We start from the raw sequence: 144179 nt of genomic DNA on the forward strand, positions 1-144179 counted from the left end.
CTGACCAGTTGCTTGGGATCCACAACATCAACCAGGGGCTCCTTTATAGCCACTTCCTTGATGCATGACATGTCAAAGCCATAGACATTCTCCCACCCTGACATAGGAACACATACAGGTGACTGCTTTGACTTCATTGAAAAGTACAATTCGGTAATAGAAAGGCTACTCACAGTGGATTTTGTAGTCCTTGTATTGCCTATCTTCAATGGCAGTTACGTAAAGGGTTGCCCTGTCTGGGAAAATTAGTCCATCTGGCTTCTGTCAGAGGGCAAAAGTAAGAATCAGTTGTATTTATTGTGCATTTACTTTGAGACAAAAATAATAGCCATTACAAGGAGTAGTGACAAACTGGTGTAATCAATTGGCTGCCCTGTGCCCCTGGTTACATGTAACCCCCAAAGGCATCTCATCATGCCCTCCTTGCAGAAGTTTTAAAATGCCACAATTTGAGATTCTTAAGATATGACCTTTGATAACACTTGACTCATTTGTGTGAGCTGGTCCAAAAACCAAAATTGGCAACCAGAGAACCAAAGGCCCCTTAGTCCAGCCATGTGAACCATCAAAATTTTGGCAAATATTTTCAGTGAGAAAATTGTGTTTTGAAAATTACTAGTCTGGGCTCCTTGTAAAATAATTGAGCAAGCCACAAAAAGCCACACTCTTGTGTCAAAGACAGCGGTGCAGCGCACAGACGACCAACGAGGACTGTCGCGGGAGGCTGTGGGGGGATACCACTTTAAACTTTGGGGGGCCCTCACCTGTAAAATTTTTTAGAAAATGGGGTTGTTTTCCTGCATTCTGAGGGCAAAAGTTTCTGTTCAGTTTGTCTACAAAAATACACTAAAGTCAACAGTTCACGCTTAACCATCTTTATTTCTATCCTACTTTATGCAGATATAAATGTGAGATTCAACAATTAAAAACTTGCATTCACTATGTGAAAATAGATTCATACAAAATATTACTCAATGTTTACTTGTAAGTTTTACTTAGACTAGAAGACATTTCAACTTTGACCACCACCAACACCATTGGTATGCCATAGATTAGGTTGTTGTTGTTTTTTAATTTGATAATGAGATTTTTCATTTAAATTTACAAAAGGTATGAAAAATAACATGCGAGGTGAATATACATTTACATGCATCGCTGATTATTCCTGCCGGTCATAGGGATCAAAAGTCCAAGACTACAAAAAAGTATTGATATCATCTTTCATTTACCTTCTGATCAGTATGTCAACATTCCTACCCCCTCTCAGCATTCACCATTTGTTGTTCAATTACAATTTTAACACAAACTCTACTATAAAGCACTATTCTCATTTTCTTTCGATCGATCGCCTTGTCGTACACCAGTTCACGGGTTTAGCTTGTAAAAATAGAATCTTTTTGGTTTTCATTGGATGAGAGGAGGTCATGACTCGAGTGCATATTTAATGATGGGGAGCGTTCCGGTCACTTCGGCTATTTCCGTCGGCATGCTTCGGCTATTTCCGTTGGCATGCACCGACAGAAATAGCAGTGCTAGCGAGAGAAAAAGTTTGTCATCGTTCAGGGATTTTCGCGAGACCAAAACAGTTGTAAGTTTCGGCCTTTTTTTCCTAAAAATAAGAACGCCACTATGGCTACACAAGCTAAAAACCTTGCAGCCAATCTGGAATTTACACGCCTATGGCGATGTGGCGAATGGCTAGCGGGTCACCGGATCAAGACCCCTATCAGGCTAAATATTTGAGTGGCAACGGGCAGGGGGAAGTATCCGTACACTTCACAAGCACAGCTGAGGTGCCTTTGAGCAAGGCGCCGTCCTCCCCTCATATGCAGCTCATTGGGCACACCAAGAAGTCGCTACCTGCCGCTCTACCTCCCAATCAATTACATGCCTACAGGCTCCTTGTGAGTCTGTGTGTTACAGGCCTGTACTCAAACATATATACTTGTGACTAACCATAATCAGTGATGATAATTTCCCCTACGATAAAGTTAATTTCATTTCATCAGTGACTCCACTTGAACTTTCATTTCTATTAATAGTTTTACTAGCTCACTACCATATCAAGTTACTGAATTAAAAGAAACCCTGTACTGTTGAGAAGACCCCTCTGCTTTTATTTTAAATGTGATTGTTCTAGTACAAAATGTTTGCTTCTTACCAGTTTAATACAAAACAGGGATTACATTAGGTAAATGGGGATGGCAAGAAAAACAAAATAGAGACAAAAAAAGCCAACATATTCAATGAAAATTATTTTTTCAATATATTGACTTTTTAATGCTTTGCAATTGTTCTCATGAGAAGGCTTTTGATAATATTACATCTCTCTTCCGTTTCTAGCTGGAAGTTATATTGATATTTACACTACAGCTCACAATAGGTGCTTCTAGTTTTGACAACTTCTTTGCAGTTCTGCCAACATCTGCACTGCCTTCCTCTTTAATTTCTTGTGGTGTGGTTACTGTACTGCCATCCCTTTATTCTTAAAGCCTCTCACCCTAGAAGTGGAACTTCAGTTGAATGAATTTTTGAATAGATATGAGAAGAACCTTGTCATTTGTGACAATCACTTCACATTCATCCAATTGTCAATCTGTTAACAAACATGGCAATCTTACTCAACTTTCCAGATGTTGGAAGATCCATTGTAAAATTGAGTTGTCAAAATAAATTTGGACAAGAAGAGTACATTCCATTATTCATTTTACATGAACATTAGGTAAATTATCAAGACAATATGAAAGGTTAATTAAACAAAGAATTTTAAAGAACACATACCAGCCATTTGTCCCTTGCATAAATGACTGTGTTGAGCATGGATTCATAGAAGAGGCAGTAGCCCATCCACTCAGATATGATGATGTCCACACCCTCCACAGGCAGCTCCACCTCTTCCACCTTTCCTTTGATGATGGTCACAACTGGAGACACAAGGCCTCACTCAGTTATTCATGTTTTGGAAATCTGTATTACTGTGATTCAACTCCATTTGACTCACCATCATCCAATTTGTTGGCCTTGACAATTTTTACAGCATAGTCTGAGATGCTGCTGCACTCTATCTGTTGAGAAAAAGAAACAATGTTTGCTGTAATTATTAAGAAGTCACTGTCACTGGTAAAATGCAAATAGTTAACACAACACATACCCCTATAACCTTCTTTGCTCCTGCTTTGGCGGCAAACATGCAGAGGATGCCAGTCCCACTGCCCACGTCCAACACCACCTTATCTTTGAAAAGATGTTTGTTGTGGAACATGGAGTTGCGATAGGTCAGAGTACGAACCTCATCTTTCAGCATCTCCTACAGGGCAAGTAAACAGAAATTGATAATGCCAGAAGGGTTACATTTTTTGAGTTCTAATATTAAACTGCTGCAGTTTGTCGAAAACTACATTACCTCATGGATGCCAAAGTGGGCATACGAATCAAAGTAGTAGTCCTTCGAGGTCATATCTTCAGCTGCAGGTTTTGCTGAGCTCTCTGCCTGAGACACCTAAACAAAATAGTACAATCTATAATAGGCAAACCGTATTTTCCACACCATAAGCCTTTTTCTCAAAAATAAATGCTGCACTTCTTGACATGAAGTGTCTAATGTGTACACCGAGTTCCAAAGTCTGTAAAAATGTTTTTGTGCGATTTTAGTTAGCGCTCCACTAGATTGACCGTCGGCTTTTTTCCACCAGCATAGAACGTAATATGTCAACTATGTCTGCCGGCAGCGACAGACCAATTAGAGAACATGACGCGAGGCTACCACTGGCAAACCTCTGGTAGTTACCACATTTGTTTGGCCAAAGACCACTGATAATGGAATCAGCGAAGAGACATGCTTACGAAGTGCAATTCAAACTCCAAGCTATTAGGTTGTGAACGGTACCAGAGCAGCCATGCGATGATTTAAAATCAACTTATCTATCGTTCCAAAGTGGAGGAAGCAAGAGAATCAACTGCACCAAGAAAAGAAAATTGTTTCCCTGGCAACAAGGCAGGATGGCCGAAGTTGGAAGACGAGCTGGAGCAATACATTCTGGAACAAAGAACAGCCGGGAGAAGCGTCTCTACGGTCATGTGAAGCAACTGATTTCAGAGCTTGCCATCATCCTGGGAGGATTAACCTGAAGAAATCCAACCACTGGGCATTGGTGTGAACAGACCATCTAAAGTTAAGCTGCATGTGTCGTTGGAGTGATGGATGAGAGATGGTAAACACCCATTTACCGAGACTTGGAGGTAGCACCATGCGAGTTATGCCCCACTATGTGAGTGGATTGTGGATACCTGGACTAACCTATCTGCTTCGACTATTATCCGAGCTTTCGCAAAAGCCAGCAACATTACTGGGCAGCCACCTGGAAACCAGACGGACTCCAGCAGTGATAGTGAATTTACTGAGCTGTTCAATTCAGTGACCAAAGATGAGGACTTCAAAGGATTTACCACAGATTTTATCAAAAAATAAAAATATAAATATTTAAAAATTTTGAATTTTAAATACATAGTACAACACTGTTAAACCAGTCAGTTTTGCTTCCGTTACCTTGTTCTAGCATGCGCCAAACAGTGAGGTCCGCTGTATGTATAGTTTAAGTATATAAATAAACTCCAGAATTTAAACCGTCTCTTTATACGAGGCGCCGTATGGTGCGTAAAATACGGTAGATCAAATTAGTAAATTAGTTTTGTGAAATGTCCCATTTAGATGACCCCCACACCAAACAAAACCCTTTTTAACTTTCCAACGATATCAATATTGTGTTTCTACTCCAAACGGAACTGTAGGTGTACTCCAATACATATTAGATGCATTAGAAACACAAAGCTACAACCTGACAAGCAAAACTAAGTCACCTAAAACAGCCTTTTCAGGCTTACGTTGAAACTACTGGTGTAGAGGATCTCAGAATCAGAATCTTTGTCATGCTGACACATGTAAAGGGGCAGTCAATGTGACTGGTGAGGAGTATGAGCTAGGAGTGCCAAGTTTCACGGACTGTTAATAATCAAGTTAAAAATGCGGGGTGGTAGTAGCTCAGTCCACTGAGTATTTGGCTGGAGACCGGAGGGTGGCTGGCCCAAGAACCATGTGAACCAAAAGGTTTAGAGTGTGATCCGACAGTGGAGAGGTGAAAGTTCACGTCCTGAGCACTACCGTGGTGCTCAAGCAACAGGGAGTTGACAGAAAAAGGAAAGAAGTTTGATAGGCAAATAACAGGCCGTCTAACCACTGGTCATACCCTTAACGCCCCCCCCCCCAAAAAAAGTAATTATCTATGCTAAAACATAACATCGGTATTAACAAATTTTTCGGTTTAACTTTGTATGTCAACCGTTATTAAATTAGTCATTTTTGACATAACGACTCGTCTATGTGGGACTTATTTTGTCCCGACTCTCAAGAATCAGTGAAATAAATGCAAGCATCGAAACCACACGGCGAGATGAAATATTCTGAACTCTTACATCGGGTGCTGCATCTTCATAGTCAAATGCGTAAAGAATCAAGTGTTCCTTGCGACCTCCTTCTAGTGGGAACACGTGCTTAAAAGACACCATCGTCACCAAACAGCCAGAAACACTCATTTACACTCAAAAGAGCCAAATAACGCCCAACTGTAACGGGTTCTGTGTATCGGACGAGCTACTTTATTGAACAGTCGACCAGAAAGAAAGTTCAAAATAACTGGGGACACCTACTGATGCATACGCCGGAAAAGTGTAACACAAAGCAGCAAACATGTGGCTTCAAGGTCTACTGCCATCACAATGAAAGAAATTGACATAAACGTGAGTCTTTGAAGTTTCTCATGTTTGAAAAGTGGTAGTAATGTCACTGCATAGACGTCAGCTTCCAAGAAGACGCGAAAAACGAACAAAGGCAGCATCGTGCCTGAGGCGGCTAGCTCAGCACCGCTAGCTCCGACGCTAGTCCGCACGCGGTTGTTCAGGCTTGTCCTCACTGCTAACCAGATTTAGCACAAACTTAAACAACAGAGGCCCTAATTGCTTACATTTGAAAAAGTGCTTATCAACTTTAATTACAACATATGGTTTTTCCAATTATATGATCACATTTAACCCCGTCTGACACACACTGAATGAATGAGCGGCAACCGGAGATGATGCGTACGCCATGCTAAAATGGACGCATTTAACACTTTCGTGATAAATCCAAACTTTTATCAACGCAGTCAACAAATGTTGCTTTCAATTAATCATGTAATGGGTTGTAGACCGAGAAAAAGAAAATAACAGTATATTCTGTTGCATCACCTTACCTCCATTCTTTCTGATAGTGCCGCCATTTCGATTTCTGCTACTGCTTCTTCTTCGTCTCCTCCTCCTTCTTTTCTTCTGTAACTTCCTTCTTTCTCTTCTTCTGTTGATATTTGACAGACAACTTTAAAGATGTCGTACCACCACCTGCTGGAGTGGAGTGTAAATTATTGTCTAGCAAACATAAACATGAAATGTGTGAAAAAAAATCAATCAAATCCCGATGTCAACTTCAACAGCAACCAGAAATCACAAATATTAACAGCTTGATAGATAGATAGATAGATAGATAGATAGATAGATAGATAGATAGATAGATAGATAGATAGATAGACAGACAGACAGACAGACAGACAGACAGACAGACAGACAGACAGACAGACAGACAGACAGACAGACAGACAGACAGACAGACAGACAGACAGACAGACAGACAGACAGATAGATAGATAAAAATACTGGATAAACACCAAGAGAAAAAGAAACACTGACATCACAGGACATACCGCAAGACATACACTACACTAACATGCAGCACTAACAGGACTTATATACTAAACTATAACTAAAATATAAACACTATAAAATTAAAATATAAACAGGATAAATTAAATCCATTCAACCGCGTGCTGACCTCGCCACCTCCCCCCCGCTCCTCCTGAGAGAGTCATTGTACCCCCTGATGGCACGGGGCACGAAGCAGGACCTCCGCCTCTCTGTGGAGGCGCTGTGTGACAGCAGTCTGCCGCTGAAAGTGCTTCTCTGCTGGGAGAAGGTGGTGTGTAGGGGATGGCTGGTGTTGTTCATGATAGCCTTAACTTTAGACATGGTCCTGCTCTCCAGAAGCATATCCACAGAGTCCAGGCTCAGCCCGACCACTAAGCCCGCTCTGCGGATGAGTCTGTTCAGACGGTCCATATCTCTTTTTCTGGCCCCCCCACCCCAACACACAATGGCGTATGACAGCACCCTGGAGACTACGGACTGATAGAACATGAGAAGGAGCTTAGGACAGATGTCGAAGGAGGCCAGCCTCCTCAGGAAGTACATCCTGCTCTGCCCCTTCTTGTACACACAGTTCGAGTTGAGTGACCAGTCCAGTCTGCTGTCTAGCTGCAGTCCCAGGTACTTATAGTTTTCTACCACCTCCACCTCACAGCACCATGCATATATGTGGCCATTGATGAGTCTACAGATGTTACTGATAATGTCCAGCTTTTGGTGTATGTCAGGTTCCTTCACAAAGACAAGGAATTCTTTGCTGAGTGTAACACCACTAACACACACAAGAAGGGAGGGTACATGTATGCAGCAATAAGAGAGATGCTGACCCAGAGGGACATAGATCTAAAGCGAGTGGTCTCTGTCACCACAAATGGGGACATGGTAGGAAAAGAGAGGGGGGCTGTACCCCGGATGAAAGATGAAAACCCAGGTACCATTCCTTACCACTGTATCATCAGTCAGACTGTACTCTGTGCCACTCTATGCGAAAAGTTTGTTGAAGTAATGTGCGCAGCGATGAAACTCATCAACTTCCATATGACATTCTCATCCCTTCAGCATTACCTCCTGAGAGGATTTCTGGAAGCTGATGAGGCAAAAGCCAATGACCTGCTGCCGTACAACGTGAGGTGGCTGAGTAAAGGCAATGCACTGGAGCGGTTCTTGTCTATTTGAAAATAAATAGCAGCTTTTTTGCAGGGCAAGAGTCAGAGAGTAACACAGTTTTCACTCTTTTTGCAAGATGAGTACAGGATGGCTGCTTTTTTGGTTGACATTACATCACATCTCAGTGAGATCAATTTAAAGCTGCAGTGCCAGAATAATTCAGTCAGAGAAGTATGTTAGAGCGGTGCAGGACACAGAGAACTATGTTAGAGCGGTGCAGGACATGTATGAGGACTGTAAGACAGTGGTGAGGTGTGCTGTAGGTGTGACAGAGGAGTTCAAGGTGGAGGTGTGACTGCATCAGGGATCAGCTCTGAGCCCCTTCTTGTTCGCTATGGTGATGGACAGGCTGACAGATGAGGTTAGACAGGAATCTCAATGGACTATGATGTTTGCAGATGACATTGTGATCTGCAGTGAGAGCAGGGAACAGGTGGAGGAGAAGCTAGAGAGGTGGAGGTTTGTCCTGGAAAGGAGAGGAATGAAGGTTAGCCGCAGTAAGACAGAGTACATGTGTGTGAATGAGAGGGACCCAAGTGGAAGAGTGAGGTTACAGGGAGAAGAGATCAAGAAGGTGGAGGATTTTAAGTACTTAGGGTCAACAGTCCAGAGCAATGGAGAGTCTGGAAAAGAGGTGAAGAAGCTTGTACAGGCAGGATGGAACAGGTGAAGGAAAGTGTCAGGTGTGATGTGTGATAGAAGAGTTTCAGCTAAAATGAAAGGAAAGGTGTACAAAACTGTGGTGAGACCAGCGATGTTGTTTGGTCTAGAGACAGAGTCACTGAGGAAAAGACAGGAGACAGAGCTGGAGGTAGCAGAGATGACGATGCTGAGGTTCTCGTTGGGAGTGACCAGGAAGGATAGGATCAGGAATGAGTACATCAGAGGGACAGCACATGTTAGAGGTTTTGGGGATAAAGTCAGAGAGGCCAGACTGAGATGGTTTGGACATGTCCAGAGGAGAGATAGTGAATATATTGGTAGAAGGATGCTGAGTTTTGAACTGCCAGGCAGGAGGCCTAGAGGAAGACCAAAGAGGAGGTTTATGGATGTAATTAGGGAGGACATGAAGGTAGTTGGTGTGAGAGAAGAGGATGCAAAGGACAGGGCTAGATGGAGGCAATTGATTCGCTGTGGCGACCCCTGAAGGGAAAAGCCGAAAGGAAAAGAAGAAGTGCCAGAATAATTCAGTTGCTAAACTTCACTAGAAGGTTCAACAGCTTCAGCCTTAGGCAGCAGCTCCTCCTGCTAATCCAGGATCCAAGTGCTGTTCGAGGCTGACCAATGGACAGCTACATGTCTGCATGACAATGGCACTGAGTCCATTCCAACCAAGATTTAAATGACTAGCAGGCCAGTCTCATGCCCTCTCATGAAGAAAGTTCTGTTTGCATTTTTCCCCTGAAAGAGCCACTTTTTATTTATGCTTTCTGAACATGTTAATGTTTTTTTTTACTTGAAGTGTAAGCCTTCAGTTTTTTAGGTTGTGAAATCTTTAATTTATGAGAAAAAGGAGATCAGCTCTGTTTGCACTTTATTTTTAATTCTGTGGTTTGTGTGTGTTATTCAGTCTCACATAAAGGCTTTAAATTTATTTGCCTGCTTCTACTTTTGTTTACGGTAAAAGAGCTAAATGTGCACTCAGTTAAATAATATCCTGCATTGAAAATTGATAATAACTGAAAATGTGGACATAGGGGCCAGCTATAAGACACAAACTGGACTTGGGTTTGGACCTTTTACTGAGACGAAATTTTAATAACTGGACCTCTGCGACTTTAATTGATTACCCTTGGTCTATAGCAATGTGTGTTCAGCTGGAAACAATGGAAGCAACCCTTCCCTACGAGCCCTAGGGACTCAGCAAAACTTAATTATCAGGGTCTGTGGTAGCTAAAACAATATTAGGCTTTCAACTAGGCTTTGAGATTGAGGGTGGCATACTGCACCATGGTGCTGGATGCTAAAATATTTCTCCACTTTCTGGAGATTTTCACTGGTAAAATATGATTCATTGTCAGATCTGATTATTTTAGGTAGGCCGTATCTTTGGATCAAATCCCTTGTAAGCCATTTAATTACCTCCTTGGCCGTTTCCTTTTTTGGTAGGAATGGCTTCAACCCAACTGGAAAAGGGGTCCACTGCAAATAAGAGGTATCTGATAGATAGATAGATAGATAGATAGATAGATAGATAGATAGATAGATAGATAGATAGATAGATAGATAGATAGATAGATAGATAGATAGATAGATAGATAGATAGATAGATAGATAGATAGATAGATAGATAGATAGATAGATAGATAGATAGATAGATAGATAGATAGATAGATAGATAGATAGATAGATAGATACTTTATTAATCCCGGAGGAAATTGTTTATTCCTGTACCCTGAACTTTGTTGTCAGAGCCCATGTCGGTGTGATTGATTACGACTTCTTTCTATTGGTAACTTGTGCTGGGAAGCCTCCCATCCCAGTCTTCAGTGTCATCTTTAGACTGATTTTCAGACAGATTTTACTAGTATTTACAAAATATTTACAAATGTCACTCAGGTAAGGATGCCACCAGTTTAACTGAATTATGTTCTGATGCCTGGTTGCTGAATTGTGATGATCTGCATCTGCCATGTTCTGTTTTGCCTTTTCCATACATTCCCGACTTTGTCTTTTGTTTATTTGGTTTTCAGGTCATGTACTTTCTGGTTTTCCGTCACTGCCATGTTCGTTTTTCTTTGCACCTGGTTTGTTTTCCCCTGATTATTCCGTTTGCTCTTTAGCCAGTCAGTGTTTAGTTCTTTCCCATTGATCACACTTAGTCAATTAGTTATCATCAGCTCCACCTGTACCTAGTTTAGCACCTTGGTCTATTTAAGTTTCTTCATTTCAGTCCAGCGCTCTCGCAGTGTAGTTCGTATTTGTGCAGAGATCCTAATATGCCAAATCGTTATTCCTTGACCGTCCCCTTACGACCACGAGTTTTACCTTGCCTTTTTGTGACTTTCTGGATTTTGACCTCTGTCTGTTTTGACCACGATTTTCGTCTTTTGGTACCCAGTGAATGACCTTGGCCTGTTTATTTGATTACGTCTCTTGCCTGCCACCTGTGTACAGTCTTTGTCCTGTTTGTCTGGTTTTGACCCCTGCCTGGATTCGACTTTAGACCTATTAAAAGTTTATTATTTATTGACACTCTGACACTCACGCCTGGTTCCTTTGGAATCCGTAACATGAATGATGTCCCCTGTAATGACTTTGTTGGCATAGCACTTGTAAAAGCCCACTAGGTGCTACTATTTTACCATCCTGTGATCTCCAAATCCCATCTAGTTTTGACTTAGTTGCTCCCTTTTCTAGCCACCGCTGTTTGTATGTGGGAGCTGCAGCTTCCTGTGCTTTTTGATTTCTGCTGCTCCCCTCTGTAATCAAAAACTATCCACAAATTCTGCACTAGCTGCCTAGCAGCTGTGGCCCGGTAATCTGTAGCGTATATTTCAGCCAAGTCAGCACTAGCATTTCCATGATCTTCAAATATTTTATCTTTTGAATGTCCGGGGGGGTGTGTGTGTACTGGCTGTATGGATGCGGTTCGATCTCCGTGTTGCTGTTTGCGGTGGGTGGTTGACTGGATGGATGCTACTGGGGTTGACACCATGCCGGCTGGTGAGACTAACTTGGGGTCGGGCTCTGTTGGTGGTCCGTCGTCTTCACTCAGTTCATGGTGCTGTTCGCTGGGCCTACGCCTGGCCTCTGGTTTGGCTGATGGACCGATGGTGGCCCTGCCTCAGTGCAGCAGGGATGGACTGAGTGCTGGATGCTGTGGTTGGTGGGCATGTGCGGCAGTGCCGGGGCACCCGGCCTGGTGTGGTGGGCTGGCTGGTAGGCGGGGTGGCGCAGGGGGTTGGATCGGGGGTCAGTTTGTGTGTGTGGGGGGGGGGGGGGACTTGGCTCTTCAGCGGCTGCCACCCCTGAATGGTGTGATGGCTTTGGGTTGCTGGCTGGTCTTGGTGCGGTTGGACTCGTCCTCTGTGGTCCGACAGCCGGGCCTGGTAGACTGGGCTATGTCGCCTTCCTTCCCCACTGTGGTGCAGTGGTGGTGTGTCTGTGGGTTGCTCTTGTCGTGGGGCTGGTTGATGGCTTAGACCAGTTGCCGGTTGGTTGGGGATTGATGGTCGTAGATGGCTTGATGATCACTGGGCGCCTATGGTCGGGCTGGGGCTCTGGTGGTTGTGGCCAGGCTGGGTTGTGGGCTCGGGCTGATTGTCCAGCTGTGATGCCGGTCCCCTGTACCACCCTGTCTGTGTGGGCCAGACCCACACCAGATTGCCTCCTAAGGTTCATCTCACATATCTCACACTGCACTGTATATAGAAACATACAGGCATTTATAGGAACACCATAGGTAAGACTTTGATAACGGGTGGGGCGAGGGCTGTGGACTCTATTGTGGGGCGGATTGCCGTACTCTAGGGCGATGCGTCCTCCCCATATGTGACCCACTTGTCCTTCCCCATCCCCCAATTTTAATGCAACACACACTCATACTTTGGAGGGGGCCCTGCGATGTCTGGAGGAGTCTGGACACCACTGGGCTACCTTACAGACTTTTAATACACCACATTCCACACAGGGTACCACTTCAGCACAGGGTAGGGAGAATGCTTCCCCGTCAGGGATTGGGGAAACATATTAATAGGGAGGGTAGTGATGACTCCACATGTGATGGCACTTCTGGTGGGGCCCTTTGGGCCTGTCCTGGGTGCCCTGGTGGTGGCAGCCGCAGCTTCCTCTGGTCTCTCTGTCTACGTGGTTCTCGGCTCTCCCAGTGGCTTTCCGGGTGATGGCTTCTGGATGTTCCTGGCTGCCGGGGTTGGGGGTACTCAGCTAGCGAGGCCCTGCTGTGTTCTGATAGCCTCTCTCGGCGTTGGTTTCATCACACATGCATGTTGGTTCAGGGCATACCAGCTTCTGTCGAGTCCAATTGTTGAGAACCGTTGGGTCCCGTCAAAACGTGATGACTATCTCTTCAGACATCACACCAATCTCAGGCCCTCTATCTTCCTTCTGCACCGTTTTCCTCTGGTGGTCTACTCTATACTGTCAGGACCTCCACTAGTCTGTTGTTCTAAAACATTGTTATTAAGGTATCAGTTGTGAGAAATGATGAAACATCTCAAATCTCTTCCACTCTAACAGCACTGCGTGTCTTCCCACTACCCTGTTTGTTTTTTCTCTCTGTCTGTTTGCCTTAAAAACACACAAAGGTGCAGTTCTTCCCTCTCTGGTTCACACTTAAAAATTCTAATTTTCTTCTTCTTGTCTTTTCGGCTTTTTTCCTTCAGGGGTCGCCACAGCGAATCGATTGCCTCCATCAAACCCTGTCTTCTGAATCCTCTTCTCTCAAACCAACTGCCTTCATGTCCTCTTTCAATACATCCATTAACCTCCTCTTGGTCTTCCTCTAGGCCTCCTGCCTGGCAGTTCAAAACCAAGCATACCTCTACCAATATATTCACTATCTCTCCTCGGAAATGTCCAAACAATCTCAGTCTGACTTTATCTCCAAAACCTCTAACATGCGCTGTCCCTCCGATGTACTCATGCCTGATCCTATCCATCCTGGTCACTCCCAAAAAGAACCTCAGCATCTTCATCTCTGCTACCTCCAGCTCTTTCTCCTGTCTTTTCCTCAGTGACACTGTCTCTAGACCAAACAACATCGCTGGTCTCACCACAGTTTTGTACACCTTTCCTTTCATTTCAGCTGAAACTCTTCTATCACATATCACACCTGACACTTTTCTCCACCCGTACCATCCTTCCTGTACATGCTTCTTCACCTCTTTTCCAGACTCTCCATTGCTCTGGACTGTTGACCCTAAGTGCTTGAAATCCTCCACCTTCTTGATCTCTTCTCCCTGTAACCTCACTCTTCCACTTGGGTCCCTATCATTCACACAAATGTACTCTGTCTTACTGCAGCTAACCTTCATTCCTCTTCTTTCCAGGACAAACCTCCACCTCTCTAGCTTCTCCTCCACCTGTTCCCTGCTCTCACTGCAGATCACAATGTCACCTGCAAACCTCATAGTCCATGGACATTCCTGTCTAACCTTGTCTGTCAGCCTGTCCATCACCATAGCGAACAAGAAGGGACTCAGAGCTGATACCTGGTACAGTCCCACCTCCACCTTGAACTCCTTTGTCACACCTACAGCACACCTCACCACTGCCTTACAGTCCTCATACATGTCCTATACCGCTCAAACATACTTCTCTGCCACTCAAGACCTCCTCATACAATACCACAGCTCCTATCTGGGCACCCTGTCATAAGCTTTCTCTAGATCTACAAAAGCACAATGCAGTTCCGTCTGGCCTTCTCTTTACTTCTGGTGGACGTGGCCGGAGAAAGGGAAGTTTGGGCCTCCCTTCTGCAGCTACTGTCAGAGGTGTTGCCCTGCTTAAAATACACAGGAACCTTGTTTTTGTTGAAGATCCACCTCAGTTTTTCAGACACTCCAAACACATATGGGATCACTATACCATTACACTTGCTCTTCTTCTCTTCCATCCTGACTGGGTTGTTCTCCTTTTTGGATTTTGTGTGAACTTTCACAAAGGTCCAGCCAGGATATCTACAGGTTTTCTGTGTCCCTTTCAGGTGTTGGTGTTCTTTACCTGAGGCCTGTACCATAAAGCTTGATTAACCTAGCCGGGCATCCTCTTACTTATCTGGCTTCACTTACCCAGTCATCCGCCCTCTGGATCTTCGGTACCATAAAGCCAGTTATCAACTAACTAATTCAATCCAGCCTTGTCCAGTCTAGATCTGTGCGCGCTCACATAAAAAGGGCGGAGGTTGCTGCATGCGACCAATCGCAAACATGCAACAAACCGGCCCGAGCCGCATATTTCACAACGGAGGAGCAAACAATAATAATTAATAAATACGAGCAATACAAATCAATAATCCAGGCAAAAAGCAACACAGTTGCAGCTGCCAAATGGCGCAAGGATCGCTGGCAAAAAATCGCTGACTGTGTCAATGCGGAAGTTAGTACCATTATAATATTACTTCCCCACTATGACTGCACTTGTATATCTGACTACCGGAACATTTGTGTGTTCCATAAATGTATGTTTGTACAACATTTTTCGTTATAGCATGTGATTGTAGTCCCCGCGACTTTATGAGTAGCTCTGTGTTCTTCCCGAGGTTTTCGGCATCGCCAACTGAATACATAAAAGTACCTATGAATGAATGAATCAATCCAAGATTTACTTAAACAAATAATTGATTAATGGCATTTTATCTGTGGCTTGCTTGTACCCCATCCAACAAGGGATTTAAGGACATCATAATAATTACAAACATCACTAAGAAATATATTATCTGTGGTAAAAAAAACCTCAGTGCAATGCACACTGTCTGCGGGACTCTCAGCGCATGGTTGCGGTGTGTTACATCACTGATGTAAGGCTCCAGCAGATGATCGATGTAATGTAACCCCTCTCCCCAAAACCTGTACCTGATGATGATGAGGCCACGAAAAGGGACATAGAACGTCTTAACCGTGGAGACGCTTCTGGAAAGCAGGACCATGTGCAAAGCCAAGGTTATCACGAGCAAAACCAGCCACCCCCTGCACACCACCTCCTCCCTGCAGAGGAGCTCCTTCAGTGGTAGACTGCTGTCACACAGCACCTCAACAGAGAGGCTGAGATCCTCAGGGGGTACAATGATTCCTACAGGAGAAGGGGGGAGGGGGGCGAGGTCAACAAGTATTTGAATGGAGTGGCCTCCAGCTGTAACTTTATTGTATTTTATACTCTTTGTACTTCTTGTGTAGCATATGTCCTGTTAGTGTAGTGTATGGTATATTCTGTTAGTGTAGTATATGTTCTGTTTGTGTACTATGTGTTGTGGTATGTCCTGTGTTGTCAGTGTTTCTATTTTCTCCTGGTGTTTACTTATTCATTATTTAATATGTACATTTATGTCTGAGCAGTGGATATTCGCGATTTCCTCCAGAATTAATAAAGTGTCTGTCTGTCTGTCTGTCTGTCTGTCTGTCTGTCTGTCTGTCTGTCTGTCTGTCTGTCTGTCTGTCTGTCTGTCATCTCATTAGAGATCCTCCTCATCCTCATTATGTTTGATATTGTACAGTAAATATTAAGTGGATGTCTGACTGTTTAATTGTTTTATCGCCAACATAACGCTCTTTTCACGCACATAAATGCACTCTCATCTACTGTATATCAGGTTCTGTTCAATAAGGAAATATATTTAAACGTTTGATTTTGTGTAAATAAAACAGTAAATCGACATATTCACGTTACAAAAACAGTTGAGAAGGGTATTCACACCATTGCGTATACCTATAGTATATAAGAACTGAAATCAAGAGCTGACATGTAGCTCGTTTGACACAGTAATAGCCAAAACTGCTTTAGTTCTTACATCAGTGGCTGTGACACTTTACTGCTTATAACTGCTTTAAGGTATTCCAATTTTTAATTCTGTCTGTTTCAGTCACATGATATACACAGGAGTTAATAATTGATAAAAACAAAAAGAAATTAACAAGAAATAGAAGAAAACAAAGGTGGTCTAATATTTTATGTTAGTGATTGTTCCTCTCCCATTGCTTCACATTCTGGTGGAATACAAAGTATGACATTTATCCTCTACTGAAGTATTGAAAAATTCTCATCCTTTTTTAACAGAGCATGGATGGACAGTAGCAAAAGAGTCCCAACTGCACAGACTATCACAGTGAAATAGACGCTCAGGGACCACCAGCGGTTCATTCTGTGGAATTCATATGCAACTATGTTTTAATGTCCTCCTCATGTATTCCCATCAATCTGCTGAAGAAGTTCATAGAATTTACTTTCAAAAAAAGTACAGAAAATAGAAATGGTTTACTAGGACCTCCAGATTAGGAGGGCAGATCTGGACATAGAGATACTGGAGCACAAGTTAGAGGTGGGTGATGGTCACAGGTGAATCATGTTAACTGTTAGAATGTTAACTATTGTAAAGATACAAAAATTACTTTGTATTTGTCAGAAATAAAGATGCCCACAGGAAATGTGTATTGTATGTTTTTATTGCCCGCTGTGATGGTGGTGATGGTGACTCTGAAATGATTCTGGCAGATGGTGTCTGTCACTGCTCTGCCGTCCTGGACAGCAGGAATCAGCCTGAGGTGTCGTAGGCTCTTCCTGTAATGTATAGTGGATTCATTACACTGGATTACACAATGAAGACACGTGAATTATTGTTCAAATCTTTAGGTTACTGACCACATTACAGTCTGCTGCTCAGGTAAGACCATATATTCAAGAGTCAGGAACAGACCCAGACCTCCACATCAGAAATGTAGTCTGCAGCATCACATGATCTGGACAGATGTTTATCTATAATGCAGTCGTGAACATGTTGAAACAATGTTCAGTCTACAAGTACATTGATGGGAATGTTGTACCATCTGTGCAGCCAATTACATTGGGAAATCCTAAAGGAAATTAAAGTTAATAATCCAATTTTGAAGTTGCAGCACAATGTCATTAAGAGAATATCATTTGAAATTCATTTATCAGATTTCTACATTATTCACCTGCAATCCTGTTGAACTCCTCCTTGATGATTCCGTCCGGTTAATCTCTGGGGATGTTGAAAAATTGGGGTAAAAGTTTCAAGGCGAGGCGCACTGAGCATCTCTCATATTGTATAGAAAAGCTACCGTTTGCAAATAAAAAATAAAAAACTGACCGGACCACTACCTACAGACAGCACTGCTGCAGCTGTGAGGATGGATCAGCTCGTGGATGTGTGTGATGGATGGATGTGAATCGGTACCGATCAAAAAGAGAACTGGCTGGGCTATGACTGGACATCTGAACGCAATACAAATTTTAAAAAAAATCTCTGTGAATTAATGCGGAAACTCCATCAAGGGGCTCCTCGTCAAACGGACATGCCGTGTTCACCTCTGAAATATGGAGTTATTTATGAAAACCTTACTTCTGTGTAACTCCGTCTGACAGAACCAGGAAATGAAGCCGCACGAGCGGCGGTGAAAGGGGGCGGAGTCAGAGGAAACCCAGGGTTTGTGGAATAAAATCTGATACCGACCAGGTTATATTCAGAGTCTGTTACTGCTGTAACAAACCCAGAGGTTCAGTTTACCTCGCGTCATGAAACAGGTCAGGGTTACTGCTCTAACCCTGGGTTAAGTTAACTCCCTTTGTGAAAATGAAAGCCCTGATTTTCCCTGATTTCACGGTGAACTCACCCTGGTTTTCCACTAAACCTGCTTTGTGAACGGCCCCACATCACGAAGCAGGGCTAACGAACCCGAGTACAACCTGTGGCTCTGGGTTGCTTTACCCTGAACTTGGAAGCCCAGGGTTTTTGGTTTCACAAACGCTTCTCGGGGTTAGTTTTTGTAACCCAGGGTAAGTTGACCTGCAGTTTAACAGGCGCTACGCCACTTTAAAAAGCCATCATCAATGGACCCCAGATTCGTCGATTCACCATGACAATGGATGAGAAGCGCTCCGCGTTACTTTACGCAGTTGAAGTACAGATTGTAATCTATGTGTATGAAGATTTTGAGGACATATTGCGAAAAGAGGAACAGTGTTGCAGCTGTAAAGAAGAGAGAGATGACTTGAAACTGCTGCTCAGGTCAATGCGTACGTATAAACATAGTTCTTTGGACTCACGGTAAAATTACGGAGGTAAACGGCTTGAATAATAGTTTATTAAATTATTTTATCGGATACAATCCAGTGGGGGGAGAAGCGCACATGTCAACAGCTGAGAACGAAGTTTAAAAACATCATTCACACAGGTCAGACTTCTGCATCATCTCGTTAGGGATCCTCCTCTTCCTCATTATAACATAATGCCATTGTGGTGCAATACAGAGTGACATTTAGCCTCACTGAAGGATCAACACGTTCTCATCCTTTTTTAACAGAGCAAGCTGGACAGTCCGTCACATCCAATGTACAGATAGACGCTCAGTGGTAACACCAGTGGTCCATTCTGTGGAATTCATATGCAACTGTATGTTTTGATGTCCTCCTCATGTATTTCCAGCTATTTGTTGAAGGAGTTTATCGAATTCACTTTCAATGAAATATAGACATCAGATAAAGAAATGTTTCTTTGGACCTCCAGATTAGGAGGGCAAGATTTGAACATACAAGTAGTGGAGCACAAATTAGAGGTGGGTGTTGTTCACAAGTGAATCATGCTGAATATTAGAATGTTCACCACTGAAACAATCTAAGAAATGACTTAATATTTGTAAGTAATAAAGATGACCAAATGAAATGTATATTGTATGTTTTTATTGTCCGCTGTGGTGATGGTGAGTTAGATAGACTCTGAAATAATTCTGGCAGATGGAGTCACTGCTCTGCCACCCTGGATAGCTGGTAGGTGGACGGGGTCATTATCGGGGTATTCAGTTTGTGGGGTAGGGTGTTGTTCTCGTCTAATAGTGGCAATACTACTATGAAGACCAGAACTGCATCACAGGTCCTCTCAGGAATCATCCTGAGGTGTCATAGACAACGGCCTTTCAGCAGGCCTATGGTCATTTCCACCCGGGCTCTTATCCTGCAGTGAACCCATTTGAAGTTTTATTTGGGACGTGGGTTAGTAAGGGGTCAGCAGCCTCGGTTGGCATGGGTAACCCCAGTCCCCCAGAAAACAACCATCAGACTCTCCTGTGATTGAAAGTAGATTCATTAGAGTGGATTAAACGATGTAGACAAGTGAAATATTGTGCTAATCTTTAGTTACTGCATTAGTCTGTTGCTCAGGTGAGACTCCTCATACACTTGTGAGTCAGGAACCGATCAGGACCCCTCCGTGTCTACATCAGTACTGAGGGGAGTTCCTCCCCGCCGCTGCTGCTTATGCTTGCTCTGGAGGGTTCTGTTGGGTGTCTGTCTGTTAAAACTCTTTGAAATGTCTGCTGATGTGATTAGGCGCTATACAAATAAAGGTGGAAAATGTAGTTTGCAGCATCTCATGTGATCTGGACAGATGTTAGTTTATCTATGATGCAGTCTTTAACATTTTGAAACAGTAGTCAATCTACTTGTACCTGCATATATTTGCTGTAAATTGTCATCCTCTTCACATCATGACCTTCAATATGTGAGGGAGCCGTGATGGGAATATGGGTACTATCTATGGCAGCAAATTACATTGGGACATCCGAAAAAACATTAATGTTGCTGACATTGCAGCACAATATCATTAAGAGAACATACTTTCAACTGAATTGATCAGATTTCTACACCATTCACCTGCTGTCCTGTTGAACTCCTCCTTGATGATTCTGACGGTTTTCTCTCTAGGGAAATAGAAAAAATGGAGTGAAAGTTTGAAGGCGAGGTGCGCTGAGCATCTCCCACATTATATAGGAAAATTACCATTTACAAATAAAAAATGAAAAACTGAACGGAGCGCTACACGCAGCGCCGCTGCAGATGTGAGGATGGATCAGGTGTGTGTGTGTGTGTGTGTGTGTGTGTGTGTGTGTGTGTGTGTGTGTGTGTGTGTGTGTGTGTGTGTGTGTGTGTGTGTGTGTGTGTGTGTGTGTGTGTTGGGACGTGAATCGGTACCGATCATGAATAGAACTGTCTGGATATGACTGGACATCTGAACGCGATACAAAAATATTTAATTCTCTGTGAATTAATGTGAAAACTCCATCAACGGGCTCCAAGTCAAATGAAAATGCTATGTTCACCTCTAAAATACCTCTAAAATACGGAGTTATTTATTAAACCTTACTTTGGTAAAACTCTCCGTCCGACAGAGCCAGGAAATAAAGCCACGCGAGCGGCGGCGAAAGGGGGAGGAGTCAAAAGAAACCCTGGGTTTGTGGAATAAAACCTGCTACCGACCAGGTTATCTTCAGAGAGTCTGTTACTGCGGTAACAAACCCAGAGGTTCAGTTTACCTCACTACGTGAAACAGGCCAGGGTTATTGCTCTAACCCTGGGTTAAGTTACCCCCCTTTGTGAAACCGAAAACCATGGTTTTCCCTGATTTCAGGGTTAACTTACCCAGAGTTTCCACTGAACCTGCCTCGTGAGGCTAGCTTCAGAGTCTGTCACTGTGGTAACAAACCTAGAGGTTTACTTTACCTCGCCTCGTGATACAGGCTAGGTTTACTCCTCTGACTCTGGATTAACTTACCTCCCTTTGTGAAACCGAAAACCCTGGTTTTCCCTGATTTCAGGGTTTACTTACCCAGGTTTTCCACTAAACCGGCTTTGTGAAACGGGCCCAGTGTGTTTGCGGAGAGAGGCGTTAAAATCAGTATGGGGAGGGTTCAGAAACGTTTAAATTCCCGTAAATAATAAGATAAATAGTTTGTCATTTTATTGCGGAATTTGTTAATCACGTGTGGTTCGTGGAACGCATTAACCACAAGGAACGAGGTCGCACTGTATGTCTGTTTTGGTTTTGAAGTCTGAAAATAGGTGCTCCGATATTTTAATGAATGAATCCTTCATGTAACCACCATCTGGGTTTCCACGGTTTATAAGCTCTCCTGTTGCAACAAAACTAGCAGCAGTACTGGAGTTTGGAGATGCAATCCACCTTTTAAATCTATCTTTGTGCTTCTTTAATTTCTCCAGTAGTACAGCAATTGCACTTTTTCTTTCAATCCCAACTAGGTCGTCAGCTGCAAAGTTAGCATGCCTTCCCTGAAAATGTTTTCCCAGTTACTCTTTTTTTCAATTTGACAGCTTCTCATTACAACGCAAGTGTCTAGCTGAAACGTATGTTGCAGGCTATGACGCAAATCTTTGTGGACAAAAAAGTTGAAATGTAGGTCTAACACAGTCATATTCAAGAAAAAGGTGTCATTAAAAGGTATTTTACAAGGTTTGTTTTGTAAAGATTTTTAGCCATGAGTAGAGTATCTATTTTTATCTTTCATTATTATTTTTTTATTTTGTGATTTACCGGTATCTCCAGGGAGCCACTGGGGAGGCGCTAAAGAGAAGAAGAAAGAAAGAAACTCCACTTTATTGTCCCCAAACGGGGAAATTATCTTTACATTCATGACCATATGATACATATACATACGTTACACATGCATATACATATTATGTACAGGCCCCTGAAACAAACACACAACACACTAGCTGCCTGTAAGCATGTAAATTAGTACAGGGGGAGGTAGAGTGATGGGCAACGAATTCGATGTGCGCCCCAATTGAGCAGCTTGTAGAAGGGACGACGCCTTGCTCAAGGGCGCCTTGCTCAAGGGCACCTCGCTCAAGGGTGCCTTGGCTGGGAGGTGAGCTGACACTTCCCATTGTCAGCTCACACTCCGAGGATGATTGGCAGGAGCGGGAATCGAACCGCCAATCTCTGATTATGGAACGCCCGTTCTACCACTGAGCCCAGGGTTGCTGACCCCTGGTATAGTCACTTTGTTTTGCACACTACATGTGCAGAAAAACATTTTGAAAATTTATTGCTAGCTTATCAGCCATGCGGTCTTAGTGTGTGGCTGACGCTGTGTTTTGCTACGAGGGGCTGGCTTCAAGTTGTCTTTCTCTTATATTTGGTTGTTGATTTGAAGATTTGATGCCCTTTTTGCTCCGGTACAGGAACATTTATAGAATAAACGGCTGGAGGCCAAAGACATCACTATTGTGGATTCATCGCATGGGGGGAGTACCCAACTGCTACACTTGGAGCAAGCCAGAGTCTTCAAAGTGCTCAAAATGAGATGGAACTCAGGGATGACAGTCAACACAAGGAACACAGGGAAAATCCAGATTACTAGTGTCCAAACTCTTGATAATTCTTCCTAGGCTAGAGTCATGCAGAGTACTGATGGATCAGTGGTAACTATCCGGCAGCCTGGATGTGGCATGACTGAGTAAAAGTAGAAGGCCTGCTTGCTGGAAATAATCAGCTGGTGGAACTCTGCTTTCTTGCTGGTACACCACACCCACACTCGTATAGCTGATATAACAATATCAACATATTCATAGTAATAACCTCCACTGTGCACTGGCATCATACCTGGAGTTTACCCTGTTTCACACTCCCAGTTGGCCGGAATAGGTACCCGGCAAATGAATGAATGGATGAATAGTAAGAACCAAAAAAATAAAAAATAAAAAATTTAAAAATAATCTTTCTGCTACCCTTGTTGACTGGAGCTGGAACTCTGCCTGGGCATCAAGGCATTGTTAAGTAAAATTCCACTGTAGGTAGTCCTCAACTTACGAACAGTCGACTTAAAAACATTCAGAAACATGAACAAACCTGCTGCTATGTCCAACTATTGTCTGAACTTCCCCTTTTTGCAACGACCCCCGCCGAGCAGCACTGTTGCATTTGCACAACTCCAGTACTCGTCTCCCCCCTTGTTTTTGTTGTTGTTGCTGTCTCTGTGGGCATCTCAGAGCATCAGGCTGAGCTGACTAAGGAGTAGAGGGTACAAAAAGGACTCAAACACGTAACCTTGTAGGAGGCAACAACACTCAGTTTCAGAAGTTACATTATCTGGAAGTTAGATTAAAGTTAGAAGGTCAGAATTATTAGAGTAATCATAATATTTGTGATTTTTTTCTAGTCTTTATTACTATTCTTAGTATGATTAGAACAAACATTTAAACGAAACATTGTCTGTGATACAATTTAGCATACCATATTGATTGGATAAAACTGTAAGTGAGATATGAAACTGGGTTTCTTTTACAGGAGGTAATGCTGTCTCTCCCATATCCTTATGTGGTGGAACTTCTGATTACTATAAATGTAAAGCATACTATAATCCAGGGCTCCCTTCTCAAGCTGCAGAGGAGACTGGATCCGTTTCTAATGGAACAGGCGACAATTATTCAGTAAATGTTTGCCTTTGAGACTAACTCCAGTTTCCTGGTCATTCTCTCGGAAACAGCAAGTAATAAACAAGAGGGTGAGGGAAAAACACCATCCTCTAACACAGGTGGTGGGTCTGCAGGAGCCTATTTCAGCTGGCTACGGATGAAAAGTAGGATGCAACCCGGTTGAGATGCCAGCTATCATGATATAATTACAAATTTCCAGTATTAAAAATCTTAATCCAATTACCACTAAAAAAGTAATACTTTTTGATTACATTATTTTTATACTTAGCTATGAGATGAACATTTGATGTAAAACTATGCGTAACATATTTTACATGAAAGTGTTCTGGAATACAAGAGAAATCTTCTTTTCCTTTTGGCTTTTCCCTTCATGGGTCACCACAGTGAATCAGTCGACTCCATCTAAACCTGTGTTCTGCATTCTCTTTTCTTACACCAACTACCTTCATGTCCTCTTTCAATACATCCATAAACCTCTTCTTTGGTTTTCTAGGCCTCCTGCCTGGCAGTTTAAAACTCAGTATTCACTGTCTCTCCTCTGGACATGTCCAAGCTATCTCAGTCTGACCTCTCTGACTTTATCTCCAAAACCTCTAACATGCGCTGTTAAGCAGAGGTCTAGATAATACAAATGACATGACTACATAGAGTAGAGAGTAGAGTTTAACTTTACTGATCCCTTAAGGAGGTTCCATCAGGGAAATTAACATCTCCGTCACACATAGCAAAGCACAATGAGTACACGAAAAACAGAAAAAACACAGAAAGCACCAGTACATAGAAAGTAGTACCAACATCAAATAGAAAAAGTAATAAATAACCCATCAAGAATGTACAAATAGAAAATCATAAATAGGCATAGAAATAAAAATAAATAAATAAACAGGCCTAGTTAGGCATGGGTAGAGTGAAATATCTATAGTGTTTGCATTGTTTTAGGTGCATTGTTTGTGTCATCCCTCATCCCTCAGTTGAGCAGTTTAATGGCTCGGGGGATGAACGAGTTCTTAAGTCTGTTGGTCCTGCATGTACGGAGGTGTAGCCTCTGGCTGCTCAGGCTTCTCTGGTTGTTTGCTACGATGTGCAGAGGGTGGCTGACATTGTCCATGATGTCCATCAGTTTGTCCAAGGTTCTCTTCTCTGCCACCGTTGCCAAAGGATCCAGCTTCATCCCTACCACTGAGCTGGCGCGCCTGATCAGCTTCTCCAGCCTGGAGAGATCCGCCTTAGTCACGCTCCCTCCCCAACACACCACAGAGTATGACAGGACGCTGGCAACCACAGACTGATAGAACATCCACAGGAGCTTCCTGCAGATGTTGAATGCCATCCTGCTTCGTGCTTTCTTTTACACCTGCCTCGTGTAGCTTGTCCAGTCCAGATTGTTGTCCAGCCACAGCCTAAGATATTTATAGGCCTGCACAAGCTCCACCTCTTCCGTTCCTATCAGAACTGGGATAGGTTTCACTATTTAAAGTAAATAATCATCAGGGGGAGCACAGTGGCACAGTTGAGTGTCTTTCTGTTCCCTCCTGCATGGATTGTTTTTGTGTGGAGTTTGCATGCTCTCCTAGTGTCTGCATGAGTTCTCTCTGGGTTCTCAGTCTCCTTTCACCACAAAAAACACACAATAGATACCTTGCCTAGAGGCATAAATTTGAGTGGCACTGGTTATTTGACTTTCATGTGGCCCTATAACAAGAGAAACTGCCAGGTTGTCCATGGTGTAGTCCACTAACTCACAATGCACGGTGGGATAGACTTCAGCAACCCCTCCTAAAGCATATAAGAGCACAAAATAAAACTGGAAACATGAAACTGGTACAATAGCTACCTGAATTAAATTTCATGTTCCAAAACCGTTCTTTGTATGAAAATGTTCTGAAATGTAAACCATATGATGCAACAATATGAAATAAATGAATAAATAAACAAACAAAAAACGTTAACTTTTTAATTTGGTCTTACTCCAGGCTGACGATCAATCACTGGTATCAAAGAAATGTGTTAACAGGAATGTCCGGTAAACTGAACTGTGTCCCCAGTGAGAGGTATCACATGTTTGGCCGCACGATGGACCAATGAGCTTCAGACTTTCATCAGATTAAGGAACGAATGTATGCGTGCACGAGCCCGTCGCGCGGTCCCGATTAGGGTTCTGTCACGAGCTTTTCCAAGCCGAGGAGCGGATAGCGGCCATCAGTCATAGAGGACATTTTATTTAGTATAGTGTGGAGGAACAGGCCGATCGTCTCATATCCGTGACTGGGAAATAAAGCTCTCTGCTGACCTATTTTAGTCAACCGCTGGTGTATTCAATTATTTGAATGGTAATGCTATTCGGCTAGCTCTCTAGCTGTTGAGCTAGCTTTACGGTGCATGACACGAAGTAATTTAGCATTATATTCCCAAACGCTGCATTTTACGCTACGTCTGTCGTAGATTCATCTTGAAATACGGTGGTTTTAACTACACGCAGTAGGTATTAGCGCTGAGGTTGGCATCGTAACCAAGTATACGGATTGAATGAACTAACATTAGCTTGTCATAGCCAGCGGAAGCGTACCAGTTATCAGGGGTAATTCATCCTGCTGCTCGTTGACCCGCCGACATCTAGCGAATCGAGCTATCGGAGCTGGACACGCAAAGGCATTCGACGAAATTGGCATCTAGCATCCAGTCACCAAGTTTCACTGACGACTGGACGTGCAAGTAGCTATCTGCTAACAAACGTCAAGTTGGCCATCTTCCCCCTCCTGTCCAGTGTGGAAAGCTGACCGACGTCACTTCATTTTTACGGATAAGGCCGAAGTAAGGACCCGCCAATATGCCGGCTGTGTCTAAAGGAGATGGAATGCGTGGATTAGCTGTTTTCATTTCGGACATCAGGAACTGTAAGTTACGTTTTCTGCGGTTGTGCATAATTTTAATTTGACTCGGTTAGCCTCAGTTGACAAGAGTTGAATTGTTGCTGGCGATCAAAGGTTCACTTGCCATAGTGAGATGGCGTGGTGGCTCAAAAGTTGTAACCACTGTGACCTATCCATTCAATGTGTCTGATTTAGGAACGCTATATGTATTTGTACAATGCATCGTCATATATTCAAATTGTAGAGAGCAATGTTCGGATTTTAATTTGCTTGAAATTCCCACCTCATTAAAAAAAAAAACCCTGAATATATTGATTTACCAGAATGTGTTGGTTTATCAGCATGTGGGCCTAAAACCGAAGCTCTGTTCCCATCAACCCCCTCAGCTATAATCCAATAAAGTGCAAAGTATTTTATAGAATACTAAATTGTGTTATAATTTTTTGTCTAAAAAGTAAAGATTTAATATGTGCATGTAAAAAAATAAACCTGAAGTTTTAAATTTAGTTCATTTTTTTCAATTTTTAAAAAAAGTTTTAGATGACAAAGTGATGATGTAATATGCATGGTGCTTATTATCAAATTTTTATAAGTTATAATGAAAACCAAAGTAATTATTAATCTTTGTGCTTAAATCGAGGCTCCCAAGTTTTGATAAAAACATGAGTCAGGTGGTAAATGTCTTTGCTAGAGATGACTCTCCACTATGTGTTCTGTACATAAAATCTTAAATAGAGCCATGTGGGATTTTGTATTTGAAAAGCAGCCTGTGGTTAATTATAGCTGATGAATATGATTTTAATGTTAACTGTAAGCCGCTATTCAAGTGGTAACAATAGTGTGACTAGTGCTGGATAAATGCTCTGTAAAAAAGCCAGTTAAATCACTTGACATGCATTATTGCCCACAACGGCGGTGGCTCTATGGAAACAGCAGTGGCTCTATGGTGGGCAGCGGTGGCTAAGTGGTAGAGGGGATCGTCCAATGTCTCAAGATCAGCAGTTCGATTCCCGCTACCATCCAAAAAAAACACCTGGAGGTTAGCTGACTGTGGGAGGTGTCAGCTCAACTCTGAGCACTCCCAAGGTGCCCTTGAGCAAGGTGCCGTCCCACTTAAAAGTTGCTCATTTGGGCGCACCACGAAGGAGCTGGCCACCACTCTATCTCCCCTGCGTGCGTACAGGCCCCTTGTGTGTGTACTTGTGTGTTCAGGGCCCGTACACACACACACACACACACACACACATATACTGTATATATACAGTGGGTACGGAAAGTATTCAGACCCATTTAAATTCTCTTTGTTTCATTGCAGCCATTTGCTAAAATCAAAAAAGTTCATTTTATTTCTCGTTAATGTACACTCTGCACCCCATCTTGACAGAAAAAAACAAATGTAGAAATTTTGCAGATGTATTAAAAAAGAAAAACTGATATCACATGGTCATAAGTATTCAGACCCTTTGCTCAGTATTGAGTAGAGGCACCCTTTTGATCCAGTACAGCCTTGAGTCTTCTTGGGAATGATGCAAAAAGTTTTTCATACCTGGATTTGGGGATCCTCTGCTATTCTTCCTTGCAGATCCTCTCCAGTTCCATCAGGTGAATGTTGGTGGACAGCCATTTTCAGGTCTCTCCAGAGATGCTCAATTGGGTTTAGGTCAGGGCTCTGGCTGGGCCAGTCAAGAATGGTCACAGAGTTGTTCCGAAGCCACTCCTTTGTTATTTTAGCTGTGTGCTTCGGGTCATTGTCTTGTTGGAAGGTAAACCTTCGGCCCAGTCTGAGGTCCTGAGCACTCCGGAAGAGGTTTTCTTCCAGGATATCTCTGTATTGGCTGCATTCATCTTTCCTTCAATTGCAACCAGTCATCCTGTCCCTGCAGCTGAAAAACACCCCCATAGCATGATGCTGCCACCACCATGTTTCACTGTTGGGATTGTATTGGGCAGGTGATGAGCAGTGCCTGGTTTTCTCCACACATACCGCTTAGAATTAATGCCAAAAAGTTCAATCTTTGTCTCATCAGACCAGAGAATCTTGTTTATCATAGTCAGGGAGTCCTTCAGGTGTTTTTTGGCAAACACTATGCGGGCTTTCATGTGTCTTGCACTGAGGAGAGGCTTCCATCGGGCCACTCTGCCATAAAGCCCTGACTGGTGGAGGGCTGCAGTGATAGTTGACTTTGTGGAACTTTCTCCCATCTCCCTACTGCATCTCTGGAGCTCAGCCACAGTGATCTTTGGGTTCTTCTTTAACTCTCTCACCAGGGCTCTTCTCCCACGATTTGTTGGCTGGATGGCCAAGTCTATAGGAAGATTTCTGGTCGTCCCAAACTTCTTCCATTTGAGGATTATGGAGGCCACGGTGCTCTTAGGAACTTTGAGTGCTGCAGCAATTCTTTTGTAACCTTGACCAGATCTGTGCCTTGCCACAATTCTGTCTCTGAGCTCTTTGGGCAGTTCCTTCGACCTCATGATTCTCATTTGCTTTGACATGCATAGTGAGCTGTAAGGTCTTATAAAGACAGGTGTGTGCCTTTCCTAATCAAGTCCAAACAGTTTGATTAAACACAGCTGGACTGCAATGTAGGAGTAGAACCATCTCAAGGAGGACCAGAAGAAATGTACAGCATGTGAGTTAACAATGGGTCTCACAGCAAAGGGTCTGAATACTTATGACCATGCGATATTTCAGTTTTTGTTTTTTAATAAATTTGCGAAAATTTCTACATTTGTTTTTTTCTGTCGAGATGAGGTGCAGAGTGTACATTAATGAGAAACAAAATGAACTTTTTTGATTTTAGCAAATGGCTGCAATGAAACAAAGAGCGAGAAATTTAAGGGGTCTGAATACTTTCCGTACCCACTGTATATATATATGTATATGTGTATATATATATGTATATGTGTATATGTATATATATATGTATATGTGTATATATATGTATATGTGTATATATGTATACACACAAGCTTCCACACGATGGATTTGCTCAATGTAATGATCACTTGGTGACCAAGCTCTCCTGTAGTTTTGTATACAGCTGCATGATATGAGAATGAATAAAATGAAGGCAAAAAGCTATTGTCAACATTCCACAGCCATTCTCACATGTTTTTTTAAAAAATTTATATACAGTGGTACCTCTACTTACGAATGTCTCTACTTACGAAATTTTCTACTCACGAAACTTCTCAGCAGGAAAATATTACCTCTAGTTATGAAAGAAATTTCGACTTACGAAAGGTAAAATACAGTATGCGCTGATACTCGCAGCTCCCACAGGTTCGCAACATTCTCATAGCTGCTCTGCCATTGGCTATTACCTAGTATCTTCGTGGCATCCCATTGGTTAAGAGGGACCTCTGTGTGGAGCTAGATCGGTGTTTATGCAGGGTCCTCGTCATTCGGCCCTCAACTCATGATGTGTTCTAATAGTTTTATGTAAATATATTAACTTTTAGTGTATTTGCTATGGACCAAAGAGGAAAAGAAAAGAGCAAGAGATAATAGAAAAGCATGGAAAAAGGGATTCGCTTGGTTGATCTCGCCAAAGAAAATGTCTTTAATGCATCTACAATCGCCACGTTATTAAAACAAAAAGGAGTTTAAGGAGTTTAAGGCATTGCATGGGTGGTTGGAGAAGTTCAACAGGAGGACTGGAATTCCCTGTTGTTCGGTATGGTGAGGCAAGAGCGCATGAATCAAAGGGGGTAAAAAACAATGAAGACAGCAGTTAAAAGATAAATGACCATTTTTATTCTTTATTCTTTGTTTTTTACATTATGCACAACTCTCATTTATTGTGTAATAATCTAATCGTAATGTGTATTTGTTACATGTTTTGATGCATTTTTCTGCTTTATAAAACATGTCGGAATTTTTTTGGGCTTGGAACGGATTAGGGCACGTAATTTTCTACTTAGGTAATTTCTTCTGGAACCAATTAATTTCGTAAGTAGAGGTACCACTGTACTGATTTAAATCAGTATATAAAACATTGAAATTAGTGGCACACTGTAGTTAGTAATTATGCATATACATATATAAACATATACACACATATATATATACATATATACACACACATATATATATATATACATATACATACATACACACACACACATATATACATATATATATATACACATATACATATATGCAGTATATGTATATACACGTGTATGTACAGTGTGCCCTCGGTTTTTGTGGTAACTGTGTTCCAGGAACCACACTCAATTGAGGAATCTGTGTTCGAGATCTCAGTGTATTTTATTATTTACGGTAATTTAAACGTTCATGACTCTCCCCATACTGATATTAAACCACCTTCTATCTGTATTACTTTTTCCGACACTCTTATCCACTGTTTAAAGGACTTTTGTGTCTCACGAAAGTCAGAGACTGACGGAATAGAGCGCACTTCCGGATGCCGTCAGCCAATAGAATGCGCATACGGTATCATGTGACTGCCCACCAAAAATCTGCAATGAGGTGAAGTCGCAAGCGTTGATGCACAAATGCGCGAAGGCACACTGTATATACAGATATACACAAAATAATAGCAGTGTCTTTAAAAGGTGAGTGTCAAAATTCGTCAAATAAATTGGGGACACTGCACATTCTATTTCAAAGCACGAAAACTGGAAAAATTAAATTTTATAGTATTTCACAGAAAATCAAGAAATGTAAGGTTAAAACAGCAGTGGTGAGTTCAATTAGGGAAGGTGTTGACTGGGGGGAAAAAAGGGTAGTCCTTATGTAAGGATCAAGGCAACTGATATTGCATATGCTGGCTGTGCATTTGTCTTGGAAAATCAAGTAAAATTGGTCGTTCAAGACACTGTTCTGATGAAGAGCGTTTTTTAATCAAGAAATAGATAAAAGGGAACCCTACAAAGAAGTGCAGTAACTTATAGGCTTTCAGCTAAAATGATATCAAATACTTTAAAATGGCAGCCAAAACCAGAAAGACGAGGAAGAAAAAGAAACAACTTCTCGACTGGATCGGGGAATAACCAAACTGGCAAAGGCTCAGCCAATGATCAGCTCCAGGAGGATCAGAGAAGATCTAAGGTGGTCTCTGAGTACTGCAACAACGGAGGACATCTATGTGAAGCCAAGCTGTTAAAAAACCGACATCTGCTGAAGCGGTTACAATATGCCAAAGAACACAATGACTGGCCTGAAAATAAATGGTGCAATATTTTGTGGACTGATGAGAGAATGTTCTTTTCAGACGACTTGCAAACTCTGAATTCAATCCACAGTACTTTGTGAAGATGATTATTTTATTTATCGATTTTTAATTTTGTATATTTTAATAATCCCCAAAGGGAACTTATAAGCTCACTCTATCACATGGTTAATAATCACAAGGCCGGGGTGAGGACCCACCAAATGTAAATGCAAATATCGTGTGTACAGGCCCTGAAACACACACTCCCTGCAGGCATGCAGTTGGGGGTGGGCAGAGTGGCGGGCAGCTCTTTTGTGGTGTGCCCTTAATGAGTAACTTGTAAATAGGATGGCGCCTTGCTCAAGGGCGCCTAGCTCAAGGGCGTCTCGGCAGTGTTCAGTGTTCAGATGCCCTTGAAATGAGTGTTTCAACAAGACAATGACTCCAAACCCGCCTGCAAACGAGCAAAGTCATGGTTCTAGAAAAACAGCATCCAAATAATGGAGTGACCAGCAAAATTCCAGGACTTAAATACCATAGAAAACTTGTGGACTGACATAAAAAGGTGCGGTTCATGAGGCAAAACCAAGAAATACAAAGGAACCGGGGAACGTAGCACAATTGACCAGGGGTGCAACACATGTTGATTGTTGCCAGAAGTCTGTCGACTCCATGCACCATAGATGTGAAGGAGTTATCAGAAACTGTGGTTTTTACTTTAGAATATTCAGCAAAGTTGATTTTTCAAGAGTTTCTTTGTTTGTACAGTACTTTTGAGTTTCCAAAGATGGATTTCCAAAGACTGATGTCAACACTGCAATTTTTTTGCGCATTACATTTCTTGACTTTCTGTGAGATATTATAAAATTCAATCACTATTTCCAATTTTCTTGCTTTGAAATAGCATGTGCAGCATTTGTATTCATTAAAGTACAATTTATTTGACGAATTTTGAAATTTACTCACCTTTTTAGACACTATTATTTTGAACATAACTGTTTATGTGTGTGTGTGTATATATATATATATATATATATATATATATATATATATATATACACACAGTATGTATATACACACACATATATACACCGTAAATTCTGGACTATTGTGCACATCTGAATATAAGCTGCACCAACTAAATTTAAAAAAAGAATTGTACACAAAGGCTGCACCTGTCTGTATGCCGTAGGTATCGAGGTGTTGTAACTTGAGATATTTACAGAGAGTTGATAAACAGATGTTTAATGTTGGTAAATACTGCTGTTTTCCTCAACAGTGCCTGTAACATGGCAGTAAAACAACACTGCTGTGTCCTTCTCGCCATCAATTCATGGACACAGTACTGTTTCCCCTTTTGACAACCAGATTGATTGTCTTAACTTAAAATCTGCTACATCAGCTTCTTCTGTGAACAAGCTCATATCAGAGACCAGATGAATGCCGCAGAGTTCTAACAGCAGACCTGTCTGAAGAACAACTGTGAAAAGGAGACTGGGTGCCATTTAGAAAACATCTTGAAAGCCATCGGGACCATCAAGAATAAAAATTTTCTCATCGGAAAATAAAACTTTCTTCCTCCCTTCAATGCCCCATCTTTATTGCGCTCGTGCAAACTCTATAAACGGGCAATTTTGTGCGGTTGATGGAGAGGAGGTCTTTGAATATGCTTTTTGCTCTCAAAACCCTTCTCTGTCAGAGCTGTCTAATGTTTATGTGACTGCAGTTGGCACCTGTGACGAGCTCAATTTGTGTTGAGGTTGACAGCCAGTAGGATCCTCCAGTTCAGGGCCCGTGAAATTTTATTTGGGTCTACCACTTGACCTTATTTTCCCATTGCCCTCAGGATCTTTTAGGAATTGTAAAGTTACTGTCTTCGTCCAACCTCAGCAGCAATGGCACACTGAAAGGGGCCTTGCTGATGCAACACAACAATCCAACCTCGCTCAAAGAGAGAACGTTTTTTTGCACCAGATGCCCAAACCACATCAGGTGACTCCAAATGAAGGAGCAGTGGCTCTTCTCTGAGCCTCTCGCGAACAACATTGTTTCTTACCCTATCTCTAAGGGAGACACCAGCTACCCGTCTGAGAAAACCCATTTTTGCATCCGTGGCGCTAGCCATTCGCCACGTCGCCATAGGCGAAGTAAATTCCAGATTGGCTGCAAGGTTTTTAACCTGTGTAGCCACAGTGGGATTTGTATTTTTAGGAAAAAAAGGCTAAAACTTGCAACTTTTTTGGATAGAGCCGACGGAAATAGCCGAAGCATGCTGACGGAAATAGCCGAAGTGACCCAAACGCTCCCGAACATTAAATATGCACTCCTCTCATGACCTCCTCTCGTCTAGGGCTGCCACAAATGATTATTTTGATAGTCAACTAATCACTGATTATTTTTTCGATTAGTCGACTAATCAGATCATACGTAAATTGAATGTAAAACATACAGCTTATCACACCAGCATGAAGCTGCTCTTACATAACCATCAATACTTTTCAGCTTTAAGTGTTCAAGGCATATGCTAACTAAAAATAAAGACAATTAAGATGATAGTTCATAAAACCTTAAACCATAAAACATAGCAACAATGAGGTAGGCACCTGTAACTAAGGAATTATTGAAGTTTTGGTCTCACTGACTCAAATATAACAAGAAAAATTTATGCATCCCAACATGACGTTTATGCATCTCAAAAGTAAAAAACAGAATGTACCGTAGAAGTGTATGCGAGGATTGGATTTTGCTAATAGTACAATATAAAAACTAAAACTGTTCATTTCTAATGTTTTTATTAATATTATAACTGTAAAGTAAGTAAAGTAAAAGAAAAAAATGTATATAATTACAAAATATATATTAGTTTTATCAAAATATTAAAGCCTGGTAGTCATTTAAAAAAAACACCCCAGGGCAATGGAGAAGGTGAAAAAGTTGAAGAAGCATGTACAGGCAGGATGGATCGGGTGGAGAAAAGTGTCAGGTGTGATGTGTGATAGAATAGTTTCAGCTAAAATGAAAGGAAAGGTGTACAAAACCGTGGTGAGACCAGCGATGTTGTTTGGTCTAGAGACAGTGTCACTGAGAAAAAGATAGAAGACTGAACTGCAGGTAGCAGAGATGAAGATGCTGAGGTTTCCTTTGGGAGTAACCATAATGGATAGGATCAGGAATGAGTATGTCAGAGGGACAGCACATGTTAGAGGTTTTGGAGATAAAGTCAGAGAGGCCAGACTGAGATGGTTTGCCCATGTCCTGAGGAGAGATAGTGAATATATTGGTAGAAGTATGCTGAGTTTTGAACTGCCAGGCAGGAGGCCTAGAGGAAGACCAAATAGGAGGCTTATGGATGTAGTGAAAGAAAACGTGAAGGTAGTTGGTGTGAGAGGATCAATCAATCAACTTTTATATATGTAGCGCTCAATCATATCTGAAGACATTTCAAAGGGCTTTACAGATAGATAACCAACAATGCCCTCCAGAGCAAGCATAAGCGACGGGGAAAAACTCCCTCATTGATGAAGAAACTCCGGGCAGGACCCAGGCTCTGGAGGGCGGTTATCCGCCTTGACCTGTTGGTTGGGAAGTAGAAATACATCGGGGAAAGAGATAGGTCAAGTAAAAGAGACTGAGAAAGAGAGAGAGAAAGAGAGAATGGCAGATAGGCCAGTTTCATGTCATGAGTAATAAAATCCTAAGAGTATAGAAAGATAAAGAAAGCGAAGGAAAAGTGGCAGAAGCTTCAGAGTATCTGTTTTTAATGGGAGAGACTGAGAAAATACCCTCAGCAGCCTAAGCCTATAGCGGTATATCTAGTGGGATGAGTGTTATTTTTAATCGTAGGCTCTATCAAAAAGGAGGGTTTTTAGTCTACTCTTAAATAGGCTGAGAGTGTCTGCCCCTCGGACCGAGGTTGGGAGATTGTTCCAGAGTAAAGGGGCCAGATAGCTAAAGCTTCTGCCTCCTGATCTACTCTTACAAACCCAACGGGTCACCAGAAATCCTGCATCCTCGGATCGGAGGGGCCCTAGGTGGGTAATATACTTCAATAAGATCTTCAATGTAAGTATGGAGCCTTACAGTTGAGAGCTTTATATGTAATCGTAAGGAGTTTGAATTGTATTCTATAATTAATCGGGAGCCAATGAAGTGACGCTAGGACAGGAGAGATGTGTTCTCTCCTCCCAGTTCGAGTCAGTAAGCTGGCAAGTGCTTTCTGAACTACCTGTAGAGTCCTCATAGAGGAGTTAGAACAGCCCGATAATCTAGTAATCCAATCTACAAGTAACGAAGGCATGAATGATTTTTTCTGCGTCAAGAAAGAAAATTCTACCTTTAGCAATATTTCGCAAGTGAAAGAAGGCTGTCCGGGATACAGACTTAATATGAGAATCACAGGACAGATCTTGATCAAAAATCACTCTCAAGTTCCTGACTTCATTGGTAGAGGATAGAGCAATGCTATCTAAGTGAATTGCCATGTTAGAAAGATCATCTCTAAGGCCCCGTCAACACGATAACGCAGATATCCGGAACGAAAACGCAACTTTTCGAAAACGCTGACCGAGGTGGATTTTTAAAAAATGCTGGGTCTGCGTTGTCGTCTGGACGTCGTATCCCAGGGAGTTTTTAAAGACGCTGACGTCTTGACTGCGACGAAAACCGCTGTGATGTCATGTTTATGGGCCCGTGTGTTGTGACAACAAAACACGGAGGATTCCTATTGGATAAAATTTGACTCAATAATGCCACCACATGGTTTGGCATGCTTATAGCCATCTTCGATAACGCACTGGTGCGTTTACGTGTGGACGGAGATTTTTTTAAAAACGCTGTTGTGTGGACGCGAATCATTTTCGATGCGTTTTTAAAAAGTTGCGTTTTAAAAAAAATCGGTCATCGTGTGGACCTAAGATGTTTCGGCCCAATAATAATGACTTCAGTTTTCTTACTGTTCAACATTAAGAAATTGTGAAGCATCCAGGATTTAATATCCCTGAGGCAGGATTCCAATTTAATTAGCTGATCAGATTTATTTGTTTTAATTGATAAATATAATTGAGTATCGTCAGCATATCAATGAAAATTAATGTTATGTTTCCTTATATTTCCCAATAGTAACATATACAGATTAAACATGCAGAAGATAGGGTTACATGGAGGCAACTGAGTCGCTGTGGCGACTCCTGAAGAGAAAAGCCCAAAGAAAAAGTCCTTTTAAAAAAAAGTTTTAGAAATAAAGATTTACGTTTTTTTTTCACTTTTGCTTTTTCATTCAATACGTACTTTTCTTTACCCTTAATTCATATACTGTATTCTCCTGTGCACGCTGCACCAAGCTGACAGAGCCTTGTCAACACACATTTCAGTGTTATCCGTCAGTAACATCGGTCTGCTTTTCTTCATTAACTTGTGATGAACTTTTTCTCCAACTTTTGCATCTTTTTTGGAGGCATGGTGATAATCAGTCTACCTTTACAGTATTTGTATAGCACTTAATCACATTAGCAGACATTTCAAAGCTCTTTAACAGACAGAAACCCTACAGGACTCTCCAAACATAAGCAGCAGCTAATGCTTGCTCTGGAGGGTCTAACTAACTCCCGCTCTCACTGCAGCGAGTAAAACGAGCAGACGTCGGGTTGCCGTTTGGTCAATTTTAATATTTTTGGTCAATGGAAGTGCATTAAAAGCTTGCTATTGGATTCAAGTCTGGTAATTGGCTGGCCCATTCTAGCACATTTTTTTCTTTTTTTTACATCCAACTTCAAAGCGGTGATGTAAGCGTTTATGTGTTCGTCCGTCCGTCTGTCCGTTAGTCCACCAAATATCTTCGCAACCGTTGCAGGTAGAAAGATGAAACAAAAAGCACATTACTTCGGGCAGCAAATTGGATGAAAACGAGATGATGACCTTGACAAAACTAGGTCAATGTTAGATTTTAACTTTTGTATACTCAGAAACTGGATCGTCGAAAGACGTGGGAGAAGGCCAGTGTGAGTAAGATCGTAGAACAGAGCTACTGCTTTGAACTATGTAAGTAGGTCAGAGCACTGCTTTGTTCTTTGACCTATGCATGTAAATCAGGGTAAATTTTGAATTCAGAGGTGTTGCGGGATGTTGCAGTCTGACTGAATTGGTTCTTGTTTTATCTGAAACCAAGTGAGAGCTCTGTGGCTCCTTGGCTGAAAAGCTCACGACTTTTCACCTTCATCATCCTGGTTGATGGCAGAAATTTTGTTTGTCAAAAATGTTTTGCTACATTTTACCATTCTTCCATGACTTATATAAAGTTTGCATGTGCCATATGCTGAAAAACAGTCCCACACCATGATGTTCCCACCGCTAAATTTTGGTCTGTATGGTGTCTTTGGAGTGATGTGCATTGCCACCTGACTTGTAAACATAGTGTGTATTATGGGATCCAAAGAATTCAATTTCGGTCGCATCTGACCCGACTATATTCTTAGTATTTCACAAATCAGAAATCCTTTATCAGTTTACAGTACCATATGATGAAATTTCTTTTGCAAAGCCTACTAGTGAGGAGTACTGGCCGCTGCATAGATAGATGGGCCACCACTTGGAAATTTTTAATATGCATGTTGACTTCTTTTAAGATGGCAAAGTGATCAAGTGATCAGGTTTCCTTGATGAGGCTCAGAATGGCTTATTGTAAGTCAACAGCGCCGATGGCGGTCGTTGTTAGCCCGGGCCTCGACTGATTCGGTATGGAAGTCATAGGTTTGATTCGCATCTTTGATTTGGCAAAAGTCTTACTCCAGATGCCCTTCCTGACGCAACCCTCTGTATTTATCCGGGCTTGGGACCGGCACAATAAGACACTGGCTTGTGCCCTCTTGTGGCTACATTACCATTGGTATGCCATAGTTTGGTTTTTGTTTTTTTAATTCAATAACTTGATTTTTCATTTCAATTTAAAAAGGCATGAAAAATAGCAAGCGAGGTGAATTCACATTTACATGCATCGCTGGTTATTCCTGCTGGTCATAGGGAACAAAAGTCTAAGACTACAAACAAGTATTGATAATATCTTTCATTTACCTTCTGATCCATCTGTCACCACTCCTCCCCCTTCTCAGCATTCACCATTTGTTTATTAATGAGGACTTTAACACAAACTCTACTATAAAACACTGGATTCTTTTGATTGATCATCCTCGCCTTGTCGTACACCAATTTGCGGGTTCAGTTGTAAAAAAAACAATTTTTTTTTTCATTGGACGAGAAGAGGTCATGACCTGAGTGCATATTTAATGATCGGGAGCGTTCGGGTCACTTCGGCTATTTCCGTCGGGATGCTTTGGCTAAAATTCCGTCGGCATGCGGAAATAGCGGCGCTATTTTCGCTAGCGCAGCTCGCCAGCGGAAGTAGCGGCGCTAGCACGGCTCGCTAGCGGAAATAGCTTAGCGGAAATAGCGAGCGCCGCTAGTGAGCGCAAAAGTTGTAAGTTTTAGCCTTTTTCCGTAGAAATAAGAACGCCACTGTGGCTACACAGTCTAAAAACCTTGTAGCCAATCCTCTTGTGGCTACATTATGTGCTGAACACGTAGCATTAATTAAAAATTGTAACGTGAAGCACCACTACGAAACAAAGCACAGACTTTTTGAGCAAAATTATCCCTTGAAGTCCGAGCTGTGGGCCAGATAACCAAGCTGGATGCAAATGAATGTTCAGTAAGGGCATGGTGGATTAACTTAAAAAATCTTTTAGTGATGGGACAGTTGTGAAGGAGTGCTTAAAGTCCATTCACACCAGGATTTAAATGACTGGCAGGCCATTGTCATGCCCCTTTTTCTCATGAAGGAAGTTCTGTTTTGCAATTTTCCCTGAAAGAGCCACTTTTTATCTATGCTTTCTGAAGATGTTAATGGTTTTTTTTACTTGAAGTGTAGGCCTCCAGTTCTTTAGGCTGGGACCTCTTTAATTTATCTGAGAACAGGGTTATTTAGCTTTGTTTTCACTTTATTTTTAATTCTGAGGTTTGTGTGTGCTCTCCAATCATACAGAAAGGCTTTAAATTGATTTTCCTGCGTCTACTTTTATTTACGGTAAAAGAGCTAGTTGTGCACTCAGTTGAATAATAATCTGCATTGAAAATTGATAACAACCGAAAAAGTAGACTGTAACATGGCTGGCTACAAGACACAAAATGGACTTGGGTTCAGATCTTATACTAAGAGGAAATTTTAATAACTGGACCACCCTGACTTTTAATTGAATACCCCTGGTCTAGATCAACCTTTATTATCAAGATAGCCATTTTGCCCTCTTTCACTAAAGAAAAATAGTCTTGTAAACATAACACAGCTTATAAATCTTGAACCATTCTATCCTTTTTTTATTTTTTATTTTACCTTTTACAACAACAGAATACAACAGACAAATGTAGTGTGAATATGTAGGCCTACTTGGAAGTAAATTAAAGAATTATGCTGGCCTGTTTGAAGCTTTTCTGTCATTGTTTAAAATAAAAATAAAAAACCAACCCACTTTAATATAAATAAAACATATTGCTACATCTTATAGCATATTGCACATTCTTCAGCAACCTGAAGAATGTGGAACTTCACCCATTTAAAAAGATGAGAGGTTTGTAATTTTCATCATAGGTACACATCACGCGTGAAATCCAGGAAATCACTTTGTATGATTTTTAGTATTTGTGAAAATGGGTGGCCAATAAGTATCGGGCAGCTAGAAAACCAACATATTTTCTGTCCCTCACAGACCATTCACTTGCTCCGTAAGAAGTTAAATATTCCGACCCCTACTCGTTAACAGTACGAGTGGCACCTGTTTGAACTGATAAGATACATAAGAGTCACCTACACACTTTCATACTGTCAGACTCCAGTATTCACCATGACCAAGACCAGAGAGCTTCCCAAAGACACTAGAGATAAAATTGTACAACTCCACAAAGATGGGATGAGCCAAACTGCAATTGGTAAACAACTTTGTGAGAAAAGATCAACAGTTGGAAACATTATTAGAAAATGGAAGAAGTATAACATCACTGACAACCTCCCTAGGAGTAGAGCTCCATGCAAGATCTCACCTCATGGGGTTCATATGATCCGAGAACAGTGAGAATCAGTCTAGAACTACATGGTGGGAACTGGTCAGTGCTTTGGAGACAGCTAGGACCACCATCACAAAGATGACAATACAGTAAGTAAAATACTACGTCATCATGAGGTGAAATCTTGCATTATCTGAAAGGTTCCCCTACTAAACAAAAAGGTCCGTCTGAAATTTGCTAAAGACCATCTGGACGATCCAGAGGAGGATTGGGAGAATGTGATGTGGTCAGATGAGACCAAAATTGAACTTTTTGGTTTAAACCCCACTCGCCATGTTTGGAGGAAGACGAATGCTGAGTTGCATCCCAAGAACACCATTCCTACTGTGAAGCATGCGGGTAGAAACATCATGCTTTGGGGATGCTTTTCTGCAAAGGGACAGGAAGACTGATCCGTATCAATGGCAAGATGAATGGGGCCATGTATTGTGACATTTTGGGTAAAAACTTTCTTCCCTCAGTCAGATAAATGAAGATGAAACGTGGCTGGGTCTTCCAGCATGATAACGATCCAAAACACACAGCCAGGAAAACCAAGGATTGGCTCTGTAAAAAGCATATCAAGGTTCTGGAGTGGCTTAGCCAGTCTCAAGACCTCAACCCAATTGAAAACCTGTGGAGGGAGTTAAAATCCCATGTTGCCAAGTGACAGCCCTCAAACATCACAGCTCTAGAAAAGATCTGTGCAGAGGAGTGTGCCAAAATGCCAACTAAAGTGTGTGTAGACCTGGTCAGGAACTACAGGAACTATTTGACCTCTGTCATTGCCAACCAAGGCTATATTATAAAGTATTAAAAGTAACTTTTGCTGGCTGCCCAATACTTACTGGCTACACATTTTCACAAATTGTTTAGAAATCATACAATGTGATTTCATGGATTTTTTTTTACATTCTTTCTCTCACGCTTGATGTGTACCTATGAGGAAAATTACAAACCTCTCCTATCTTTTTAAATGGGTGAACTTGCAAATTTTTTAGGTTGCCCAATACTTACTGACCCCACTGTATAGCAGCTTTAAAAAAGTAGACAAAAAAATTAGGATTGTTTCAGGGTGCAGTGCTTTCTGCAATGAAATGTCATCAATCCAGCGACTTTTGAAGTAAATTTACAAAGCCCTTCTGTGTGGCTATTATACTGGGTACCCTATCAGTAGACACTGACACCAGGTGAGCGGTGTTTATTTCTTTGGCTTTTAGACTGCTCACAACAGCCTCATAAATGTCCTGTCCTCGCATTTGACCCTTTGGTGGTATGAGTTCAATCAGTTCTTCCTGTGGTCCACTAGAGTTCACATATCGTCACAACAGTGCTAACTGCAATATTGGTATGTGCTAACACCCCATACCAATATTGTTTAGATCACTTGACTCATCACACGGAATTCAATTTACTTGAGCTTAATTGATATTGGCAATTTGCTTAATGGTGATGTTTGTTGCCTTTTTAATGGTCCTGTCCTTAACGGTCTTTGCAGAGAGAGGTACAGTATTTCTGAACAATTTCCTGTTTATTTTTGAATTCAAAGAATAGATGCTTTGAAATTTTTTAGGGATTCTTTCATGTATTCTGCGTCTGTGAATGGCTTCCCCCTCCTCGTGATTAGCTTGGCTTCCCATTCTTCTGTACGCAAAGCAGTGAGATCCTTCGAGACATTATCCAACCTATGGTTAAGTTCCCCACAGTCTGTGCACCTACTGCCCAACCCATCTCACATAACAAGGCAGTCAGTCTTTGGATTCCATAAGTTGCCGGCATCTTCCCAGTTTTCCAATATGCCAGAGCAACATTCATTGTGAGGAGCAGAAGCCTTGTTATCATAAATCCAAACCGATACACTATAGATCACCATCATACTCTACAAAAAGAACCGCCAGGGACCTAACTCTCCACTCCTCCCAAGAATCCCTCATGTAGCCCGTAACACACGTTCCATCAGGACAGATAGGTTCCCCTGGTCCAGTATTCATTGTGGAAATGATTTTATCCACTGCATTGAGAGCCTAGCTTATGCGTAATTGGTCCAGATAGTCTCAAAGAGACAGTGCAGAGTTCCCAGACAGGATAAGAGAATCTGCGGTGAGAGTCAGAAGGGAAAACAGGAGACGAGGAATATGTCGAGCCTGGTTGAAAGCCGGAGGAGGAGATGTTGTGAAAAGCACACTTTAAACAATCTCCATATTTTTTTTTCTTCAGCACAAAGTTTTGCATGTTGAGCGTGAATACAGGACATGGCTGTTGAGTGTGTTACTTGTTGTTTTCTTTGAAAAAATTGTGCCAACAAATTCCAGGTCTTTCTGAAGCTCTCGACCTGTAGTCCTTGACTCTTGGGAAAAACTTCTGACAATTCTTTTACATCTTCTCTCAGAAATCTTGAGGAGCACCTGATCATGGCCAGTTTAAGGTCAAATTACGTTGTTTCTGCCTCCAGATTATGTTCCCAACAGTGTTCACTAGAGCTTTCAGAAGTTCAGAATTCTTTTGTATACAATGCCTTAAGTGTGTTTTGCAAGTTTGCGAAGGTCTTGAGAGAGCTCTTTGCTTTTAATCGCCCATGAGGTGTTTCTTGTGTGACTCTTTGCAATGAGACACCCTTTTATGGGCCTTCTGTTGGTGTTCAACCAGCTGATATTAATTTTCTTGACTTGGGGTAGGATTGCTTTCTATTTACTAATGGATATCAGCTGATTTCTTGGCTTTCTTTCTTTATATGTGTAAAACTTTTCCCTGTGTCATTTAATCTCACACCAACTTAATTTATGGAAATTTTGGGTTTAGTTTGTTTGCGTGTGTGGGTTGCATGGGTTGTTGCGGACATCTGGTGAAATGTAATATGTTATAAATAGGGCTGTCAGTTTAATGCGTTAATTAGATTAATTACGCTGCAAATTAACGCACTAAATTAATCCAGTTAATCTTGAGTGGCAAGTCAATGCGCAAGCATTTTAAATTTGACCCATTGAGTGACCCGTAGGCTGCAGTGGCACGTCACTTCGTACTTGCGCCACTAGTCAAAAGCAGGGTGACTGACAACAGAGATGGACGCGACACAGGAGAGCGAGGCACGCCCACTTGGACCTTTGGGCGGAAACTTCTTTATAAAAAGAACAAAGATGGGACTATAAACAAAAACATAGTAATTTATTCCTTTTGTAAAAGAGAATTTTCATATCACTGAAGCAACTCCAGTCTAACGTAACATTTGAATGCAAAACATATCAAGGACAGAGTTGTCTGTTGTCAGTTCCCGTAACGTTAGCTTACCCTTTTAAAGGAATTGCCATGCCCTGTTCGCATCTTGATATTGATTTTGCCTTATTTAGAGGCATGTTATACTATTCATTTTGAATTACTGTATTGAGTGAGCTTTAGTATTCATTTTGATTGAGAGTCAGCTTATGTGCCTATTTGAGACTCAGCCTTATTTTATTTCTGAATTTTATTTATTTTATTTAACTGCATTTGTACTGCATTTTTGAGAAATGCACCTGGCCTAATTGGTTTCCTGATGTGTTTAGCCTTTTTTAATTTATAAAGCACACTTGACCAATAAAAACATGGATTTCAAATCTTTTTTTCTTGGTGTATTATATTGATTAGTCATGCACTACAATTTTGTAATGTCCTAGAATTAATTTTTTTTATTTAGGGGACTTTAGCAGGTATGAGATTAAAAAACGATTAATTAGATTAATTACAAATCCTCTAATTGGATTAATTTTTTTTAATCGCCTGACAACACTAGTAATAAAGTACTTCTGGTAAAAATGGGGATGTATTCAGTGCTTATCTTACTTGCTGTAGGTACCCAAACACATCAGCATCAGACGTTAGGAAAGAATGTGGAGATGCTGAACACTGTAAAAAAAAAAAAAGTAGAGGCGGCGACAACTTGCTTTTTGCCTAGCAAGGGTTCTCATTTACCTTGTGGCCTGTATGATTATAAGGCAACACCAAAGTGTATTGAAGAAAGCCTTCATACAAGGGTCTGAAATGTCACGGAGCTATGAAAGAGAAATATTTTATATATTTTTCCAAAGATTGTCTCAACATTAGCACATTTCCTTTGATTTTAAAATCAAATATTAATTAATTTAATGTTCTACGAGTTTGTTAATACTGTCCATATTCTAAATTTTATCATTGTCCTACTTTCCATTTAGGTAAGAGCAAGGAAGCAGAGATTAAACGTATAAATAAAGAGCTGGCCAACATTCGTTCCAAGTTTAAAGGGGACAAGGCTCTGGATGGCTACAGCAAGAAGAAATATGTGTGCAAGCTGCTCTTCATTTTTCTGCTTGGCCATGACATTGACTTTGGACACATGGAAGCTGTCAACTTGCTGAGTTCCAACAAGTACACAGAGAAACAGATCGTAAGTGTTTTACTGCTTCTATTGAATGTGCTTTAGTTTGTCTGTGGCTGTAGTTCAAACAATTTTCCTCAAAGTCACCACTATGTCTTTCCCATTTCACATCCTGAATCGAATTTGCCATTTCTTAGTCGTTGTAATAAGTTTACTTGCACAGTTATTTATTTTGCACATCTCATACATTCACTCTCACTCAGTACTTTAAACCCTAAGAGGCTATTACAATGACAACAGAAAATGTACTGTGTAAATGTGCAACTGTGAATCCACTGAACAAGTACACAGCTCCACTTTTTGCCTGTTTATTAGTTATTTTTGTACATAGACATCATGTGGCCTACTATAGATGGAAGAACTAAAAACACAAGACTATCCAATTTCATTTGCGCTTCAGAATTTGTGGAGTCTAAAGTCTGTTACTCACACTTCCACTTGGGTCCCTCTCATTCACACACATGTACTCTTGTCTTACTGCAGCTAACCTTCATTCCTCTTCTGTCCAGGACAAACCTCCAGATTCCTGTCTAACCTCATCTGTCAGCCTGTCCATCACCATAGCTAACAAGAAGGGGCTCAGAGCTGGTTCCCTATGCAGTCCCACCTCCACTTTGAACTCCTCTGTCACACCTACAGCACACCTCACCACTGTCTTACAGTCCTCATACATGTCCTGCACCACTCTAACATACTTCTCTGCCACTCCAGACTTCTTCATACAATACCACAGTTCCTCTCTGGACACCCTGTCACAAGCTTTCTCCAGATCTACAAAAACACAATGCAGCTCTGTTTGGCCTTCTCTGTACTTCTCTACCAACATCCTCAAAGCAAAAACTGCATCTGTAGTACTCTTTTTTGGCATGAAACCATACTGCTGCTCACAAATGTTCACTTCTGCCCTTAGTCTAGCTTCCACTACTCTTTCCCATAACTAAATTGTATGGCTCATCAGCTTTATTCCTCTGTAGCTGCCACAACTCTGCACATCTCCCTTGTTCTTAAAAATGGGCACCAGCACACTACTCCTCCATTCCTCAGGCATCTTCTCACTATCTAAGATCCTGTTGAACAACCCAGTCAGAAACTCTACTGCCACCTCTCCTAGACACTTCCAAACCTCTACAGGTATATCATCAGGACCGACTGCCTTTGCACTCTTCATCCTCTTTGTTTTCTCTCATTTTCCACGTTCATCAACTCTTCAAAGTACTCTTTCCATCTTCCTATCACACTACTGGCACCTGTCAATAGACTTCCGCCCCTATCCTTAATCACCCTAACCTGCTGCACATCCTTCCCATTTCTATCTCTCTGTCTTGCCAACCGGTATAAATCAGTCTCTCCCTCCTTACTGTCCAACCGAGCATACAAGTCATCATAAGCCCCTTGTTTGGCCTTTGCTACTTCTACCTTCACCTTACGTTGCATCTCCCTGTACTCCTGTCTACTCTCCTCAGTCCTCTCAGTGTCCCACTTCCCCTTAGCTAACCTCTTTCTCTGTATACACTCCTGTACCTCCTCATTCCACCAGCAAGTCTCCTTATCTACCTTCATTCCAGATGACACACCAAGTACTCTACCTGTCACCCTGATCACATTAGCTGTAGTTGTCCAGTCATCTGGAAGCACCTCCTTGCCACCCAGAGCCTGTCTTAACCCCTTCCTGAAAGTTATGCAACACTCTTCCCTTTTTAGCTGCCACCATTTCGTCTTCTGCTCTGCCTTTGCCCTCTTCATCTTCCTCACCACCAGAGTCATCCTACACACCACCATCCTATGCTTTTTGGCTACACTCTCACCTACCACTACTTTGCAGTCACTGATATTCTTCAGGTTACACCGTCTACACAAGATACAATCTACCTGTGTGCTTCTACCACCACTCTTACAGGTCACCCTATGTTCCTGCCTCTTCTGGAAGAAAGTATTCACTACAGCCATTTCCATCCCTTTTGCAAAGTCAACTACCATATGTCCTTCCGCGTTCCTCTCCTGGATCCCAAACCTGCCCATCACTTCCTCATCACCTCTGTTACCTGCACCAACATGTCCATTGAAGTCTGCACCAATGACAACTCTCTCACTTCTAGGCATGCTCTGCATCACTTCATCAAAGTCCAACCAGAAATTCTCCTTCTCCTCCAGCTCACATCCTACCTGTGGAGCATACCCACTAACAACATTGAACATCACACCTTCTATTTCTAGGTTCAGACTCATCACTCTATCCGACACTCTTTTTACCTCCAGGACATTCCCAACAAACTCCTCCTTCAAGATAACTCCTACTCCATTTCTCTTCCAATCTACACCATGATAGAACAACTTGATACCTGCTCCTAAACTTCTAGCCTTGCTACCTTTCCACCTGGTCTCCTGGACACACAGTATGTCTACCTTCCTCCTCTGCATCATGTCAACCAACTCTCTACCTTTTCCTGTCAGTTCCAACATTCAACGTCCCTACTCTTAGTCCTATACTCTTGGTGTTCCTCTTCTCTTCGTGCGAACGCACTTTCCTCCTCTCCTTCTTCGACCAACAGTAATCCAATTTTCACCAGCGCCCTGTAGGTCAACAGCGCCGATGGCGGTCGTTGTTAGCCCGGGCCTCGACCGATTCGGTATGGAAGTCATAGGTTTGATTCGCATCTTTGATTTAGCAAAAGTTTTACGCCGGATGCCCTTCCTGACGCAACCCTCTGTATATATCCGGGCTTGGGACCGGCACAATATGACACTGGCTTGTGCCCTTTTGCGGCTACATTACCATTGGTATGCCATAGTTTGTTTGGTTTTTTTAAATTCAATAACATGATTTTTCATTTCAATTTGAAAAGGCATGAAAAATGGCAAGCGAGGTGAATTCACATTTACATGCATCGCTGGTTATTCCTGCTGGAAACAAGTATTGATAATATATTTCATTTACCTTCTGATCCATCTGTCACATGAGGACTTTAACACAAACTCTACTATAAAACACTGGATTCTTTTGATTGATCGTCCTCGCCTTGTCTTACACCAATTCGCGGGTTCAGCTTGTATAAAAACAATTTTTTTTTTTCATTGGACGAGAGGAGGTCATGACCCGAGTGCATATTTAATGATCGGTAGCGTTTGGGTCACTTCGGCTATTTCCGTCGGGATGCTTTGGCTAAATTCCGTCAGCATGCGGAAATAGCGGCGCTATTTTCGCTAGCGCCGCTCCTAGCGGAAGTAGCGGCGTTAGCGCCACTTGCTTGCGAAAATAGCCTAGCGGAAATAGCGAGCGCCGCTAGCGTTAGCGAGTTTTAGCCTTTTTTCCGTAAAAATAAGAACGCCACTGTGGCTACACAGTCTAAAAACCTTGTAGCAAATCTGGAACTTACTTCACCTATGGTGGAGTGGCGAATGGGTAGTGCAAGCCCAGAAAGATAACGTGAGTGCAACAATATTATCCGAGTGAAAATCGTTCAGGCAGGAGAACAATGACAATTTTGATGGAAATTACTCCAGCCATTACCTCCCTTGAACAGCTGGTGAGGAGAATGGGATAAAGTTTAGCTCATACAAAAGACCAGATTGACCAGGTGGAGGACTGACCTTCACTTTCTATGCACCTGCTTGGCTAGTTGCTAAGATCAGAGAGAGGATGATGTGAGGACTAAAAATTTTACAAGGCCACTGAACAAGTACACAATTTTACAATTCATGAGATGAGATTGTTGAACATTTGGAAAATAAAGCAATGACTCATTGGACTACGTCATTTTTGATGGACTACTTCTTTCTTGATGGCTGGCCGTATCCCTAGAAGCTACCCTTGAGTAGAAAGAACCCATAGATCTTTTCAACGGTAAATTACGGAAGATGAAGTCGAACCAATGTCACATTTAGTAAGATTCGCCAATCGCCAAGACAAGCAGCAAGTTTTAACCAAGGCCAGGAACACAATAAATCTAAAGTTGAATGGGAAAAAGATCTACATGGACCATAATTGCTTTAGAAGAAGAGATGTGAGTATACAGACATTGAAAAAAACAACTGAAGAAAGAAAATATTCGATTTTAGACCGACTAAGCTAAAGTTCTGTCGTAAAGAGAAAGTTACAACGTACACATCTGCTCAATACTCTGCTCTCTATGCACTGTATTCACTGTATGTAATGGGTATGCACTCCCAAACAGTGACTAGAACTCTAAAGGGGTCCTATCATGAAAAAACAATTTTTATCAGGTCTTTACATAGAGTATATATAAAGTAGTCCACCCTAACCTTACCAACTCGTAGAATCTGGAAAGAAAACGCTTCCTGTATCAACAGATAAAACAGAAAAAATGTCTTAGACTCCATAAAAACAGGTTTTCTCAGATCAGCACCCATTGTGACGTAACGCCTGATGATTACGATCCCGGATAACTACGTTTCCATTGAGACCTTCCAGACTTTGTGCCAACAGGGATGGTACCGGAGAGTTAATACGAAACATCGAGTTCAGGGACATAATCGTATGGAGAGGTGCTGCTCGGCAGGATTACAGCAAAAATAGAAATACATAGACAACGACTTATAAACAATTCAGTTTAAGAATAGCCACTCGGAACCTGTTCATAAGTTGGCCACAGTTGTGAATTTCTAGTTTGGTGTGAATTTTTCCCGGCCAGCCCTGCAGCATGCATTCAACCACCCCCGCCAGCCGGCCACCAATGGTCAACAGCCAGTAGTCACTCCATCCCCGCCACACTAAGGCACGTTACAGCGCCACCATCAGCCTACCAGGCCAAGTGCAGGCCCCATAAAAAGTAGCCCCATAAAGCCTAATTAAGATGGTGAAACACCGATATGGCCCAATCTAAAGCCAGAAGCGCCAGCCGGCACTGCGCTAATGCCAGGAGCATCCAGCTGATCACCCACCGCAAACATCAACAGAGACAGAACCCACAGCCCGCCCGGACCGTTGCCGCATCCATACAGTCAGTAAAGCCCCCATCTCTGGTCCCCCCAGACCAACAGGGAACCAGCCCGACGCATGGAGAGCCACCAGGCACACATCCAGGCCATCAGCTGTGGTGAAATCTTGGTCGCATGCCCCCGTCCATCGCAGCCCCCACCCCAAGCCAGGGCAGAGCCACAAATCAGCTCTGGTAACATCTCAGATGTGCAAAAATGGAGGCATAAGCTTACAAGAGAAAGCTATAGATTTATATTTAAAAATCTAATAAATGGAGACCAAATTTATTTAAACGATGGCAATTGTTTATTTGGAGAAGCAGATTTTTTCTCAAGTGACATGTGATCAATGAGGAGATTCAACCAATGGTAATGTTTAGGGCTCTTTTATCTTTCAAATTAACCAAAATGTTTTTCTTGGCAATGCAAAAGCTATGAGTGTGGGCTGGAACTGAGCGTCAGGTAAGGCTGTTAGATCGCCAATTAAGCAGATGTTTGGAGATTGCGGAATCCTTCAGTACAACATAGAGGACAGTTTCTGAGTAGACTGATACCCAAAACTGATGAACGCTTAAACATAGCCAAAGAGCATGAAAGTGTCGATTGTGTTCTGTGTACATTGAGTGCATATACAGTGCACAGCAATAATGAGTACACCCTCTGTGAAAAGTAATATTTCATACAAAATGACAAGGAACACAAAAATGTATTTCCAAAATGTTCACAGACAAAGTTAAACACAGGATCTGTTGAGCTTTTAAACTTAAAACTAAGCTTAATAATATAACTTGTTTTAATTCCGTTTTAGTAAAATTAGTGTGGTGCAGAAATGAGTACACCCCACAACAAACACAACTACCTCCAATACATTTAGGACTTTGTATGGCCTCCATTACTTGCAATGACAGCCCCAAGTCTCCTTGGCATAGAGCGGCATTCTTCATGGATGACCTCTTTTAGAGCCTGGAGAGAGTGATGCTCAACCTGCCTCTTCAGTATTCCCCAAAGATGCTCTATAGGGTTCAGATCAGGTGACATACTTGGCCATGGAATCACTCTTACCCTGTTCTTGTTCAGAAAGTCAGCAGTGGCCTTAGACGTGAGTTTTGGGTCATAGTTATGATGAAAACTGGCGCGACGACCAACAGCCCGAAGTGATGGAAGCATCTTAGCCGTCAGTATAGAGCAGTACATTTGAGAATTCATGATGCCATCAATGAAATGCAGTTCTCCAACACCTGCAGCACTCATGCAACCCCAAATAAGAACACTACCCCCTCCATGTTTCACAGTGGGCACCATGCACGTTTCCTTGTACTCCTCACCCTTGCAATGCCAGACCGTTTTGAAGCCATCAGTTCCAAAAAGATTGATTTTGGTCTCATCACTGCAGAGTATAGAGTTCCAGTAGCCTTCATCCTTTTCAGCATGGGCCCTGGCAAACTCTAGGTGGGCTTTTTTGTGACTTGGCTTTAGGAGAGGCTTCCTTCTGTGACGACACCCATGCATGCCATTTCTGCCATTTTACAGTAAAAATTACTGTCGAGGAACTTGACGCGGTGTCGGTGCATAGAAAAGCAGAAGAGAATAGTAGTGAGGAATAGGATAAGAATACAAAAACTATTTACAATTCACATTACGGTGTGTTTAGATACTGTATAAGGATGGTGATTGCGGGTGAAGAAAATAAGTCCAAACAGTAAACTGTCTTTGCAGAGTGGGGTTGAGGGGCGGATGGTTACCTGGGGGGGGGGGCATTGTTCATGAGGCTGACTGCAGTGGGGAAGAAGCTGTTTTTATGGCGTGAGGTCCTGGTCCAGATGGACCGTAGCCTCTTGCCGGAGGGGAGGGTCTGGAAGAGGTTGTGGCCGGGGTGAGAGGGGTCAGCGGCAATCCTGGCTGCACGACTGCGGGTCCTTGTGTCAGACAGTTCCTGGAGATGTGGGAGACTGCAACCGATCACCTTCTCCGCAGAACGGATGACACGATGCAGCTTGGCCTTGTCCCTGGCCGTGGCTGCAGCAAACCACACTGACATGGAGGATGTGAGGATGGACTGAATGGTGGCAGTGTAGAAGTTCACCAGCATCTTCACAGGGAGGTGAAACTTCTTCAGCTGCCGCCTAGAAGTACATCCTCTGCTGAGCTTTCTTGGTGAGGGAGCTGATGTTCTGCTCCCATTTGAGCTCCCGGGTGATGGTGGTGCCCAGGAAGCGGAAGGACTCCACAGGGGTCACTGGAGTGTCACAGATGATGATGGGGGGGGGAGGGGGCAGGAGGGTCTTTCCTGAAGTCCACTATCATCTCCACTGTTTTGAGAGCTTTGAGCTCCAGGTTGTTCCTGCTGCACCATGATACCAGCTGGTCCAACTCACTTCTGTAGGCTGACTCATCCCCATCAGAGATGAGGCCGATGAGGGTGGTGTCGTCAGCAAACTTCAGGAGTTTGACAGACTGGTGACCAGATGTGCAGCAGTTAGTGTACAGGGAGAAGAGCAGAGGGGAAAGAACGCAGCCTTGAGGGGAGCCAGTGCTGATAGTCAGGGTGTTGGAGACATGCTTCCCAGCCTCACGAACTGCCGTCTGTCTGTCAGGAAGTCCGTGATCCACCTGCATATGGAGTCCGGCACGTTCAGCTGGGAGAACTTGTCATGGAGCAGAGCTGGGACAATCGTATTGAAAGCAGAGCTTAAGTCCACAAACAGAATCCTGGCGTAGGATCCTGGGGAGTCCAGGTGCTGGAGGACAAAGTGTAGCGCCATGTTTACAGCATCGTCTACAGATCTGTTGGCTCTGTAGGCGAACTGTAGAGGGTCCAGGAGGTTGCCAGTGATGTCTTTGAGGTGGGTCAGGACAAGGCGCTCAAAGGACTTCATGACCACAGATGTCAGAGCGACGGGTCTGTAGTCGTTAAGTCCTGTGATCCTTCACTTCACCATCGAGGGCCTGAAAACAAAGGCTGACCAGCTCTCCATGAAACTCACATTAGTTTTGTCACCTAAAAGAGGTCTACAAGTTTGTTGAGACAGCCCAAATGGCTCAACACACGAAGAGCAAGGAAAAGCAAAGATGTAATTTTCAAAAACTCCAATCTCGGACAAAAAAAATACAAGGACAGATGAACTCAGCTGAAGGCAGAAACCACTGAGTACAACTACAGATAATGCACAGCACAGATGATTTACAAGTCTAACAGAGAACTCACCCAACCAGAGAAGGACGTCCTGGCCAAAGGATTAAAGTTGGCCATCACCCCACAGCGTGTACCGGTTGTGGACCTCATTACTGCTACAGAATCAGCCATTAAAAAACAACCTTTCCACAGCAGAAGCAGAGGGACTGAGGCTAAAGATAACAGCAGCCCGTTCTTAAGCTAAGGTCCCCCCTTTCCAACCTCTCCACCCAGGAATGGAACGGCGCTGAGTAAGGACCAGAACATCACCATCCTTCCAGCAGACAAAGGAAGATGCACGGTAATCCTGAATACAACAGATTACCACGGCAAGGTTATGTCTCTAGTTGGCGACAGCACGACCTATGAGACCCTGAAGCGTGACCTAACAAGCAGCTACAAAAAGGTTGTGGACTGCCTAAAGAAGCTACAGAAGGAGAAAACCACAAACCGCCTGCTCTACTATCGCCTGTACCCAGGGGAAGCCATCACATGCATATATGGCCTCCCCAAAATTCATAAAGAAGGAGCCTCCCCTCAGACCCATTGTGAGCAGCATCAACTCGGTCACATATAACATTGCCAAGCATGTTGCTACCATCTTGGCCCCGCTAGTGGGTAACAACCCCTACCATATACAGAACCCATGGAATTTGTGGAAAAAGTGAGAGGACTGAGATTGGATACAGATGAGACCATGGTATCCTAGGACGTCACTTTCCTATTCACATGTGTTCCCACAATGGAGGCGGTGGAAGCAGTAAGGCAACGGCTTTCACAGGACAACACCCTCAGCGACAGGAAAAACCTCAACCCGACCAAATCTGCCAACTGTTGGACCTTTGCCTGAACACCACCTATTTCCAGCTACAGAAGGAACTTCTATAGAACTTCTAAACTGTTTTGATCCCCGAAAGGAAATTAAGAATACACACTCTAGCTAGTGATTCAAACACATGCATACCTATATATAAGTGTGTACAGGCCCCTGTAGCACACACACACACACATACACAAGGGGGCCTTTAGGCATGCAAGGGAGGTAGAGTGGCAGGCAAATGAGCTATTTGTAAAGGGGACGGCACCTTGCTCAAGGGTGCCTCGGCAGTGCTCCAGAGGTGAGCTGACACCTCCAACTGTCAGCTCACCTCCGGGTATTTTTTTGGGCGGGAGCGGGAATCAAACTTGAAATCCGATCTTGAAATCATAGGACGACCCACTCTACCGCTCGCTTAACCACTGAGCCACTGCCGCACATGGAAGAGGTGGAACACAAGGCCCTTACCTCATTCAACGGAACAAAACCAAGCCACTGGTTCTGGTATGGGGACGACACATGGGTCAAGATCAAAATCCACAAGGTGCAACCTTTCACTGAACACATCAACTCGGTGGACAGCAACATCAGGTTCACCAGAAAGGATGTAAAGGACAACAGTTTGCCCTTTTTGGATCGCGAGGAATGCATAAAAGATGACAGAAGTCTGCATGTTGGGGTATATAGGAGACAAACACACACAGACCAGTACCTGCTTTTTGACTCTCACCACCCACTGGAGTACAAGCTTGGCATCATCAGGACTCTGCAAAACAGGGCTGATAAGCTGCCAACCAGTACCCAAGACTAGGTAAGAGAACAACACCTGACAGGGGCACTGAAAACCTGTGGAATCTGACTGAACATTTGAGAAAGCTCACACAAGATCTAGAAAGGAGAACCCAATGAGGATGAAAGAGAAGGAGAGCATGCATAATGGTATAGTGATCCCATATGTGTCTGGAGTGTCTGAAAAGCTGAGGTGGATCTTCAACAAACACAAGGCTCCTGTATATTTTAAGCCAGGTAATACCCTCTGACAAAGACTGGTCCACCCAAAAGACCCCACACCACACAGTCAGAAGTGGATTGATTTAAACAGCTTTGGATAACCATGACCTGGATAATGGAGAACCTACACAGACATCATATAGTTTATGAAAAATTATTGCCTGAATAATAATGTATCTGCCCTCAAGGTCTAACTGTTATTTGAAGTGAAAAGAACACTCTTATGGATCAGTTTGGAGACTCTTCTTTGTGTGCTATGACAAGATGAAAAGATGATATTATAATTTGGATCGATGAGACATTTTTCTTCTGATTATAGTAAATGTGTTTCCAGCAGGAGGAAAATATCTGCTTTTAGTTTTTGAGACATAGTCCAGGATTTTAATTCTTTCTGTCTTTGAGCGTATGCCGTGTACATTCCAGGATACTAAATTTAACTTTGACATAAGAAAAGATGTTCTGCCATTGGATAAATGGTGGTGTAATATGACTTCAGTGTGGGTCTGTGTGAACCATGGACATCAGGATGGTGAGGTGTCAGGTGTTGGATACAAGATAAGTGGATGTTGAAGAGAGACATATACAGCAGTTTGAAATGCATATAAACTTCCTAAAAAAGCACAACAATGCCTGACAGTCAGTTCCTTATAAAGCATATCGTCGTAAACAAGAGGTATGTAGAGAGGGGGGGGGGGGTCGGAGGCGTGAGTGTGTGAGAGGGGAAGGCATGGAGATACATAGAGACAGACAAATAAAAGGAGGGAGTGGGGTACCAAGTAGACTGTGAAGTAGTGCACCGCGGAACATAATATTTTTGTTATTATTATTATTACATACAGTATATAGATACACTATATTTCCCCCGGGATCAATAATGTATCATCTGCTCACAGCAAACACAAATACACAGCCGTCAGTGTGGAGCAGAGCTCGTTGTTATCCCACTGCAGGTCGGCAATCTGCTGGTGGGTGAACTCCAGGCTGGCCTTGAGGTCTTCAATCTCCCCATGAAGCATTCCAAGGACGTCGAGCTTTTTTTTAACCCGGAATGCTGAGCTGAACGTCTGTGATGTTGGTGGAGGAATCCTTCTTCCTGTAGTTGGGATTGTCCCAGGAGATAGAGACGCTTGGACACTCTCCATGGTGCACTGGTAGAAATAGCTGTCGATGAAGTGCTATAGATCCTCCACTGTGAGTAGTGCTGAATACATGCTTTCTCTCAGTTTACTCTGCCTAATTAAAGACTGAAATTCACGATAGAAAATTTGAGAAGTGCAAGCTTGAGACACAAGATATGAATTATAATACACCGAATTTCACAAATATACATTTTGTAGGCATTTCTCAGCAGGGCTCGAATTTGCGAACATTTTGGACGCCCAAATTTTTATCAGTGCGACTATTAAATATATTTGGGAGCACCGGTGCGACTAGGGAAAAAAATCTGGTGCGCCTTTTTTTTCCTCATCCCTCGCTCTTTCTCTCTAGAGCAGGGGTCACCAAATAGCGGACCACGGTGCGGATGCGGACCGCGTGATGGTTCTGTCCGGACCTGTGACCACTCCGTGATAAATTCACAAGAGTAGATTTTCTTGGCACATTCTTACTTGCAGTTCGCGGCTACAGATCTTTTGCGCAAAATTATCCCCTGAAGTCTGAGCTGCGGGCAAAATGACCGAGAAAAATGCAAATGAATGTTCACTAAAGGCATGGTGGAGTTTGAGGCAGGTGGCCATCTCTCATACAGTTTTGTGTGGATGTGGAGAAAACGCGTAGGCGCTTAGTGTGCATCCTCGAACAGTTTGTTTGATGCGGACACGTGACTGTGGACCTGCCGTAGAATGTGTGCGAAACAGTCTGAGCTGGACCGCGCTCCTGTGGTCCTGCCAGGAAACAATGAGAGCGCAGCTGCGGCCGCTCCCCTGGGCGAGGGAGAGAGGCACGTGGAACGGAGATGGATGGAGCGGTCTCTATCACTCCATCACTGCCATGTTTTTGGGTAGGTGCTCCTAAAGTCTTTGCTGATGGTACTAACTTCTAAATTTGGGAGCACCAGTGCTACCAAGAAAAAAAGTTAATTTCAAGCCCTGCTCAGTGATATAAATAAATAATTATTCCAGAGTCTTGGAGGTGGTAAGGTAGCACAGTGGGTAGAGATGTCGCCTCACAAGAGGGTTTCGTTTTCAATTACTTTCTGTGAGGTGTTTGTATGTTCTCCCCATGTGTGTGGGGGTTTTCTCTTGGTTCTCCTGGTTCTTTCTACCTTCAGAAACATGCAGCTTAGGTGAATTGGTTGTCGGTAGGTGGGAGTTTGTGCATATGTGCGTATTTGTCTTTCGTGTGACCTCAAGATGAACATGGGTTTTACCAGTGGTGTGCCCCACCTTTCACCCATAGCCAGATGAGACAGGTTTCAACAGACTTGTGACTGGTGGATAATTAGCTGTAGACAAGATGATTGCAGTTGTCTTGTCTACAAGACATTGGATGGATGAATACATGGATATGTAATGGGGCAGGGGTAAAAGGTGTAATCTTAACCTGAATGAAAGAATCCCTCCATCTCCCCACCTATAATTTTGATTAAGCCCACTTGAAAACCTCATGGTGTCACGCTTTAACTCCACCCACTGCCTGCCAACCAATCACGGCGCATCTGCCAGAAAGAATCACATGAACAAGAGCTCCTGAGAGCATCGTGGAATTAAATAAACAGCTGTTGGCCGGCGTCTACCCAAAAGTTTGGGCCGCTAGCCGAATTAGTGGTTTATATTCTTTGATTGTGACGGACCTCACATTGTCGTGTGGGGAACCCCGATGCTTTATTCACCAGGACCGAACTCCGATTATTACATATATAGATATGTAATAATATTTATATATCTGTCTGGCCCGGATGGCCAGACCGTAATGCCAAAGCAGTCTTCACGTTCGTCAGCCCCACGACCGGAGCCGTTGTGGCTTCGTTGGACACAGCGGTTTGTGTTCTTGTGACAACGAAAGAAAAAAAAGAAAGCAAACAAAATCTGATATTATTGTTTTATGGTGGAATTTCCACGGGTTCCCGCTAGTAGATAAGATAGAAAATAATACAATAAAATTGAATTGAATGCCTTTAATGTCATCATATGTAATTTTATAACGAAAATTTAACGATGACTCTTGGTGCAAAACCTCAGGTGCAAAAAGAACAAGGCACTCACAGACTGCAACATCCCACGACTTACCCTGACCTACTTTCAGGGGAGGTCAGGGTCAAAGCTGAGGGTAGGTCAAAGCTATGCACTGGCTTGACCATGGATCAAAGCTAGTGCATAGGTAGATCAAATCACTAGCTTTGATCTATGGTCTTACTCAAACTAGCCTTCTCCCTTGTCTTTCTAGCTTATCCGGTTCCTGAGTTTACAAAAGTTTAAGTTTGACCTTGAACTAGTTCTCTCAAGGTCATATATTTGGTGGACAAACAAAAACACGAACACTGACAATTACAATACATCACTGCTTTGAAGCCAGATGTAACAAGTCTAAACAAACAGAACACAGGTAGAAGAAACAAGGTATTAGTAGAAGTGAATTTACAATGAGCCATTAAGAGCGTAGTAATGTGATGCGCATCAGAGGGCTTGATAGCAGCAGTCACCACAGATACATTGTACAGAGCACATGATTGAGAAAAACATTCCGACAGCGTATCGTCATTTACTCTCGGAGGACTGTGTTCAGCACTCTGATCGCACTTGAGTAAAATCTTGGTCAAACTTGAAGGGCATTGATCACTTATACCTCTTCTCTGAGGTCAGCAGAGAGAACAGGCTTGGGCCAGTGGTGTGAACAGTCTTGAGTGAGGCTTGTGGCCCTGCCCAGACATCTGGTGTTGTAGATATTTGACAAGGAGCACAGGTGTACACCTGCAATCTTCTGTGCTGACCTCTTGACCCTTTCCAGAGCCTTCTTGTCTGCCTGAGAACTGCCTGAGAAAGAGATTTCTCTTTTTTTGAGAGGATTTTACCTGTCTGGACTGCTAATTTTGAATGGAACGAACCACACACAAAATTTGCAAAATTAAATGTGATCACAGAATTGATTTATTTTAGCTTGTATGGTGTAAGAGTACTGTTGCTATTTTTTTAATCATATTTTTTCTTATCTCTATTTGTCCAGGGCTACCTGTTCATCTCTGTGCTGGTAAACAGTAACAGTGAATTAATCCGTCTGATCAACAACGCCATTAAGAATGACCTATCCAGCCGTAACCCCACTTTCATGTGCCTGGCACTTCACTGTATTGCAAATGTGGGAAGCCGGGAGATGGCTGAGGCCTTTGCCAGTGAGATCCCTCGGATTCTGGTTGCTGGGTGAGCTGACTTCTGTATCAATTCTCTATATTTTCATGTTGCCATCCCTGGCAATCACAAACCATTACTGACACATGACACTACTTTTTAGATCTGGGATATACAAGCCTACTGTTCAGCCAGAGCTAACCTGAGAAAGCTAATTAAATGGGCGAATCACAGGCAGAGGTTTGAGGAACATTTCAACAACTCCCAAGCCCCACTGCCTATAGCAGGGCCACTCCCCACGCTTTAAAGTTGCATCATTAGCTTGCAAGCCTAATCCTATAATCATTTGAAGCTAGATGCAAAAACCTTTGGTTTTTCAACTTATCTGTTTATCAGTTGTGATTGATGACTGTAGGAAATGGCATACATATGGTTTGAATCAGTCCTTTTAACTAAAGCCAGCAACTTGTGTAAATTAAATTAACCCATGGTAACATTCACTTAGTAAAGTGAGTAACTTCAATCCGGCAGTGGGATGCAAAAATGTGTTTTGTGTTCATTGTGAATGGAGGATTAGTAGAAAGGACTACTGTACATGCTCCACCAAATAGGGTGTATCCTCTCCAGATCATGTCCTCGTCACATCACACATATTCCTATGCTATCTTCCAATTGTCTTACTCAGCTGAGAAATTTCTGTCTCTTGTTACTGGCAAACGAACACATAGGTTTCATTTCCCTGCCAGGTTAGCCAATGCCCCTCATAAATTCCTTAGTTGTATATAAAAATATCTTTGTCTCTGCCATTTGTATGTTTTAGTGGCGGCAGTGGCTCAGTGGTAGAGCAGGTCATCCATTGTTCCCAAGACCGCCAGTTCAGTACCCGCTCCTGTCCACCTCGGAGTGTGAGCTGACAGTGGGAGATGTCAGCTCACCTCCAGAGCACTGCCGAGGTGCCCTTGAGCAAGGCGCCATCCCCCCTTACAAGTTGTTCATTTTGGGATGCGCCAGGAAAGAGCTGCCCGTCCCTCTACCTCCCATTGCATGCCTACAGGATCCCTTGTGTGTGTGTTCGTATGCTACAGGGGCCTGTACACCTTAACATGTATGCATGCATTTGATCGATGAATTGACTAACTAGAGTGTGCTCTTAATTTCCCTTCGGTGATCAGACTAGTACACAAAATTTAAAAAAAATAGTTGAGCCTCCAAAACTTTGAAACAAGGTTGTTTCAAATAATGTCATTGTAATTTCTTGCTGATTGTCATGCTCTTTTACTTACAGTATCTGTTTTGTTGGGAGAAGAGTTTCAGTCATTGGATCACTGAACCTTACGTAATCAGAGCAGCATTAAAAGCCACTGTCAATGAAACTGGGATGTAGCCATCCCCATTTGGAGCCATGCCAGTCATGGCTCCATATAGAGAGCCAGTTAGCTGAGTCGGTCAGTCAGGCTGACTGACTGACCGACTTACTCTAGGTCTGTCGGTTGCGGGCGCTCTGTATGCCTCCTGGGCATTGGTGTATAAAAGATCAAGGGTTCTCTGTGGGGCAGTCCACCCACTGGGACTACCAGAGTGAACTCATTTAGAACTCTATTTCAAAAATCACAAAGATATGATAATAGATGGTTCACTGATTAATGACTGTCAGTCATCAGCAAAAATGGTGAAATCGAGCATTAGCCCAGATGTACTTCAGAGGTTTGGTGAAATAAAATACATAAAATATTTCCCATTTCTCAGGTGTTTTATATGTTTCATTGTGAGTCCATACTGTGTTTTAATGTGTTAGTATACATCAGTGTGAGCTCACTGAGATATTCTCACTTTTTGTCTCTGTGATGCACCACAGAGATACAATGGACAGTGTGAAACAGTCAGCTGCTCTGTGTCTCCTGAGGCTCTATAAGACCTCTCCTGACTTGGTTCTGATGGGCGAATGGACATCACGGGTGGTGCACCTGCTTAACGACCAGCACATGGTGAGAGTACAGTTTTCACTTCCAGTTATCTACAATGTAATGACAAAATGCAGCCTTTGTGCATTTGTCAGTGAACATTAATTTCATTTATCATTGTTTTATGTTTTGCTTTTAAGAAATGGTCTTGTAAAAATCCAGAGAATCTAATGTTCAGTTTGTACTGTATATTGCTACCTTGTGCTGGATTTACCAGTGTTCACTCTGGATCACTGACAGGTCTTTTGAGTCTTCAGTCTCACTTTGGCCATTTAAAGAATCAGAATACAAAAACTGATCTAAATAATTAATGTATTCTCTATGTGTTAGCCTTTAATGGATTAATATTTTTATGAATGTGTTGGGTCTGTTCAGGGTGTTGTGACAGCAGCCATTTCTCTCATCACCTGTCTGAGCCAGAAGAATCCAGATGAGTTCAAGACCTGTGTTTCCCTGGCCGTTTCTCGACTCAGCAGGGTATGTGTTTGTAATTAATAATCAACTGTATTCTCCTACAGTGGGGTCAAACTCCAGCAGTGTCTGGCCAATTTATCCCAGGGTCACCTCTTTTGAGAAATAGAGGAGAAATCTGTTTTGGGATTGTGACTGAAAACAGTGGCTTTGATATGTTGCGGTAGTTTAGGACTAACACATTTAGTTAGTCCTAAACTAAATGTGTCAGACTAACACATTTGGTCCTAAAGTTCCTGATTTCCATGACTTACTGGTGAAAGCATTACTAACCCTCCCATTAGTGGCTGATGCCCTTACCACATAAGTCATAACACATTAAGACTACAAAGTGTATCTAGGCATTGTGCTACAAAACAATGCAATAGAACTTAATTATTTCCAGTATAGGAATAATGTAAACCAGTTTGATTGTTTGATACAATACAGCTGTACAAAAAATTATTCCCTATTCCATACAAGTTTTTTTTCAAAAGTGTCTGTTGAACATATCAGTGTTTCTTTTTGTTTCTTTTTTTTCAAATACAGCTTTTCCAAACATCAGTCTTATTTTGGATGCCTATACTAATTTACTTGGCTCACAGAAAGTTTTTTCTGAAAATTGTTTCAGAAAAAACAAAAAGTACCAGGGTCATAATTATTAGCCCGTTTAAGAACCAACTTCTTTATTGTTTCAAAGCACAAACCACTGATGTGACTTGCCAGTGCAAAGCCTTGATTTGACTAAAAATCTGTGGGGTACAGTGAAGGGGTCTATCAAATCTACAGGAGCTTGAAAGATGTGCCAAAGAAGAATGGGGAGGTATTCCTCTGGAGATGTTTAAGAGACTGGTTGCAACCTACAACAAATGACTTCATGCTGTTATCCAGCAAAAAGGATGCACGATTGACTATTAGCATCAAGGGGGCTAATAATTTTGACACTATTTTTTGTTTTTTGTGAAATTTATTTTTGTGTGCAAAGTTATTTAAGGACCTACAAATAAACCTAGGATGTTAAAAATTGTGTTGCTGTTTTAAAAATCAGTTGATCTGAATGAATGAATGAATGAATGAATGAATGCTTTAATAATCCCAAAGAAAAATTATTCACCTCTACTTACACTCATGTAAGTAATTTGCAGTCATACAGTCATACATCATACGTTACACTAAATAATACACAAGAATAAAGTTATAATAGTTAAAAACAAAACACAGTATTCACCACCATCCATCCATTGTCTAAACCGCTTTGTCCGCGGGTCACAGGGAGCTGGAGACTATCCCATCTGGTTTGGAGTGTAAGGCGGGGTAAACTCCGGGCCCAACACCAGTGCACCGTGGAGCCACACATGCACACACTCATACACATGTGGACAAAATTGTTTGTACACCTTTGTTATTTATAGAAAAATCCAGAATGGTCACCAAAATCACTTGAAACTTGCCAAAGTATTTTGTTGATAATTTGCTCCTGACCCCGGCTTGTAGGCTTGTAGATTGACATAAGAAGTATAATGTTGTGATGGGAACTTCCAATGGGGGGGATGGACAGGGATCTGACCAACAGCACTGGAGGGTTTCTTCATCTGATAGCCTTGCTTCTGCTAGCATGTCACACAAACCAGCTTATGATTCCAGAGTACAATAAAAACATTCAAACTTCGAAGTTGTAGAGAAACACTTTCACGTGGGCTCCAGGGAGTTAAAAAGTAAGTGACAAACACAAACTGTTTAAAAAACGATCTAAAATACATGCAAAATAAATATGCTGCCAAGCTGACAATTGACATTTCTTTTTTCCTCCTGGGATATGGTTTGTGTATGTATATACATGTCTGTGTGGTGTCTTTGAGTGATGAGAAATAAAGTTTATTATTATAAAAACATACAAAGTGATTTTTCTGAGAGATGTAGCCAAAGTCAAAAAAGCATTTAAAACACTGAATGGACGTGAAGACTTCTGAACTATATAGGCTTTAAATGTAGTTCACTTTTGTACTGCCTGTATTTAATCACCTGAAAACACTGTGATGTCTTACAAAGTTTCAGTTCCAATATAACAAGACCTAAGAAAATTTGTAATGGTCCTCTAGATTGTGTCATCAGCCTCCACTGATCTCCAAGATTACACCTACTACTTTGTCCCAGCACCCTGGCTCTCGTGCAAGCTGCTGCGCCTGCTGCAGTGCTATCCACCACCAGAAGACGGTGCTGTCAAGGGCCGTCTGGTTGAATGCCTGGAGACAATCCTCAACAAGGCCCAGGAACCACCCAAGTCCAAGAAGGTTCAGCACTCCAATGCAAAGAATGCCATCTTATTTGAAGCTATCTCACTTATCATCCACTATGACAGGTGAGCATTGTCTGCACCATCATGACTTAGTCCAGTAACTCAGGATTGTATCCACCATTACTTCACAATTGAGGATGTGAAAATGGGGTAGGGGTTTTGTCTGTCCATTTTTTGTTCCAGGATAATTAAAAATGGCTGAATATTCACTAAGCTTGCCCCGCAAAACAAGTAAATGTGGAGCTGGGCCTTTCTGCTCTTATTTGTGGTTTTTTTTGGTTAAATGTTGAGCTTCTGTGAGTGGAATTTTTCTCACATGATTTCTGGGGCATGATTAAAAAAACTTCAGTATTTTTCCAATTAGGTTTATGTACACATTTCAATGTAATGCAGAGATGCCAACTGAAGTTTTCCACAGCTAGGCATCAAGAATTGCACTCAACAAGAAGATCAAAAATGTTTTTTTAGCAGGGGACTGCTTATTTCAGGCTCAAGATATTGCACCATTCAAATGAGACTTTAGATATGACTGAAGAAATTTTTAAGACCATTTTAACAACCATTAAATTCATAATTGATGACATATTTGAACTAGAACGAAGGCAGTCAGGGTCCCCGTCCCCACGATGCCGGAACTTTTTGAAAACGCAGTTTTTTTGTTGCATGTACGCCTTCTGTCCACACGACAACGCAGATATCCGGAACGAAAACGCAACTTTTTGAAAATTCTGGCCAAGGTGGGATTTTTTGAAATTGTGGGTCTGCTTTGTCGTTTGGACGCTGTATTCGCAACGTTTCTATCCGGGGGGCGTGTCCCTGCGAGGAAAACCGCTGTGACGTCATGCATGTGACCTGTATCTACATGTATGTACAAACGGAATTAAAACCAGCTATTTTCTGATGTATAACAGCTCCACGTCGAAGAGGCACTGATAAACATGCTTTGCACTTGAATATTTGTTCGTCTGTTTCTTTATGTGAAATAAAGTTTATGTATTCATTCACATTCCTCGACAAAGATGCCGACGCAAGTTCTGGGTCAGACCGGGACGTGCTGCCTGCTGGTAGGAGAACTCTACCAGCAGGCAGCTGGTAGAGTTCTCCTGGAGGTCGTCACCATTCCTCCTGGAGGAATGGTGTGAATTTCCACACGTCCCGGTCCTCTCTCCTGTCATTCTCGGAGTTGATCTGCTTATACACCTGTTGATCAAAGCACTGATGCGAATATGTGGGACGGAGATCTTTTTGAAAACGCTGTCGTGTGGACGCAAATTTTTTTCTATGGCAGGTGAAAAAAGTTGTGTTTTCAGAAAGTTCCGGCACCGTGTGGACTGAGCCAGAGACTGCAACATCCTGCAACACCCCCGAATTCAAAATTTTACCATGACCCACAGTCTTACTCACATTGTCCTTCTTCCTCGTCTCTATCTTATCCGGTTCCTAAGTGTACAAAAGCTGAAATGTGACCTTGACCTAGTTTTTTCACGGTCGTCATCTCATTTTCTTACCTGTGTGTTTTTTGTTTCATCTTTCTATCTGCAACGGTTGTGAAGATACAGTGGATATAAAAAGTCTACACACCCCTGTTCAAATGCTAGGTTTTTCGTTATGTAAAAAACCTAAATCAAGACAAATGATTTTACAACTTTTTTCAGAGAGAAGACCATAGATCAAAGCACTAGAATTGATCTATGGTCTTACTCGCACTGGCCTTTCCCCTCGTCTTTCTATCTTATCTGGTTCCTTAGTGTTCAAAAGTTGACATTTGACATTGATCTAGTTTTCTCAATGTCATGAGCTCATTTTCATCACCTTTGCCGCCCGAGTAATGTGCTTTTTGTTTCATCTTTCTATGTGCAACGGTTGTGAAGATATTTGGTGGACAGACAGATGGATGAACACACAAATACTGACAATTACAATACATCAGCACTTTGCGGAATGTAATTACAAAACATCAGCGCTTCGCGGGATGTAATTATTTCTTTGAATTTGGGTGTTCCAATTACTTTGCCATCCATGATCACAGTTGTATGAAATTCAAGCACCTAGACATGTAGGCTACTTTCTAGAAGCATTTGAGAAAAGTGATTCGCTCTCTGCATGCTTCATCCATCCATGAAATTACCTTTGCTACTAAATATTCCACAATCAACTGTTTATAGTACTATAACAAAGTTTAAACTATTTGGATGATCAGCAACTCAGCCACAAAGTGGTAGGCAGACCCATTGATCAGCAACTTTCTGCAGTCTGTTGCTACAGACCTCCAAACTTCATGTAATTTCAGATTAACTAAACAGTGCATAGATCATTTCATGGACTGGGTTGCCATGGCCGAGCTGCTGCATCCAAGCCTTACACCACCAAGGGCAATGCAAAGCTTTTAGCACAGTGGTGTAAAGCACAATGCCGCTGAACCTTAGAATAGTGGAGATGTGTCCTCACGAACAATAGATGGTGTCATCCAGGACATGTGACTGTGAAAACTACGCTGCACATTGATTATTGATCCATTGATCTGGTTTACACAAATGCCTGGAGGCATACACCACCCCCTCCCCCCACTAGGTAAATCTGACCACAACCTAGTGTGCCTTCAGCCTGCCGGTGAAAAAGCTGCCAGCGACAACCCGGCAGGTCAGGAGGTGGTCCTCGGAAGCGGAGGAGACGCTTAGGCCCCGTCCACACGATGACGGATTTTTTAAAAATGCAACTTTTTTGTTGCGTTTACGCCTTCCGTCCACACGACAACGCAGATATCCAGAACGAAAACGCAGCGTTTTAAAAACACTGGCCGAGGTGGATTTTTTTAAAAACGCTGGGTCTACGTCGTCGTGTGGACGTCGTATCCGCGACTTTTTAAAAACGCTGACGTCTTGCCTGCGACGAAAACCGCTGTGACGTCATATTTGTGGGCCCGTGTGTTGTGACAACAAAACACTGAGGATTCCTATTGGATAAAATTTGACTCAATACTGCCACCACATGGTTTGGCATGCTTATAGCCGTCTTCGAAAACGCACTGCTGCGTTTACGTGTGGACGGCGTTTCTTTTTTTAAATGCTGTTGTGTGGACGCGAATCGTTTTCGATGCGTTTTTAAAACGTGTTTTTAAAAAAACCCGTCATCGTGTGGATGAGGCCTAAGGGACTGCTTCCAGACCACCAGCTGGGATGTCATTTTGGGCTCACATGGGGAGGATGTCAACGGGGCGGCCCAGTGTTTAACGGATGACATGAACTTCTGTGTGGACACTGTGGTACCTGTCAGGACAGTCAAGTGTTACCCAAACAACAAACCCTGGGCGTTCAGGAGTGGGAACAAGAAGGAGATGAGGGAGGCCCAGCAGGCAGTGAGACTCTGCCTGAGGGAGGCCAAGGACAACTGTAGAAGGAAGCTGGAGAACCTGCTTGGACGCAACCAGGTGAGGGCCATCACCGGCTATGGAGAGGGCCACGGTACAGTGGAGGGGAACTTGGAGCGCGCTGATGAACTTAACAGCTTTTTTAATTGGTTCAGCTCCCCCACCACTCCATGCCCCTGTCCCCAGAGTTCCCCCAGCCCAGCTGACCTGACTCCACGTGCCTCCTTCTTCCCCTCTCCGTCCAGCTCACCTGCCCCCCCCCTCCCTCTCCGTCCAGCTCACCTATCTACCACAGTCGAAACCCAGGCCTTTCCCCCACCTCAACTACCAGACCCCCGGCCAAAGGGATCAACGTGCCACGCCCCCACACACGGCCATCACTGTGGAACAGGTGACATCTGCTTTGAGGAGGCTTCGCCCAAGGAAGGCGGCCAGACCAGACCAGGTCCCCCCAAGACTCCTCAAGGCCTGTGCTGCTGAACTGGGTAAACCCTTACACCAGGTCTTTGACCTCAGTCTCAGGCTGGGGATGGTCCAGGAGACGCCCCACAGAGCTCAACAACTATCGACCAGTCGCTCTCACCTCGCACGTGATGAAGACCCTAGAGCAACTTGTCCTGGAGCTCATGCGTCCCCAGGTGCAGGATGCGATGGACCCTCTCCAGTTCACCTACCGGCCACAAGTTGGGGTTGACAACGCCGTCCTGTACCTCCTCCACCAGGCCCTCTCCTACTCGGATGTCGGGAGCTGTGCAGTAAGGGTGCTCTTTTTTGACTTCTTGAGCGCCTTCAACATCATCCAGCCCGGCTCCTGCAGGAGAAACTTTCATCCATGGCTGTGGACCCCTATCTTGTGAGCTGGATCACAGACTATCTAACAGACAGACCCTAGTACGTCCGTATGGGGAACTGTCTGTCATCAGTGGTGACCAGCAGTACAGGGGCCCCGCAGGGAACGGTACTCTCCCACCTACTCTTCACCCTCTACACAACGGACTTCCAACACAACTCGGATACGTGCCACATGCAGAAGTTCTCAGACGACACTGCAATCATGGAATGTATCAGGGAGGGTAGTAAGAGAGAGTACTGGAGAGGGGTGACGGATTTTGTCAGGTGGTGTCAGCGGAATGAGCTTCAGCTAAACATCTTCAAGACCAAGGAGATGGTGCTGGATTTGCAGCGGGCACCCCCCTCCCCACAGCTAGTAGTCATCGGGGATAATGAGGTGGAGGTGGTGGGGACTTACAAGTAACTGGGGCTGCAGCTGGTCAGCAGACTGGACTGGTTGCAAAACCTGGACTTTGTATACAAGAAGGGTCAGAGTAGGATGTACTTCCTCAGGAGGCTGGCCTCCTTCAACATCAGCTCTGATCTACTCAGACTGTTTTACCAGTCCATTGTGTGTCCAGTGTGCTGTCGTACGCCATTGTGTGTTGGGGTGGTGGTGTCAGGAAACGGGACACTGAGCACCTAGACAGGCTCATCCGGACGGCTGGTTCTGTGATCGGTCAGGAATTGGACTATGTACAGACTGCCCTAGAGAGGAGGACTATGTCCAGGTTTAGATCAATCCTGGGTAACACCACCCACCCCTTGCACACTACCTTCGCCCAGCAGAGGAGCTCCTTCAGTGGCAGACTGCCATCACCAAGCTCCTCCACTGAGAGACTCAGGACCTCCTTTGTGCGTTGTGCCATCAGGGGGCACAACCACTCTCTAAGAAGGAGGGGGGCCGAAGCCGCAGGGTCAGCAAGGTCGCGTGAGAAGGGATAGACTAGGGCCTGGGACGCACTGTGGATACTTTGTGGGATCCTTGGTGTCAATTTACAGCTCGGTTCATCCACGTGTTCTGATCCTACATCATCTACATCTAATGCTTCTTTCTTCTTTCATGTTCCTATGCTTCCTTTTTTAGGTTAGGCTCTTCTATTTTTCTGTTGTTACAATTATGTCATTATGTTAATTATGTAATTTATGCAACGTCTTTTGGCTGTGCCAGTCACTTATGTGTATTTATTATATCTCTTGGGAGCAGATGTCACCCTGAATTTCCCTTGGGATTATTAAAGTATATATCTCTAGAGTGAAGAATCAGGCTTCTCTATCTGGGTTTCTGATCGACGAGCCTAGATTTTTCTGAGTGCATTGTACCAAGTGTAAAGTTGTGTGGAGTTGTTTTTCAGGACTTGAATTTAACCCGTTTGTTCTGGTGAAAGGAGCTCTTAATGCTTCAGCATACCATGGTGTTAAGCATTACATAATGATTAACAACCATGACTACAATAAATCGTGGCCATTTCTTCAAAAAAGGTTACATTAAAGTTTTGATAATAGTAGGATTGAGTTCTGAATGTCAAACATATTGGACATCATGTCCCTTATTTATTTTAAGATCTGAAATATCTGAAAACATTTTTTTGTTTAATAATTTGATATGGAATTTAAAAGTACCCTTTGACCTTACCTTTGAACTATGTTTTCTACATTATGTTGACACACACTGAATTGTCAAAGCCCTCCATATAGCTTAGTTTTTGCTTCTGTTCTACAGTGAGCCAAATCTTCTTGTGCGAGCCTGTAACCAACTGGGACAGTTCCTACAGCACAGAGAGACTAACCTGCGCTATCTGGCCCTGGAGAGTATGTGCACCCTGGCCAGCTCTGAGTTTTCTCATGAAGCTGTCAAGACGCACATTGAGACAGTCATCAATGCCCTCAAGGTGGTATCCACAAATTGAACTACAAACATATTATGTGAGACGTTTCCACCGGTTAAATTTAAATTTCCACTAGACACATACCTCAAAGGCTATATGTGGTATCCTGGTCAGGAGTTTTACACTGGTCTGTACAGTATTTTCCGCACTAGAAGGTGCACCTAAAAGCCTTTAATTATCTCAAAAAACAACAGTGCGCCTTATAATCCAGTGCGCCTTATACAGTGGCTTGCAAAAGTATTCAGCCCCCCAAGCCTTTTTGACATTTTACCACATTTCAGGCATCAAACTTAAAGATAACAAACTGAAAATATTTTTCAAGAATCAACAACATGTGAGACACAATCGTGAAGTGGAACCAAATTTATTCAACATTTTATATTGTGTTTAGAAATAAAAAACTGAAAAGTACGATGTGCAAATTTGAAACCAAATGACACACAGGGGCACTCTGTCATTGTTGTCATTTATGTCAACATTGGATCATTCAGAAGTCATCAGGGAACTTCTGGAGTCGGTTGGCTGAGCTGAGAACAGGGGACCAATATTTTTGCACATTGTACTTTTCAGTTTTTTATTTCTAAACACAATATAAAATGTTGAATAAATTTGGTTCCATTTCATGATTGTGTCCCACATGTTGTTGATTCTTGAAAAATATTTTCAGTTATCTTTAAGTTTAAAGCCTGAAATGTGGAAAAATGTCCAAAAAATTATTGGGGGGGCTGAATATATGAAAATTTTAAAATAGGCCATTCACTTAAAATGAGTTCTCAGCTCTCAGTTGTAATCTCAACCCCACGCTGTTTCCCATTTGGTCAGCAGCCAAGACAGAATACACAAGTCTAAGGCCCCATCCACACAATGACGGATTTTTTAAAAACACAACTTTTCTGTTGCGTTTACGCCTTCCGTCCACACGACAACGCAGATATCCGGAACGAAAACGTAACTTTTTAAAAACGCTGGCCGAGGTGGATTTTTTAAAAAACGCTGGGTCTACGTCGTCGTGTGGACGGCGTATCTGCGACTTTTTAAAAACGCTGACGTCTTGCCTGCGACGAATTCCGCTGTGACGTCATATTTATGGGCTCGTGTGTTGTGACAACAAAACACGGAGGATTCCTATTGGATAAAATTTGACTCAATACTGCCACCACATGGTTTGGCATGCTTATAGCCATCTTCAAAAACGCACTGGTGCGTTTACGTGTGGACGGAGATTTTTTTAAAAACCCTGTCGTGTGGACGCGAATCTTTTTCGATGCATTTTTAAAAAGTTCAGTTTTTAAAAAAATCCATCATCGTGTGGACGGTGCCTAAGCTGTGCTTCCCCCCCCAATCCTCCCCCCTGTTACCTGCTGTTTCAGGAGTCAACCACATTTGCGAATCAATTGTGGCATGCCAGGCACCTTTGGCTAGCAGTGACTTCGATCTTGAAACTTGAGAAAAGGCTGCAGAGTCATGAATGCATTCCCTTTAGCGCAGCTCAATCTAGTGGATGCATAATGCAACCACTGCCACTACAGTAGTTTCTATCCTTGGCGCTTTATAATGCTGTGTGCCCTATTCTGCTGAAAACAGTTTTAAAATAGTTCATTCATTATAACCCAGTTTGCTTATATATGGAACAAAGTTTTGAAATTGGCCATTCATTGAATGTGTGCTTTACAACAGTGTACCTTATAGTGCGGAAAATACTGTATCTCTGTGTCCATGTCTGTGAACTGATTTTATGCTCATGTCTCCGCAGACTGAGAGGGATGTGAGTGTTCGCCAGAGGGCAGCTGATCTTCTCTATGCCATGTGTGATCGTAGCAATGCTAAGCAGATTGTAGCTGAGATGCTGAGCTACCTTGAGACTGCAGACTACTCCATCAGAGAGGAGATGGTGGGTGGTGTTGTGCAAAAGATTTTATGAAACGCCAAGTTTTATTTAACTGTTGTTTCTTTCTGAATGCAAGGCGAAAGTTGATGATTTTCTCCATTTTTGTTCATCAGTGTTAAAAAAATACATCAATAATTACCCAGAGTACAAACAGCATTGATCCTACTTAGTTATGTTAATAATAATGGCAGTGTGTCTAAAAATGTGAGAAAACCTACAGGGTGCCAGAAATTTGGTTTGACCGGAAATGGGTGGGGCTTTAATCGGTACATTATTTTAAGTTTGAAATTGATATGGATTGATCAGAATTTTCTATATTGTTTTTTAAAAAATATTTATATAACAGCCTCAAAATTGAGATTCACATTAATGTTTTTGATCACAAAAGTAAGAACTATTTACAGAACAAGTTTTTTATGAACTCAGAACATGAAGTGCATTAATGAATACAACGCATGCAATAGGAAATTATGAACTACAAAGTATACATGAACAAGAATTGTCATACTCAAAACAACTTTATAATTTTTTTTCTTTGTCATATTTTTTTTATTTTTATACATATTTTTGTTTTTTAAACTTTTTTTCAATTATTTTTTTCCACCTAATGTTCTTGCCATTTTTTTTCACATAAAGTTAAAGTTTATTAAAGGAGTGTGTGCGTGTGTTTGTGTGTGTATCTGTGCATGTGTGTGTGACTGTGTGAGAGGGTGACAGAGAGATAGAGAGCATGTGTGAGTGTGTGCGTGCTATTTAGTTAAAATATCTACACAGAAAATAAATTATTTGAACTGAAGTGAGAAAGTAACAAACTAAGAGCAACCAGGTAAAAACAAAAAAAACCGACTCGAATGGAGGCAATGCGACAGCAGCAGTTTTCAGCTCTGGTCAAATGCACCGCATACATGCAACAAAACAAACAAGTTCACAAGTAACCTTAAATAGACCAAAATAGAGGCAAGCTGAAGAAAACTTAAGGAAAGCACAGAGATCAGTCAATGTCAGCGTGTGCGAGAGTGGAGCAGCGTCTGCAGTCTCTGTAGGCAGGGGCAGGCACTGTGTGTGACTGGACAATCACAGAGGGTGACGACAGTTCTGAGGATTTTCCTTCAGCTATGCCAGCTGGGATAGACTCCAGCTCCCCGAGACCTGCACAAGTGGATGAAGCGGTCAGGAAACTGAATGAATGAATGAACGAGCACAAATATTGACAAGTTTTACTTGTATCGTGCTCGTACTCATCAAAAATGCTTTATCCATACCGGATACTCGTCTGAAACGAGTACTCTGCTCAACCTTAGTAGACATACTGTGTGTCCAGAAGACCAAGTGGAAAGGTAGCAGAGTTTGAAGTTTAGGAACAGGGTTCAGGTTGTTCTATCATGGTGTAGCTAGGAAGAGAAATGGAGTAGGAGTTATCATAAAGGAGGAGTCTGTTAGGAATGTCCTGAAGGTAAAAAGAGTGTCAGAGTGATGAGTCTGAAGCTAGAAATCGAAGGTGTGATGTTCAATATTGTAAGTGGGTATGCTTGGTTGGCAAGACTGAGAGACAGAGATGGGAAAGGACGTGCAGCAGGTTAGGGTGATTAATGCTCGGGATGGAAGTGTATTGACAGATGCCAGTAGTGTGATGGGAAGATGGACAAAGTACTTTGAAGAGTTGATGAATGAGGAAAATGAGAGCGAACAAAGACTAGAAGAGGTGGCTGTTGTGGACCAGGAAGTAGCAACGATTAGTCAGGATGAAGTGAGGAGGGCATTGAAGAGGATGGGGAATGGAAAGGCACTCAGTCCTGATATACCTGTGGAGGTATGGAAGTGTCTAGGAGAGGTGGCAGTAGAGTTTCTGACTGGGTTGTTCAACAGAATATTGGATAGTGAAAAGATAACCGAGGAATGGAGGAGAAGTGTGCTGGTGACCATTTTTAAGAACAAGGGAGATGTGCAGAGTTGTGGCAACTACAGAGGAATAAAGCTGATGAGCGACACATTGAAGTTATGGGAAAGAGTAGTTGAAGCTAGACTAAGGGCAGAAGTGAGCATTTGTGAGCAGCAGTAGATAGATAGATAGATACTTTATTAATCCCGGAGGAAATTGTATATGGTTTCATGCCAAAAAAAGAGTACTACAGATGCAGTATTTGCTTTGAGGATGTTGATAGGTAAGTACAGAGAAGGCCAGAGGGAGCGGTCGTTGTGTTTTTGTAGATCTGGAGAAAGCTTGTAGATCTGGAGAAAGATGTCAGCTTTCTGGAGAAAGCTGACAGGGTGCCCAGAGCGGAACTGTGGTATTGTATGAGGAAGTCTGGAGTGGCAGAGAAGTATGTTAGAGTGGTGCAGGACATGAATGAGGACTGTAAGACAGTGGTGAGGTGTGCTGTAGGTGTGACAGGAGTTCAAGGTGGAGGTGGGACTGCATCAGGGATCAGCTCTGAGCCCCTTCTTGTTCACTGAGGTAATGGACAGGCTGACAGACGAGGTTAGACAGGAATCTCCATGGACTATGATGTTTGCAGATGACAGTGTGATCTGCAGTGAGAGCAGGGAACAGGTGGAGGAGAAGCTAGAAAGGTGGAGGTTTGTCCTGGAAAGGAGAGGAATGAAGGTTAGCCGCAGCAAGACAGCGTACATGTGTGTGAATGAGAGGGACCCAAGTGGAAGAGTGAGGTTACAGGGAGAAGAGATCAAGAGGGTGGAGGATTTTAAGTACTTAGGGTCAACAGTCCAGAGCAATGGAGAGTGTGGAGAAGAGGTGAAGAAGCGTGTCCAGGGAGGATGGAACGGGTGGAGGAAAGTGTCAGGTGTAATGTGTGATAGAAGAGTTTCAGCTAAAATGAAAGGAAAGGTGTACAAAACTGTGGTGAGACCAGCGATGTTGTTTGGTCTAGAGACAGTGTCACTGAGGAAAAGACAGGAGACAGAGCTTGAGGGAGCAGAGATGAAGATGATGAGGTTCTCTTTGGGAGTGACCAGGATGGATAGAATCAGGAATGAGTACATCAGAGGGACAGCACATGTTAGAGGTTTCGGAGATAAAGTCAGAGAGACCAGACTGAGATGGTGAATATATTGGTAGAAGGATGCTGAGTTTTGAACTGCCAGGCAGCAGGCCTAGAGGAAGACCAAAGAGGAGGTTTATGGATGTTGTGAAAGACGACACGAAGGTAGTTTGTGTGAGAGAAGAGGATGCAGAAGACAGGGTTAGATGGAGGCAACTGATTTGCTGTGGCGACCCCTGAAGGGAAAAGCCGAAAGGAAAAGAAGACAGCAAAGGCTACAGTCCTTAGGACCTGTCAGTACCTTGCAACTGCGTTAGGTACTGTCCCCTTTACAATTTGCTCATTGGGGGCACACCATGAAAGAGCTGCCCGCCACTCTACTTCTCATCTGCATGCTTACAGGCCCCTTGATTGTGTGTGTTTCGTGTCACGGGCCTGTACACACACACACATATATACTTTGTGTGTGTGTGCCTGTGTACAGGTCCATTTGGAGGTCACCACGCCAACGCTCTTACTTCCACAGGGACCACATTAACCTTTACCGTCCACATCTTCTCCAAATGTTCTTTCAGCCCATGATACTTTTCAATCTTTTTGTGTTCTTTCGTCCTGATCAGCTGGTATAGCCACATCCATCACCAACTCTATATCCACCACCAATATCTCCGGTTGGTTAGCCTGTAGCTGTCTGTCAGTCTGGACCCTGAAGTCCCACAGGATCTTAGCCTTGTTTTTCTCAACCACCGTCTGTGGTGTATCCCATCAGGATTTGGGTTGTTAAAATGTTGAAAATGTGTTTTGGCATGCTTGATGCTGGTGTTTCCAGGAGGCAAGTGGAAATGTTGCTCCAAGTTGTGAAGATGGCTTCATGGAGGACATCTACGGTCTGGAAGTGGTGTACATTTTTGTTAACTTTCCTTGCCATCCAACCCCAAATGTTCTCAATTGGATTTATATCCAGGGAACCCGCAGTATGGCTCGAAAGAGTGATGTTGTTTCTCTGGAAGAGGTCCCTTGTCATGCAGGCATTGTGAACTGCAGTGTTGTCCTGTTGAAAAACCCAGTCATTACCACACAGACAGTGGCCGTCAGTCATGAGGGATGTCCCCTGCAACATGTCCACTAAGCCAGCTGCCGTTTTACACCTCTGCAACGCCTGAAGCTCCATTGTTTCATTGAAGGAAAAAGCCCCCCCCAATCATGATGGCACCCCTCAACTATGCAGTGTAGAAAACATCTCAGGTGATCTCCTGGTCATGTCAAGTCACATTGGACATTAGGACTGTCATGGACATTTTTTTCTCATCAGAGAATAAAACTTTCTTCCAATGTCCCATGTTTGGTGGACGCATGCAAACTCCAAACGGGCCATTTGGTGCCGTTGAAGGAGACGAGGTTTTTGAAGCTGTTTTTTGTACCTAAACCCTTCTCTCGCAGATGTTGTCTAATGGTTACGGGACTTCAGTTGGCACCAGTAACAAGCTTAATTTGGGCCAAAGATTGTGCCGTGTCTTGACCGACAGCCAGTTGGATCCTCCAATTCAGGGCTGGTGATTTTTTTTTTGGGTCTGCCTCTTGACTTCTTTTTATTATAACCCTCAGGATCTTTTAATAAGTTTAAAATGACTGTTTTACTGCATCCAACCTCAGCAGCAATGGCATGCACAAAGAGGCCTTGCTGATGCAGCTAAACAATCCAAACACATCCATCCATTTTCTGCCACTGTATCCGCTTGCGCGGGTCACAGGGAGCTGGAGCCTATCCCAGCTGGCATAGGGCGTGAGGCGGGGGACACTCCGGGCGCGACGCCAATGCCCCGCAAAGCCACTTAGTAAAAGAAAGTTTTTTTGCCTTTGCCATCAGGAGTTCAAAACAGTTTGAATGCTTGACAGAAAATTACACGGAATCCACATCTTTGTGAAAATTTGGGCTTTTAAAGGCCGTGGTCTTAAAATTTTGATCAGCTGATGAACAACCTATTTCAGTTTAATGGTTGTTTGCAATAAATTGTTTGCTCAATTTTTTTATTGCTCACTCCCATTTCTTTTGCAATTTGAAGCAATACTTAGAACCTTGTTAAGATCCAACAGAGCAAAATGTGAATTCTTGCAATTTTTCAGCTGGTCTTAAAGGGGTCCCATTATAAAAATTACACTTTTTCAGATCTGTACATATACATAGTGGTCTTCCTCAACCTGACCAACTCCGAGAATCTGGTAAACAAACGCTTGCTGCATCAATAAATACTTGGAGTTTTAGGAATTTGTGATTGGACAGAGTGACGATATTGATTGGTTGACATGCCAAAGGGCGTGGCAATCCCAGAGGGGGGAGTTCGTTCAAACTACAGCATTGTGCAGTAATGTCCTACCTCAGAGCTACTAACTGAAAGTTGCTGATAAGCTATTGAATTCAGCTAGCATTTGGCTAACTAATTAGCAGTCAGGTGTGTATGTGTGTGTGTGTGTCCGCCCAAAGCAATCGCCAGCATCACAGCGAACACTTAACCAGTTGCACATTAATTACTAATTCTGAATAATTGTGTTTCTTGGTAAATGATAGCAGATTTAGGTCTTCTAAGTGATTAGAGAGCTGCGTGTATGCACACACACACACACACACACACACACACACACGAGAATACAAGAGAAAAACTTGTTCTTATCGTTAAAATCCCATGTTTCATTAGTTTGCGTTAGCTTAGTTCTCGTGTTATCCACAATCTCTCATTATCCATGACGATTTTCAGAAAAAACAGCTTTTATTATCTTAACGGCCGGTCTGATCATGATTACACAATGAGCCACAAGTCTTTGTTCAGCAAGGACTGGGGAACATGAGGAAGCAGGTCCACGCTAAGCACCGGAAAATCAACAGTTATATCATTAAAAACAAGAGTGGAAAATAGGAGAAGAATTAGAGCGAAATATGTAGCAGCGAAGTTCCTGAAAGTTAAAAAAGTTCCAGACTGCCAATCAATCGATCTGTAATGCAGGCGTCTTCAGGTGGCACAGGTAAACAAATGCACTTGAATGCACGGGGAAGGGATGGTTTGATCGAGGCAGCTTAGAATGGGGAGGGGGGTGGAGATAGGGAGCTGAGAGCTACGCCCCATTAAAACAGCTTTTGAGAGTGGAAGAAAATTTACCAATATTCAGTCAAAGATATTGAGGACCACAGATCATTTTGGGGCAAGACATTTCAAATTCAGTGTACTTGGACATCTGGCAGCTGTATGACATCAATTTTAAAAAAAAGCATTATATGGGATCTTTAAAATTTTGATCAGGTTCATATGCCATTAGCTTTAATAAACTAATGCACAACGCAAGCATTTTGATAATTATTTGTTATGGGGAGCTGAACAAAAATCAAATTCAAGTCTTAAAAATGGCATACTCACAGTCCACAACCCAAACAACTACCCTAACTTCAAGTGTAATAATTTAACAGTATCCATAATGAACCAGATCCCATAAACATGCTCCTGGACTTGAGCAACCGTGGACTTAGGTCATTGTTGACTCCCACAATTTTTGTTCTTTGTAGTTGAACCTATCTATTGCACTTTTACTTTTCCTGGGGAGCAGTATCCTCCATCTGTGGTTCTCTCTGAGTCTTTAAAGAATTTTCTCTTCCTTGTTAGGGTTTTTATTAATTTTTCAAGTTTTAGGTTTGCTAATCCTTCAGACAATTTTTCATTAATGAATGTGGACTATACAGATACAATTTAATTTGTTAATGGAAGATCCTTTTTCAGAATGACTGCTAACAGATGTCTTCCTCATCCAGGTGCTAAAAGTGGCCATACTTGCAGAGAAGTATGCTGTGGATTACTCCTGGTATGTGGACACCATTCTCAACCTTATTCGCATTGCTGGCGACTACGTCAGTGAAGAGGTGTGGTATCGCGTCATTCAGATCGTCATCAATCGAGACGACGTGCAAGGTTACGCTGCCAAGACAGTTTTTGAGGTGCCACTAAATTATTGTTTTTTATATGTTTACACCAGGATCAAAGGATGATCATTTAAAACCTTACTGAGATGCTTGTAGTGTAAATCTATGATCAAAACCTACTTGTTGCTGAAAGTCAGTACAACTATTTTTGCACATCATTACTGCATTACTTGTTAAAGACAACATTTTACACAATATTTTCATTTCAGTGATGTGTCGACAAGACATTCCATAACTGACACTTGTTAACAAATTTTAACCAACACATTATCTGTGCATTCATAACACCTTTTAACAACAGCATTTATTACACCACATATATAAACACATTTATAAACAACACCTTGGTAACCACCATATTTTTAACTCAACACATTAAGTATCAACATATTTATTGCCAGCACTTTATCAACGCCTTATAACAAATACAGTTATTTTCAGAACATTTATAGCTAATCCCCAAAACAATTGCATTTATTTTCAACATATTGTTCACTCATTTATAAGACTGCAGTAATTATAAGTCCGTTGCTGTGCAGTACCTCTTAACCATCACATTTTTGCTTTTTTTCATCTCATTTTCTAGCTAGCTCATTTATAACCCACACCTTACATCCATTACATTTATCAATTTATTATATATTAATAAAACTTCCTTTCAGCCTGTCCCGTTTGGGGTCGCTACAGTGTGTCATCCTTTTTCCATTTTAAATGAATGCTCATATTGGGGTTTTTTTCAGTTTTTTACGCTGTATCCCCTTCCTGCACAACACTCTGCATTTATCCGGTCTTTGGACCAGCCTACAGTTGACACTGGCTTGTTCCCCTGTAGGACTGTAGATGCCGGGGATTCAGCTCGGGACAGCATACATGTGAAGCATGCTTTATAACTCTGAGCTGCATCCCTGGCAATTTATTATACGTTAATAATACATTTATAGGTGCTTCTTCTGAAAAGAATAATACGTTTATAACCATATATAGCACCTATGAAACAATGGGTTTTCAGTCACATTTATAACATTAAAATATTTATAATCAAAACCTAAAACCATGGGTGCCAAATTTATGACCAAAACATAAATACAATGACACACCTTAATCACTGATTTACAATTCATTAATAACCAACACTCTTGTAATGAATGCATCAACCATACTAAATACACAATTTATAGTTCAGCTTTGTATGAGGGGGTATGTGCTGTGTTACGTAACTAAAAAAAATATTTGTGCTCATTTGACATATTATTCATACCTTGTATTTGTGCTTGAATAGGTTTGCAGCAGTTACTGATATTGCAGTGTTAAATTTGTATTCTCTAGCATGCGGGAGAGGAAAATGCTCTGAGTTGTGAGACAGATCTAAATATTCTTTGTTCTTTCATAAAATAGAGTAAAATCAATGATGTCGATGACCAATCAGGTGTGGTCATGGAGCAAGATTTGTGGATAAAGATTGTTAGTGGAAACATGTCAAACTAGTTCACGATCTTTACTATCATCTCTCTCAGATCACATTCATAATTTTAAGTCAGAAACAAAGAAAAATGTTGTAAAGTAAAAAAAAGTGTGTGTGAATCATTACCACTGATCATGGCGTGGGTTAAGCAAATTTATTTTTTAGGGGAAATCAAATGTGTCCTACATTGCTGTAATAACAAACCCTTTTCACCTCAAGGCATTGCAGGCCCCTGCCTGCCATGAGAACATGGTGAAGGTTGGAGGGTACATCCTAGGAGAATTTGGAAACCTCATTGCTGGTGATCCACGGTCCAGGTATGTTTGGTAGAAACCTCCATGGCCTTTAGTTTATCTATGTAATGATCAATAATAATTGTGCTGTCCTTTCATCTAGCCCCTTGGTCCAGTTTAACCTTCTCCATTCCAAGTTCCATCTGTGTTCCGTGCCAACGCGTGCTCTGCTGCTGTCAGCCTACATCAAGTTTATCAACCTGTTTCCAGAGACTAAGGTCACCATCCAAGAGGTTCTACGCTGTGACAGCCAGATTCGTAACTCAGATGTGGAGCTGCAGCAGCGTGCCGTCGAGTATCTTAAGCTTTCTTCCATTGCTAGCACCGATGTCCTGGTTAGTTTTGAAATTGCTATTTCCAGCACCTGAGAGAATAATAAATTGACTAAATATTTCATATTATATGTATTATGTACTTTAGAGCCCTGCGTGTGTGTGCTTTTGATTTCCATAGTCTTTGGTGTGTGTTATTTGCGTCAGATGTTGTCGGCTCTTTTTTTCCCAATCTACAGCAAAATCTTGTTCTGTTTTACTTCAGGCCACTGTCCTGGAAGAGATGCCTCCTTTTCCAGAGAGGGAGTCGTCAATCCTGGCTAAGCTGAAGAAGAAAAAGGGACCTGGTGCTGTATCTGTGACAGACCTGGAAGACAGCAAAAGAGAGGGCGGGGAGGTGAATGGAGGAAGCGATCGGACACCAGACATGGCAGCCATGGCCGCCTCTAATGCAGTAAGCTCAATCTGTAATCACAAATAAAGTGCAAACTTGGTTTCAGCTGAATTTATACACACAAACACTGACAACAAAAAACTTATGTTTTTGTGTTTTTTTTATACAGTCAACCCCATCACCTTCAGCTGACCTCCTGGGTATTCGCTCTGCTGCACCCATTGGTGCAGCTCCGGCCAGCTCTGGCAGCTTACTAGTAGATGTGTTCTCTGAGGCAGGGCCTGCTGCGCCTGCTTCTGCTGTGAATGACGATGGCTTCTTAAGGTAAAAGTTTATCTCTGAATCAATGTATCTATAGATATGAATGTGAGATAGCAACACTATATAAAATGAAATCACAGTTGTACAAGTACTGGTTTGCAGAGATGCATGTATGAAATGAACATACAAAAGAGAAATATAAACAAAAGCAAAGTTTTGTATTTTTTACTTTAACTGCAGCAGTGAAAACATCACTTCACTGATCCAATTTAATATATGTATCGAAGGAATGAATTTCAGTAAGAGTTATGTCATAACTTTCTTTGGCCCACAGACCTTTCAGATATCTGCTAGGGTATGTGCTGGCACTCTAAATTCCTGCATCAATAAAGTCAAAAAGCAGCGACAGTATATCTTCATGTCATGCACAGCTCTTCTTTCTTGCTAGAGCTGAGAAGGAAACCAATTTGTAAACATTATGGCACCATAGTGTGACTCACTGGAACCTAAATCCATTGTTTGTTAGTTTCAACAGATGTTGTTTCAAGCTGGGGAAAAACAATCCAGACATAACTCACACTTTGGTAATGCTGTACATCTGTCCATCTATATTGTGGTGGGTGCCGTAGCATACGCTGGCCTGGAAGTACAATTTTACAAATTCTGATTCAGTATTAATTTGCATGTTGATTAAACAATTTTCCCTCCGTGAAGCTAAGTGCAAAATAGCAAGTATCTTTTGACAGTGCATATAGAACAGCACATCAGTCTTTTTCTATTTTGATGAAACCATTGTGATCCACCTAGGTTTAACTAAAGTCTAAAACATATGAAATACTCAGCTTGAGATGAGCTTGGTGAAATCTGACCTACAATTTGATGTTGTCATCATTAATTGTTGTATGATAAATATGGGTCACTGTTTTAAGTCATTTTGTTCAGTGTACTGAGTGCTGCAATGTTCCCAAGTGTCCATGAAAATACACAGATCAGCCATAACATGATCATAACCATATAATATGTAGATACCACTTTTACTGCCAAAACAGCCCTGCTCTGTCAAGGCATGGGCTCCACTAAACCTTCAAAAATATTGGAATCATAACTTTTCAGTCTTCCAACATGTGATTTGGATATCACAGTGGTGCAGTGGTTTGTGCTGTTGCCTCACAGCAATATGGTTCCGGGTTTAATCCTCTTTTGTGTGTTCTCCCATGTCTGTGTGGGAGCTCTGGGTTTTCTGGCTTCCCACCTCCAAAAACATGCAACTTAGGTGAAGTGGTAAATTTCACAGTAAATTTTCCTTAGGTGTGAGTGTGTGTTTGTCTTTTATACGGCCTGGTGATGAGCTAATGTGTTATCCAGGATGTACCCTGCATTTCACACTTGGCCAATAGAGATAGGCTCCAGCAGACAAGCGGCTGTCGACAAGCCAATTACGATCATCTTGTTTTCAAGAAAATCAATGGATGAAGTTGTGATGCGTAGCAGCCGTGGTCCAGCACATTCCACAGATGTTCAATTGAAGATCTGGGGAAGCAGCTTGTTGGTTGGATTGTCATCCAATCCAACCAACCAACTGCTGTAGCTCAAAAAGGTAATGCTGGTTCTGATAGACAGGTGTCAGACAGTTCTCCAAGTACTTAATTGAGACTTGGCCTCCCATGACTGTGTTTCACTGCTTTTCCGTCCCTGGACCAATTTTGATAGAGACTGACCACTGCATACTTGGAGGTGCTCTTCCCCAGTTCTGTATCCATCACAATTTGGTTTTTGTCACATGTACTCGAATCTGTGTACTTGCCCATTTTTCTTTCTTGTAACACATAAACTTAGAGGGCAAAATGTTCACTTTGCCAAGTATGTCCCACCTATAAACAGGGGCCATCATAAAGAGACAATCAGTTTTACTCACTTCACCTGTCAGTGATTATAATGTTATGGCTGATTGGTGTATATTGTAAACCAAGCAGATAAGGCATTTGTATTTGGGTGTCATTCAGTAGATATGGAAATAAAATAAAGGTGAAAAAAATCATTACACATTGAACCACAGGCAAAAGACTCGGTAAGACACATGAGATTTGAAATTGTGCTTGGACAGTTTAAAACTAGACAATGAATTTAGATGGACTAGAAGCCATACTAAATTTATATTAAATGTAATTAAAAATATTTTTAAAGAAATAAAATCATTTAAGGTAATTTTTAAGGCAAAAAAGGGCCAAAATAGGGAAAGCATCCTGAATTTGTCTCATCTTGTACCATTGTAAATAACTTTGTGTTTTCATGGTAAAAATTGAGTATTACAGTTAATATAGTTCTAACGTGCTTGTGTTGGTAGTCCAGTTTGGCTTTTTTTGTCTTTGCTTTGTCTGTTTCATCTGGACCTGTCAACCAAGTCAAGTCAATTTCATTTGCCACCAATTTATAAGATATCAAGGCACTTTCCAAGAGGAGCTGGAGTTTACTGATACTTTATTCTACAGAAAACAAACAATACCCCATGAGAAGAACATGGAGGTAGTAATGAGAAATATGTCCCTTATGTGGTCTAAACCTCGAGCTTGACTTGAGGTGGCCAGCCCTCTTTGATCGGTTGAATGGAGGGAGAGACACATAGACATGCAATTTAACAATAACAATTAATAGCTATTCTAAAGAAGAGCAGTTTATAGTATATTCCCGTTGTCCCACCAGGAAATCATCTCCATGGTGACTTGAGGGAGGAATCCCAAGACTCCCTGGAAGAATTCAAGTTAGTATAAGGAGCTGAGGCAGGAAGGTCTCTTATAATGAGCTCAGTGCATTGTGTGAGGTCCTCTAGCAGTCTAAGCCTACCCAGGAAACGTTCATGGTTTTATGCGAAATTTACTTTAAAAAGTCTGTAGATAGAATGGTGGTTCATGCTTAATCCAATCATTATTTTGTGTGAAAGTATAACCTTGTAGTTATACTTTCAGTACTAAGTCAGCTATTATCTTGACAGATAACACATCACCTGGAGGACAGCTCAGCAGGGGGCATTGAGTACAGCAAATCTAGGTATTTTTTGGATTGTCTGCCACTAACGTACTATACATTTAATAGGATATCATAGATACCTGAATTTCTATGCCTCTAATTAATTATCAGCCAGATATTAAAGATCTGTCAGCAGAGGAAATGGTATTAGCCACCTTTCAGTTATCTTCTATGGTGACAGTTGTAAAACAATCAGAGCAGAGGATACAGTTGGCTCGATCCAGGTGTTAGGGTGCAGTCTATAGACAACACAGTGAGAGCAGGAGGAGACTTTTGATTGAAGGTCTTTCATTGATATTACAGAGCTAGAAAACACTCCCTGCTAAGGTGTATAATGGTAGGTATCTACAAATAGGACTCATGCTTTTCGATGGATGGATGGATGGATGGATGAAGATAGCATAATTTTAAAAAACGCAGTAACTAATTTTTTTTACATTTTTGAACACATCTGTCTTTCATGATATGACATTATTAACTGTAACGTCCCACATTTTTCGTCATAGGCTTTGCAATCTGGATGGAAAGAAAGCCTCTTGTATTTTCGATTTGGCCCAAGGGTCACTAATTTACGGCCCCTGTTGTAGACTTTCTTCATGGTTGGCAGGTCTGCAACACTTGTCTGTTCTTTTTATCTTGCTTTGTATGTGACTGTCTTTCGTCTTTTTTCTCTCCTTCCCTTCTTTTCCCTCTGGGTGTGTGTGTGTGTGTGTGTGTGTGTGTGTGTGTGTGTGTGTGTGTGTGTGTGTGTGTGTGTGTGTGTGTGTGTGTGTGTGTGTGTGTGTGTGTGTGTGTGTGTGTGTGTGTGTGTGTGTGTGTGTGTGTGTGTGTGTGTGTGTGTGTGTGTGTTGACATGAATGTGTATCTGTTCCCTGTCCTCTAATGTGATTTGATATTAACAGGGATCTGGAACAGCCCATCGAGACCTCTGATTCCCTATTGGTGGAGGGTTCTGGTGACTTGGAGTAAGGGTCCAGTAGTACCCAGTAGAATTAGAAACAATTTTTCATTGGCAGGAATTCAATCTTGAATTTATGTTATTGATAATTTACACTGCATGCACAAGCCCTGAATGTTTGCAAAAAAAAAAGCATGTGACATACAGACTGATGCTTTTCAACATTTTTCAATGTAGAGTTTGAACGCCATCAGTGTGGTGTTTCTGCACTACTAAATGAATTACATACAGTAGAGTACAACTTTTGATTTGAGTATTTTAATGTATTTGTTTAATACATCCCACTTCAAAGTAGCGATGTATTGTTTGTCAGTATTCGTGTGTTAGTCCGTCGGTTCATTCGTTCGTCCGTTAGTGAATCCACCAAATATCTTCGCAACTTTCTATCTTCGCAGATAGAAAGATGAAACAAAAAGCACATTACTCAGGTGGCAAAGGGGATGCCAGTGAGATAATGACCCTGACAAAAGCAGACCGAGGTCAAATTTCAACTTTTGTACTCTCAGGAACCGGATAAGATAGAAAGACGAGGGAGAATAGCTTTGACCTTTCAGGGTTTGTCAAAGCTATGCACTAGCTTTAACCGTAAATCAAAGCTAGTGCATAGGTAGATCAAAGCACTAGCTTTAATTTATGGTCTTACTGACACTGGCCTTCCCTGTTGTCTTTCTATCTTATCCGGTTCCTGAGTGTGCAAAAGTTGAAATTTGACCTTGACCTAGTTTTCTCAAGGTCATCATTTTGATCCCCTTTGCCCCCCGAGTAATCGGCTTTTGTTTCATCTTTCTATCTGCAACAATTGCGAAGATATTTGGTGGACATACTAATGGACGTACAGACTGATAAACACATGAACACTGACAATACATCACCGCTTTGAAATGGGATATAATAACAGAATAGTCAGAGTCAACTTTGTCAAATGTGCCATATATGCACGACATACAGCACAGATGAAATTACAGAGGAATATATACAAACATATGCAGTTATACAGATTTACTGTCTGCCTCATTCCTCATCATTAATACATGACTGTTAAAATGAGGCATTGTACAGTTTGATGGCCACAGGCAGGACAGACTTCCTCTGACATTCAGTAGTATATTTGGTATAAGGGCCTTTCTTGTCCATGTCCTTCACCCAGTCTAGTTTATTGTCAATATGGACCCCCAAGTACTTGTAGTGCTCAGCAATGGCTATATTGACCCCCTGAATGTAGACCTGGGTGATCTGTCATTTCATCCTCAAGTCCAATCCGATCCACTTTATTTCCATAGCACAATTTAAGTAAAAACAATGTTTCCAAAGTGCTGCACTGTCAATAAATAAACAACACAGCAGACGCATCATAAAGCAATGAAGATAATGCGATTAAATTAAATATCAAATAGAAAATCCAATAAAATAGGTTAAAAATCAGATAAAAACAATTAAAATAATGTGAAATAGTATGTAAAACCAACGCTCTGGATGGTGTCAAACGCCAGGGAAAAGAGGTGGGTTTTAAGAAGAAATTTAAAATGAGACAGTGAAGAAGCATGCCTAATGTGCAGCGGTAGCCCATTCCATAGCTTAGGTGCTGATACAGAAAATGCACGTTCCCCTGTGAGCTTCAGCCTGACTTTAAGCTGTGTGAGGAGCAGCTGGTCAGCTGACCTGAGAGAGCAGCTGGGTGGGTACAGGTGAAGTAGTTCAGAAAGGTAGGGTGGAGCGAGGCCATTTAAGGCTTTAAGAGCAAGTAATAGGATTTTAAAATGAATCCTAAAATGTATGGGAAGCGAGTGCAGTGATGCTGAAATCGGTGAAACGTGCTCATACTTTCTTGTTCCTGTTAAAATACGTGCAGCAGCATTTTGAACCAGTTGAAGGCGGGCAATGGATTATTGTGTCAGCCAATCAACTGCTACCAAAGACCATGACTTCAGTCTTTTTTTCATTAAAATTGGGAAAATTCAGCCACATCCAGGTTTACATATCACGTAAAAACTCTAGGAGCGGCTTAGGACTGTAACAGTCTGACTTTTTAAGAGGGATATAGATCTAAGTATCATCAGCATAACAATGAAATAAAATAGCACGAAGTGGGAGTAAGTACAAGGAAAACAAGAACCAATGCAGTCAGAGACTGCAACATCCTGCAACAATCCGGAATTCAAAATTTTACCCTGACCTACTTGCATAGGTCAAAGATCGAAGCTAGTGCTCTGACCTACTTTCATAGATCAAAGCAGTAGCTTTGATCGAAGGTCATAATCTCAGTTTCATCCCGTTTGCCGCCAAAGTAATGTTGTTTTGTTTCATTTTTCTATCTGCAACAGTTGCAAAGATATTTGGTGGACAGACAAACGGATGAACGGGTCTAAATGTCCTCTTCTTTACATTCAGAATGGTTTTTCTGTCAATTGTTACCCAGGGCTTGTTGTTTGGTTAACAATGAACAGTCTGAGTTGGAACAGTGGAATCAACACAGAAGTTTATCTGTAGTGCATTCTGTGAGCCTGTCGATGATGTCCCTATGTGGCTCCTAGCGTGTCTGCCAGTCTATAACCTCAAAACAATCTTTGAGTGCCTCATGTATCTCATCTGTTCATCTCCTGAAGGTGATAGTATTAGCCAGCTGTCTCTTCACCAATGGCTCGTACGAGGACTTTAAAAGTACAAGGATGTTGTCTGACCTCCCCAGTGGTGGGGAGGGGGTCAACAGCTGTATGCCTCCTTAACATTTTCATACAGCAGGTCCAGGGTTGTCTCTTCTCTGGTAGGACTGTTGACATACTATGTAAAATCAGCAAGCGATTTTTCCACCGATGCATAATTAAGATTATGACACCTGCATTTGGGTGGTGATTACGTAAACTCGCAACGATGGAGCAAATGAGGTTACATGTCGACGTAGGGCTAGCGGACGAAGGGAAGTACACAGCCACCATCAGAACTTGAGAGAACGGATACTTCGGCCGGTAATACGGATGGACTCAACAGCTAACAGTTCAATGTCCGGATCACAGATGCTTACTTTGGTGGCGATGTGAGCGGGATATCACCATTTGTTATTCGCAAGAATGGCAAGGCCTCCACCTTTCTTCTTACCATCATACCATCCCTGTCGGCTCAAATATTTTGGAAGCCCTCAGTGGTGACATAGGTATCCGAATATTTCCTTGAGTAACCACGTTACTGCATTTACGATATTCTCTCTGACTCCGACCAAGTCCCATTACCTCCTCCATTTTATTAGCGAGCAATCTCACTTTATACACAATAACTATAGAGAGACACAGATTGTATTTCCTTTTCTCCATAGATATCTGTTGTCTGCTCCTGGTCTCCCATGTCTGCTTTTTCCCATGCAACCATGGTGCAATTTCCTCAAAAGCTTCGCTGGGATGTCTGTAGGCCTTGGAACGGTGTTGGTCAGCTTTAGCTTAATCATCTGTTCGCTGGTGTAAACAATGCCGCCACACAGTTGTAGCGTTCCACTCACTGAGCAAAGGTGAAATCACCTATAGTGTGAACAAAACGGCAAAAAAACTGGACACCTCATGATTACTTTATTGAAAATAAGATGAAAATTAGTGAGAGCACGTAGTAAGAGGGTTAGAAAAAAAACCCACAAAAACAAACAGAGCAACTGTAAGACCGCTGACGTGTTGACGCATGTCCACTTAAAGGATACTTGTCAAATGCCATTCTCAAATGCCCAATGTTGCTCATGATGGGCCCCAAGATTTGTCCTCTTATGAAAGTATAACGAAACAAGCTGATGAGGTTATACAAAATTTGTGAATGTGATCAGCTTTCAATCAAAATGATGTTATAAAATTCAAGCAACAAGGAAAGAACCTTAATGCTCCTTTTCAGAAGGACTTGGACCCTATAATCATTCACTATAGCCCATGATTTGTGCATGCAATTGAGGCAGATGTAAAGTTGTCACTTTCCATTTTTAGTCTATAGGTATATGATACAAAAGGGTCTGTTCCATTTCTCTGATGCATTTTCTTGAAGTGTCACCCCACCAACTCCACCTACTTTTCTGACCGATTAAAATATTTTTCAAAATATAGAAAATGCATATTGGGTTCCATTCACTTTAAAATTATGTCACTATAGATTCTGGAATTTAATACTGATAAGTAATGGTGTTTTCTGGTAACAAATAAAAAATTTCTGAAGTTGTAAGAAAAATCTAAAATCTACACAAATCTAAAAATATGTAAGACAGAACTGCTACAAAAGAGGAGGCAGTTTAAAGTTTTTGGAGGATTCCAGTCAAATTTTAAACAGGTCCAAAAGAAACCCTGATAAGAAACTGAAAGAGGGTGAGCCTGCATATGACACTGTGCATGAGAGACCACAATTTATTTTTACTAAGTTCAAGTGACAAAAAATGCACTCATCTTGGTAAATTAGGCCAACTACAGCTTGTAAAGTAAAAAGAAACTGAGGCCCTGGCTTATGGTGCAGGTGTGAGGTTTCAACTTGGGTCCAAACTATTGTTTTATGTATTATACGTTAAATTTTGCAACTGATGTGGTACATTATGACATTTTCAACTTGATTATAAAACATTCTCATTTTCTATGTCAATATCTTATTTAACATACAGTAGTTTGTATTTCAATCAATTTCAGATCGAGAGAACGAGACTGTTTAGCGTTTTAAGTGAACACATGTCAGGACATTGTCAACTAAAGACTTGACATTGAAAGTTTCAGTGCAGTTTCAGGTGAGATGTGCTGTCCTGGGCAGGTTTTACATTCCACATCAGTTGTTTCAGTGAGTGTCAAGAAAAGTGTAGCCAAATGGGATGTGCTGTTTCTGTCTCTTTATAAACAAGGTTACTTTTTCTCCGATACATTATCAGGCTATTACAGGCTATACATTATCAGAGTAATTTAATGTAAAACTGTTCTGTAGTACAAAGTGATTCACTTGGTACCCCAATAATACAGAGCAGAGTACACAACTGGCACACATAAAGCCTAATTAATATTGTGGTTTGTGCTTCTGTTTTAAATGTCACCAAATGTTGTGACACAAAACCATATTTTTTGCAACTATAGCATCAAGCTTTATATATGCACTGGGCAAACGTCAGGAGTGATTGGTAGTGCCTGAAGGGGTTTGTAGTCAGGTCACGTTTTGCAGTGAACTATTGGTCTAGCTCTACATGATCCCTGTTGCATACAGTCTGTACAAAGTGTGATATGTTTTTTGTTGGATTTTTCATACTTTAACAGTACAGTAAATCAAAGCAAGGTTTCTGTTATTCTCAAATGTGAAATAATAATGGATTTAGATACATATAGCGCTTTTCTAGACACTCAAAGTGCTTCCCAGTGGTTCCACTATTCATTCACTCCTCATCCATACTTGGTGATGGTTAACAACATACTGTATGTAGCCACAGCTGCCCAGACTAACAGAAACGTGGCAGTCAATCTGTGCCAACAGCCTCTCCGACCACCACAGGAACATTCACACACCAGCAAATACCTTGCTGGAGGGTAAATGAGGAGGGTAAACTGTCTTGCCCAAGGACACAACGACAAATGACTAAGTGCCAATCCTGCGATCATTGCACGACCCCCTCTACCAACTGAGCCACTGCCGCTGTGTAGTTCCTTGTCACATAGAATGTGTTGAAGTATTGGACCACAATAGACATTGTCACATACATTCAGGCAACAAACATAAAATGCATTTTTTTAATAGTGTAACTGCTCAGCAGCACCCAATCATTTTGTTATGATGTACAGTGATGTTTGTAAAAAAACGCTTTCACTAACCTCTACATTTTATCTTTTAACTTTTATTTTTCTCTCAAGTCTGTCATAACCATTCTTGATCATAATGTTTATGTGTTGAACTTAATGCTTTTTGATCTACATTTTCTAATCCATTAATTCCTCATTTGTCCAATTGCTTATCTTTGTCCATCTTTATCTCTTCATCCCTGCACTGTCCTGTGGTCTCTTAGCTCTGCTTCTCAATCTGAGGATCCTGCTCCTCCTCTGTCTGAAGCAGATGAACTTCTCAACAAGTAAGGTTTTTCTCTGTATGTAAGTTTTATTATGTGTCACGCAAGATAAGGACAGAAAAGAGTCACATCATTGTACAATCTTTACTAATATGACTCATTATCTGGTCTCTATATCTAGAATCGTGGTTTTTGTTATGGAGATGATAAGCAGCTTTAATGGAAATGTTATATGTATTATCATCAATCACAATGTAAAAAACAAGTCATTGTTAATTTGTGTGAAAGATGGTGAAGATGAGAAATAGGTAGTGAGATACATTAGAGATGTGCGACTGACAATGCTTCCCCAACCATGTCTTTTGATCGTGGAGTACTTGTTTATCGGCTTAATGTGTTATTTGTTTTGCTACCATTTTGCCCAGAAACTGAAACATTTTTTTCCTCTTTTGTTTGGCCATTGTTTTGTGCGTGCAGCAATCCATGTGTTTGGGGATCACTCCTTCAACAATGATATGTGGCGATTTTAAAAAGGTTATCCATTTTCAGCAAAACCTATTGTGTAAAAAGGTTCTTACACCATCTTATGTGGGTTAGGGTTATTGTTATGTAGTATTCTACTCCAACCAGTAGACCGTTTTTTGGTTTAACGCAGTCCTCAAATGAGTTATTTGAGATGTTGCTTGGTATTTGATTTTTGCACTGCGTGCATATCCTACAAACTCATCAACACTGTAGGTAATGCTTTTCTCAACAATTATCTTTAATTGTTCCTTTATTTTTACCCCTTTTCAAAGTATAAAAAGAGTAATTTTGCAATGTGGCTCTTACTGTATATGTTCCACAGTGCAGGATCACAAGATCAGTTGACCAGTTTTAAGGATCCGTTCTGAACCACTTTTAAAATAGTACTCAGAATTATCCCAACAGAATCCCCAAATGCCACCATCATGAATTTTGGTAACAACCCCATCAATTAGTATAACACTGCACACTCTGTGGACCTAAACCAATTTCATCTTACACTCCTCCCAGAAACCACAGCCACGAAAGAGTGGCAAAATCCCCTGCCCTTTGTTTCACAACTTATCCCTCTATTGTTAGACACATACACAGTGTACACAGGTGTATGTACACAAACTTTCCTTGTTCTAATATCTGCTGCATATTTTATATCTACTTCTACCACAGTTGCACTTCTGTACACCAGTTATATGAATCCCTGTCTGGGAAAACAATAAAGTTTTTATGTATATGTAACAAGTTCAGCTAATTCATTGTTTGATAAACTTTTTTGATAAGTTTACTTTTTCTTCTGCTGTGCTCACATTTGCTGTGACTTTTTTCATGTCTGCCTTTTGCCTTCATATCATCACTAGTAGTATCTCTAGCTGCAGCAACTGTCACTGGCCTAAGTCACATGTAAAGGCACTATACTGTAGATTGCTATCAGCTACATGAAAAATGTTTCGTGGAACAGCAATGCACAGGATTGTTTAATGACACTCGGTGATGTTTATTATTTGGCAGTATTCATTAAAAACATACTGCAAAGGAGGTTTTTTCATGTTAGTGACAAGTCACTAACGTGACAAATAAGTCATGTTAGTGACTTAGGCCTTGTTCAGACTGGTCGCCTATATCCGATTTTTAGCCCATCCAGATTGATATCGGATATCTCATGTGTAGCCTGAACAGTCACAAACCACATGAAATCCGATGCGAGACTAATTGAAACCACATTTGGGAGGTAGTTTAATATTAAATAATGGACAGATGCGTCTCAGTCTTGAACAGCTCCAAACACTCCCATTGGATATGACGGACTGTGACGTCATATCCGCGACGCGAGAGCAAGACGCCAGAAGGAAGAGTGTCGTGCATTACAGAGCGCTAAAAAAGTTGACAGTTTCTGGTGTTTTTGATATTCTCTCCACCTCTACCAGACAGTGATATTGCCAATACTCTAAGGTAACAAAACTTCATTTTCATCGCCGCAATCACCCATTACACGCACTGAATGACATCGTTGTGACAGCAACTTTTTCTGATCGGCCAATAATGTGGCCCAGTCTGAACAGAGCCAGATTTGGACACTTGCTAAAAAAACAGTGTGAACAATCAGTCCTAAAAATCGGATATGGAAGGAAATCCAATATGCCTGCAGTCTGAATGCAACCTTATTTGTCATGTTAGTGACAAATAAGTCACTAATATGATATAACTATATCCAATACCAACACGTAATTAGTTCCTGACTGATAATAACTGGTTATTGTATCTTGAAACTCTACTATGGGGAATTTCAGGTACCTGCTCAGAATATGATCTAATTGAGCCTAAACCGAAATTGTATATTTTAGACCTGTGATTCTTACGACACTCTGATGACCTGTCCTTTAACTGTTTTCATGCTGCAGGTTTGTGTGTAAGAACAATGGAGTTCTGTTTGAGAATCAGCTGCTACAAATTGGAATCAAGTCAGAGTATCGTCAGAATCTGGGTAAGTTGTGGACACATATGGCTTGTAGTTTTCATAGCCACTTCACATAAAGATCACACTACAGCACTGTAACTCATGCCTCGTCCACATGTACATTTGTATTTTTAAGAACTGGGTTTTCTCTGCTCTTTTAAAATAAAATCATGAGCACATGTGTGAAAACCATCCCTACATAATTGAAAATGCAAAAACATAGTTGAAAATGTGTCCTCATACAGCCTTTGGAGCTCCTCAAAAGTCTGGGGATCACATTATTCATAGTTAGCAATTTTCTGCTGATTAGCAGGTGTCCACCAATTTTAATGCATTCATTCATTCATCTTCTTGAAGACAAGATGACTGTAATCATCACATCTTCAGCTGCTTTTTTCCAAAGTTACAGGTCATGGTTTCTGTTGAATCTGATCCTAGATGTCTTTGGGTAGGAGGCGGGGTGCATCCTGGATGGGATGACACTTCATCTCAGGGCCACACGAAAGCCAACCATTCATGGTCACACTCACACCTGTGGACAATTTGGAGTGGGCAGTTCACCTAGATTGCATGTTTTTTGAGGAGGGAGGAGAGAACCCACGCGGACACAAGGAGAATAAGCAAAGTCTGTACAGAAGACTTCTCGTCGAATTGAACGTGGGATTTTCTTGCTCTGAGACAACAACTGCTACCCACTGCCCTAATTTTAATTCAAATTGATCAGATTGAAACCGAGGTTTCAATCTGATATAACATATATTTACATAGTAAATGCATGTTATATTTTTGATGCTAAACAGTAACTGCAGCTGTTGTAAAAGTAAAAGTGTCATCAATGCCGTGGATTATAAAATATTCAAATTAAACCTGCTGGCCAATCATCTATTATTGCCAACCAGCCTTTACTGTGATATAGAAAAGAAAACTTACAATATTTTCAATTTACATCATAACATACTCCTCTGGTGTGTTCATGTGGCCTGCTGGATTTGCTAAATTTATTATTGGCATAATTTAAAAGTATGAGAAAACTTAAACATCTATGTCTGTCTCTCCCAGGGAGAATGTACTTATTCTACGGCAACAAGACATCAGTGCAGTTCGCCAGCTTCACCACCACAGTCACCTGTCCTGGGGAGCTGCAGTCTCATATCTTTTATGTTGGAACAGCTTAGTCAGCCACTTTATTGTGTTCGATGGTGCAGACGGTTTTATTGACATTGTTTGTTGGGGAGAAGACTTACAAACATACAGTACTGTATATTACAGCACTTGAGTCACACTACTAGCAATCAAAGATTTCAGTAAATTTGTCAAGCTTAACGGATTCTGTACTGTACAGGAGAAGAATAGTCAAAATAGTCAACCCCAAATTTCTCCAAGTGCCTCTTTCACTGCTGTGTGACTAATGGTGTGAGTGGTTACCGCTCCTAATGAACAATAGGAGCCTGATATCACCACTTTATCAATGTTAGTGTGGAAGGGTGAATGCTGTCTAGAATTGTAGTGCTCTAAGTAGACAGTCCAGAAAAGTGCTATATAAAGACAATTTGTTATTTACCATATCAGGTCATGCTGCAGCATTTAAATCAAATTTAAGCGTAGACTTTAAGGCATTCAAAAACTAAATTGTTAGCAATCTAGAGATAGGCTTGCTGATGTTTTGGACGATTGTCCTGCTGTATATCCAAAGCATGCTTGAGGTTACAAACTGAAATGGATATTCTCCCTCAAAATTGTGTGGTCGAGAGTAGAGTGCATGCTCTCAGTAATTGCAGCAACTTATCAAGGTCCTGAGGCAGCCCCAGACTATCACACTACCAACACAATGTTTAACCTATGATTTTATGTATTTATGGAGTTTTACACCATGTATAATGAGAGACACAACCTCCAAAAACAACTTTTTCACATAGGTCCAGGTAGATGCGGATAATCTTTTCCCATTAATTAAATAATTTAAAGTGTCGTGCCAGGAGGCCTCCCTTGGGAGGCGTCCAGGAAGCATCCAGAACCACTGGTAAAGGGCAAAGGTCTGCTGAAGTCCAACATGCACCTGGAACAGGTCTGACTTATTGCGACAGGGACCGGACAGCCCTCTCCAAAGGGCCCTGAACCTCATGCTCCTGAAGCACTCACCACATGATACCACGAGGGACACAGTCAAGCACTTCCTCCAGATCCAAAAGCACCACCCGCCGAGGAGACCGCTGGGGACGGGTGCAGTGTGGATTGGGTGGCAGTCATCAGCATGGGGCTCGACGACCCAATCCCCAGACAAAGAGTCTAGCTCTAGGGACTTGGAATACCTCGCTGGGGGAAAGGGAGCCACAGCTTGTGAGGGAGGTTGAGAGGTACCGACTAGATATAGTTGGGCTCACTTTCACCCACAGCTTGGGTTCTGAAACCCAAACCTTTGACAGGGACTGGACTTTCCACTTTACTGGTGTTGTCCAAGGTGAGAGGCAGCGGGCTGGTGTGGGCTTGCTTGTAGCACCACAGCTCAGGTGTCATATGTTGGAGTTCACCCCGGTGAACGAGAGGGTCGCATCCCTGCACCTTCGGGTTGGGGACAGGTGTCTCACTGTCGTTTTGGCCTACGAACCAAATGGCTGTGTGGAACACCCGGCCTTTTTGGAGTCTCTGGGAGGGGTACTGAAAAGTGCTCCAACTGGGGACTCCATTGTTCTCCTTGGGGATTTTAACGCTCACGTGGGCAATGACAGCGAGACCTGGAAAGGGGTGATTGGGATGAACAGCCTCCACCAGCAGGACACCAGTGGTGTTCTGTTATTGGACTTCTGTGCTAGTCACTTGGTAGGCCCAAACGTGTTTTGAGAGTCTGTTGGGAACGTCTGGCAGAACCTTCTCTCAGTGAGGTCTTCAACTCCCACCTCCGGGAGAGCTTCTCCCAGATCCCGCAGGAGGCTGGGGACATTGAGTCAGAGTGGACCATGTTCTCCACCTCCATTGTCGAAGCGGCTGTTTGTAACATTGGTTGCAAGGTAACAAAATATATTTTCACCAGACAAAGGAGATGCTTTTTGGAAAGGTGAAATTATTTGTGAACATAAATCATAATAATTAATCATTAAACTTAAAGTGCTTTCACTACTAGCATGCATGCCTTGTGTAACATCTTTCAGCACACCAACACTGACACAAAACACAACAGAATGCTGTTCTAGTCACATCTCCAGTCACCGCAACAGGGGGTTACCGCCTGTCGTGGAGGCCCCCCGAACCTGGTGGTGGACACCGGAAGTAAGGGATGCCATCAAGCTGAAGGAGTCCTATCAAATCTTGTTAAGTTGTGGTCCGGAGGCAGCTGACAGGTACAGGCAGGCTAGGTGTACTGCAGCTTGAGTAGTCACGGAGACAAAAACTTTATTGGTCAGCCTCGAAGAAATTCTGGCAAACCATTTGGCGCCTCAGGAGGGAAACCATTTACTTATGTAATAATAATGATAAACAACAGGAGGGGAAAGCGGTGCACAGCCAACATTGTTTACAGTAGAGGTGGAAAGCTGTTGACCGCAACTGAGGATATTGTCGGGAGGTGGAAAGAATACTTTAAGGATCTCCTCAATCCCGCTGCCATGTCTTCCACAGAGGAAGCAGAGGCTGAGGTGTCAGAGGTGGACTCGTCCATCACCCAACCTGAAGTCACCGAGGTTGTTGCCAAACACCTCAGTGGCAAAGCACCGGGGGTGGATGAGATTCGCCCTGAGTACCTCAAGTCTCTGGATGTGCAGGGACTGTCATAGTTGACACGTCTCTGTAACATCGCATGGCATTTGGGGACAGTACCTCTAGATTGGCAGACCGGGGCAGTGGTCCCTCTTTACAAAAGGGGGACTGGAGAATGTGTTCCAACTATAGGGGGATCACTCTCTTCAGACTCCCAGGGAAAGTCTACTCCAAGGTACTGGAGAGGAGGATTAGACCTATAGTCGAACCGTGGATTCAGGAGGAACAATGCGGTTTTCATCCCGGTCGCGGAACACTGGACCAGCTTTACACTCTCCATCGAGTGCTTGAGAGTTCATGGGAGTTTGCCCAACCAGTCCACATGTGTTTTGTGGATCTGGAGAAGACATTTGATCGTGTCCCTCGTGTTATCTCGTGGGGAGTGCTTTGGGAGTATGGGGTTTGCAGCCATTTGCTGAGGGCTGTCTGGTCCCTGTATGACTGAAGCCATAGCTTGGTTCGCATTGCAGACAGTAAATCAGACCTGTTCCTGGTGCATGTTGGACTAAGGCAGGGCTGCCGGCTATCAACGGTTCTGTTCATAATTTTTATGGACAGAATTTCTAGGCGCAGCCAGGATCCGGAGGGATTCCGGTTTGGGGACCAAAGGATTTCATCTCTGCTTTTTGCAGACTATGTTTTCCTGATGGTCTCATTGAACCTGGACCTTCAGCGTGCCCTGGGGCAGTTTGCAGCAGAGTGTGACGCGAATGGGATGAGGATCAGCACCTTTAAGTCTGAGGCCATGGTTCTTGACCACAAAAGGACGGTGTGCCCTCTTCAGGTCGGTGGAGAGTCTTTGCCCCAAGTGGAGGAGTTTAAGTATCTTGGAGTCGTGTTCACGAGTGAGGGAAGGATGGAGCGTGAGATTGACAGACAGATCAGTGTAGCTTCTGCAGTAATGCGGTCACTGGCTGTCGTGGTAAAGAAGGAACTGAGTCGCAAGACGAAGCTCTCGATTTACTGGTCAGTCTATGTTCCTACTCTCACCCATGGTCATGAGCTTTGGGTCATAACCGAAAGGACAGATCCCGGATACAAGTGGCTGAAATGAGTTTCCTTGTAGAGTGGCTGGGCGCTCCCTTAGAGATAGGGTGAGGAGCTCAGTCACCAGGGAGGAGCTCGGTGCTCCTGTGCCTCAAGTGGAGCCAGCTGAGGTGAAGATAGATGGATGGATGGACATATGGACTGGTTGGGCAAACCAGTGTAGAGCCGGTCCGGTGTTCCACAACTGGAACAAAATCATTGTTCCTCCTGAATTCAAGGTTCGACTATCATTCTAATCCTCCTCTCCAGTACCCAGGAATACACTTTCCACAGGAAGCTGAGGAGTGTGATCCTCCAAGAGTTGGAACATACTCTCCCCCCTTTGTGAAAAGAGGGACCACCACCCCAGTCTGCCAATCCAGTGGTACTGCCCCGGACTGCCATGCGATGTTACAGAGACGTGTCAAACAAGACAATCCCTGCACATCCAAAGATTTGAGGTACTGGGAGAAAATCTCATCCAGCCCCAGTGTCCTGACACCAATGTGTTTGGCAACAACCTCAGTGACTTGAGCTCGGGTGATTGACGAGTCCATCTCTGACACTTCAGCCTCTGCTTCTTCTGTGAAAGACATGGTAGCGTGATTGAGGTCATTCTCAAAGTATTCTTTCCACCGCCCAACAATATCCCCAGTGGAGGTCAGCTGCTCCCCGCCTTCACTGTAAACTGTGTTGGTGGTGCACCGCTCTGTCCTCCTGAGGCGCCGAATGGTTTGCCATAATTTCTTCGAGGCCAACCAATAGACTTCCTCCATGGCCTCCTAGAACTCCTCCCAGACAAACTGTGACAGGCGCAGAAGTCCAATAACAGAACACCCTTCGTGTTCAGGTTGGGGAAGCCATTCATCCCAGTCACACCTTTCCAGGTCTCACTATCATTGCTCATGTGAGCGTTGAAGTCCGCAAGAAGGACAATGGAGTCCGCAGTTGGAGCACTATTTAGTTCCCCTCCCAGGGACTCCAAGAAGGCCAGGTATTCCACACTACCATTTTGCCCATAGGCTGAAACAACAGTGAGACACTGTTCCCAAACCTGAAGGTGCAGGGGGATGACCCTTTTGTTCACAGGGGTAAAATCCAATATATTGTGGATGAGCTGTGGGGCTATAAACAAACCCACACCAACCCACTCCCTCTCACCTTGGGCAACACCAGAAAAGTTAAGAGTCTTACCCCACTCAAGAGGTTGGGTTCCAGAGCCCAAGCTGCATGTGAAGGTGAGCCTAACTACATCTAGTACCCCTCAACCTCCTTCACAAGCTCCTTTCCCCCAGCGAGGTGACATTCCATGTCCAAAGAGCCAGATTCTTTTTACAGTTTGGGTCGTCGACCTGCACCCGACCTCTATGGTTCCCTTGGCGAGTGGTCCATTCACCCACAGGTTGGGCCCACATTGTCCTTTTCAGACACAGCCTGGCCAAGTCCCGTGGATAGACGCCCGGCAACCAGGCACTCGCGTACAAGCTGACTTCTGACACTGCTCTTAGTCTGGCCCATTACCTGTTGACAAAGACTCTTCCAGGAGCATAAAGCTCCTAACAACAGAGGTCCTGGGATCACTCAGGCACTCAAACTCCCCCACCACAATAAAGTCACAGTTCTAGAGGTAGCCAATTCTGATCCTTTCTTTAAATTGTAGCAGGTCATCTTGACCATGTCTGCAGGCGTAAAGGTACTGACTTGCTGCCATGTTTTTAGTTGATGAGGAATATGTATTACTCACAGTTGAACAGGTATTCCTAATAAAGTTGCCCATTAGTGAATGTCACACAATATCAAGTCATAATGCATGAAAGATGGTTAATTATTGTCTGGTTAAAGAGCTGCTCATTTTTGTTCTGTATGATGACAATGTTTTAAACATAAATCTTCAGAGTTCTTCCTGACTTACAGAAACAACAGTGACATTGGGGTACTGGCAAAACTGCTCTCTGGCAAGGTGAATTATGAAAGACAAGATAAACTCTCCGCTCTGTAGGAATTGGAAGGTTCAGCCTTCTCTTGCAGGTCAGCCTTGCACCAGAGGGTCAGTGCTACAACTACAGCTATTGAGTTGGTTCAGATGCTATTTTCTGTCCCTGTCTGATGGTCCTTGACAAGTGGCCACAGCTCAATGTTCAGACCAAACCAGTGGAACCACTCGTAGAGGGTGGAGCCCAGATCCAACAGGTCCTCAACATAGAGTGTCTGACCGATTTTTCTGATGCTCCACTGCTGAACATCAAGTTCAGGTAAGCTACAACAATTTCTTGGTTGAATGGTGAGCAATGAAAAACACAAATGAAGCTGACAGTAAAAATCATCAGTTTTCATTCAGGGATTTGTCAAGACAACATTTTATGTTCGTTTAGATGTTTCAGTAAAAGTAAATATTTAAAAGTAGAATCCTGTTGTTAATTAAACCCTTTTTTTAAAAATTGTCTAGAAAGGCTATAGTTTGTCTGCATCTTCACCATTCAACCATTAATTCTATACAGTAATCCCTCGTTATTCACGGTTAATGCGTTCCAGGACCACCCGCAAAAAAGAAAATTTTGCGATATAGCGACCAAGTATTTGTTATTATTTATGGAAATTTAAACGTTCATGAATCCTCCCCATACTGATATTAAACCACGTTATATCTGTATTACCTTTTTCCCACACTCTTATAGACTTTTAACAGCCCCAGTGTTTCTTATGGTGGGCAAGGATGATGCAATTTTCCTTGAACAGTCTTTATTTAGTGTCCAGCCTTAACAAGGAACAAACAAGAACTGACGATTTCCCACTCGCACTCACTCTTGCCTCTTTCTCTCTCACTCCATTCTTGCGAACACTTGCAAAACACACACACGTAGGCCAACTCAGGGCAAGACACACACACACCAGTACAATACGCATTATCACAGACTGTTTAAAACACTTTAGTATTAAAGAAAAGTTGCAGGAGAAACCGTGAGTCTTGGAAAGCAGTGCACACAGAGATGCTGTCAGCTAATACCATGCACGTAGTAAAAATCTGCGATGTAGTGAAGCTGCGCGTCTTGAGGCGCGAATAAGTGAGGGATTACTGTAATTTACATTGTCACAAAGAAGTTGCACTGAATACAAGCACGAAATAATATAGTCAAGCCATTGGTTGAAAATAGTAGCTAATTAAAAATGTAGAAATGAAACCTGTATGTGGAGATATTGTGTTTATGGAATCTTCAGATATGGTGGAGCTCTGCAGAACCTAACCCTTAAGATGCCTGTCACCATCAACAAGTTCTTCCAGCCTACTGAAATGACCTCACACGACTTCTTCCAACGCTGGAAGCAGCTTAGCCAGTAAGCGGGAATGTGTGTTCTGTGTCTTCTGTCAGTTCTTTTAAATGTCCTTGTAAAGCTAAAATCTCCGGTTAAAACTTCTCTCAGGCCTCAACAAGAAGCACAAAAAATATTCAAAGCCAACCACAGCATGGACACAGAGATACTTAAGGCTAAGGTAGGTCTGCATGATATGCCACATAATTCTTTAACCTTTTATCGTCAGCGTTCTGCTTGTCAGCCACTGTGACCAAGTTATTTATCACGTCAGTACTCTTGCTTTTATTATTTTTCCTTGTTTATCTTTGTTTTCAGAACACAGAAAACAGAAAAGAAGTTACAGATTGGGATTATTTGTCCTTTTCTTTCACAGTAATGGTCATATATTGGAAATGGTTGATTTTTTTTTTTGGTTTGGAGCAAGTGGAGAAATTAATTTTTGAAACCTATTATAATGGTCACATTTTGTCAGTGCAACACATAAAATGTGCCTGGTTGACAATATAGACCACAATATTCTCAGGCTTTATGCTCAAGTCTAAAGTGATGTTGTAGTGTCCTTGATGTTTCTTGTGTGCTGCTCTGTTTGTGTATAGCTACTGGGACTGGGAACAGCCCTGTTGGACAACGTTGACCCAAATCCAGAGAACTATGTGTGTGCTGGAGTCATCCAGACCAAAAACCAGCAGGTTGGCTGTCTGCTAAGACTGGAGCCAAATGCCCAGGCACAGGTATAATGACCATTCATATTTTTATTCACTCAAACTATTGACTGTCTCTAATTTAGAGACTTCACCCTCATGGACTTTTGACGTCACCTCTGATAATGCCTCCATAGTTCACCATAGACGTTCGGCTGCTTTAATAAAAACTATTTCTCTGTATGATACTTGACTGGATGAACATGGAGTGTTTGTGTGACTTTTTTATGTGTAGAAGAACACTGTGAATCTATTAATATTTGAGCTGTTAGGGTGTCAGATTTAAATTATTAATATTAAAATCACACATCAGGTATCAGCTCTGAGCCCCTTCTTGTTCATTATGATGATGGACAGGCTGACAGACGAGGTCCATAGTCCAGGAATCTCCATGGACTATGATGTTTGCAGATGACATTGTGATCATCTGCAAACAAATGATCACAGGGAACAGGTGGAGGAGAAGCTAGAGAGGTGGACATTTGTCCTGGAAAGGAGAGGAATGAAAGTTAGCCGCAGTAAGACAGAGTACATGTGTGTGAATGAGAAGGACCCAGGTGGAAGAGTGAGGTTACAGAGAGAAGAGATCAAGAAGGTGGAGGATTTTAAGTACTTCGGGTAAACAGTCCAGAGCAATGGAGAGTGTGGAAAAGAGGTGAAGAAACCTGCAGAGGCAGGATGGAACGGATTGAGGAAAGTGTCAAGTGTAATGTGTGATAGAAGAGTTTCAGCTAAAATGAAAGGAAGGTGTACAAAACTGTGGTGAGACCAATGATGTTGTTTGGTCTAGAGACAGTGTCACTGAAGAAAAGACAAGAGACAGAGCTGGAGGTAGCAGAGATGAAAATGCTGAGGTTCTCTTTGGGAGTGACCAGGAAGGATAGGATCAGGAATGAGTACATCAGAGGGACAGCACATGTTAGAGGTTTTGGAGATAAAGTCAGAGAGGCCAGACTGAGATGGTTTGGACATGTGCAGAGGAGAGATAGTGAATATATTGGTAGAAGGATGCTGAGTTTTGAACTGCCAGGCAGGAGGCCTAGAGGAAGATCAAAGAATAGGTTTATGGATGTAGTGAAAGAGGACATGAAGGTAGTTGGTGTGAGAGAAGAGGATGCAGAAGACAGGGTTAGATGGAGGCAACTGATTCACTGTGGCGACCCCTAAAGGGAAAAGCTGAAAGGAAAAGAAGGCGAAGTAAACATCAGAGATTCTTGCTACAAGCTGCAACTAGGACCTGCACTAACTGATGCAGATCTCCTGAGACACGACTCCCTGATCCCACAGTTGGAATGCCTCCGCATCGTCAGCAGGTATCTCAGGGTCGCAGGTGTTTCGCCCCTTAACCTGAACACCTCTCCTGAGTGGGGCAGCCGGCGGGGGGGGGGGGGGCAACTTTGCAAGGCAGGGATATGGATATGGTCCACTGGCCAAGGACACAATTCTAATGTCAGTGTCTGTTTTCATTTTTGTGACATCTACTTGAGATCACTTGACAGATCAACCAATGACAATACAATACAATACAGTAGAGAACAATACATTGTACTCTCTGAATGGATACTATAAATATACTGCAATGGGTGATGTTTTCAAAAAATACGACATGAGTGATTTAGATTCCAGGGAGGGAAGTCTCGTTTGTGTGACGCAACCCATTTCCAAATTCAGTCAGGATTTTAAATTCCTGTAGTCTCAGCTCAACGTAGAGTAAGAACAGGTCCAGATTCTATTCCTTCTAATATGTTTTGTTGTATTCGTGCCGATGTATATTAAAATGTCAGACAACTCATAAGAAGTTATCCAAATTAGATCTCATCACTGACAACAGTATGCATTTGATTTCAGGTTCATTTTGACAATTTCTTTTAAAGCTGACATAATGTTACATAATCTGTTCATTTTGTTGTGGAATTCGTAGCAGTAACTACATTGTCATGGAAATTGTGCTTCACTGTGGCCTAGATGAATTAAGGCTCTGTTGTGTATTCTTGCAGATGTACCGTCTTACTCTTCGCTGCAGCAAGGATTCTGTCTCCAGACGTCTGTGTGAGCTGCTTGCCCAGCAGTTCTGAATCCAGAGCTCTGCTATTATCAGTACTCCCACCATCCCCCATCAAATACCTTTCCCTCCTCCTACAACAAAGAATCTTTGAGTTAACAGTTGTAACCTACATAAGGGAAGCAGCCATTGCTAGCAACAGTGGTCTTATTATTGTCATTGTTCTTGTCCCAGATTATGATTCCAGATCATCTAGTCGTTTATTAACATGATGCTACATTCTTCATTAATTGGTGTTTACCTGTGTGTGTGTGTGTGTGTGTGTGTGTGTGTGTGTGTGTGTGTGTGTGTGTGTGTGTGTGTGTGTGTGTGTGTGTGTGTGTGTGTGTGTGTGTGTGTGTGTGTGTGTGTGTGTGTGTGTGTGTGTGTGTGTTCTATCCCGACTACTTTAGTTCTGATACTAGTGCGCGTGTTTGAGCGTAAGGGACATTTTTTCATTTATGTTGGTAGAACATTCCTTGAGTCAGAGTGTTGAAGCATTCATTGCCTACACATTTCAGAAGTAGTTGTGGTCCTGGTGGGACCCACCAATGAAGTAATATCTGAGAGTCCAGTCTTGTGCTGCTTCTGCCCACGAATTTCCTGCCCAGCATTCCCAATGAAAAGGTGGTGGTGTCCTCTTTGAGGTAGTCCAGCATGATCCCCTCCCCTATTTTATCTGTATTTGATCCTAATTGGTCAGCATTTAAGTAGCCCTTTACTTGAATGAGCTAATACACCCGTCTGTTATTGATGTGTATGTAAATATGTGCCAGTGTGTTATTTTTATTACTTTCAGATACATTCCCATCTTGCTTACTTAGAGTAATCAAAGGCACAGAGCAACATTATGTAGACATCAGAGAGGGATGTTTGAAGCTGTTTTGATGCTCATAGATGGAGATGGGGTCTTATTGCATCATTATACTTAGTTCTATCTCTTTATTGGAACTTTCTTTTAGAGAACACATTTCAGATCTTTCCTGGTGAAAAAAGGTGAGATTTATGCTGCAATGTAAACATTTTCAAGCAGTGTCAGTACTGACCAACATGTGTCTGATTAAGTCGCCTTGATGCAAAGCTTTCCTTGGCTTTTCAGCAGAAGTACCTCCATCTTAAATCTGTCATGGCTTCTACTGGGGTAGGTTGTTTTTACATATTGTCCTCTTGTCTTAGCTCTGATAACACATGCCAAGTAATAATTGGGAGGACAAAACTATTGTGTAGCCACACATGGATGTTTTGACAGAGTTGTCTGATTACTTTTCCATCAACAAAGCATTTCTCCAGAGGGATAATTGGCTCTCAACCCAGCACAGTAAACGTTTCAAGATGTACATTATCTTGAAAAAATTTGGATCCATAGCTGTCCATCTCTTCCCTGGCTGAGGGCAGGATGTCCAACACCCTTGTATCAAATAACTGTGTGTGTGTGTGTGTGTGTGCGTGCGTGCGTGTGTGTGTAAGGGCATGGCTGGAAGCAGACGGAAAAGCTGAATGACATTTCTAGTACATGTTCATCTTACATTGTGTGGCAGCACAGCAATCACAGGATAAGTAAAGGAAATGTAGTCATTGTGGGAGTGTATCCACTAGCTAAAGCAGCCTTATGTATCGGTGTTAAGAACTTGTCCAATACCTGTGTTAGAATTAAGAATTTCTCTGTAATGACAAAATGTGAAGTAAAACTGTCATATATCCAATATTCCTGTGGTATGTGTTTCACTGAAAAACGATAACTGTTCTAAGTATCGTACATGAAGATGAGATGTTAAACTGTGAGGAGAAGTAAGGCACTTATAAAATCAAAAATATATTTGGTTTACTTCCATTGTTTCATACGTTGAAGCAAAATATCTTGAACTTGGTCGATGAACACTAAAGGGATAACTATGCCCTTCAAATAGTTAAGGTGCAAGTCCAACATTGTTACCAAGATATGTGTTGCATGATATTTACTAAGATGCCTTGTCAAGATAGCTATAGGCATACTTGATTTTAAGGACAATGGTAAAGTTGATTCAAATAATGCTAAATTACCAGAATAGTTATGCCAAAGCACTTTTCCAGAAGGTCTAGACCAGGTGTGTACAAAATCTGGTCTGCAGGCCAATCAGGGTCCGAGGTCAGATTTCATATGGCTTGTGCCGTATTTCTAAAAATGTGCTTTTTTTGGCCCACCTGACCATAGATAAATTGAGGATGCAGTTCCTTTAACTCAACTCATAGAGGTAGTGCTGTGCCCGTCAACTGGCATAAACCTTCAAAGAAGAAAACTGAGCAATGGACCAATCACAGTCTATGCTGACGCTGGTACTCTTGCTTGGGATCAGGTCTTTACTCCAGAGAACACTGCAGGTGTTCACAGCCCACATTGTGATTTCCGAATGACATTTGCTCTGACTCATTCATCTTCTAACCCGCTAACGCAGGTCACAGGGAGCCGGTGCCTATCCCGGCAGTCTCAGGGCGTGAGGCGGGGGACACTCCGCCTCACGCCAGTGTAACGCGGAGCCACATAGATACAAACAATCATTCACACACACACTCACTCCTACGGTCAATTTGGGACCGGCCAATCAACCTGAAGAACCCAGAGAGAACCCACGCAGACACGGGGAGAGCACGCAAACTCCGCACAAAGCGGGACTCGAACCCGGGTCTGCCGTGTTGTGAGGCGGCAGCGCTAACCACTGCGCCACCGTGCTCTGACTCATCAACTGGAAAGTTGACTTTGAAGCTGCACTTCCAAGAAAGGTGGAATGGCAATATTTTCACACTGAAAGCTGAAATAACTGTCTGCCTGATTTGCCATGAGAGTGTTTCCTTGTTAACTTCTTTTAATTATTACCATGCACAAGTATTATCTGACAGTGGTCATGTTGAAAAATTGAAGGAACTCAATTGTCTGTATGTTCTCAATTATACAGCTCATGGTTATTAAAGCTGTTTAAATGTATCCACTGAATTTTTTGAGCACGTTTCACCTCTCATCCAAGCCTCTAGTGGAAATTGGACACTTATTTTCTGTAAAGAAACAACCGGTGCAAATGCCGTCACTAGACTTGGACATGTGTTGTAGTTCTTATTATTCTTTAGTCATTGAGTCCACCTATGGGTCTTTGGCCTCCAACAGTTTATTCCGGAGCTGGAAATACATGTTCCCTATTCCCACATATATGCAGGAGTGGAGATCACAAGTCTTCACATAGTAACCTCTCACAGTCAAGGCACTTACAGACTGAAGCTAGTCAATGTTACTTAATAACAATTAACATAAAAGAGATTTTCCTAACTGAATTGGTTAATAATCGTAGCAGGTGGTTAAATCCCTGAAAATACATACACCAATGCAGGAATGGGTATCAAAGTTAGTCAGCTTTATTGTCAAATGTACCATGTATGCACGACATACAGCACAGATGAAATTGCAGTCCTCTCTGACCCACGGTAGACTACAACAGGCAGTACAACACAGGCAGTACAACACAGGCAGTGCAACAAGCAGTACAACACAGACAGTACATCAGACAGTACAGCACGAAGTATAAGTCAAAACACAAGGGATGGTTAATATCTCTATACACTCTAATCTCATAGGGGAAGTGACGTGTGCGCAGTCCCTGAGTTGACGGGGGGAGGGAGAGATAGGTAGTCAGGTGCTGCGGGGAGGGCAGTGCAGTGCGAGGGTAGAGCTCAAGGCTATGGCAGGGGGCAGAGCAGGGAGGGAGTTGAGCCTCCTGACCGCCTGGTGAAAGAAACTGACCTTGAGCCTGCTGGTTCTGGCCCGCAGACTCTGCAGTCTCCTACTGATGGCAGCAGGCTGAAAAGGCTGTGAGAGGGGTGGGTGGGATCACCTGCAATGCTGATGGCTTTGCGGGTGAGGCAGGTGTTATAAATGTCTGTAAGGGAAGGGAGAGAGACACCAGTGATCTTTTCAGCTGCTCTCACAATGCGCTGCAGGGTCTTGCGACAGGAAACGGTGCAGGCGCCATACCACACGGTGATGCAGCTGGTCAGGATGCTCTCGATGGTGCCTCTGTAGAAGGTCAGCATGATGGGAGGTGGGGCTCTTGGTCTCCTTAGTTTGCGGAGGAAGTAGAGGCGTTGTTGGGCTTTTTTGGCCAGCGATGCGGTGTTGCGGTCCCAGGACAGGTCCTCGGAGATGTGCACACCCAGGAACTTGGTGCTGCTGACCAAGCAAGCAGGAATCACATTTCTTCAGTTAACCTAAACTAAATCCTCATGGTACAGCATAGTGCTAGCCAACACAGCATGACAGCCACCGATATTTGTTTAGATTCAGTAAAAAAAACAAAAAAAACATGATCTGACCGCTCCTGACACGTGCCTCAATGGCATTCAGACTTGTAGGCATATCCGATATCTTTCTATATCTGATTTTTTAGGGCTGACTGTCCACACTGTTTATAAAGTGTCCAAAAGCGATTTTCCTCTGTTCAGACTGGGCCACCGTATCGGCCAATCTGACAGGCTGCCATCGCAACAACGTTGGGGCGGAGGCATCATACAGTGTGTGTAATGTGTGAGGTTATATAATTGTGACGACGGCAACAACAATGATGACATATGGTTACTTTAGAGTATTGGCGGTATTACTGTCTGGTAGAGGTGGAGAAAATCTACGGCACACCAGACATTTTCAACAACTTCTTACAATTTTTACCGCTCCGTAATGCACAACGCTTTTCCTTCTGGCGACTTGCTCTCGCGTCGCAGATATGATGTCACAGACCACCATATCCGTTCGGAGTGTTTGGAGCTGTTCAGACTGAAACGCATCTGTCCATATTCGATATGAATGTGGTTTCAATTCGTCCCGCAAAAATTGGACATCATGTGGTATGTGACTGTTCGGACTACAAACGAGGTATCCGATATCAATCTGGATGGGCTAAAAATCGGATATAGGCAACCAGTCTGAACAAGGCCTTTAAGTCACGACTTACGGATTTAAGAGGTTCCAGGTATGTATCCCACTACCACTAGTATCCCATAGAGGGAGCTCTAACACAGCATGGCGAACAATGATAAGTGGGAATAATAAACTTTGTTACACTTGCAGCTCTTGTATCTTTTAACCGGAAGCTGGGTACAAGCAAGTTTCAAGAGATGTTCACATGTGAAGTGATAAGCTTGTTTAGGTCCATATACTGTATTTGTGTGAGCAGACTTTGTCTGTTGTGAACTTGAAAAGAACGGTTTAAAGTCAATACTAAATGCAGCTAATGCCACCTATGTGACAATTTGCTCATGTCTACCACTACACTCCAGCCGGTCCTGCCATCAATACTGTGATCCAGAGCTTGGTTTCACTCTTCACATTATTGTCAGTGGTTCATCTGGTCTGCGCAACACGTCTGTTATCACAGAGTTGTATTTTAGATTATTCTGTATGCCCTGATGTGTTTATCTGAATGCATCCATTTGCTAACTTCATTTTTTGTTGCTTATAAATATAAATAATGATTAACACAATATGTATGTGCATATTTGATTGTTTTAAATATTGTCAATAGGAGCTGTCGGCCCTTGGCCACATTCACGTTATCAAATTATGGTGCACACCTCCTCACGCCCAAAGTCAGCTATGCTAAACTCTAACTCACAGATGGATGTTGACTATTGTTTGATGCAGGGCTGGAGGTAAAATGCATCTGAAGCTAGCAAGACGCTGATTGGCTGAAGGTGACATCATCCTGTCCTGCTCTGTGTTGGAAAGAAGATGAGTTTATCTTTTGAATGCCAGACGGTGCTGAGATTAGAGTAAGGACAGGAGGTTGCCGCATGATAGAGACATCATGAAATTTTGAGAGCTGCTCCTTGTCTTTGCTAGCGGAGGTCATTGAGGCGGGAACTCGGACGGTGGATGAAAAATAGCAAAACAATGTCACAAGAGAAGAGACTTTTGAGCAGGTTTTTTTTCTGAGCAAGAGTAGCACCTTTTAGCCACCATGGACAAAGTTGTTTTGTGTATTCAGAAAACCTTCCAGGCATTATCTACTGTATGTGTTCCATGTCTTGCCTAGCCCATGAGAGAGAAGTGGAGAGGCCGCTGTTGTCCATCATCCTGCTCTTACTTGGAGCAGAGAGTGACGTGACACAGGTAAGATTAGGATTACCTGCTGTGAAGGAACACGAACTGATTACACCCTGTACATACTGTATGTGTGTGTGCGTTTCTATTGGTAGCGCTGTCGTCGCAAAGCAAAGCGGTTTGCATATGAGCCGCATGTCTGTGTGGGTTCTCTCTGGGTTCTCCGGCTTCCTCCCACTTTTAAAAACATGCAGTTTAGGTGTATTGGTTATTTCAAATTGCCCATAGGTATGCGTGTGTGCGTGCACGGTTGTCTGTTTACCTGTGGCTCCACAGTGCACTAGCGTTGAGCTCTGAGTATACCCTGCCTTGCGCTCCCAGCCAGCTGAGATAGGCTTCAGCACCCCACGACCCACTACAGGGAAAGGAACGGTCTTTGACGATGAATCAATGAATATACACAGGGTGTATACATACTCCTTTCTGGTTTTTACATCTTTGACTCTGCTGAATGAATTTTATTCTCAGAGTGGTAGAGGCTCAGCCAAGCTTTAAACAACTTATGTATTTCACCGTATTCCGTGTGTGTGGGTTAGGGTCAGAGTGTGTTTTTCTCTCCCTCTCTCTCTCTCTCTACCTATATGTGTGTGTGTAATACATACACCAACACACACCCACATGTAGTTCTCAACCTATGAATATAATTGGTTTTGAGAGATTTTTCATAAGTTGAATTGTTCATAAGTCGTTATTTATTTAATTTCAATCTGTAGTCACCATTTGAGGTCATTTAAATGTCATTGCTCAGGATGAGCGAGTACGCCACTATCTGTATCTGTATCTGTTCAACCATCTAAATGATCTGTATCCATAGCTGTACTCTGAATGGGCGGGGCTTAAACCTGAAGTGGGTGTGGTTTGACTGGACATGGGTGGGGCTTAAATTGCTACATTATTTTAAGTCTGAAATTGATATGGATTGATCAGAAGTTGCTATATTTATTGTTTATTTTAAAACTATTTACAGAGCAGCTTCGAACTTTAGATTCAAATCAATGTTTTTGATCACAAAAGTAGAAGAACTATTTACAAAAAAGTTTTTTATGAACTTAGAGCATGAAGTGCATTAATGAATACAACGCATGCAATAGGAAATTATGAACAACAAAGTATGCATGACAAAGAATTGTCATACTCAGCACAACTTTCTATTTTTTCCTGTTTTCTTTTTCTTTTAATTTTTATGATCAAACTGGGGTTTTTTTCAATTATTTATTTTTACCACCTAATGTTCTTGCCATTTTTTTTCACACAAAGTTAAACAATGTTGATTAACACTAGAACTCCCAAGGCAGTCATTTTGACTGCTTTCAAAATTTGAAATGTCATAACTTGGTTTTAAAAAACTTATTTGCCAATAGGAGCTTGACTTTTCCTAAATGTGTGTATATTTTATTCTGACATTGATCATTAAAATTTAAAAACACAAAAGAGATCTGTGTAGTGACTGCTCGAATATTATTTGTATATAATTTGGATTATCATTTAAATATCCGAGAATAAATTGGCGGAATAGGTAAAAACACATCAGGACACTAAATTAAAATTGTAATTATTGTGGTGGGGGTTTCGTTTTTCGTTTTTTTAAAGATATTTATTTGTCAATTCAAATCATGTATAGGTTGAGTAGCAGTACAATAATATCATCAATAGGTTGAGTATGAGTCCAATAACTTCATCGATGATATTGACAGACAGACAGGTTCAACAAACAGACAAGTTCAACAAATACTTATCTAAGCATGATGAGAGCTCTGGGGACGATGAAAAAGTCCTCCGGTGTGTTGTTGCAGAATATTCTGGGTACAGGAAAAACTTCAAGTACAAACTAAAACATGGATCACATCTCTTTTTATACTCTAAAAGTAACTATGGGAGGTGTGAATCAGTTGTTTAACTTCATTCCCTCTGCTCTCCACTAACCTTTCCCCCAGTTTCAGTAGGTACATCATGACCTCAAGAAGTTAGCAGAGACATCTAGTCGACAGTTTCACATGGATGATGACATAACCTAATCAGTCACACAGACATTTAGTGCACACAAAATTATTAACAGATACTGACATTTACGGAAACACTTCTAAAAACTTATTATTGCAGAATCTTTCATGACCTCGAGACTTCCTAGGGCCGTTTCTCCCAAGTGCTGAAAGATTTGACACACACACACACTAGATTTTTGGGTCAAGAAATGGTATTATTTTATTATATTATTATATTATTTTATTGTATTATTTTATTGTATTAAAAACTTCCCACCACATTATTGAGTGCTTTATTTATTTGACACAACATAACTTCTCTGCAATTACACATTCAAATTTGAACTTTGAAATAAAAACAAATGTCACTCTGTGAAATAAAAACAATTGTATCCTGCTTCAAAATAGGTAGGTGTCATCATTAGACTCTATTAGTTCCTTTGTGAGTCACATTTTGAGATTCCTCTGTGACATCATCTTATTGGTGCACTTCTTTAACAGGATCAAAACATTTATGGCAGCCAGGTTAAGAAAACACCACCAATGGCCATTATCATGTAGGAGCTTACACTGAATATTTCCTCCCCATTTGATCAAGCACATCTACTCCAGCCTTGGTTCTGTTGTGGTACTGTAAATAACAGTCTCCAGTTTAGCCCCGTGGCCACTTCTGATGTTGACAGCTGTATGGATTGTGATTAGAATGGAGACATTTTTCCTTGGTTAGCATTGATAGATTGTTCGGGTTGCACTGTCACATTTCAGCAACTCTTTAGTGTGAAGGGCCCTTTGCTCCTCTACAGATGGAGGAAGCTCTTGTCTACTCTTATTTACAGGATCAAACAGGCTGGTTTTCTGGGCCTTTAGTGCCTTGGAAAATTCAACAAAAGTAAAGAAGTTATCAGTGGTGATATTTCCCCCCCCTCAACACTAGTTACCTGTGTTGACGGCGTTTTTGTGAGGCATAAGCAACAACTTGGCGTTGTAACAGCAGTATCTCCAGCTGGCTGGCAGCCATCACAGCATTATTGAATGTTCAGAATAGTTCATATTTTTTATTGTTAAGGTCTCATGATGACAGCAATCTATTTTGAAGCAAAAACAATTGTTTTGATTTCACAGCGATACACCTGTTTATGTCACAGTTTGAGTGTAGATGTGTAATTGCAGATAAGTTATGCTGTGTCAATTAAATTAATAAAATATTCAATCATAGTTTTAATTTAGTGTCCTGATTTGTTTTTATCTATTCCACCAATTTATTCTTAGATGTTTTCAATCATAATCCAATTTATATATAAATATTGCTCGAGCAATCAAAATCACTGTATATGGGAGTTTTAGTTGTTACAGAATTCTGGAAGGCCGAGTGTTAAGGTGTATGTGCGTGTGTTTGTGTGTCTGTCTGTTTGTGCATGTGTGTGTGATTGAGTGACTGTGTGAGAGGGAGAGAGAGGTAGAGAGAGAGAGCGTGTGTGTGTGTGTGTGTGTGTGTGTGTGTGTGTGCGTGCGTGCGATATGTAACAGTTAAAATATCTATACAGTATATAAATCATCAATTTGAACTGAAGTGAGAAAGTGTCAAACTAAGAACAAGCAGGTAAAAAAAAAAAAAAATGCCGGTAGTGGCTGGAAGTTTTCAGCTGACACTGCTCGTGTCAGCTGAAAACTGACAGGAGCAGTTTTCAGCTCTGGTCAAATGCACAGCGTGCGTGAAACAAAACAATACAAGAAACAAGTTCACCAAGTAACCTAAAACAGACCGAAATACAGGCAAGCAGGAGAAAACCTAAGGAAATCAACATGAGCTACAGCGAAGCCACGAACAGAGAAATCAGTCAATCAGTCTCTGTAGGGAGGTGCAGGCACTGGCCAATCACTGAGGGTGACAACAGTCAGTTCTGACGATTTTATGAGCATGAGTTTTGACAAGCTTTACTTGTATCGTAGTGGTACTCTTCAGAAATGCGTTATCTGTACCAGATACCTGTACCAGATCGGTGCGGCAGTGGCTCAGCGGTAGAGCAGATGTCTTGAAGACGAATCGCCCGGCCATCGGTGGATCGATTCCCGCTCTCGCCATGATATCCCTTGGAGTGTGAGCTGACAGTGGGAGGTGTCAGCTCACCTCCCAGCCACAGCCAAGGCGCCCTTGAGCAAGGTGCCGTCCCCACCACAAGCTGCTCATTTGGGGCGCGACCTCCGAGCGCGACCCGTCACTCTTCCTCCCCTGGACTAACTGCATGATTACAGGCCCCTAGTGTGCTGTGTTTCAGGGGCCTTGTTCACAACACTGTGTGTGATGTGCTAAAAACTAACACAAATGCATGTACTGAGAGTGTAAAGATAATTTCCGCTCTGGGGATCAATAAAGTTTGAATTATTATTATTATTAGATACTCGTCTGAAACGAGTACTCAGCTCAACCCTAGTAATTACAAAGTAAAAAGATACCAAATTCTCTGAATTATTGATGTGTTTTCAATAAATTCGTTCATCTTCATCCCCTTTAAGGTCCAGGTGTGTCACCTGTATGCATTGTTCTTTCACTTGGTAGATATACACTAGTCACACAAAGTTAGGGGTATTTGGCTTTCGGGTGAAATTTATGGAAAAGGTCAGATGTGTTGTCAACACCATTACAGATTGTACATCAGAATCAGAATCAGAAAAGGTTTTATTGCAGTAAAAATGACTTTCGAGGAACTTGACGCGGTGTCGGTGCATTGAAAAGTGGAAGAGAATAATAGTGAATGAGGAATAGGAATAGGAATAGAAAAACTATTTACAATTCACATTACAGTGAGTTGAGATATACTGTATAAGGATGGTGTTTGCAAGCGAAGAAAAGAAGTCCAAACAGTAAACTGTCTTTGCAGAGTGGTGAGGGGCGGATGGTTACCTGGGGCGGGGGCATAGTTCATGAGGCTGACTGCAGTGGGGAAGAAGCTGTTTTTATGGCGTGAGGTCCTAGCCTCTTGCCAGAGGGGAGGGACTGGAAGAGGTTGTGGCCGGGATGAGAGGGGTCAGCGGCAATCCTGGCTGCACGACTGTGGGTCCTTTTGTCGAACAGTTCCTGGAGATGTGGGAGGTTGCAGCTGATCACCTTCTCCGCAGAACTGATGACATGCTGCAGCTTGGCCTTGTCCCTGGCCGTGGCTGCAGCAAACCACACTGACATGGAGGATGTGAGAATGGACTGAATGGTGGCAGTGTAGAAGTTGACCAGCATCTTCACAGGGAGGTGAAACTTCTTCAGCTGCCGCAAGAAATACATCCTCTGCTGAGCCTTCTTGGTGAGGGAGCTGATGTTCTGCTCCAATTTGAGCTCCCGGGTGATGGTGGTGCCCAGGAAGCAGAAGGACTCCACAGGGGTCACTGGAGTGTCACAGATGATGATGCGGGGGAGGGCAGGAGGGTCTTTTCCGGAGGTCTACTATCATCTCCACTGTTTTTAGAGCGTTGAGCTCCAGGTTGTTCCTCCTGCACCATGATACCAGCCAATCCAACTCACTTCTGTAGGCCGACTCCCATCAGAGATGAGGCCGATGAGGGTGGTGTCGTCAGCAAACTTCAGGAGTTTCACAGACTGGTGACCAGATGTGCAGCAGTTAGTGTACAGGGAGAAGAGCGGAGGGGAAAGAACGCAGCCTTGAGGGGAGCCAGTGGTGATAGTCCGGGTGTCAGAGACATGCTTCCCCAGCCTCACAAACTGCCGTCTGTCTGTCTGTCAGGAAGTCCGTGATCCACCTGCACATGGAGTCGGGCACGTTCAGCTGGGAAAGCTTGTCATGTAGCAGAGCTGGGACAATAGTATTGAAAGTAGAGCTGAAGTCCACAAACAGAATCCTGGCGTAGGATCCTGGGGAGTCCAGGTGCTGGAGGACAAAGTGTAGCGCCATGTTTACAGCATCGTCTACAGATCTGTTGGCTCTGTAGGTGAATTGTAGAGGAGGAGGTTGCCAGTGATGTCCTTGAGGTGGGTCAGGACAAGGCGCACAAAGGACTTCATGACCACAGATGTCAGAGCGACAGGTCTGTAGTCATTAAGTCCTGTGATCCTTGCCTTCTTGGGGACTGGGACAATGGCTGAAGTCTTGAAGCACGCTAGTACGTGACAGGTCTCCAGTGAAGTTTGAAGATCTGAGTGAACGCCGGAGCCAGCTCGTTGGAGCAATGCTTCAAGTTGGAGGGAGAGACGGAGTCTGGGCCTGCAGCCTTGCAGTGGTTGAGTGGTTGGAAGAGACTCCTCACCTCTCCTTCTTTGATAAGGAGAGGTGTGTGTGTGTGGGGGGTGGCGCTGAGGTGTGGGGCTGTGAAGGACCCGATCAGACAGTGGGGGAGGTGATGGGGTTGCTGTCCAGTGGCTGGTCATTGATACTGATTGGGGGGTCAGGTCTGTCCCATTGTCTTTCAAAACGACAGTAATAGTCGTTAAGGCTGTTGGCCAGACGTAGGTCGATGACAGAGTGGGGGGCTCCAGGCTTGTAATTGGTGATAGCTTTGAGCCCTTTCCAGACAGGGGCAGAGTCGTTGGCTGAGAATTGTTCTTCCGTTCTCTTACCATATGCAGATTTGGCTCTTTTCACCTCCTTACCAAATCTGTACTTGGCCTCCTTGTATCTGTCTCTGTCCCCACTTCTGAATGCAGCCTCCTTCTCTGACCTGAGCCTTCTGAGTGTGGCTGTGAACCAGGGTTTGTCATTGTTGTAGCTAACCCTGGTGCGTGTTGGGATGACGCTGTCCTCACAGAAGGTGATGTAGGACGTCACAGTGTCCATGTACTCATCTAGGCTGTTGGTGGCAGACCTAAACACTTCCCAATCTCTGCAGTCCAAACACTCCTGAAGTACCCCCACTGCATCACTGGTCCACTTCTTGGATGTCCTTACAACAGGTTTGCAGACCTTTAATTTCTGCCTGTAGGCAGGAATCAGATGCACCATGATGTGGTCGGACTGGCCCAGTGCAGCGCGGAGAACAGCGTGGTACGCACCGCTGATGGTGGAGTAGCAGTGGTCCAGGACATTCCCTTCTCTGGTGGGGAACTTGATGAGCTGCTTGAACTTTGGGAGGTCTTGGGAGAGATTACCTTTGTTAAAATCCCCGAGGACAGTAACCAAGGCATCCGGGTGTGCACGTTCTGCTCTCAGTATCTCGTTGGTCAGCGCGTGCTGACCAACAATAACAAGAGTTAGGACCAGGACTTGTCCTAGTCCTCATTCATCATGCTATTCCCGCAGGAGGACGACTTCCATCACAAAGTTCTCCCACCAGCTAGCAGTTCTGACCCAAAACTGGTGTTGGCGTCTTTGGTGAGGAACACAAAAGAATGAATGAATGAATTTATTGTAATTGTACGTAAAAACAGGGTTCCGTGGAGAACAAGATGAGAACCATCCCCCCATGTGCATTTGTAGCAAAAGAAAAACATCAGCGACAAAAATAGAGACAGGGCAGTTAAGAAATATATGCAACATATAAACTTTATGACTCCAATAAAGAAAAGATAGCAGAACAAATATTAAAGTGTCAAACATGTTTGTCAACATATCTTTGAAGTGGAACGTGCGTCTGTTGGAGAATAGTTAACCGTTTCTGCTGAATGTGAAGCAGCAGCACTTGGGTTTGCAACAACAAAATGGCTAACAACACCTGGACAATTATTGCCACCCATAAGGTTTTAACAACATCCATTCTGCCTTTCTCTTTCCCCAGTATCTTTGATTGATACTAGTGTGGTACCTGGGAGGAGATTCCCTCCCCTAGAGTCCGACAACGCCACCTCCTGAGAATGGGCAGGAGGACCCACAAATCTTTCCTTCAGTGTGGTGTGGCTGACAATATATTTTCCCAGTAAGGGACAATTGAAAAGAGGCAGGTATATATCTGTATTCCAAAATTATTACTGTAACCCCCAGGAGATAGCATAAAACCAGTTAAAAGAGACCCCTTAAAATATTATTTTGACTGGCTGGTGGATTCTCCTCGGTTTAGGAAAGCCGGTTCTGCAGATGCGAAACTCCTGCTACGGAGTCCCCTGCTGAGACAAAGGTAGAGACGCGAACCCAACACCAACACAAAGCATGCAATAAAAAAAACTCCATACAATTAAAATTTAATAAAAACTAAAATATCACACTGCATTAAAATGTTTAAAAGTATCTTACCAGTGCAATCCCCCTACAAGGTGCAAGCATCAGCATGGGTCCAGCCTTGAAAAATGGGTATCCTATACAGTGGTACCTCTACTTACGAAATTAATTGATTCTGGAAGAAATTACATAAGTAGAACGTAAGTAGAGACGCGTTTTCCATGCAAATTCCCTAATCCGTTCCAAGCCCCCCAAAAATCCGACATAAATGTTTTATAAAGCAGAAAAATGCATCAAAACATGTTAGAAATACATGTAATGATTAGATTATTACACAATAAATGAGCTTTGTGCATAACGTAAAAAAACGAAGAATAGAGTAAAGAATAAAAATGATGGTCGTTTACCTTTTAACAGCTGTCCCCATTGTTTTTTTGCCCTCTTTGGTTCATGCGCTCCTATCTCACGATGCTGAACAACAGAGTGAATTCCAGTCCTCCTTCTGAACTTCTCCAACCACCCATGCAATGCCTTAAACTCCTTAAACTTCCTTTTGTTTTAATAACGTGGCGATTGTAGATACATTACGGCCATATTCTTTGTGAGCTCAACCAAACGCATCCCTTTCTCATGCTTTTGTATGATCTCTTGGTTTGTTTGTACAGACAAAAAAACTCTTTTATTCGTCTTTTCCTCTTTTCTCCGTCACTTTCTTGGGGTCCATAATGAATACATACTCAAAAAGTTATATTTGCGCAAAACTATCAGAACACCTCATAGGTCAAGTGCCGAATGCCGAACACACTCCATAAGCACCGATCTAGCTACACACAGAGATGGAGCGGCATCCCTCTTAGCCAATGGGATGCCAGGAGGATACGTAATAGGTAATAGCCAATGGCAGAGCAGCTATAAGAATGTTGCGTTCAGGAACCTGTGGGAGATTCGAGTTTCAGCCGATACTGTGTTTTTACATTACGTAAGTCGAAATTTCTTTCGTAAGTAGAGGTAATATTTTCCTACTGAGAAATTTCGTAAGTAGAAAATTTCGTAAGTAGAGACATTCATAAGTAGAGGTATCACTGTATAGAAGACACAATTAGGGAGGAGAACCGCCAGCATTGAAAGCACCCCTTAGAAAAAAATATAAAATTTAGGACAGGCAAAAAGAACAACTAAAAAATAAAACATACAAATTCTTCCTATGAAACAGTGGCTGGCCTGGTCCCTTTAAGAAAAAATAACCATGTTAGATTCCAGCCTCATTAAACAATTTAACACAAACAACTCCAAACACAACTAAAAAGTGTGGGCTTACTTTTTGGTCTGCTCAGATGTTCCACTGCATCTTTAAACAGGAAGAGTCGTATTTCACGTGCTGTCGCTACCAAACAAACCAGCAATTTGACCAACATGTCCCAATGCAGATACATAAAATTTTTATTGAATACATAAAATATTCAATAAAAATGTGTATATAAGTCACTTACCCATGCAGCCTGGCAGCTCAGGTCTCAATGAGGTAAATCAGACAGATTCCATTGCTGAAGTCTGTGTCCGCCAAGAAACGACAACTATCCTGGTAAAATGAAATAAATAGGCATTAAAAAAATCAAATGGCAGTGAGTAACATACTCTACCATGAAGTACCTGCAGGAAAGGGAGCCCAGCTCACACAACCAGCAAACATAAAACACAAGGAGAGTCTAATCCTACAGCCAAACATTTATCACATCCTAATTGGACCAAGACAACATGTGACCTGGTCGTTAAATGGATGTGATGCAATTGTGTTGTCAGCCTGTCTGTAGGTTCCCACACTAGAATTTAAGAAATTAATATACTCCAAAGGTATGACTGAGTCCGGGGTCAAGGCAGGAGTCAGGATAAACTGGCGACAAACATGGCATCAACATAAAGGATCTGACGCTGGGTCCGTGTTCAAGCCCGGTTTTTATAGTCAGTGATTAGGGGTCAAACGGTGGCAGGTGTGTCTGGAATGACTGGACGAAGGTGTGGGATCTGCGCCGCAGGAAACCCAGCGCGAGGCTCGGGGCAGACCCCGAGCTGGGTTGTGACAGAACCCCCCCCCCAAGGGATGGCTCTCGAAGTCCCAAAAACAGAATCCATAGTGCCGGGTGGGCGGGGGGGAAGCAACCAGAACAGTTTAATATTCCTCCGACCGGTCTGAATCCAGGCCACCGTCGTCACCCTGCCAAGAATCCCTAGGACCCGCAGAGGTAGGAACGGCAGGGGCCGGTGGGTCACGGCCAGCCCCCCTCGGGCGGCCACGTCGAATAGCGGGCTGGTCAGGGTGCAGGCGGTGGAACTCTGTGATGAGAGTCCCGTCCAGGATCCGCTTTGCAGGAACCCATGTCCTCTCCTCAGGACCATAACCCTCCCAGTCAACGAGGTACTGTAGACCCCTTCCTCTCCGACAGGACTTTAAGAGATGACGGACGGAGTAGACAGGCCTGTCCTCCAGCAGACGGGGGGGGGGCTGCAGGAACCAGTGGACTCTCGTGGACTCGCCTGACCTTGGAGACATGGAAGTTTGGGTGCACTCTCATAGTGGGAGGGAGCTGGAGTCGGCGAGATGACCAGCTGGATGGGGAATGGACCGATGAACCATGGAGCCAACTTGCGGGACTCCACCTGGAACAGGAGGTCCCTGGTGGAGAGCCAAACCTTCTGGCCCTCTCAGTAGGCAGGTGTGGGAGTTCTCCGGCGGTTGGGTCCCGTAGCGTAGCTGGCCGATGACCTGAGTAGGGCGGAGCGGGCACAGACCCAGGTGTGGCGACATTGTCGGGTGTAGGCGAATGCTGACGGGCAAGTGACCTCTCCCCCCTGGCTGGAGAACAGCGGTGGTTGGTACCCATACACACACTGGAATGGGGAGAGCTGGTGAGAGAGACGTAGGCGTACTCCACCCACAGGAGTTGGTCATGCCAGGAATGTTGGTTCAGCGATGCCATGCACCGGAATGCCTTCTCCAGCTCCTGGTTAGCCCTCTCAGACTGGCCATTGAACTGGGGATGGAAAATGGAGGTGAGGCTAACTGTGGCCCCCAGCTGCTGAAAAAACTGTTTCCAGAAGGAGGAGATGAATTGCGGCCCACAGTCTGACACTACATCCCTAGGAGGTCCATGTAGTCGGAAGACGTGCAGGAGGACCAGTTGGGCAGTCTTTTTTGCCGATGGCAATTTGGGCAGGGAAATAAAATGTGCCATCTTGATGAACCGGTCAACCACCGTGAGGATGGTGGTCATGCCGTCAGAGGGTGGAAGTCCCGTAACAAAGTCGAGGGCAATATGGGACCATGGGCGACTGGGCACCGGCAGGGGTTGTAAAAGTCCAGCTGGGGGGGCGACACACGGATTTATTCTGGGTGCAGATCGGGCAGGGTCGTACATAGTCCAGGACATCCCTCTTCAGGCTGGGCCACCAGAACCTTTGGATGACCAGAGAGGCTGTATGAGTGGAACCGGGTTGGCAGGCCAGACGGGATTCATGACCCCACTGGATGACTGGAGTCCTCAGGTCCTCTGGCACAAACAAGCGGTCTGCGGGGCAGGCACTGGGTCCGGGCTGGTCATGAATGGCCTCTCTCACCCTCTCCTCGACATCCCAGGTCAGAGCAGCAACCACGCAGGGGTCGGGAAGAATGTGTGCGCCGTCTTGGGGCGAGGCGTCATCCACCGCAAACTGGTGGGAAAGTGCATCAGGCTTAATGTTGCAAGAGCCAGGGCGGTATGACAAGGAGAAGTTGAACCTGGTGAAAAATAAGGCCCACCGGGCTTGTCTGGGGTTGAGTCTCTACGCTGAATGAATGTATTCCAGATTCTTATGATCTGTCCATACAGGAAGGGGACAGAAGCGCCCTCCAGCCAGTGACACCATTCCTCCAGAGCCAGTCTTACCACCAGCAGTTCTCGGTTCCCGATGTCGTAGTTGCGCTCAGCTGGCGACAATCGACGGGAGAAAAACGCACAGGGGTGGAGCTTCTCTTCCTCTGCCGACCTCTGGGACAACACCGCTCCCACCCCAACATCAGAAGCGTCCACCTCCAAGACGAACTGGCGTTCAGAGTCTGGCATGCGGAGGATGGGCGCAGAGGAGAAACGGGTCCGGAGAGCATTAAACGCCCCATCAGCCGCAGGGGTCAAGGAAAACGGCTGTCTGGTACTGGTGAGGGAGGTGAGAGGGGCTGCGATGGAGCTATAATCCCGGATGAAGCGTCTGTAGAAGTTCGCAAACCCCCAGTAACTACTGGAGTTTCTTACGGCTATCCGGAACTGGCCAAGAGGTCACTGCAGAGACCTTGGCTGAATCCATTTGTATATTACCTTCTGCAATGACATAGCCCAGGAAGGAAGCAGATTTGACATGGAACTCACATTTCTCTGCCTTAACAAACAGTGAGTTCTCGAGCAGATGACTGAGCACCAGGTGGACATGTCTCTCGTGCTCTGACTGAGTCCGGGAAAAAATCAGAATGTCATCCAGGTAAACAAACAAAAATGTATTCAACATGTCCCTCAGAATGTCATTGATCAGAGCCTGGAAGACCGCATTTATAAGTCCAAACGACATCACAAGGTATTTGTAATGTCCAGTGGGGGTGTTGAAAGCCGTCTTCCACTCGTCCCCCTCCCGGATCCGGACCAAGTGGTAGGTGTCCAATTAAGTGAAGACCGTGGCCCCCTCGAGGAGTTCAAAAGTCGAGGAGAGCAGAGGAAGAGGGTACCGGTTCTTGACTGTGATCTCGTTCAGTCCCCGGTAATCGATGCAGGGACGTAGCGAACCATCCTTCTTCCCCACAAAGAAGAACCCCGCACCAGCGGGGGAGGACAACGGCAGGATGATGCCTGCAGCCAAGGAGTCATTGATATAGTCCTCCATAGACCTCCTTTCAGGGGTGGAGAGGGAGTACTGGCGGCCCCTGGGTGGAGTGGAATCAGGAAGAATGTCGATGGCACAGTCGTAGGGCTGGTGTGGGGGCAGAGAGAGAGCCTTCGCTTTGTTGAACACCTCTCTTAAGTCATGATAAACCTCAGGGACCTTTGAGATATCGGGGGGGGTGGTCCAGCTGGAGGTCTGCAGGAGTCTAGTATTGCTGCCTTTAAAAGCTCTTTGTTTGTTGTTTGTTTGTTTGTTTGTTTGTTTGTTTGTTTGTTATTCCACGAACTGCATGCTGCTAAAGTCAGGAAGTTTATGGCATGACCCGCCACCGTGCTCCGCCCCTGCCGAACAGACATGAGTTCTCTGGATGCCTTCGCCGTCAAAGACCCAAGATCAAACACCTTGATCATCTCCGCCGAGAGCAGGTGGAAGGAGGAGCAGGTGGGAGACTGACAGTTGTACTCAGCTGTCGCCCAGAGCTGAGCACGGCCCATGAGGTGGGCGATGACATAGGCCACCCGCGCTGGTTCAGAGGCAAAAGTCCGGGGTTGAAGGGCGAATAAAAGTCTACAGTTTGTCAGAAAGGGGCGGAGTCGAGCAGGATCTCCGTCAAACCTTTCAGGGTTGCCCACACACGGCTCCGGTGACGCAGCAAGGAAATCCCCAGGGGGCAGGGCTTGGCAGCCCCGAGGCAGCGGAGGCGCTGGGCACTGGCTGCGCCAGAGGCTCCCACTGCAGCAAAGCCTGGATCTGGTCGTTCTGGCGTTTGACATGCTGGAGCAGAGCAGAGATCTCAGCAGAGACTTGGTCCAGGCAGCCCTCGGCACGCAGAAGGGGGTCCTTTGCGGAGAGTTCAGACGCTGGCTCCATTTTTGGTCAGATCCTACTGTCAGGACCGAGACAGGAGCGGAGACCAGGTGCGGCTGAACTAAAGTCTTTATTTACAGCAAAGGCCCACGAGGGAAGCATGGGAAAAACCAGTGCACGAGTCCAGGGAAACAGCGGGGCGGGCGGCGTGCAGACGCAGGAGGATACAGACAGGACTTACGGGGAAACAGGCAGGCAGGCAGAGGTACATGTCCGAGAGGCAGAATTCGGGGACAAAGCAGAGTTCTGATACGGGTCCAGGCAGGCAGGTCGGGTCCAAATACAATCCCGGGTCAAGGCAGGAGTCAGGATGAACTGGCGACAAGCACGGTATCAACACAGAGGATTTGACGTTGGGTCTGTGTTCAAGCCAGGTCTTTATAGTCAGTGATTAGGGGTCAAACGGTGGCAGGTGTGTCTGGAATGATTGGACGCAGGTGTGGGATCTGCGCCGCGGGAAACCCAGCGCGAGGCTGGGGACAGACCCCGAGCCGGGTCGTGACACTCTCTCGCTATTTCTCTCTCTCTATAGAGCAGGGGTCACCAAATGGTGGACCGCGGTCTGGATCCGGAGCGCGTGATGGTTCTGTCCAGACCCGTGACCACTCCATGACAAATTCATACAGATCGCAGTCACTGATCTTTATGACTTCCTGTTGCGGTAAGCGTTTTCCGTCACTACCTGTTGTGTTTGACTGCGGCGTCTTGGTTCGCTTTCGTCACACAATCACTGTTAATATCTTGTCATTTTAGAATTGAAGAGTAAGCTAGTTGTTTCTCTCCATCTCAAAACTTGATAGCGAAAGCTCTCACATATTTCAGCTAACCTTTTACAAACTGTTTTATTAAAGTAATCGTCCGTACTTCAGAGCTAGCTCAGTTTATCTTTGTTGCTAACTATGGCTACGCTTCCCTCTGTCCACTCTCCTCCCTCTCCTTCTCTCTGCTGCTCAGTCTGTCGGATGTATAGTTTTTCCCACGCTTCCTTCAGCGAAAGGGGCATCTGCACGAAGTGTAGTGCTTTTTCTCGGATGTAAGCAAGACTTAGTCAATTGGAGGCACTGGTTCGCTCCTTAGCTGAAAACATAGCTGTGCCACCTAGTCAGATAGCTTTAGCCGGAGCGGACCCACCAGCTCACGCTAGCCACTCCCCAGCTCAGGTTAGCCGTCCTCCAACAGCCCCCGAGCAGGAGCAGTGGGTGACTGTTCGTAGGAAACATAGTGGCAGGCGAAAGCCTCGGGTTCACCACCAATCCCCGCAACCACTCGATATCTCGAACAGCTTTTCCCCGCTCAGCGACACACCCGCTGAGGAACCTACTCTGGTGATTGGAAGCTCTGTGGTGCGGCACGTTAAACTAGAGACACCAGCGACCATAGTCAAGTGTATCCCGGGTGCCAGAGCGGGCGACATCGAGTCATTTTTGAAACTGCTGGCTAAAGATAAACGTACATATAGTAAGATAGTAATCCATGTCGGCGGTAATGACACCCGGTTACGCCAATCGGAGGTCACAAAAATTAACATTCAGTCGGTGTGCAGCTACGCAAAAACAATGTCGGACTCCGTAGTGTTCTCTGGTCCCCTTCCCAATCTGACCAGTGATGACATGTTTAGCCGCATGTCTTCACTCAACCGCTGGCTGTCTAGGTGGTGTCCTGCTAATGACATTCAGTTTGTTGATAATTGGCGGACTTTTTGGGGAAAACCCGGTCTCATTAGGAGAGACGGCATACATCCCACTTGGAATGGCGCTGCTCTCCTGTCAAAAAATCCTACCACTTTTATTTCTGCCCCAAAACCATGACCCAGAGTTGAGACCGGGATGCAGAGTCGCAGTCTTAAACAAGTCTCTGCACTCCTAGAACGGTCACCACTGTACCTTCACCCACTGTAATGCTACCCACTGTAATGTTACCCACTACACTTTCACCTACTGTATTGTCACCCACTGTACACACCATTGAGACTGTGTCTGTCCCTCGACCATTTAAAGTTAATTCATGCAAATTCAAGTCATTTCAAGTCCAGAGGAAAGCAACTGGACATCCAAATTTAATAAAAATCAAAACCAGGACTTCAACAGCTCCGGAGTACAAAACAATAAAATGTGGTCTCCTAAATATTAGATCTCTGTCTTCAAAAGCTGTTTTAATCAATGACATTATATCAGATTATCAAATAGATTTATTCTGTTTAACGGAAACCTGGCTAAGTGAGGATGAGTATTTTTCCCTAAATGAAGCTACTCCTCCTAGTCACCTAAATTATCAGATCCCTCGAGTCTCAGGCAGAGGTGGTGGAGTTGCATCAATTTTTAATTCCTCGCTAGAATTGAGCCCTAAACCAAAAATTATCTTCAATTCATTTGAAAGTCTTAGTCTGAGCCTATCAAACCCAATCCAGAAACTACTTCAGCCCCTAATTGTGCCTAGTATTCCATCAAGTCTCCACAGCAATGATTTTATGAATTTCTTCAATAATAAGATCCTGCTCATCAGAGACAAAATTAATGGTGTCCTATCCTCAAACTCTGGTCCTTCTTTAGGTCCCTTAGATCAGGAAAACACACAGCTGACTCCTGAACCCTTTGGTTCTATGGATGTCTTTTCTCCAATACAGATCAATCAGCTGATTAAAATAATCTCCTCAGCTAAACCATCCTCCTGTCTGTTAGATCCAATTCCAACTAAACTCATCAAAGAAGCCCTACCTTTACTTGGCAACCACTTCCTTAATATAATTAACATGTCTTTATCTACTGGATATGTACCACGGTCCTTTAAAGTAGCTATAATAAGCCACTACTCAAAAAACCTAATCTGGACCCTACTGTTCTAAATAATTATCGACCCATCTCAAATCTCCCGTTTTTATCTAAGATCTTGGAGAAAATAGTCACTAATCAGTTATGTGATTTCCTTAAATCCAACAGTTTATTCGAGAATTTCCAGTCAGGTTTCAGGGAACATCATAGTACGGAAACAGCACTTGTCAAGGTTAGCTACGACCTTCTAACCGCTTCAGACAGAGGACTTGTTTCTATACTGGTTCTCTTGGACCTTAGTGCGGCGTTTGACACAATTGACCACAATATTCTTCTGGCACGACTGGACCAAACAATTGGTATTAAGGGATCAGCACTGATGTGGTTAAAGTCTTATTTAACTGACCGTTCCCAGTTTGTTCACATTAATAACAACTCCTCTCAGTCAACTACAGTTAGTTATGGAGTTCCTCAAGACTCGGTTCTTGGTCCAATACTGTTTATCTTGTACATGCTTCCTCTGGGTAATTTGATAAGGAAACACTCCATCAACTTCCATTGTTATGCCGATGATACGCAATTATATCTCTTGATTAAAACTTACGAAGTCAGCCAGTTGTGCAAATTACAGGCGTGTATCAAAGGGATTAAAGATTGGATGACGAATAACTTTTTGCATCTCAATTCTGATAAAACTGAGGTTGTTGTGCTCGGCCAAAAAACTGTTAGGGATGTAGTGCCAAGTGATGTAAACAAACAGCGGATACAAGATACACAGATTGAATTGAAAACCGATTTGAACACTCCGATTTGATTCAGCTACGGCAAGACCATATGCAAGCTACACTTTAGACCTCTATCAAAGTCTTTCATCTGAATTAGAGATAAGTCAAAAAAACCCAAAACAACAACAATGAATTCACAAAGATTTGTGAATTATGTGAACCAGACAGGGTCATTAGGCGGCTTTGTTGGAGCTCCTGTTGTTTATGGGCGTGGCCTCGGTGCAGTGCTCAGCAGAGCTTTCAGATTTGTCCTCCCCTTTCTTAAAACAAGGAGTTAATATAGTTAAACCACACTTGAAATCAGCGGCGAAGGGGATAGCAGCAGACGTGGTCGGAACAGTAACCAACCGTGTGATTAACCGCAATGCCCAGCCACAGGAAGGATCCGGACTCGCGCGAATAGCTCGTAGAAAAAGAAAAAGAGCTGTATGTGCGTTATCAGTCACCATACCAAGAAAAAAAGCGTAAAACGCTGGGCAAATTAAAGAGAAAGGTTAAAAGTCAGCAGGTCGTGCGAAATATATTTTAAACATGTCTCTCACACACCGTCTCTCGACCGAGTGCATCAAGTCAGAGCTGGACCTCTTTGCTCCACCCATGACTCAGCTGTCCATCGAACAAAACAATTACGTTGAGATTTTCCCTCTCAATTCAATAGCCGATCAAGAACTGTTGGATTTCCTGATACCTGGAAGCGGAAATTTTTATTTAGACCTCAATTCAACTCTTATCTACCTACGGCTCAAAATCACCAAAGCAGATGGAATTAATCTAGGTGCCGGCGACTTCTGTGGGATAATCCAATACCCACTAAATACTATTTCCTCACAGGTGGATGTGAGTATGAATGATTTTTTCTCACAGGTGGATGTGAGCTCGTCCTCCGCCAGTCATCCTTACAGAGCGGTTATTGAAACGCTTCTTAATTTTTCACAAGAAACGCTGGAGAGCCAGTTTTCTGGAGGTCTCTGGTATAAAGACACTGGCGTCGACCTTGATTCGATTGTCATGACCGCTGAAGCGCCTAACAGAGGGTTAGTCAAGCGTGCGAGCTTTGCAATGGGATCAAGGACATTTGAGTTAATTGGGCCTTTGCATACCGATATTTTCTTTTCTGAGAGACTCCTGTTAAACAATGTGGATGTGCGATTAAAACTCGTGAAAGCGAAAAGTGCTTTTACACTGATGTCTGCAGCGGCTGATGAGTTCATGTTAACCATTTTACGGGCAAGCCTTTTTGTGAAAAAAGTTGAAGACTCACCGGATGTCATGCTAGGGCATTCTGCCGCGCACATGAAATCAAATGCCATTTATCCTATAAGTCGGGTAGTGGTGAAGAATTATAGTATCCCTGCGCAGACTCATGTATGCTCGCAGGATAATTTATACCTGGGTAGACTTCCAAAATACCTTGTGGTGGGTCTCGTGGACCATCGGGCCTATGTCGGGACAAGACGGCTGAATCCTTTCAACTTCCAACACGCTGATCTTGAATACCTATTTTTGAGTGTAAATTCCCGTTTTATCCCATCAAAGCCCTACCAACCACGTTTTGATACACATCAGACTGTTCGCAAGTTTTACAATCTTTATCTAGGTAATAATAGACACATTAGAGACTCCCCATTGTGTATAGACCGAGAGAATTTTGAAAACGGCTACAGTTTGTTTCTTTTCAATCTGACAAGAGACGGAGAAATTGACAGTGAAGCTCTTTCACCCTCAGAACACGGCACGTGCTGTTTGGATTTACGCTTTCGAGTCGCCTTACCACGGACTATGACTTTGATCGTCTATGCGTGTTACGACAGTGTTGTAGAAATTAACTCTAAGAGACAGGTTCTAATTGACTATTAAAACGGGTAAAAAAAATTAACCTTCAAATAGAATCTATTCTGAGACCTATCCTGGGTGAGTCGTTTGGAGTTGTTTTCCCTAGCTATTTATTACCCTCTAAGATTGGTAAGCGACCATGCTACTTAGTCGCTAACACTCACGATCATACCCGTGACAGGGAACACTGGGTAGTGATGATCCTAGAGAAAGAAGGAATATCAAACTTCTTTGACAGCTACGGTCATGAACCAGACTTTCCATTTTATCCTGTATGTTTTTTATCCTTCTTAAACAAGAATTCACGAGAGATACGGTACTACAAACTACAAAAATACAGGGAGGTGAGCTGACAGTGGGAGGTGTCAGCTCATCTCCGTCCGGAGCACTGCCGAGGCACCCTTGAGCAAGGTGCCGTCCCCTTTACAAATTGCTCATTTGAGGCGCACCAAGAAGGAGCTGCCTGCCACTCTACCTCCCCTGCATGCCTACAGGCCCCTTTGTGTGTGTGTGATACAGGGGCCTGTACTCACAAATATATATGTATGCATGTGTTTGTAATCAGTAGCTAGAGTGTGCGTTCTTAATTTCCCTTCGGGGATCAAACCAGTATATAAAATTTAAAAAAAAATTTTTTTTAAAAAGTTCAAGACGACGATTCAGCAGCATGCGGAGCCCAATTGATATTCTTCCTATGTCAACGCTTCAAAGGACTTTCTTTTCAAGAAGTAATGGGACTCTATTCATATCATTTAAAAAAGAATGATGCCTATGTCACAAAGTTTTTTCAAAAATGTGCCAAATGTGTGTCAGATGTGATGACTGCTAAAACATCTAATCAGAAAGCACTTTAAAACAATTTAAAGGCTGTTATGAGTGTTCAAGATGAATACTATTTTTCACCCACGTGTCAATAAAGCATTTTATTGATGTAAAAAACACTGGATTGTGTACTTTTCTTTTTTAAATTTTCAACGACTGAATTCCAACCATTTTGAGGTTACCGCCATTCAGGTGCAGTTGGGGTATAAAATTGTTTACGTCATTTGACAATTTCGAAGCAGGGGTGCTATAATCTATATCTAAAAGAGATGTTGACATCGATTTTTTCCCCACGCTTTCTTTTACTCCTACGTATTTGAGGATCACTCACTAAAGGCTTCACCCGGGGCTTCAGGAGGTCGAAGACGCAATTTCTCACGTGCATGCGTATTTGCAATCGTGGTTAAGGGTACATTTAACCGGGATATAGTTTTTAAGAATTCATCCCACCCTTGAGGAATGTTTCTGGTGTGGAAGCATCTGTTAGACAGAGTCTTCATTAAATCGAAAATGTGGGATCCTTTAATGGTCTTATCCTGGACAATGATCTCACCCAACGGTTCCATCTTAAAAGGTCTGAATTACAAAGCTTCTGAAGGATGTAGGTAGCATTCTTCTGATGGCGGGCTCCAATATTCTGTAAAATTTCGTCTATAATGGTATCAGGAGATTCTTCTAACTCAACAACTCGTAGACGAGCCTCATCGCGATTTTCAGGCCCTCTCTCTGCAGGGTCGGTAGGCAGCTTCAAAACTATTTCACGGTCTTCACTCGACCCCTTTTTGAGTAGGGTAAGATATTTTTCAAGTAGCTCATCATTATGATTAATGTAGACTTTTGCTGACTTTTTTGACCCCGACTGGGTCAAAACTCTCCATTTTCTCTTTCAAGTCGTGCTCTGCCTTCTCTGCAATGTTTTCTGAACCCGTTTTTCTCTTTGTTAAACTCTCCAGTTGTTGTGGGGAAATCATGTACATTTTATTAAAGGATGACATGATGTGATATGACAATCTTCGACAATCCCCGTCAATCTCCGTCTATCTCCGACCGGCTAGCAGACTGGTTAAGAATGGGACGGCAGCTCCTAATAATGGGAGTAGGAAACCTCCGCTCTGTGTCAGCACCTTGCGCTTACACTTCACTCCCGTTTTGCTATTAGCAAAAAGCTTGATAAACTTTTCTTTATTCAATTTTCTGTATTGATCAGAGGTCAGCGGGACGTTGCCTTTCATCACATTAAGGGCCATTTCACAGAGTGCCAGGATGAGATCATCCGATCCTTGACATAGAAAGGTTCTTCTCTCTGACGGTTTTAGACCGAGCATGACTTTTAAGATGGGTAGATTTCTTTTAATCCGTTTAGACATTTTCCCGAGTCACTTTTTATATTGGTATATTTTATACAAGCCACTGGTCAGGTAGTATCCCACTTCTTAGTCTGTATTGGTCTGGGCAATCGGGTCTTAGATCGACGATTAAATATGAATACGCCTCTTTTGTAGCGTCGTTGAAACTCTGTAGAAAATATTCTCTCTGCCCCGGAAACATTTGCTGTGCTAAAATTCTTATTTGTAATTTATCACGCGGAGATTTGAAGAGGACGATATAATTTGCGTTTAAACTAATCGTCCGACTGTACTTCCCTTGGTAAAATAAGTTTTGAACTAGGAAAATGACTGGTAATTTTCTATGATGTAAAAGCTTTCATTAATTCATCATGAGTCAAGCCAATATCCATACAATCGTCTATCACAAGCAGATTGTGTTGATTTGATGGAAAAATATTTTCATCCGTCAAAGAATCAGGAATTCCTTCAATAAATTTAATCTTTACATTTTTGAGCTAATTCCTCATACATAGGTTGATAAGAGGAGTATGACCAGATGATTCGATCGGGGGGTTTAGACAAAGTATGTTCCATATTTTGAAGAAGCTGTTTAACAAAGAATGATTTACCACTCCCGCTTGCAGGAGGGCCATGAATTGAAGTTGGAAGTGAGGGTCAAAAATTATTTCTTCACGCATGCTCAACCTTAAATCTTTCAGTAAACTAAATACAAAAGTCATGCTGTAGGCTTTTTTTTATCTGTGCAGGTTACAGCGAAGAAAGAAAAAAAAGACAGGGGGAGAACGAAGAAGAAATGGTAGGATTTATATGTGAAGCAAGCGTAATGCACAACATACAATACATGGTAAAGTATAATACACAATACATGCTTAGTGTATAATGCAGAATACAGAATACAAAAAAGAAAAAGATTCTCCAAAAAAGAAATGTAGAGAGTTTAGTACAACTGTATACAGTTTTGTATGTTTTAATATCCAAAAGGTAATGTTTTTCCATCAGCAAACAGTCACCTCTTGTCAAAGACTACAGCAAAATTAATCACCTTCTCTTTATTAGTCAGCTCAAAAGTTTTCATATCTCTGGTAATTTCTCTGTATCGTGCAGGGATTTTACGCTGTGTGTCGCACTCTTTAAGATACGCTATTACCAAATCTGTGAGAGTGTCAAAGTCAAATTTTTTACAATTTCCATAGTTCTGTGTAATCCCTTTAGCCCGTAAAGGTGCCTTACCACGATCTGTCACATACGCATAGGATTTGGGGCCGGCAGCACTCCACGATTTAATAAAATCGTCCGGATCTAATTCTGATGTCAAATCTCCCAAATAGTTTCAGAGAGGGGGGGTCGTATCAATCGCTATGAGTGGAAGTGTATACGATTGAATCTGTATCACAATACTAAACCCTTTCCTGGAGTAAATCTAACTGCGTATACAATTCGAGTCTAGCGTAAGCAGTTGTGAACGCAGCAATGAAAACATTCACATCCCCAGGTGCTGAGAGACAGTTGGACTTATACCTCCACTGGACCAGAGCTACATCGTCGTTAATGAAATGAAACAGTGAAATTTCATATTTGCTGGAAAAGATGAATTCAAAGAAACGTTCAGGCGTGTTCACCAGACTTGTTGTGAGCTGATTACATCTTTGCGCAAGCTTTCCCCATAGCGAGTTTAATAATAATTTAGTAATTTGTCTTTTAGCCGGGTTGCACTCAATTTTCTTGGGATCGAGTTTAATACCTTGGTTCTCTTCATACTCATTTATGTACATATGCGCGTTGACTTGTGACGTCATAAGCCTTCAGAGGGTACCCAGAGGCTTCTTGTTTCTGTTTCAGGAACGTGTAAATGTATTCTTTAAAGAGTTGGTCAGAGTTTTCTTCAAAATGCCACACTTCATATATATTTGCCAGAATGTACCCTCCGAGCCATCAATATTTCAGCCGACGTCCACACACCTGTTAACGATTGTTCATGAGTCCGCACGAACGGCAAAGCGTGAAAATAAGCTTCCCTTTATCGTTTCTGCTAGGAAGTACGGGGAAAAATAGTTTTCGAGGAGGATAGACTTTAGCACGGATCAAACCAAAGTAATTTTCAACATCGTCAAAATTGTTTTTAATTATTTTTGGATGCCCAATTGGAAACTTACAGGTAGCCTGCATGTGCGGGTACAATTAGCAGAAGTCAGAATATAAAACATTTTCACGTTCCCCTGCCACACGACGCAGCCGAATAGCGGCTATACGGCCCCCATATAGAGTGTCTCTGGGTTCTAAAGGAATTGGTTCTTGAAACCGCTTTAAAGGTCCCATATTATGTATTTTTAGCTTAATGTCATTCAGCTGCCAGATGTCCAACTAGGCTGTATTCCAAATATTTTGACCTGAAGTGATCTGTGGTCCTAAATATCAGCTTTTCAAAATCGCTCATCTGAGCTACTCACAAAACGCTTCGTTTCAGGCCTCCGGCTGTAGTATGTTAATGAGCTCCGCTGGTCAACGCCTCCTTCACCTGGGCCACGCCCCTCTGACGTAGAGCGTTAGGCTAACGGGACACTGACCGGCGTTACGTTTGTTATCATTATGGCGTTTGGAGGACCCATCGTGTCGGCGTACATTTATGACCCTGAGTCGGACCCAGAAGAAACACCGGCTGTGCGGCTGCAGCAGGACGTTTCTGAATGGTTAGTACGTGTGAACGTTACTTAGTTGGTTCCTTGTTGTATAACCTACGTCATCACAGGACGTTAGCATCGTCCGATAGATACTTTTTGTTCTACTCCCGCCTCTCATCACAGTAATAATGTCATATCTGTCTTATTATGTATTTTGTATATGTACAGATGTGTTAACTGCTAAAAAGTTGCTGTACTTCTATAAGTGACAGTAAAGTCTGATGGTGGTTCTGATAGTTATTACCATGTGGCTAATGCTAGCTCCTGCTCACGGTTAAGTTACTGTATTTTTCTATCACATTGATTTAACCCGTTACTAAGCTGCACAATATTTGAGGCAGTCCTCTGTGACGAGACACACGGAGATAACAACTGCCACCATCACACCAGGTTAATGGGTGAAATGATTTTGAGGTGACCTGTTGTACAGGTGTCCCTGTGGACACTGAATGTGTGTCAACAGAAGCAGAAAACATCTATTTGGAGACAAGTAGCAAGCTCACGGCTAAACCAAAAAGTTATGTCTCTACGGTATTCGGCTACTTTTACAATTGTAAATTTAAATGACCTTTACCATGTTTTTCACTGTAGGTTAGGAACCGTCTGCAGGTTGATGAGGTTCCGTGCATGACTCAACATCCTGGGTTCCAGCCTGTGTGCCTAAACGTGTACACCCTACAAACGGCCGGTCACGTACTGAGGGCCGAGTATGGCCCTTCACGTCTGACATAAATACATCGGCAAGTCGTTCTTTGAAAAATGTCGGAATAAAAACTAGTTGTCTTATTTTGCTTCATTAGGCATTCCTTCATTCATGCAAGAACATGACAAATATAGGTACAACAAAGTCTAATATATTGTATTTGCGACACCTTGATTTTTATCTTATTAATAGACATGTTGAACATTTTTTTGGTATTCACAATCCATTTCTGTTGACATATACAAGCATTTATTTACATACAATACATCGAAAAACAATAATGACAACACAGTGCCATCCTGTCAGGAAATCAACAACAGTTGTAACACTCAGGATTGAAAACATTGTGAAATAAATAATTTTGTGTCCTTTTTCTGTAGACGGTGCAGATGTAACGGTCGTGAATGGGCCAGCGAAAGGATGACTCGAATAACGGCGTTTTTGCTTCTTTATTTTGTGTCCTGTGGGAGACAACAGTTATTTAATCTCCCCACGTTTCTTTTCTGCACCTCTGCTTCCCCAGCAATGCAGTTATCATTCTCTAGAGGATCGCAACAGTCCTCAATCACACATATTACACTGAAATAAAATAAAAACAAAAACAATCATGTGATCAAACAGAAAAACCAAAATGATTTTTAACGTTCAAACATAAAACATACCTGTGGGAGACAACCGTTATTTAATCTCCCCACGTTTCTTTTCTGCACCTTTGCTTCTAAACGGACAAAATAACAAACATTACTCTCCCGCCTCTCCATGTCACCGTCGGTCACATGACCAGGAGCTGCGTCTCAGTTAGCGCCAAAACTTCACCTCGTTACAGCTGAATAAACTACAAACGGATTCCCGAAACAAAACAAAACTACTCAAAACATCACAGAATTATAACCTGTTATGACATTCTTGAGGTTATAGCGCAAACAGCTCGCGTTCGACATTAAAAATAGAAAAATAGCGGAGCAGCGCTCCCACACAACCTACCCCCAGCAATACAGTTATCATTCTGGGGGACAGACGGGAGGGACTACGGAAGCACAGGAGGTACCAAAGTAACGAAGCGCGCACAAGGCAAGCTTCGCAATAAAAAGAAAATAAGAAAAAATGTTTCGATAAAATTCACACAATCTATCACATAGTCATCACTTAATGAAAATCAAAACGCTCAAAAATAAACAACATTTTAACTGTTACACAGACATCTGGCCTATCGCACCTTTGTTGGCTGGTGCTGGGGCTACTTAGGACGCAGAATCCGGGTCGTCATTCTAGCATGTGTGGTCCTTCGCATACGCCGAGAGTTTCCTGAAGACAAAGGCCACTACGCTGGATTCAGACTGAGTCTTGGTTGAACCTGGTCATGACCTCCTCCTTGTCCGGACGCTCATACTGGGCAGACAGATTCTCGGGGAGAGGAATGGCCAACATCTCAGTTGTGTATGGCATGGGGTCCACCAAGACTTTGTCACATATGAGGTCCAACATATCAGATACAAAACCTGTTCAATAAAACACAAAGATAGATTTTTACTGTTATTGATATTGTTTGATTATTTCTTTGTTCAGAAAAATTGTGTTCAAAATACATCCTGGTACTTGCTACTAATATATTTATTTGTATGGTTACTTTTTACTGTGTTTTGTTGTGAGCAATTACCAACAGAATTTCAAAATATGTTTGTTTGAAATATTAAAATATTGCAACACTATCAGAATGTTGGCTGTCTTGACTGTGCATTGTCCCTTCAAAAGCCTTTGGAAAGTGGATCTTGTAGAGGGGTACACCAAACATAAAGAAATAAGGAGACAAAACAATATATGACACACATGAATCAGTCTCAAAATTTTTTATACAAAAGTCTTCACTTACTGTCTTGCTGGAAAATTCTAATAACACTATTATTTTTTACTGAACTACTATCAACACATGTGCATTCACAAACACCTATAGACAACTATATTTGGAAAATTAGTGTATTTAACCAATTTTATTAAAACATTGTATGGAATATGACTTGTACATACCTTTACTTCAATAGTGGGAATGAAGAGTCCTGCAGCAGGACAGCTGTGTACCAACAATATGAGTGTCCACTGGGTCAGTTTGGCACCCCACGTCCTTTGAAGCTGTAGGCTGAATGGATGCACAAGGAAGAGGGACACTAATTTCAGGACACCAGTGTTCTGATTTTGGATAAGAAGGACAGACCTGTGTGCGTTGTCGCTATGACGACCAACAAACAAGCGACTCTTAACACGTGCGCGCGCACACACAATACGAAACAAAGCACAACTCCCTACTTAGCCTAGCGTAAGTTGACTTTATTTATGCTGACAGATAATTGGAAAGAAAATATGAGAGCAACTTACTGCGCGCGCACACAACACGCAAACTCGAAACAAAGGAGACCTCCCTACATAGCCTAGCATAGCATGACTTCATGCTAACAAACAATAAGAAAATATGAGACCAACTTACGTGTGTTGTACCTACTGTAGGTCCAGCACGCATACACGTGATCGGGCGTGCACGCACACACACGCAATACACAAACGCGAAACAGAGGCAACTTCCCTACATTGCCTAGCATAACATGACTTCATTCAGGCTAACAAACAATAAGAAAATATGAACTAACTTACGTGCGTTTTAGCTTTAAATTGTAGGCCAACACGCACACACGTGTGGGAGTGCACACACACGCGCGCAATACGCAAACGCGAAACAAAGAAGACCTCTGTACATAGCCTAGCATAGCATGACTTCATTCATCCTAACCGACAAAAAGATGAAATGTGAGCCCAACTCTGGTGCGTTGTGCCTAGATATGTAGGTTAGATACGTTGGAGCGCACACACGCAAACGCCAAACAAAGCAGCACCACCCAATTAGCCAAATAGCAATTGATCACCCATGCTAACAGACAACTGCTAAAAAGATAAATGTGGTGAGACTTACCTGTAACCGGGGTGCAGGTCCTTGGTCCCGTATGGTTGGGAGTGATCCTTGAATGAGGACCAGTCTCAGGCAAAGCCCCGTCTGTACTGACCCTCATTGCTAAAACAGGCTGGAGTGAAGTGGTTCCACACACAAACAAACGTGCAGCCGATGTAGCTGCACATAGCCATTAAAAATTAAATGCAACCACGGTCTCTTCTGTTCTTCATTGGATGGGATTAAAAATAAACACTGGTGTTGATTTGTACAATCAACAACTGAACAACTACCATGTCTCCCTGTGACGGACGCCATTTCAACAGACTGCTGCCTCACGTCTGACACAAAGAACTCCGTCTTGGGGATGACCACGCCCTTGGGCGTGTCAACCAGTCAATATCATCCACGCCCCTGAGCATGTCCAGGGGCGTGGACATGCTCAGCTATTGGAGTATCGGTCAATACTCTGTCCAATAGCAGAGTGCAAAGTCTGACGTCATAATGCCTATTCTAGCGTTTTATGGTCGAATCGAGTCGTACAGAGCCATGACTTCCTAAAAGTCCAAATATCTATTGATGCAGGAAGTGTTTATTTACCAGATTCTAGGAGTTGGTCGGGTTAGGGAGGACCACTATGTATATGTAGAGACCTGAAAAAGTGTGATTTTCATAATCGGGCCCCTTTAACACGCTCGTCTGTTTTTTTCTTGAAATCCCAGTCATGTTCCCACATCACGACTACAGAATCAACCTTGTATTCCGTTTCTAAACGATCAATTCTTTTCATGGTGTCCGAGTATATCTCACTAAAACGTTCGCCTCTGAGGGGAGATTTGTCATGTGGATTAAAACAGATATTGCAGCCGTGAAAAAAGCAACCGTTGAACGAATAGACCGTCACCCGCCCATCTACCTCTGCATACCCGTCCACAAAATACCGGCCAATTTTGACCTCACCCCTGGTCAACGCGTGTCGAATTGAAATCCCCTGTGAGAATGCCTCAAACTCTAGCCATTGGATTGAAGCGTGTGAGAAAAGCTTTGAATGATGCCCGGTAATTATTAGGACATGGAATTGCCACGGAATTGGGTTGTAGGAATAAGGTTTGGAACACAGTCAGGGCTGCAGAAGCAATAGTTACGTTATCAAAGGGATCACACTTTGTTGTTTGGATAAATTCATCGCGAAATTTCATTGCACCATCCGCAAGGATTTGTAGCTCATTTTCACTGTAATCTACTACCTCGCGATTGTAGTTAAACTCTTGATCTTTCACACTCTCGTACCAATGAAAGAAAGGTATCTCTCTGTTTAGGATTCATTTCATCAGCGCCATACATCTCAGGCGGGGGATATCTCACCTTATACCCATTTCTTGATCGGTGAATTTGTGTGGAAAGAACCCTTTTTTAAGCTCTGTTTTACATCCTAGTGCTTTAGGAAAGTCTCTGAGCGGGATTGGGATGAAAGAAAATGAATCAATAAATTTCAGGTGAAACTCGTTGTCACTAATCAGAATTATTTTGCTCCCTTGAGCTATGACGAATGGCGATATACCCTGTTTAACGTAAGTGTTTAAAATTATGTGATGGTCGAAACCTTTCCCATAATGTGAGATAAAGGTTGTGTTTTTCTATTTTTTCTTCCGGTAATGGAGGAGGGACGATAAAGCACAGTCAGGTCCTTTCCAGATGTGTCGCTCCCCATCTGATGAATGAGCCACAAGAAGGACTGGGAGATGGGTGCCGGTGGTTTGAGCGGTTTCAAAATTTAAAAAAAAAGTTTTCTTTCATACATTTTTTATTCCGGTTTAACGGGTTTCACACGGATAAAACATTTATGATTTTCATCCTCATCTGCATCAGATCAGAGTTGTGAATAGTCGAGACATTGGCCAATGTTGACTCTTCACCCTGAGGGGGTAAAGGATCTTTAGGCTGTTTACAGAGTGGACACAGTCTAACGACGCATCCGTGGACGCGCGGGCTTTTAATAGAAATGTAGTAGATGCTTAGTAGTAGATGTAGATGCTTTTACAATCTTGGACATCTTTTATAAGTTTCACAAATGGAGACTGCTTTTCCAAGTTTCTGACATCAGCGCGGTTCAAGATGACTTTTGAAACACTGGATATTTGTACAGAAACTGTTACAAGCCGAGCAGTAGAGTCTGTGAAATGGACTGTCTTTACAATTTGTCCCGCACACGTTACAGCTTCTGACGCAAGAATGTCTGTAGGGGTTATCATAACCGGCGTAACAGTGTTCACAAAAGAATTTCACTCCTAGAAACCCTTTAATATTACTTATTCCATAATAGTGATTATTGTGCAAGAGCATGTAGTAAGCTTTTTGACGTGAGGGTGTTCCTGTTTGAAAGGTAGCCAAGTTGTTTCGATAATTATTCTCATCATCAGTATCTTGGTACAATATAACGATTTTACAATCAAACAGCTGCTCAAATTGATCGACATCGCTGAATGTGACGTCACTATGAAGAGTCAGACCGGCTCGGATGTGGATGTCACGCCCGCGCTCAAGGCATGCGTTAACTCAGGATTATTCAACCGGGCTAAATTTACAGCAAAACACGTCTGATCAGCGTTCAGAACTACATGAAAATGCCTAGTTTTTTAAAAAAAAAATCTCTGCGGCGAAACACGTGTCGACTCACCTCCTCTTACCACTACCTCGTGGGGCTCTCAAAAAATTAATGATTAGATCTATGGAGCCGTCATATAACATGTTGCTCTGCACGAATCTATCTACAAGATCGCGGAATTCTGAGAGCTGACCGACCCCATAGCGCACGCTCATTGTCACGTCGTCCTGAAGGCGGTCCGCCCGTAGATTAACTTGGATGATATCGTGTGGGTGTGCCCCGTGTGTCTGAACAATTTGTGAAATCCTGTCCTGGAGACCTTCGGTCACGTTCGTGTAAAAGTCATGAAAATTAGGGACTGTAGACGAAGGAGGAAAGCGTAGGACGCTGCGAACCTCAATGTTGTTAAATTTCTTCCTATATGACACGTGTGTAGATGTCGACGTCCCTCTCTTCCTCTACGTTATCAGTCATCTTCAGACATCTGCTAACATCTTCAGCTGTTGAGGGACTGTGGTTAGTTTCTCTTTGTTCATGCATCTCATTGTTTCCCCCGCTATTATGTCGCCCGGCGCCGTCTTGAAGAAAACTCTGCTGTCAGTGCTGCTTGTAAGCATAGTCATTTAGACTCCACGCTTCATTCAATTGCTCATTCTCAAACCCGTTCAGGGCATCACAGCATAAATTATCTGGCGGACTCCATACATCGTCTGAAGACTCGTTAATTGAGGATGACAGTTCGTCTTGAAGTAATACCTGAGAAGGGTGTCTATATGTGTGTGAAATGTTATGCAGCTCTGCCTCTGAGGGGAGAAAGACTTTCCGCGACTGATGGGGTGGATCCGCTGTGGCGGTTGAGGGAGGAGTTGGGTTAACACTCAAATCTTCTGTGCTGCTTGAGGGAGGAGTCAGATTAACACTCTCATCCTCTCCTTCAGCATTCAACTCTGAGATAAGATGAAGCAGGTGTTGAGGAATTTGTAACAGATTGGCACTTTCTGATTGTTCCATTTAAAAAAGAAAAGAAAAATAAGAGTTATTGTTATTCTCAACACCGAGCTCAGCGATGTGAGGATGGGGTTTGCTCGCGGGTGATACGACTCGTAGTACTCATGCGTAAATTGTTTGATTGCAGACGTCTAATATTCAGTCTAAGTTGATTGAAAATGTTCTCTAGCATGTGCTGCTTTAACACAAGGATATCATTCATGTATTTTCCAAATGCTTCTTCAATAATTAACAGTGCACCGTTGTAGTCCTCTCTTCGGATGTCTTCAAACGTTGGAGTTATGTCAAGGTTAGACTCTCTCCTATACCGCGGGCTATATTCAGTTTGACGCGTTTCAGCGTTAAGCCCACTCATATCTTCATAATAAACGCCGTTATCGTAGTAATCAGCATACACCCCCGTAGCTTCATTTTCTTCTGTCTCCTCACCATCAGCGTCCTCTACTTCGTCCAGCTGCTCTCCCCGCTCTGATTCTTGTCTGTCAGACAATGCCCCATTTTCCTCTGTGGTGACGTTTCCCAAGAACTCTTCAGATCTTGAGGGTGTCACAACTGCAATTCCTAGAACACACATGTAGAGGTTATCCTGTTAATTGTCTGTATTAAACACACTCAATTCATCAACTGATAAAAAAACAATAACAAACATAAAACAAACAAAAAAGTAGGGGGACAGTAGTAAGGGACAATCTCCTGTCACTCGAGACTTGAGTGAAAGTCTGGGGTTAATGTCAAGTCTATTATATCATCTAAAATGGACAGAAAGATTAATACACTATATTAAAGAGAAAACAAATGGTAAGGCTTATACAAACACACAAAGATAGCACTGACTCAGATCCGTCACATTTGAGTAAAAAATACAAAATAAAAGAGGAAACTAAACTTCTTCTTTTCCTTACGGCTTTTCCCTTCAGGGGTCGCCACAGCGAATCAATTTCCTCCATCTAGCCCTTCCTTTGAATCCTGTTCTCTCACACCAACTACCTTCATGTCTTCCCTCATTACATCCATAAACCTCCTCTTTGGTCTTCCTCTAGGCCTCCTGCCTGGCAGTTCAAAACTCAGCATCCTTCTACCAATATATTCACTATCTCTCCTCTGGACATGTCCAAACCATCTCAGTCTGGCCTCTCTGACTTTATCTCCAAAACCTCTAACATGTGCTGTCCCTCTGATGTACTCATTCCTGATCCTATCCTTCCTGGTCACTCCCAAAGAGAACCTCAGCATCTTCATCTCTGCTACCTCTAGCTCTGTCTCCTGTCTTTTCTTCAGTGACACTGTCTCTAGGCTAAACAATATCGCTGGTCTCACCACAGTTTTGTACACCTTTCCTTTCATTTTAGCTGAAACTCTTCTATCACACATCACACCTGACACTTTCCTCCATCCATTCCATCCGCCTGTACACGCTTCTTCACCTCGTTTCCACATTCTCCATTGCTCTGGACTATTGAGCATAAGTACTTAAAATCCTCAACCTTCTTGATCTCTTCTCCCTGT

The 144179-nt window shown here is 42.8% G+C and overlaps 2 protein-coding genes, 1 long non-coding RNA gene and 1 pseudogene across 5 annotated transcripts in view; 2 read left to right on the top strand and 2 right to left on the bottom strand.

Moving 5' to 3' along the window:
- prmt1 (protein arginine methyltransferase 1) overlaps positions 1-6367 on the bottom strand; it is a 10331-nt gene extending 3964 nt beyond the window's left edge. Inside the window, exons 1-7 of the mRNA XM_068336440.1 lie at positions 6285-6367; positions 3404-3499; positions 3152-3307; positions 3002-3065; positions 2782-2924; positions 174-261; positions 1-97 (exon numbers count right to left, since the gene is read on the bottom strand). The exon at positions 1-97 is cut by the window's left edge and continues 19 nt beyond it. Coding sequence (XP_068192541.1) covers positions 1-97; positions 174-261; positions 2782-2924; positions 3002-3065; positions 3152-3307; positions 3404-3499; positions 6285-6311 — 671 coding nt within the window. The 5' untranslated portion in view covers positions 6312-6367. The remainder of the gene's footprint in view (positions 98-173; positions 262-2781; positions 2925-3001; positions 3066-3151; positions 3308-3403; positions 3500-6284) is intronic.
- A 19561-nt stretch (positions 6368-25928) lies between these two features.
- Positions 25929-106926, top strand: ap2a1 (adaptor related protein complex 2 subunit alpha 1). 3 transcript variants are annotated; one of them, XM_068337938.1, is made up of 22 exons: positions 26009-26771; positions 45202-45413; positions 59501-59694; positions 61478-61607; positions 61959-62060; positions 64133-64392; positions 70251-70419; positions 72170-72307; positions 79100-79282; positions 80949-81046; positions 81126-81357; positions 81560-81748; positions 81858-82012; positions 85876-85938; positions 91918-91980; positions 94338-94420; positions 95453-95542; positions 101298-101421; positions 102386-102502; positions 102590-102659; positions 103078-103212; positions 105180-106926. In XM_068337938.1, exons 1-22 carry the CDS (start codon positions 26705-26707, stop codon positions 105255-105257), a joined length of 2952 nt encoding a protein of 983 aa, XP_068194039.1. In that variant the 5' UTR covers positions 26009-26704; the 3' UTR covers positions 105258-106926. The 3 variants fall into 3 exon arrangements, 2 of the variants coding, with proteins under 2 accessions (XP_068194038.1, XP_068194039.1); XR_011038467.1 differs by lacking the exons at positions 102386-102502; positions 102590-102659; positions 103078-103212; positions 105180-106926 and having other exon boundaries at positions 25929-26771; positions 95453-101197; positions 101291-101417; XM_068337937.1 differs by lacking the exons at positions 85876-85938; positions 101298-101421; positions 102386-102502; ... (1 more) ...; positions 103078-103212; positions 105180-106926 and having other exon boundaries at positions 25932-26771; positions 95453-101278.
- A 19160-nt stretch (positions 106927-126086) lies between these two features.
- LOC137609429 (uncharacterized) lies at positions 126087-126971 on the top strand (annotated as a pseudogene).
- A 9309-nt stretch (positions 126972-136280) lies between these two features.
- Positions 136281-139409, bottom strand: LOC137609867 (uncharacterized). The gene is made up of 3 exons (XR_011038385.1): positions 139085-139409; positions 138151-138259; positions 136281-137624 (listed from the first exon to the last, which is right to left on the bottom strand). It is a non-coding gene; the product is annotated as an uncharacterized lncRNA (long non-coding RNA).
- Between the last annotated feature and the right edge of the window lie 4770 nt (positions 139410-144179).

Source organism: Antennarius striatus, chromosome 16 (genome assembly GCF_040054535.1).
Source record: "Antennarius striatus isolate MH-2024 chromosome 16, ASM4005453v1, whole genome shotgun sequence".
Taxonomy (NCBI): domain Eukaryota; kingdom Metazoa; phylum Chordata; class Actinopteri; order Lophiiformes; family Antennariidae; genus Antennarius; species Antennarius striatus.

What these genes read in the sequence shown, in the direction of transcription:
- ap2a1 (XM_068337938.1), top strand. Translation starts at nt 26,705, where the DNA reads ATGCCGGCTGTGTCTAAAGGAGATGGAATGCGTGGATTAGCTGTTTTC. An exon ending in CCTCGGATTCTGGTTGCTGG is followed by an intron (nt 59,695 to 61,477) that starts GTGAGCTGACTT and finishes GATGCACCACAG; the next exon opens with AGATACAATGGACAGTGTGA. An exon ending in CGCTGGAAGCAGCTTAGCCA is followed by an intron (nt 102,503 to 102,589) that starts GTAAGCGGGAAT and finishes AACTTCTCTCAG; the next exon opens with GCCTCAACAAGAAGCACAAA.